The 144,179-nt window shown below is 40.0% G+C and overlaps 5 protein-coding genes across 6 annotated transcripts; 1 reads left to right on the top strand and 4 right to left on the bottom strand.

The window, feature by feature from the left end:
• Positions 1–7,486: 7,486 nt before the first annotated feature.
• Positions 7,487–11,144, bottom strand: MGP (matrix Gla protein). The gene is made up of 4 exons (XM_007196032.2): positions 11,007–11,144; positions 9,523–9,555; positions 8,274–8,349; positions 7,487–7,863 (listed from the first exon to the last, which is right to left on the bottom strand). The coding sequence occupies exons 1-4, from the start codon at positions 11,065–11,067 to the stop codon at positions 7,722–7,724; spliced, it is 312 nt and encodes a 103-aa protein (XP_007196094.1). The 5' UTR covers positions 11,068–11,144; the 3' UTR covers positions 7,487–7,721.
• A 10,772-nt stretch (positions 11,145–21,916) lies between these two features.
• On the bottom strand, positions 21,917–22,324 carry LOC103019208 (mitochondrial intermembrane space import and assembly protein 40-like). Its single transcript, XM_057557650.1, has one exon. The coding sequence runs from the start codon at positions 22,322–22,324 to the stop codon at positions 21,917–21,919; it is 408 nt and encodes a 135-aa protein (XP_057413633.1).
• Positions 22,325–47,409: 25,085 nt separating this feature from the next.
• On the bottom strand, positions 47,410–69,610 carry ERP27 (endoplasmic reticulum protein 27). Its single transcript, XM_007196031.3, has 7 exons — positions 68,573–69,610; positions 68,099–68,196; positions 66,245–66,382; positions 53,941–54,057; positions 50,247–50,372; positions 48,917–49,114; positions 47,410–48,112 (listed from the first exon to the last, which is right to left on the bottom strand). Exons 1-7 carry the CDS (start codon positions 68,700–68,702, stop codon positions 48,065–48,067), a joined length of 855 nt encoding a protein of 284 aa, XP_007196093.1. The 5' UTR covers positions 68,703–69,610; the 3' UTR covers positions 47,410–48,064.
• Positions 69,611–69,707: 97 nt separating this feature from the next.
• ARHGDIB (Rho GDP dissociation inhibitor beta) lies at positions 69,708–87,750 on the bottom strand. 2 transcript variants are annotated; one of them, XM_007196030.3, is made up of 6 exons: positions 87,616–87,750; positions 78,421–78,604; positions 77,636–77,719; positions 75,656–75,732; positions 72,416–72,479; positions 69,708–70,390 (listed from the first exon to the last, which is right to left on the bottom strand). In XM_007196030.3, exons 2-6 carry the CDS (start codon positions 78,596–78,598, stop codon positions 70,191–70,193), a joined length of 603 nt encoding a protein of 200 aa, XP_007196092.1. In that variant the 5' UTR covers positions 78,599–78,604; positions 87,616–87,750; the 3' UTR covers positions 69,708–70,190. The 2 variants fall into 2 exon arrangements, with proteins under 2 accessions (XP_007196092.1, XP_007196091.1); XM_007196029.2 differs by having other exon boundaries at positions 87,498–87,624.
• A 15,235-nt stretch (positions 87,751–102,985) lies between these two features.
• PDE6H (phosphodiesterase 6H) lies at positions 102,986–107,590 on the top strand. The gene is made up of 3 exons (XM_028162338.2): positions 102,986–103,119; positions 104,574–104,614; positions 107,163–107,590. Exons 1-3 carry the CDS (start codon positions 102,986–102,988, stop codon positions 107,222–107,224), a joined length of 237 nt encoding a protein of 78 aa, XP_028018139.1. The 3' UTR covers positions 107,225–107,590.
• Positions 107,591–144,179: the final 36,589 nt, after the last annotated feature.

Here is a 144,179-nt window from a genome sequence, read left to right as displayed (position 1 = left end):
ATCAGAAAAATTGGGGCCAATTTCAATCCTAGGATGAATTTAAAGCCCGCCAAGAGGTTTCCATATCCCCCCTCTGCTTTATATGTGTGTGTGTGTGTGTGTGTGTGTGTGTGTGTGTGTGCTTGTGTGTACATATTCATAGACTGAGCAATTGAGCCATGACACATTCTGACTGTTTAACAGTGAGGTAGCAGGAAAAGGGAAGATAAGAAAGAAGCAGTCACAAGACTGAAAAATGTCAGTGTCAGAGGAAAGGGGCTAAGGCCTTTATGCCCTTGCATTGACCAGTTTTGGGATGTGGGCTGTTTCTAGAAAGGGGCAAGCTGCTTTTTTCAGCTCAGGGCAATTTTAGGAGAGAGACTCAGCTACCTGCAAGCCATCAGCTGCCAGCATCTGAGGGAATGAGTGCCTCAGCCCTGAAGAAGGGATCTCGGGAAAGCACTGCAGCATCAGTTAAAGTCCACACTTGCACTGTTACATCCACTTGCTTCATGCAATATGTTCTAGGAACAGCTTCTCCAGGATTTTGGTTGGTCCCTTTTCCAGGAAAAATTTACAATAGATAGATTCTAGTCACACTTTCCTGGATACTACGGCTGTTTTATAGAAATGTCTTTCCCAGTTTTAGTGTAACAACTATCTCCTCTTTCCCAGCTTTGTAATTTCTCCTCTGGTATATTCACACGTTTGAAGTATAATTAGCTCCTGGAGCAAGTTAGTATACTTGTGAAGGTTAGTGTAGTGAAGGTTACAGCCCCCGCTCCTGCAGCTGGTCACAAGGCCACTACTAATACTCGTTGTATTCCTCTTTAACTGCCCATTCTAGATTCCCTCACTCTTAGCACATCTGGTGGTCTAGGTATCTAAGTTGGTGAGTGAAATAGACCCTCATTCCTGAGAGTGTGAGCTGATCACCATGCCCTGCTCAGACCATGGCTGATATACTTGTCCATTTACTGTTACGAATGGGCAGAGAAATATCAAGATATATTACAATGGCTTACCTGGATAGCAAATGTGTTTTTCCCTTCTTAGATTCAGAAGCCCTATCTTCTCCTGATGAATATGCTCAACCATCCCCTTTAGGAAAGATGACTCCTTTACTTGCTAACTGGTCTTTTATCATGAAAAACCTGAAGTGACCAGGGAGCAGCTAGAACTTAAAAATGGGACTCTTCCAATGTCCCTGGTGAAATTGTTCTCTCTGTATGAACCAGGATTTCCAGGCCCACAGATATTAGAATTTTAAGGATAGATAATATAAATTCCTCATGTGAGTTACAAAATATGATACATAGAGCCACTCCTGCTTTCATACCTTAGTTCTCAGACCCATGTATTCTCCCTATTGGAAACATACCACTATATAATGCTTGGTAGTTTAGGGTGTATAACACATCCTGCATAAAGGTGCCCTATTCTTTTAGGGAAAGCAGAGTAGATTAATATGTTCTGGTCTGAATTAACTTCAATTGCCAGGGATTCTTACTGGGGGAGGGGTCATGGGAGCAGGTTTATCTGGTGATAGAGAGGTAACAATGTCTGGGTTCCAGAGAAGGATCATCTAGGATGAAATAGAACCCTAATTCACAAATAAAAAACCAGAAGCAATCTAGGCAAAGTTTCAGGGTTCCAAATCAAAATGAGTTTGGGATAGAATTTACTCTCATTAGAGTTCTGCATTATGACAAGGAACTAGGCCAGAAGCAGTAGGATTGAGAAATTGAAGGAAAGTCTACTGATGATGGATAATCAAGGTACTCAAGAACTTGGGTATAGAACATCAGATTACTTGCAGATTTCTATTATTAAAAAGGTAGATGTATAGATGAAAATAGTGCTTGAACATACTACAACTACTGCTATATAAGCGTATAACTTTAACTTCATTCTAATGTGGACATTTTATTATTACATGAAAGTATTGGTGTAAGAATTCCAAACCCAGTTGAGCATGAAAGCTAAGATCATGATTTTCCTTAAATCAGAATGAACTTCCCTGGCCTAATCTTCTGAAACTGCATGCTCTGTCAGCATAGGTAGAAGAGAGGAAGAATGGAGTGAGTACAAACTGGCCAGTGCTATCAGTAGTTTTTGGTTATAAGTCCTTCTGGCTGCCTTCAAGAGGTACTGTCTTGTTATTTCTTAATATCCAGAGTATAGTGCATTACAATAATAGTAATAGTACAATAGAAAATGACAGTAGAAATAGCTAACACTTATTAAGCACTTACCATATGCTAGACAGTGTTTTGTGCACTTTATATATAATCATTTATTTAATGTTTACAACTCTAAGGTGGGAACTAGAATTATCTTTTTTACAGATAAGGAAACTGAGGCCCAGCAAGGTTAATTAACTTAACCAAGAATTTCACAGTTCAAAGTGGTAGAGCTGGGAGGCCTACTTCCAAAGTCCTTTTTCTCAAATGCTATGCCAAAATCCTAAATTGCTTTTATGGGAAGGGAGCAGAGCATTCTGGCTGTGTTTAAACACTCTTTGGTTCCCAGGATGTACTACTCCATGAAAGGCCTTACCAAGATCATTAATGGGGAAAAAAAATAAGACCTGTGACCTATCACTTCATGTGTCTTAGCTCTAGACAAATCAGAATATTTCAAAAAAGAAATAGAACTGAGAAGGTAGATAAAATTCTGACTGAGGTGAAAAATACATTAAAAATAGCTTCATCAGATGGGGAAGTGGGAGATTGTTACACATATATGGATCATTTATAAATAAACCTTTAAAAAATTGGCTTAAGGAATTGGATTTTATGAGGTCAGGACAAGTGAATTTCTCAAGAGAATAGAATTACCTGCCCTTGCAATAGTCATTTAGTCTCTAAGCTCTCAAATTACTCAGTGTAAAAGAAGGGAGTTGAATTAGGTTATTGCTGAACTCCTTGCCAGCTCAAAAACTATGAATCTAGTGTTGTATAATAAATAAAACAAGAGGTCTGCAGCTGAAGGACCCTGGTCTCCCAAGTTACTATCTGAATATCTGTCATAGGTCTGGTTCCTGGGAAACAAACTTTAAGACTTGGAAGTCTGTATACAGATGGTTTATTGGGGAGTACTCTTGAGTATAACAGGAGAGGGGAGAGGGAAGTAGGAGCAGGCAGAGTGAGCATTTGAACTGTTATGCAATTGCAATAAATGCTTCAGCCAAGTCTATGGGGGACTCTGAGGCTGGGGTGACCGTTTGGAGTAGTTGTGCCTGATAATGGACTTTAGGCCAATAATAAGTCTCAGGGATGGGGTTTACCTTCTTTCTGGAAACAAATAAAGAAGCAGACAAAATATATAAAGCAATGGTTTTCAAGGCCTTGGACATCAAGCAATGAAAGAGAGTGATCTGTAGGAGATGGGAAACAAACAAAATGAGTCCTGTGATTGCCACAGCTTATTATCTTAAGAGAATTTCCAGGCCATGGTTCAGGGAGGTGGGACCAAGATGCAATCTAGTGGACATTATGAGGTGAAATGGAGTTGTAAGTCCTGGGAGAATATGGTGGTTCTAGTTCACATGACAAAATACTGGAGAGGAGAGAGTATCTCTGGATATCTGTGGAGAGAACCTCTCACGTAGGCAGCAGAAAACTGGTTGGCACATACATGTGGGGAAATGACCATCCAAGCGGAACAGAGGGAACAGTGGTTGGCACTAACTCAGGGCTGGGATTATTGCCTATTCCTACCACCCAATCATGGGATATTGGGTGCAGTATTCAGAAGGTCTTGCCTCAGTGTGGGGGAAACAATTGTCCCTAGACTAAATGCTGCATTGATCTCATTTTAAAAACAAAACTTAAAATGATCAAGCTTTTCCCAAGTGACTTAACTGCATCCTAGAACAAAGTTCAAGAATACTTACAGAAATACAGGGATATCTAGCACACAAGAAGGTACAGTTTGCAATGTCTGGCGTCAAATAAAAGATTAACAGGAGTTCAAAGAAGTAGGAAATTATGATCCATAATAAGTAGAATAATTAATCAAAATCAACCTGGAAGTGACTCAGTTATTGAAATTAACAGATAAGGACATTAAAATAGTTATCATAACAGTATCCAAGATGTTAAAAATGTTGAGACATGGAGAATATGAAAACACCCATATCAAACTTCTGGAGATGAAAACTGTAATGACTGAGATGAAAAATACACTGAATGGGATTAACAGTAAATTAGATATTGCTGAAGATAAAGTTAGTAAACTTGTAAATACGTTAAAAGAAGCTGTCAAAAATGAAACACACAGGACTTCCCTGTGGCACAGTGGTTAAGAATCCACCTACCAATGCAGGCAACACGGGTTTGATCCCTGGCCTGGGAAGATCCCACATGCCGCAGAGCAACTAAGCCCGTGCGCCACAACTACTGAGCCTGCGCTCTAGGGCCTGCAAGCCACAACTACTGAGCCCGCGTGCCACAACTACTGAAGCCCACGCACCTAGAGCCTATGCTCTGCAACAGGATCAGCCACCAAAATGAGAAGCCCGTGCACCGCAACAAAGAGTAGCCCCCACTCACCGCAACTAGAGAAAGTCCACGCGCAGCGACAAAGACCCAATGCAGCCAAAAATAAATAAATAAATATTTTTTTTAAAAAAAATATGAAACACACAGAGAAAAAACAACTTATAAAAATGAAAATAACATCAGGAAGCTATGGAACAACTTCAAGTGACCTAATTTGCATGTCATTGCAGTCTCCAAAGGAGAAGAGGAGCGAGGGAGGGAAAATATTTGAAGAAATAATGACTGAAAACTTTCTAAATTTAATTCTTTTCAAGAAGCTCAATAAACGCCAGGAACAAGAAAAATAAGGAAAACCACACCAAGATGCATCATAACCAATTTAGTCAAAACCAATGATAAAGAGAAAAACCTTAGAAGCAGCCAGAGATAAAAGACACAGTGCATACAGACATATAAAGGTAGGAATGGCAACAGATTTTATAACAGAAACATTGTAAGTTAGAGGACAGTGGAACAATATCTTAAAGGAATTAGAAGAAAAAACTGGCAGCATAGGTTTCAATATACAGTGAAAATGTCTTTCAAATATGAAGGCAAATTTTTAAAACTTAAAGAATCCAGCAGACCTGCACTATGAGAAATGTTAAAGGAAGTCCTTCAGACAGGAAGAAGATGACACCAGATGGAAATATGGATGCATAAAAGAATGAGGTCCCTGGAAATGGAAATTACATGGGTAAACGTATGAGATATTTTTGTATTATCTAAACCTTTTAGAAAATAATTGACTGTTTAAAACAAAAGTAATAAAAAAGTATTGTAGGATCTATAACATAGGTAGAAGTAAAATAATAATCACACTGTTTAGACTCTTTACATATGAGATTATTGAGATAGGTTTAAGTCAATCATCTTGCCATTTGTTTTCAATTTGTCCCTTTTGTTGTTTTGCTCCCCTTTTCCTCTATATTTTTTTCTCTTCCTTTTGAATTACTTGACCTTGAGGCAAAAGAGATGGGAAACAAATAAGGTAAGCCCTACAATTGTCCCAACCTCTTAGAGAGTTTTCAGGCCATGGGACAGAAAATGAAACCCAGAGAGAATGTTATGGCCTTCCTAACTGCTGCCAGTATATCTGGTGACCATGTGAATAATGCCTCAGTTTGAGTGGCATGCCACTGCATTTACTACAGTGTCTTCAGAAAGTTACACCTCTGAGTTTCAGTTTTACCATCTAATACGTATTACTCATCTTCTGCATTTTTCTAAAATCTAATGAGTTACTGCATGCAATAGAGCTTAGAAAATTGTAGAACACCCATCATTATATTAATACGATGATGGGTTAAATTATATGACACACATTACTGTGATGAATCTAACAGTTTCAGAATTGGCTGATCACTCCCAGGCATGACTAGTCCGTCTGGTTTTTTAGTTTTCATTGAATACCCTTTGTGAACAGACATAGCACCAAGGCTATAGAGAGAAAAGAAATTGCAGTTACAGTGCCTGCGCTCAAAGAATTTACCATAACGTTAGACAAACAAATACACAGAAAAAGAAATTTAATCAAAACATGAATTGAATAATATCATTGTACTTGAATCCTTACATAAATTCTTTTTTTAATTTTTTTTTTTTTTGTTGAAGTATAGTTGATTTACAATGTTGTGCCAGTCTCTGCTGTATAGCAAAGTGACTTTAAATACATTCTTGAAGCGCTGGATACTGGCTTGAGTAGTGTGATGGGAGCTGGGTGCACTTAACCATCACTGATTTCATAAAGTACTTGAATCTTAAGCTGGGTTTTGAAGGCATAGAAAGATGCTACACTAAAGAGATGAAGGCAGGGGGCCTACCAGAAGGAACGGATGTAGGGGTGGACATGCACCAGTCCTCATGACAAAGGCGAACAAGCTCTGAACTGGGATTGAGAAATCCTGGGCTCTGTCCCTAACTACCAAGCAGGAGACTCTGGAGCCTCCTCATTGGCAAACCAGGCTTAAGGGAGCTCTAGCATTTTGTATGGCTCCAAAATTCCATGATCGAATCTTGTAAATATGTCTGGTCATTTTGAAAGCACACATATTTTCTTGGCTCAAGTAAGAGTCAAGACTGTAGGGCTTCCCTGGTGGCGCAGTGGTTGAGAATCTGCCTGCTAATGCAGGGGACACGGGTTCGAGCCCTGGTCTGGGAAGATCCCACATGCCACGGAGCAGCTGGGCCCGTGAGCCACAATTGCTGAGCCTGCGCGTCTGGAGCCTGTGCCCCGCAACGGGAGGGGCCGCGATAGAGAAAGGCCCGCGCACCGCGATGAAGAGCGGTCCCCGCACCGCGATGAAGAGTGGCCCCCGCTTGCCGCAACTGGAGAAAGCCCTCGCACGAACCGAAGACCCAATACAGCCAAAAATAAAATAAATAAAATAAATAAAAAGAAAAGAAAAATCCTTAAAAAAAAAAAAAAAAAAAAAAAAAAAAAAAAAAAAAAAAAGAGTCAAGACTGTAGCATCTTAGGATATGATAACATTCAGGTGAGGGTGATGAGCCAAGGTACAGAGTCTGGAATCCACATGGAAGGAACTTAGGAGTCATGTAAAGTTTGGGAGCAGGGGACTTCCCTGGCGGTCCAGTGGTTAAGACTCTGCACTTCCAATGCAAGGGGCGCGGGTTCAATCCCTGGTGGAGGAGCTAAGATCCCACATGCTGCACGGCGGCCAAGGAAAAAAGTTTGGGAGCAGGAAAATCATATGACTGATCATCTATGATGTTTGAAAATCCTGGAAAACATATAATAGGAAGCAGTGATTCACTGATCCCAAGGTAGAGAGAGTCTAGACAAGTTATGGGTGAGTGAGTGCCTTCTAAGATTTGTTCTTCCTATGCACTTATGCTTCTAATCAACATTAGAACACGATTAGCAGAATCTACTGTTCTGGGCTAGGTGGGCCTTGATTGAACTATTTCAGCATTTTCCCAGAAGAAATCAGACTCACAAAATGTAAGTATCCAACCAGAAGTTTATTATGGAATAATCACACATCTTAACTTCCCTTTGACCTTCACTCCACTGCACTTTCATTACTTTTCAACTGGGGGCAGGAAAGAGGAGTGCAGCCAGACAAGAACATTTAAGGAACAATTAAGCAATTCGTATGTGTCTATATAGTTCAGTGATGCTACTGCAAGGGAATGCAAAACCAGGCACCAGGCTCTGGAAAGAAACTTTCTCCAATCTCATTTGGCCCCTGGGCGCTGCCGGAAATAATGATTGTAAGCAGCATTGTATCCATAAAGCATGGCATAGCGTTCGCAAAGTTTGAAGTCATCACAAGCTTCCCTGTTGATCTCATATGCAGGTTTGCTGTGTTCGCGGATTCTAGAAAGTGAAAAGAAAGAGGCCCAAATTGAGAGGCATAAAGAAAGTGGAGAAATGAGAAAAAGGAAAAGAAAAAAAGAAAAGACTAAGAAAATATCGTAGAGAGATCTCATTCATCACCCAATATGAAGAGATACTTGTAGAACAGGGAGGAAAGGTGGAACAGGGATTTTCTTTTTTAATGAAAATAGAAATTTTCTTTCTGTCCTCCTTTTCCTCCTCCCTCCCTCTCCTTTCTGGGCCTTTCACAAAATAGTCTTCTAGAAATTCAGTTGTTTTCTGTACATTGTTTTTAAATTCTTTGATTTGGGAATATAATTAGAAATAATATATATGATGGAGAAAAACCCATTTCTCACTCCATTCAGATCTGGGAAAGATGACCTCCCCCATCAAGTTTTGTCACCTACCTCTCCTGGGCTTTCACCCTCCATCTCTGTTGCGGGGATATAAAGATATTAGCATTTCTCCTGTTAATGAAGGGATCTTAAAACAGAAAATAAGTGCAGTTTTAGGGAAACAATCGTTGAAAATATTTCCATGATTATTCTCTGACACAAACATATTTGAAAGCTCATTCACTCATGCATTTCTTGTAACTAGAGATCTGCGAAAATTAAATGGGTAGATAAAGCAGATTTCATAAACTGCCTGATCAAATACCTGATTTTGGTATTCCTACTCAGTGTGTTTTTTATTCCTGTGAGGAGAAATTCTCTCTGTCCTGAGGCCTTGTTACGCATAATTTTAGATTTCCAGTAAATGAACAGTTTAAACAGCATAAAAATAATGAACAAATTAAAGATGAGAGTGATATGCTATTTATTCCTATACTCAGTCTTTATAAGTTGATATTTGATAACATCCAACTGCTGATGCCTGTGGTCTCCCAGCGGACTCGGCCTCCAATTCTGTACTTTGTCATTTGTCATTACTCCTTGTTTTCCATCTGTGTGGTTGATGTGGTACCGACTTCAAATTTCCAAATGAGATTTTATGGCTTCTAAGTATGTTGAAAGCATACTTGCCATCTTACACTATTTCAAACTTAAAAAATTGCTCATCTGGTGATTTTTTTATAGTTGAATTTTTAAATTTACCTTAGTTTTCCAAAAGAGACCCTCTTTTCCCTCCCTGTTAAATATATTACCTTTTTGTCTATTTAAGAATTGGGAGAGGGCTTCCCTGGTGGCGCAGTGGTTGAGAATCTGCCTGCTAATGCAGGGGACACGGGTTCGAGCCCTGGTCTGGGAAGATCCCACATGCCACGGAGCAGCTGGGCCCGTGAGCCACAATTGCTGAGCCTGCGCGTCTGGAGCCTGTGCCCCGCGACGGGAGGGGCCGCGATAGAGAAAGGCCCGCGCACCGCGATGAAGAGCGGTCCCCGCACCGCGATGAAGAGTGGCCCCCGCTTGCCGCAACTGGAGAAAGCCCTCGCACGAACCGAAGACCCAACACAGCCAAAAATAAATAAATAAATAAATAAAATCAAGTAAAAAAAAAAAAAAAAAAAAAAAAGAAGTTTGCTCTGATAGTGGTATTTACTCATTCACATCTGCTTATTCACCAATTATTTAAAAAAAAAAAAAAAAAAAAAAAGAATTGGGAGAGATTCTTCAATACATGAGATTTCAATAAGGAAGTCAAATATTCACTTACTGATTTCATAGGATTCCATGCTTTCATAAGATTCTGGAATTTAAAAAAAAGACCCATTTTATTGTTACCTTTCACGCACCGCAACAGTCTAAATATAGGGAAGGAAGGGGAGGGAAGAGCCAAAAGGATGGGAGAAATATATTTAGCAGTGTAGTTATTACAAATTTCAGGCATTTAAGATTTATAAGTTGTTTCTCTAGCTCTGTCCTTGTTGGGATTACTCTACTCTTTAGTTTTTCCGGTGTTGAAGGAGCTAGTGGCCGTGGTATTGCCTAAAATTTCCCAAGGGCTATGAAGTCTTTAGTCTTGAGAAATAAGACAATTTAAGCGCTGCACACAAGACTCCAGAGAGCCTTCCTTGATTAATTTGGGACCTGTCTGAGAGCAGGGCCAAGGAAGGGAAAAAGGGCCTAGAAAACAGGAAAGTTTCTCCAGGCAGGCTGGGCAGATGGCTCCACTTGGCTTTCCCAAGACAAGTTTCTAGGAGGTTCTGAAAGCCTCTTAAGAACCTGTGTGAAATTGACAGCCACAGAAACCACTGGCTTCAGCTGACGTCTCACACTGGGCACAATGCCAGTTCAGAGAAAGAACCTTAGACAATACCAAAGCAACAGTTCTCTTCTTTCTATCACTCTCCTGGGCACAGCAGGTAAATCTGGCAATAAGAAGCTCATGTTTGTAAGCAAGTGAATATGCTTGAAAAGTTAAAAAGAAGGTGAAGAAACCAAATCTTCTGACACAGAAAACTGGTGAATAATTTCAAGAGTAAGAAGCAAAATACAGATGGTTATTAATATAATTTAGCTCAAGAATACCTGGAATATCCAGATAATTGAAGCATAAGACTGAAGGATCTAAAAATAATTTTGCTTCAGATTTCCTTTCATTAGCTTTGAACAGACACAGATATATTTAACAACACATAGAAACCAAGCAAGATTTGTCTTTTAACAATAGAAACTAAGAAATCGATTTTTCTCTGAGGTTCTTTAAGTGTAAAACTTTATTTTGCAATTCATTCACTGAAGAAATATCGGAAGTTCGGGAGACTGTCTTGCTCTTGGAGAGAGCTATACATAAAACTTCATGTGAAAACTGAATCTCTTAAAGGTGAGTGATTCAACCAATACCCTTAACCAACTGTTATCAAAGTCTCAACAAACATCCTTAAAAAATGAGAGCTTAGGGGCTGGGAAGTTGATATCTTCTTTCTGAAACAGCAGAATTTCCAAGTATAGAGTGACTTACCATAGAAAGAACTTGCCTGCTAAGTTACTTTCAATAGTCTGGATATTGAGGATATAAAAAAGACTTGATGGAACAGATCAGTGTTCAAAGGGCTTGGGAAATGTTAAATTCATGGTCCTCTAAGATTATAATAGAGAAAGGGGGAAGAAGAGGAGGAGGGAGAGGAAAAATCCATGTAAACTGAAGTCAGAGGCAGAAAAGAAAAAAGCAAAAAAACGGCAGGAGAAAGTTCTCACCATAACACAGAGCTGCCACAGTCAAGGCAGCCAGGATGGAGAGAAGGAGAAGGCTCTTCATGGTGTCTCCGGGTCACTCTCACTGTCTTGCGCAGCAGCGGTGGAGAGAGAGGCTCCTACAGGCTGCTGGTGAAAGGCTGTGGAGTTTTTATAAGAATCAGAGCAGCTGAAAGGGGAGGAGCCAGCGGGAGGGGACCGGAGAAGGTGGGGACTTGTTGGCACTCAACTAGCACTGGGACTTTTCCCAAATATTCATTCCTTACGGATATTATCTACTCCGGGTGAACAGTTTTCCCTCACTTCTGGACCCGACTGTGCTACAGCAGCTGCTGCCCTGGTACACAAGTTGTGGCCACCCTATGTCTGGGTCAGAGCTGGCACAGGTCCACGGAGAAGGGAGTTGCCACAAACACATGTTTGCCTTTCTAATTCCTTCTCTGGTCTGCCCTCTTGGCTCTGACTTTGGGTCTTTCAGGTCTGGTCCATAAACAGAGCCATAGTGTACTGTTTGCTCCCCTGATGGATGGATGAGAGGTTCTGGGGGAGAAAGGACTTCACTTTCTATACTGGCACTAATTTAGAATTATTTTTCCAGTACGGCTGAACTATTAATCCTAACCAATTGGGTGTTCGCCTGATGATATCGCCTGATGCATCTTTCCAGGTGCTCAAGGCAGAGATGGCCAGGGACCCCCTGAGTTCTGTTTCCTCAATTGGCTCCGTAGCAACTTGCCCATCCAGTTTTGTGAGTTGAGCTCACACCTGTGCCCTGATGCTCTCTCAGGCTGGATATCACTCATCTAAAGTGCAGCAAGGATATGAAGGTACCCATCTTGCATTTTCTGAAGGCACTGTCTTGATAATGAACTAATTCAATATGCTTTTAGTGAGTGGCCAGTGAGATGCAAGGTACCCTGCTAGGTGATGCAGGTGACCTAGAGACAACCAAGACAGTCCCTAAGGAGGTAAGTAAGAACTACTTACTATTCGCTTTGCTCTTTAGCTGTCCTGTATCCTCCAACACAGATTTTCACAAACACACACCTCCACTGTACCATCAGAACCAGTGGCACTGTTTCTTTTCTTTTAGGAGGAAGATTGCAATTTGGTGTCTCTGGTTGTCTTGTAGACAGAGGTCTTTTATTTTTTAGCCTCTTGGACAATCAGAAAACCTTTTCTATCAGATGTGTCTCTGTCGCCTGGGTACCAAAGAGTCTTCCTGGCAGACAAATAGACTTGTATCACAGAGCAGCAGATTGTAGAAGAGGTAAAGTTGCAGGACCTCTAACTTGGGCTGGATCAGCAAAAGGGCTGGGATGAGGGTGGGTGGATGTACTTTTCAATAAAAAAAGATTTATTGCTAAGAGTGGTGATGAACAACTAGGTGGGGCCTCATGCCTCATTCTTTTTGTCTTATTGGGATGGACTTACCCTCCCAAACCCCAACCTGTGAAGAGCTTTTATAAATAATAAAGGATTTCCTGTTAAAGGAAAAACTCAGTTGTAGTCTGAAGGATTACTGAGTTCTAAGAGACCAATAAAATTCAGGTTTTCCCCCCAGATTTTTTCATATTGAGATATACTCTTTGGGATAAAATCTTAAAAAAGACCTCAGAAAGAAGACAATGTATGATCACCTTTGATACATTCAACTATCACAATTTATACTCACAAGACTGGGGGTTGTTTTCCTCTTTAAATCACAAATTTGCTCTCAGTGTTGGCTTCTGTGCCCTTTTTCCAAGATAAATCATCCAGATCATTATATTTGCAAAAGCCAGTTTACTACATGGCATGGTTTTGGGGGAACAAGCTAGCCATGGCTTGTTCATATAGCATTTTATATGTACTCAACTTAATCACTAACCCCCAATCATTATGATTTGAAACAAGTTTAATTCCAATGTTTCACCCTAAAAAGAGTAGGCTACTCACCTCTCACCCCCATCCCATCTCCAGAATTAAAGAGGATTCTCTCTTCTCCAGCTACAAACACATGCTTCGTAATGTACACTAGCTCTGTCTTTCTCCAGTCGGTTCTAGCAGTCCCCTCTACTCCCAAATGCAGGTGGCGTCTGTGCTCTGTCAGCCTTCTGACCTCACAATTGTTTATTTTTACATTCGCTAAGTCCAAACTTGAAAATCTTACATTTCTCTTTCCAATTTAAGCTTCATCTTTTTCACAAGTTATCTTAAATATTGCTTCCACTGGTTTTCCTAAACGTTTACGCATCTCTCTTTATCCTCTTGCTTTTTGTAAGGCTAACACTTTCTTTTGGAAAGTATCTCTCACGAGTCTCTTATCTTTCCTTTCCAATGTTTCCATCTATGCCTGGGTTCTCCTATGCTCAATCCCATTTATATATGATTTGTAAAAATGATTAACATCTGTGAGAATTCAGGGCTCCTCCTTTTCTCTCCTCCCGTATCACTCCGAGTCTCAAAGACAATTTTGTATGAGTCAACTCCAGCCACGTATTCTTTTTTTTTTTAAACATCTTTATTGGAGTGTAATTGCTTTACAATTGTGTGTTAGTTTCTGCTGTATAACAAAGTGAATCAGCTATACATATACATATATCCCCATATCTTCTCCCTCTTGCGTCTCCCTCCCACCCTCCCTATCCCACCCCTCTATTTGGACACAAAGCACCGAGCTGATCTCCCTGCTATGTGGCCGCTTCCCACTAGCTATCTATTTTATATTTGGTAGAGTATATATGTCAGTGCCACTCTCTCACTTTGTCCCAGCTTACCTTTCCCCCTCCCTGTATCCTCAAGTCCATTCTCTATGTCTGCGTCTTTATTCCTGTCCTGCCCCTAGGTTCTTCATAACCTTTTTTTTTTTTTTTAGATTCCATATATATCTGTTATCATATGGTATTTGTTTTTCTCTTTCTGATTAGTTCACTCTGTATGACAGTCTCTAGGTCCATCCACCTCACTACAAATAACTCAGTTTCGGTTCTTCTTATGGCTGAGTAATATTCCACTGTATATATGTTCCACATCTTCTTTATCCATTCATCTGCCAATGGACACTTAGGTTGCTTCCATGTCCTGGCTATTGTAAATAGTGCTGCAATGAACATCGTGGTACATGACTCTTTTTGAATTATGGTTTTCTCGGGGTATATGCCCAGTAGTAGGATTGCTGGGTTGTATGGCAGTTCTATTTTTAGATTTTTAAGGAACCTCCATACTGTTCTCCATAGTGGCTGTATCAATTTACATTCCCACCAACAAGAGGGTTCCCTTTTCTTGACACCCTCTCCAGCATTTATTGTTTGTAGAGCTTTTGATGATGGCCAGTCTGACTGGTGTGAGGTGATACCTCATTGTAGTTTTGATTTGAATTTCTCTAATGATTAGTGATGTTGAGCATCACTAATCATGTGATGTTGGCAATGTGTTTGTTGGCAATCTGTATATCTTCTTTGGAGAAATGTCTCTTTAGGTCTTCTGCCCATTTTTGGATTGGGTTGTTTGTTTTTTTGATATTGAGCTGCAAGAGCTGCTTGTATATTTTGGAGATTAATCCTCTGTCAGTTGCTTCATTTGCAAATATTTTCTCCCATTCTGAGGGTTGTCTTTTCGTCTTGTTCATGGTTTCCTTTGCTGTGCAAAAGCTTTTAAGTTTCATTAGGTCCCATTTGCTTATTTTTGTTTTTATTTCCATTTCTCTAGGAGGTGGGTCAAAAAAGATCTGCTGTGATTTATGTCATAGACTATTCTGCTTATGTTTTGCTCTAAGTGTCTGGCCTTACATTTAGGTCTTTAATCCATTTTGAGTTTATTTTTGTGTATGGTGTTAGGGAGTGTTCTAATTTCATTCTTTTACATGTAGCTGTCCAGTTTTCCCAGTACCACTTATTGAAGAGGCTGTCTTTTCTCCATTGTATATTCTTGCCTCCTTTATCAAAGATAAGGTGACCACATGTGCATGGGTTTATCTCTGGGCTTTCTATCTTGTTCCATTGATCTATATTTCTGTTTTTTGTGCCAGTACCATACTGTCTTGATTACTGTAGTTTTGTAGTATAGTCTGAAGTCAGGGAGCCTGATTCCTCCACCTCCGTTTTTCTTTCTCAAGATTGCTTTGGCTATTCGGGGTCTTTTGCGTTTCCATACAAACTGTGAATTTTTTTTGTTCTAGTTCCTTGAAAAATGCCATTGGTAATTTGATAGGGATTGCACTGAGTCTGTAGATTGCTTTGGGTAGTACAGTCATTTTCACAATGTTGATTCTTCCAGTCCAAGAGCATGGTATACCTCTCCATCTGTTTGTATCGTCTTTAATTTCTTTCACCAGTGTCTTACAGTTTTCTGCATACAGGTCTTTTGTCTCCTTAGGTAGGTTTATTCCTAGGTATTTTATTCTTTTTGTTGCAATGGTAAATGGGAGTGCTTCCTTAATTTCTTTCAGATTTTTCATCATTAGTGTATAGGAATGCAAGAGATTTCTGTGCATTAATTTTGTGTCCTGCTACTTTACCAAATTCATTGATTAGCTCTAGTAGTTTTCTGGTAGCATCTTTAGGATTCTCTATGTATAGTATCATGTCGCCTGCAAACAGTGACAGTTTTACTTCTTTTCTGATTTGGATTCCTTTTATTTCTTTTTCTTCTTTGATTGCTGTGGCTAAAACTTCCAAAACTATGTTGAATAATAGTGGTGAGAGTGGGCAACCTTGTCTTGTTCCTGATCTTAGTGGAAATGGTTTCAGTTTTTCACCATCGAGAATGATGTTGGCTGCTGGTTTGTCATACATGGCCTTTATTATGTTGAGATAAGTTACCTCTATGCCCACTTTCTGGAAGGTTTTTATCATAAATGGGTGTTGAATTTTGTTGAAAGTTTTTCTGCATCTATTGAGATGACCATATGGTTTTTATCCTTCAATTTTTTAATATGGTTTATCACATTGATTGATTTGTGTATATTGAAGAATCCTTGCATTCCTGGGATAAACCCCATTTGATCATGGTGTATGATCTGTTTAATGGGCTGTTGGATTCTGTTTGCTAGTATTATGTGGAGGATTTTTGCATCTATGTTCATCAGTGATATTGTCCTGTGTTTTTCTTTTTTTTGTGACATCTTTGTCTGGTTTTGGTATCAGGGTGATGGTGGCCTTGTAGAATGAGTTTGAGCATGTTCCTCCCCTGCTATATTTTGGAAGAGTTTGATAAGGATAGGTGTTAGCTCTTCTCTAAATGTTTGATAGAATTTGCCTGTGAATCCACCTGGTCCTGGGCTTTTGTTTGTTGAGAGATTTTTAATCACTGTTTCAATTTCAGTGCTTGTGATTGGTCTGTTTATATTTTCTATTTCTTCCTGGTTCAGTCTCGGAAGGTTGTGTTTTTCTAAGAATTTATGCATTTCTTCCAGGTTGTCCATTTTATTGGCATATAGTTGCTTGCAGTAATCTCTTATGATCCTTTGTATTTCTGCAGTGTCAGTTGTTACTTCTTCTTTTTCATTTCTAATTCTATTGATTTGAGTCTTCTCCCTTTTTTTCTTGACGAGTCTGGCTAATGGTTTATCAATCTTGTTTATCTTCTCAAAGAAGCAGCTTTTATTTTATTGATCTTTGCTATTGTTTCCTTCATTTCTTTTTCATTTATTTCTGATCTGATCTTTATGATTTCTTTCCTTCTGCTAACTTTTTTTTTTTTTGTTCTTCTTTCTCTAATTGCTTTAGATGTATGGTTAGGTTGTTTATTTGAGCTGTTTCTTGTTTCTTGAGGTAGGATTGTATTGCTATAAACTTCCCTCTTAGAACTGCTTTTGCTGCATCCCATAGGTTTTGGGTCATCGTGTTTTCATTGTGATTTGTTTCTAGGTATTTTTTGATTTCCTCTTTGATTTCTTCAGTAATCTATTGGTTATTTAGTAGTGTATTGTTTAGCCTCCATATGTTTGTATTTTTTACAGATATTTTCTTGTCATTGATATCTAGTCTCATAGCATTGTGGTTGGAAAATATATTTGATATGATTTCAATTTTCTTAAATTTACCAAGGCTTGATTTGTGACCCAAGATATGATCTATCCTGGAGAATACTCCAAGAGCACTTGAGAAGAAATTGTAATCTGCTGTTTTTGGATAGAATGCCCTATAAATATCAGTAAAAGTCTATCTTGTTTAATGTATCATTTAAAGCTTGTGTTTCCTTATTTATTTTCATTTTGGATGATCTGTCCATTGGTGAAAGTGGGGTGTTAAAGTCCCCTATTATGTCTGTGTTACTGTCGATTTCCCCTTTTACGGCTCTTAGCATTTGCCTTATGTATTGAGGTGCCTCATGTTGGATGCATAAATATTTACAATTGTTATATCTTCTTCTTGGATTGATCCCTTGATCATTATGTAGTGTCCTTCTTTGTCTCTTGTAATAGTCTTTATTTTAAAGTCTGTTTTGTCTGATATGAGAATTGCTAATCCAGCTTTCTTTTGATTTCCATTTGCATCGAATATCTTTTTCTATCCCCTCACTTTCAGTCTGTATGTGTCCCTAGGTCTGAAGTGGGTCTCTTGTAGACAGCATATATACGGGTCTTGTTTTTGTATCCATTCAGCCAGTCTATGTCTTCTGGTTGGAGCATTTAATCTATTTACATGTAATGTAATTATTGATATGTATGTTCCTATTACTATTTTCTTAATTGTTTTGAGTTTGCTATTGTAGGTCTTTTCCTTCTCCTGTGTTTCCTGCCTAGAGAAGTTCCTTTTTTTTTTTTTTTTTTTATAGCTACTTTATTTATTTATTTATTTATTTTTGGCTGTGTTGGGTCTTCGGTTCGTGCGAGGGCTTTCTCCAGTTGCGGCAAGTGGGGGCCACTCTTCATCGCGGTGCGGGGACCGCTCTTCATCGCGGTGCGCGGGCCTTTCACTATCGCGGCCCCTCCCGTTGCGGGGCACAGGCTCCAGACGCGCAGGCTCAGTAGTTGTGGCTCACGGGCCCAGGTGCTCCGTGGCATGTGGGATCTTCCCAGACCAGGGCTCGAACCCGTGTCCCCTGCATTAGCAGGCAGATTCTCAACCACTGCGCCACCAGGGAAGCCCTAGAGAAGTTCCTTTAACATTTGTTGTAAAGCTGGTTTGGTGGTGCTGAATTCTCTTAGTTTTTGCTTGTCTGTAAAGGTTTTAATTTCTCTGTTGAATCTGAATGAGATCCTTGCTGGGTAGAGTGCCCTTGGTTGTAGGTTTTTCCCTTTCATCACTTTAAATATACCCTGCCACACCCTTCTGGCTTGCAGAGTTTCTGTTGAGAAATCAGCTGTTAAGCTTATGGGGATTCCCATGTATATTATTTGTTGCTTTTCCCTTGCTGCTTTTAATATTTTTTCTTTGTATTTAATTTTTGATAGTTTGATTAATATGTGTCTTGGCATGTTTCTCCTTGGATTTATCCTGTATTGGACTCTCTGTGTTTCCTGGAGTTGATTGACTATTTCCTTTCCCATATTAGGGAAGTTTTCAAGTGTAATCTCCTCAAGTATTTTCTCAGTCCCTTTCTCTTTCTCTTCTTCTTCTGGGACCCCTATAATTCAAATGTTAGTGTGTTTAATGTTGTCCCAGAGGTCTCTGAGACTGTCCTCAATTCTTTTCATTCTTTTTTCTTTATTCTGCTCTGTGGTAGTTATATCCACTATTTTATCTTGCAGCTCACTTATCCGTTCTTCTGCTTCAGTTATTCTGCTTATGATTCCTTCTAGAGAATTTTTAATTTCATTTATTTTGTTTTTCATCATTGTTTGTTTGCTCTTTAGTTCTTCTAGGTCCTTGTTAAACATTTCTTGTATTTTCTCCATTCTATTTCCAAGATTTTGGATCATCTTTACTATCATTTCTCTGAATACTTTTTCAGGTAGACTGCCTATTTCCTCTTCATTTGTTTGGTCTGGTGGGTTTTTACTTTCCTCCTTCATCTGCTGTGTATTTCTTGGTCTTCTCATTTTGCTTAACTTACTGCATTTGTGGTCTCCTTTTTGCAGGCTGCAGGTTTGTACTTCCTGTTGTTTTTGGTGTCTGCCCCCAGTGGGTAAGGTTGGTTCAGTGGGTTGTGTAGTCTTCCTGGTGGAGGAGACTGGTGCTTGTGTTCTGGTGGCTGAGGCTGGACCTTGTCTTTCTGGTGGGCAGGACCGCATCCGGTGCTGTGTTTTGGGGTGTCTGTGACCTTATTATGATTTTAGGCAGCCTCTCTGCTAATGGCTGGGGTTGTGTTCCTGTCTTGCTAGTTGCTTGGCATGGGGTGTCCAGCACTGGAACTTGCTGGTCATTGAGTGGAGCTGGGTCTTAGCATTGAGATGGAGATCTCTGGGAGAGCTTTTGCTGTTTGATATTACAAGGGTCCGGGAGGTCTCTGGTGGACCAATGTCCTCAACTTGGCTCTCCCAGCTATGAGGCTCAGGCCTGACACCCGGCCAGAGCACCAAGACCCTGTCAGCCACACGGCATGTTCTGTCAAACTGTATATGATCTGGACTTCCCTCAGGCTCTCTCCAGCCATGTATTCTTATGAAGAGGAGTTGAACTAACCCAATGTGTCCTTTTTTTTTGGCTGCAATGGGTCTTCATTGCTGCACGCGGGCTTTCTTTAGTTGCATTGTGGAGGGACTACTCTTCCTTGTGGTTTGTGGGCTTCTCATTGCGGTGTCTTCTCTTGTTGCTGGGCATGGGCTCTAGGCACATGGGCTTCAGTAGTTGTGGCATGCAGGCTCAGTAGTTGTGGCACGTTGGCTGTAGAGCTCAGGCTCAGTAGTTGTGGTGTGTGGGCTTAGTTGCTCTGTGACATGTTGGATCTTCCTGGACCAGGGCTCATGGTCCCATGTCCCCTGCATTGGCAGGTGGATTCCTAACCCCTGCGCCACCAGGGAATCCCTTGATGGGGTCTTTGTATCAAAAAAGGCCAAGATCAACTCATCAGAGAGAAGAGAGAGAGAAAAAATGGTGGTAGATAAAAAGTGGAGGGAGAGAAATGGGAAGAGCTTTGTAGACTTGGTTTGTTGGATGGGGGAGTTTTAGGTAGAGATTTGAGCTGTGGACAGAAAAGCTTTCAGGCAGCTGTGGGATGTGAGACGTTGAGAGTAAGACATGGGAAAAGACAAGTCAGAATGGCTTTAGTTATGAATTGTATTGTTTTAGATAGTAAAAGATTGTTTAAGAATAGCCAAAAAATTTTGAAATCGTTTTTAATTAATGTTGCCTGCTAGTTTGTATTTTTAAAATTTGTATATCTTGTAAAGACTAGACCACATGAAGCTTTAACTTACATTTGGATTTTAGGTAATTATGAAAAACAGTTATACAGATATTTCCCCCTTACTACTCAAGAAAAGTATTCTTTTTTAAAAATTAATTAATTAATTAATTTATTTTTGGCTGTGTTGGCTCTTCATTGTTGCGTGTGGGCTTTCTCTAGTTGTGGCGAGAGGACGCTGCTCTTCATTGCAGTTCATGGGCTTCTCATTGGGTGGCTTCTTTTGTTATGGAGCACAGGCTCTAGGCGCTCGGGCTTCAGCAGTTGTGGCATGCAGGTTCAGTAGTTGTGGCTCTCGGGCTATAGAGCACAGGCTCAGTAGTTGTGGCTCACAGTCTTAGTTGCTCCGCGGCACGTGGGATCTGCCCGGACCAGGGCTCGAACCCATGTCCCCTGCATTGGCAGGCGGATTCTTAACCACTGTGCTGCCAGGGAAGTCCAAGAAAAGTATTCTTTCGTGAAGAGAGTATTTGAAGACACTCCCAGAAGTGACAACAAAGATATGAGAGAGACAGTGATATGATTACCAGGTTTTTTTTTACTTTGTACAGGAATTTCCTCATGTGAGATGGGCAGTATGGCATAATGCAGGCAACAGAAGCTATAGAGAAATACAAGATCTCCTATTCCACCTGTCTAAGGAGGAAAAGACAAGCATGGCCACAACTTCAGAGCCAGAAGTAGCTTCATGTTTTTAGTCATCCATCATCCATCCATCCATCCATCCATGAATCTGTCTTACAAATTTATTGAGCATTTACTATGTGCCAACACTAAGCTGGAAATATAGTGGAGAAAAATGCAGATATGGATCCTACTCTCATGAATAAAGTGTGTTCTTAGATCACAAATTTAATCAGTGGCCCTGCTTTTTTTTTTCCAGGTAAAAATCATGTTTTCCTTTTAATTGACACCGTTTCCTCTCTCGGGTGCTACTTTGGTAATGATTAGGTCCCCACCTCTCAAGAACATTGCATCTGAACAGGCTGAGACAGAGCCAGTGTGAACACAGACCCCAAACCTGGGCTTTTGGAATAACAAGAACAGAAAAAACCAGCCTTTCTCTTCACTTACAAAGGAGTCACTCAGAGGGTCCAAAGCTCTGTTTTCCAAATGTAGAAAACTTGGAGCTCAGTGCAAACTGGAAACCAAAATATATCAGAAATGAAGCATAGTGCTTCTTCAAATACTCAAGGTCTGATCATCCTGCCTCTTCTACAAGGAATGGCTTGATTCCAGTATTTTTAAAGGAAGATGTTTTGTTTCTATTTCACTTTCCAACTGGGTATCAAATCTACTAAAAGGGATACAATGAATCAGAATAAGTCAGCTCACTCACAAGAGACACTCCCAGATAATGATCATTGGTTGCTGAGATTATTCAGCACATTATTTCAAAGCGGCAAAATTCAGGACAATCTGAGAAGAGAATTCAAAAGCGGCAGCTACATTCGCTGATAGCTTCATGTGAGACACACGTTCATACAATCCATTTTTCAGTGTAGATGTCAAGGGGCCAAGACCCCTGATCAGCACAATAAGTTATTGTGTACATTACAGTGCACAGAACAGAGGGAGAGACACTTTCCTGGAGAGGTTCACACGCTCTGAAGGAGGCCGGATCCCAGCGCCCCGGGCCCTCATTAGCTGGACCCCTCCTTTTCTCTGGTTACGGTGGCCTCAGAGGCAGCCGTTTCCTCTAATCGATCTGCTGGCTTCTCCTCTTTCTCCTGGGGATAGAGGTCCGGGTACTTCGGCATGCGCTCCTGCATAGCGCGGAGCTGGTCTACACAGTCCGACCCCTTGACATCCTCTGTGCTGCAGTGGAAGCAGGAAAAGGCCGCCTTGAACTGTTCCCCGCGCGGGCCGCTGGCCATGCCCCCGAGGCACGGGCAGTTCCAGCTGATGTTGTCTCCGTTGGGCAGGATCAGTCCGTGCTCCTCAGACGGATCATTGGGCTCGTCGGCCACCAGCCCCGCGTTCCTTGGAGTTTCATGGTCTTTGGTTACAAATATGCTTCGATCCTTCCCTTCCTGCTGGCTGTAGGCCATGGTGCAGCCTGGTGCTCCGACCTCGCGGCGATTGTGGCAGCGGCCTCGCGCCCGTGACCTCTCCGCTGCGGGGCGGGTGGCTTTGGAGCGACATTTTTATGGGCACTCAGGAGTACTTTTGTTTGCAGAACATTGCAAAAAACACTGATGAGAAGCTCAGACTTCAGGGAGAGAATGGAGGAGGGGGAATGTTGGCAGAGCTGCCAGGAATTACTGTGGGGACAAGCTTCTCAGAACGGTACGTCCTGGAACATACACCGAAAGAGTTATCCTTCTTCTATAGTATTTCTGTGACTAAAATAATGGTACAGTAATAATGAAGCTAATATGTATCCCCACCAATTCCACATCTTCTGCTCTCTGCCCTTTATTATCCTTTCTCAAGTCTTTTTCAGACTGCTAGGCATGCTGTTTTTTTGAGAAATTTTCTTGGCTCCCATTAGAGTTTTTTCTTTCAGCTCCATGAGATTCAGCTTTATTTACAAAATGTTGGTTTTATGAGTTCATATTATTCTTTTACTGGCAGCTCTAAAACCCTTTCTCTTGCCAGTAAAGGGAAAAAGGCAAAGAAGAGTTAGGAAGCAGCATTTCTGAAGATAAAAAACAGAAATCACTTTCTAGGACATCAAAAGGCAATGAATTGGGCTTCCCTGGTGGCGCAGTGGTTGAGAATCTGCCTGCCGATGCACGGGACATGGGTTCGAGCCTGGTCTGGGAAGATCCCACATGCCGCGGAGCAACTGGGCCCGTGAGCCACAACTACTGAGCCTGCGCATCTGGAGCCTGTGCTCTGCAACAAGAGAGTCCGCGATCGTGAGAGGCCCGCGCACCGCGATGAAGAGTGGCCCCCGCTCGCCGCAACTAGAGAAAGCCCTCGCACAGAAACGAAGACCCAGCATAGTCATAAATAAATAAATAAATAATAATTAAAAATGACTGTCTGCTTATAAAAAAAAAAAAGGCAATGAATTGAGAAACATCTAGCCAATTTCATGAGACAGTGCCGACCTCTTAGTTCTGTTCTTTTAAGGGAAGCCCCTTGCATGGATTCTACATCTCAGATTTATTAATCCACATAGCTTCCCATGCATCAAATCCCTGTCATTTTCTTAATTTGTCTTAGCTGAACTAAATGAAAATCAATCTTTGTTGAACTCAAGTTTGGGAGAGCATCTAGGGAAGCCTGGGCACAAACTTCTGGGGAAAGGCGAAGAAGCCTGGAGGTTAGCTGAACTGGTTCAGAACGGCTGTAATTTTTCTATTCTTCCTATAGAGATGATTTCCTCTACCCTTTTCTTTTCTATTAAAAGCTTCATTTTTTAAAATATGATAGCAGATATCAAATAAAATTATACAACTATCCAAGTAATATTGATATATCATACATCGTCTTTTCTACATACTAAGTACTGTGATAATCACTTTTTATTCACTGTGTTCTTTACTTCCCATAATAATCCTACATACTGAGTATAATTATTCACATATTATATATGAGAAACTTAAGGCTCAAAGAGGTTACATATTTAATCCAAGGTCACACAGCAGTTAAGTGGCAAAGACGGGATTCAAACACAGGGCTGTGTGATTTAGAAGAATATGATTTTAACCACTGATACAATCACACAGTATTCACTAATGTTCTGATACTTACTTAAATAATTGTGTGATTGTGTCTACAGGGATCCTTGAGTTCCCAGTTTCAGAACTAAAGATAAAATTATACAAAGATATACATACTTAACATAATAATTTATTCAATGTCCTTTAAAATATGACAATACAAATTAAGGATTTGCATATTGCCACTTAATCCCAGATAGCTAAATGACTTATAAAATCAGACAAAGGGATGCATTAGGTATTGGAACCTAAAAGTCCCTCATTTCTTTATCCAGCACTCTGCACACTAAATTGTCTGTCCAAACAAGCTCCAACTCAAATATGTTGCTTCCTAAAACCTTTCATCTCACTTCAGGAAATCACCAAGTCTCATCCCAGTCTATGAACACTCATGTTTGCTGACTGTCATCTGGTTTGGTATAAGAATACAGGCTCCACGGTGTCTACAAAGCCAACTTCTACAGTTACTTAGACCCCAAGCAAAACTGGAAATCTGGGTTCAATTTACAAGATGCTCCTTCAACTCAAAGCAAAATAGAGAACAGGTTCTGCATCTCCTATCTCGGAGAGAGATGAAGTTGGGAAAGGCTGGCCTTTTTCTCATCAGACTCTGGATGCTTCCTCTGAGAGAGGTGTGAAGTTAAAGTCTGGGAAATTTCTCCCATGGTACCACGGCTCACCTGGAAGGCAAGGGGCCCTTTTAGATCTATTCTACTGCCTTCCCACACTCTGCCACATCCTTGCATTCACCTTTCACTATTCCAACTCACCAACATAAAAATATTCCTTCCTACATTCAGGAGATTTACAACTGCAAGAAATGGAGCCATGTAACTTGTAGGAACTGGAGGAGATATTGGTGACGGGCAGAAACAGGAGGCTTGAAGGTAGGACTGATAGAATATGAGAAGGATGAAGTGGTGTCTCTGAGTAAGATGGAAGCAGAGCAGGAGTATGTTAAGCATTTGTAAAGATGTGAAGGGAAAGGACAGGATGATAGCTTTGTTCACCAAATCACAGTACGCAAGAACTTGAGAGCACAGCTTTAAGTTATAGAGAGTAGTTTTAGGGAAGATAGAACAATAGCTTTAAACAACAGCAAATGATTCAAGAAAAATTGAAGTAAACACAATAATGATATCATTAGTTAGTAACAGAAGTTAAAAATAGTTACCACTTTTTTTAATAAATTTATTTATTTATTTATTTATTTATTTATGGCTATGTTGGGTCTTCGTTTCTGTGCGAGGGCTTTCTCCAGTTGTGGCAAGCGGGGGCCACTCTTCATCGCGGTGCGCGGGCCTCTCACCATCGCGGCCTCTCTTGTTGCGGAGCACGGGCTCCAGACGCACAGGCTCAGTAGTTGTGGCTCACGGGCCTAGTCGCTCCGCGGCATGTGGGATCTTCCCAGACCAGGGCTCGAACCCGTGTCCCCTGAATTGGCAGGCAGATTCTCAACCACTGCACCACCAGGGAAGCCCAGTTACCACTTTTAAAGTTGACATGAGAAATGAAAACATGTTCCTCTTTGACCTCCCTCGGTCAGAGGTAGATATCTGGATGGACCTCTGTCTGATCCAAAGGTATTCCATTTAAGTGGAAATTTAAATTATTCTTAAAGTGATTTTAACTTTAGGCAATAGATTGAGCAGAAGAAAGTCTGCTCAATAGCTGAATAACTATTGAATAACTCAAATCTACCAAACTCCTTCTGTACTCCAGCCTGTATCTTTTTCACCTGTTCTTTTATTGTTTTCTCAAACAAAACAAACAAAAAATTGGAAGGAGTGACAATCCCCTGTCTTTATTCCATCTTGGTTTTCCCTCCATACTTTTGATAGTTCCTCAGACAAACAATCATCATATAAGCTAGACTGGATTCTGAAGAAAGGTCCCATGGAAGGTAAGTAACTCTTCCAGCCGAGGGATGTGACTTTTGGAAACGACCTAAATGTCTATCAGAAGATGACTGGATAAAGAGAATGTGGCATATATATGCAATGGAATGTTATTGTGTGACATTCAACAAGTTACTTAATTTCCTGAGCCTCACATTTCTCAGTGACACAGTTAGGGATTATAAAACTTGACTCACAGGACTGTTGGATGGATTAAATAGGACAACACATGTAGAGCACCTCCATTAATCACTGGCATGTAATGTCATGGAGTACACACACACAAACACACACACACACAGACACACACACACACACAATGTTATTTCCAAAAAGATAGGTTTAACTCCATTGGTTTAGTGTTATTTTGGTTTCCCCCCAATAGTCAAGGAATAGATTGTTAAGAATGACCAAAGCAGAGGAGAGTAGACAAAAAGTGGGAGTGATTGAATCAGCAAGGTCTCGTCCAATGGGAACTAAATTGGAAGCTGAAAGAGCTCAATTTAGTTCTGACACTGCCACGCAACGCCTATGTGACTTTTGAAAAAATCGTTTAATTCTCTTTCTAAACATGTGTTGAAATAGACTGCTATAATTGTGTGCTTCTAGATTATTTCATCCTTGGAATAGATAAACAAGATAGAGAAATAATTATATAATCCAGGGTTTGAAGGAACACTATGTTCTTAATGCTATTTTGAAAGTGGTTCTTCCAGGGCTGACTGGTGTTTGGGTGTCCACCCATGAGCTTGAAAACCACTAGCAAGATGCCTTGCAAAAATTTCACTCAAATCACCACCTCCCAGTTGGCCCTCTCTGCTGTCATTTCCCAGGGCTGTCAAATAACTTCATTCATTCAAGTTGGACATTGATATGCTTTGAAATCCTTGGGACAAAAAAAAGCAATCTTTTTAGCCGGGGTTTGGTCAGTGGAGAAAAATCTCGCGGCAGAGATCTGAAACTCTACAATTCCTCTCCTTTGTTTCATCATCTAGTCACTGCAAACCCTGGAAATAGGATGAAATTAAGAAAAAGTTGGAAGAGGACAGAAAGGAAAAATTTCCAGGTTAGTAGTAGGGAGAGTATAGTGCAGAACACGTCGGCTGATCAAGGTAAGAAGTGAACAGGCTGTGAAATGAGAGATCGTTTCCACATCTGACTCCTCCCTGATAGAATTGTGGTGGAAAATACTTCAGTGAAAGGTGGGTTGGGATGACCTGTGGAAATGCGATTTAGCCTGCCCACTGCTGTTCACTTAAACAGTCCTGTAACCAGTGCTTGTCTGAATCTTGGTGGCAATATCCCTGACTCTGATTCTTCCAATTTATCATTCTCCCTGTTTCCTGTCTTTCTTGTAATCCTACATTATTTCTTTCCTGCCACTATGAAATTTTAAAAGCGATTTTTATTTTGTTGAGGGCATGAAGGGATTTTTCATTGGAGTGCTTTCTCTGGCTTTTGGTAGGAGATAAATGAGTGCAAGTAAGAATGGGATCAAAAGGAAGGGAAGAGAAACTAAAGGGAACAAGATGTAATTTTTGGTTTTGTTTTGTTTTGAGGGAGCAACAGAAGGGCAGGAGAAATGGATATGGGGTGGGGTCCGGGATGAGTAAGGAGGAGAGTCTGGCGTGAACACTTGTTTGTCTTGCTCTCCCACCAGACTGCGAGGTTTCTGAGGTTAGCTGCTGGATCTTTTCATTTTTTTAAATTTATTTTTTATACAGCAGGTTCTTATTAGTTATCTATTTTATACATATTAGTGTATATATGTCAATCCCAGTCTCCCAATTCATCCCATCCCCCCCAACTTTCCCCCCTTGGTGTCCATACATTTGTTCTCTACATCTGTGTCTCTATTTCTGCCTTGCAAACCAGTTCATGTATACCATTTTTCTAGATTTCACATATATGTGTTAATATATGATATATGTTTTTCTCTTTCTGATTGACTTCACTCTGTATGACAGTCTCTAGGTCCATCCACGTCTCTACAAATGACCCAATTTCGTTCCTTTTCATGGCTGAGTAATATTCCATTGTATATATGTACCGCATCTTCTTTATCCATTCGTCTGTCAATGGGCAATTAGGTTGCTTCCATGACCTTAGCCACTGGATCTTATTCATCTTTCTAACATACAACAGCTGCCCAGTGCTTGAATTGAGTCAGTATCCTATCCCTCTTATATCCCCAATTCTCTGGTGACATAGTAGATAGTGGAAAAGAGCATGCGTTTTGGAGTCAGCAGGACTGAATTTGAATTCTGCTCTGTCACTTAGTGATCTCTGCCATTTCTCTGATTCTCATTTTCTTTATCTGAAAAAAATGGGGGTGCTGATGGAAAGTAGTTTATAAAGTTGTAGTGAGGATTAAATAAGATAATGCATGTGAGCACCTAGCAGGCACAGCGTTGGCATATGGTAAATGTTCCATGAAAGTAGTTCTTCTTATTATTCTTGCTAATTAGCGATGTGACCCTGGATAAGTCATTTCCTCACTGTAGCATGTGAAGGATGACAATTGTTACATAAAATGTAAAGATTTAATGAGATAATCCTTGTAAACTACCCAGTAAGTGTCTGTAATATAGTAGTTGTTCATTAAATGTTAGTTCCCTTCCTTATATTCCCAGCTGTCTGTCCCATTCTTTTTTTTCACTTTTCCTCTGAATGTAACCAGTCCTCTAGCCAAACTGAACAACTTGTTCTAAGATGTCCTTCAGTGTTTGTCATCACACCTTTGCTCATTTAATTGCATAATCTCTTTTTCTGCATTCCTGTCTCTGTCTATTGCAACCTTGGACATCTTTTAAGGCTTATCTCAAATACCACCTGCTTCACTATGTATTACATAAGTAAGCTTCCCAACTAGGTTATCTCTCCTTCCTTAAACACTCCCTTAGCATTCTGTTTTATTTCTTTAGTAGTGCACACCTTCTTCCTCTCTGAATTACAGGCATTTCTGTTCTCCGTACGTGCCACACACCCTTTCCCCAACTATTGATGGTACAATCACAGGTCTCTTCCCCTTCCCACCCCAGGCACATTTATCCACCAGGGTCCAACTGACTATCTAGGAAACTGCCATCTCTGGAAAGACTGGATTCTTTCTTCTGAAAGAAGTAAAAGACTCTCTTGCTGAATTCACATATTGAGTTAAATGCCTCTGGTGTGTCCTCATAGTAACCCTAGGACACCCTTTCATAAATCACACACGGTTTCACTGCAAAATACTGAAATTGTCTGTTTACATGACAGGGTCCTACAATGAATTTTAAGCTCCTCAAAGGGAAGTCAGGGCTTGTATTCTATTCATCTTTGTAGCCCTAGTCCCATATACATAGTCTTACCTGCAAACCTTGTGCAGTGCTTGAAAACTGTGAGAGCTCAGTGAAGTTACCCTTAACAATCCACTCCCGCAGTCTATCATAACACACACTAAATATATCTCTGCTGTTTAGTTGAAGTATAAATTTAATTCCTTGCAAAGATAGGAAATTGCTATAATCTGAAACATAAAATAATTATAAGTATGCTCAAAGAAGGGAAAAATATTATTTTACTCATATTTTTTCTACCTTTGGCTTATATGGTAATCCAACTATTAAATTAGCTGGTTATCCACTTTGTGAAATAGCAATGTTCCCGAAAAATTTTCAGATGATAACACTGTAAAATCAAATTATAGTGTGAGTACAGGAAAAACTGTCCTTTCTCTTCAAAGAAAATGACTTGAATAGCAAGAATTCCTCTGGAAGAGTAAAACAAGAAATGTTCCCTTACTGTGTGTGGGATGTAAAATTTCCCCTTGCAGGTTTTTCTTTCCATGTAGATTTTTACACTTGGATCTGCTGGAGTGAACCTGTATATACAAGTTGAGGTCATAGAAAGAAACTGACTCCATGTACAGCACCAAACGTTTGCAGATTACAGATATAAGAATTTCAGTGGGGCTTCCCTGGTGGTGCAGTGGTTGAGAATCCGTCTGCCAATGCAGGGGACACGGGTTTAAGCCTGGTCTGGGAAGATGCCGCATGCTGCAGGGCAACTAAGCCTGTGCGCCACAACTACTGAGCCTGTGCCCTAGAGCCCGTGAGCCACAACTACTGAGCCCATGAGCCACAACTACTGAGCCCGTGGACCACAACTACTGAAGCTCACATGCTTAGAGCCTGTGCTCTGCAACAAGAGAAGCCACCGCAATGAGAAGACCGCACACCACAACGAAGAGTAGCCCCCGCTCGCTGCAACTAGAGAAAGCCCATGTGCAGCAACGAAGACTCAACGCAGCCAAAAATAAATAAATAAATAAATAAATAAATAAATAAATAAATGTATCAATCAATCAATTTATTAAAAAAAAAGAATTTCAATGGACAGAAAACAAGACTATAGGAAGATGGCCAAAAGGCCATCATTAATTAAATAATTAAATTAACTACTTTTTTTCATTAAGTTAAAAAATGAATAATATTTATTAAACAGTTTCATTTCTTTCTTGTCTTCGCTTTTTTTCTGGTTCACCAAAACAAGCCTCTCATCTATGCCAACTATCTAAAAACAAAGCACAACTTTTGTTAGAAAAGGAAAAATGTGAATGCCTTATCTAGAAGTAATATACAAAAAGTTCATTCACAAAAAAGAGAGACTAAGGCTATCTCCTCTCTCTCTACGTGCAATTTTTTTTACGCTCACTGACCATTTGCTGAATAGCTGAAAGGAAGACAATTTTGTGCCATTTTCGCTTTTCCCAGAAGTTGTGCTGTATTTCTCAGAATGAATTTCAATACTTTCTTTCCATCTTCAGATGACATATGAACTTTCTCACAAGGTCAGCAGCCAGAGCTGGAGGATTTGTGGGGATACACATTTTGAAGACAAAGATTCTTGGGAACGAGAAAGAACTCAAATACAGATATTGGCTGTTCTCTATACCGTGGACTCTTGAGAAGAGCAGGGCTTAAATACTTAATATTTTGGTGCCAGGAATAAATCAAATGGACAATGGTACAAAAGTAAAAATGTTCCTGGAACAATTGGAGGTCAGTTGGCAACTTTAACTTGGACTTCTCAGCCTTACACTTGGTCTTCATATTGTGCTTTGTACCTAAACTCACCCCTTCGAGGGCCAGACACAGTTCCTCTGGCTGAGATTTTTCCTGTGCATGCTCAAGGAGAAGTAAAAAAACGGACTCACTGCTCCTCGTGCCAGCGTGTCTTTCTGTTGCACAAAAGGAAAGCAACCACGTGGACTGCCATGAAGAGATTTGGCAAACCTGGCTTGTAGGATTGATTTCCATAGGGTGTAAGATTAGAATTAATTATTCAAATGAGGGCAGTTAAAGAACCCTCAGGCGTTTTGAATGTTCTGAAAAAAAAAAAAAAAGCTCAAGAAAGGAAAAGATACTGGAACATTTCAGTGAATATCTAAATAAATTTATACAGGCCCTGGCATGTAACTTATTATTTAAACTATCTATCTATGACTTAAATGATACTTTAAAGAAAAAATTCCCACCAGTGGCATGCACAAAAATTGATTTAAAAAAATAGAATATATGCATACAAAAGAAGCAATTCTGGGGCTTCCCTGGTGGCGCAGTGGTTGAGAATCTGCCTGATAATGCAGGGGACACGGGTTCGAGCCCTGGTCTGGGAAGATCCCACATGCCGCGGAGCAACTAGGCCCGTGCGCCACAACTACTGAGCCTGCGCGTCTGGAGCCTGTGCTCCGCAAGAAGAGAGGCCGCGGTAGTGAGAGGCCCGCGCACCGCGATGAAGAGTGGCCCCCGCTTGCCACAACTAGAGAAAAGTCCTCGCACAGAAACGAAGACCCAACACAGCCAAAACTAACTAACTAACTAAATAAATAGACAGTTGTTTAAAAAAAAAAAAAAAAAAGAAGCAATTCTTAGTACTCTTCAAAGAGGATCAGGATAAAGAGTATGCAAACAACTGAGCAAGTCTATAATAAAAATCCATAATAAATGCATGTAAATACAAAATATAGTCTAAAATATTATCTTGTTAAAGAGAATATAGTTTATAAAGTTCTTATGGGGACGCTTGGAACTGTCAACTGACTTGTCCAAAAAGATATCATGGCTTGGATGCCTTGGGTTTTACCTGACTTCAAACAGTTCTCTGTGTGCATGTTTATATGTGATTGTACATATAATTTGTATTGGATTATATATCATTTATATTTTATTATAAGTATCTAAAGAGTGAAGATTATGTATTCTAACATACATAATATCTGTATTCTAATATAACACATGATGCATTGCTTGGCAAATAGTAAGCACTTAATAATTATTTGCTAGATAGAATTTATAAAAACAAGTTAACATATTACTGACAAGGCAGTTTCTAAGCACAATAATGATAATTCATTCATTTGCTAATTTTTCTACTAGACTTTTTTTTTCACACACACACACTGTAATTTATTTTTACAAGAGATAAATAAGCTGACACCAAGCATTGTACATGGATGACCACAACAAAAGCAACAATGATTGCAATTACCAAACACGAAACACACTCATACTATGTCATAATATTGACATTCAGTCCAGTAATCCTCCCCTGTAACAGGTCCTTTACTTTGCCGTGAAAATTGATTTCTACAAGACTTTTAAACTACCACTTACTTTATTCCAGATACTGTTTTTTTTTTTATTTTCTCTTGTTGCCGTTTTTTAAAAAATTTTTATTGGAGTATAGTTGATTTACAATATTGTGTTAGTTTCAGGTGTACAGCAAAGTGAATCAGTTGTACATATACATATATCCACTCTTTTTTTGTTTGTTTAGATTCTTTTCCCATATAGGCCATTACAAGAGTATTGAGTAGAGTTTCCTGTGTTATACAGCAGGTTCTTATTAGTTACCTATTTTATACATAGTAGTGTGTATATGTCAGTCCCAATCTCCCAGTTTATCCCTCCCCCACTTATCCTCTCATAACCATAAGCTGGTTTTCTACATCCGTGACTCTGCTTCTGTTTTGTAAATAAGTTCATTTGTGCCCTTTTTTTAGATTCCACATATAAGCGATATCATATGATATTTGCCTTTCTGTGCAGATGCTGTATTAATTGGAATTCATATCTGTCCTCAAGAAAATTATAGTCTATAGAGAGGATGACATATAAACAAATAATTATAAATACTGTGAGAAAGTCTTAGTTATGTAAAAAGCATTGTGCTGTAGAAAATAGTCTTAATAAGGTGGTGATTCTAGTTAATGTAAATGGGCCAAACTCATCAATTAACATACAGACTATTAAAATAGATTTTTAAAAAGAAGTCTAATAATATGTGTTCTCTCAGAGACACATTTAAGACAAAAGATATAGAAAAGCTTAAAAAAAAAGAATGGAAAAATTATTTCAAGCAAATATAAGCCAAAGGAAAGTAGGAGTATCAATCTTAATGTCTGACAAAATAGAAGCCAAGGAAAAATGCCATAAAGGACAATGGAGTATGTTTTATCCTAGTAAAAACACCAATAGAACAGAAAAATACAACCATCTTGAACACGAGGGCACTTAATATTTCAGCACATGTGCACCCAGCTTTGCAGTCTGAGAATAGATCAAGTGATACGTTTCAAAAGGTCAGGGGTAAACGTTGTCCTTTACGGCACATTAAAATTATTTTTTTCGTTTTAATGTGACAGTAACTTTTATTTACTTTTCAAACCATCTATTTATCAAGGTGCTATTGTGTGTAGGTACTACCGGTCTAGGCACTGAGAATACAGCACTGAGCAAAACAGGCAAAACCCCTGCTCCCGTGGAGATTAATTCTAGCAGAGGAGATAAACAATAACATAATACACATAAGTAAATAGTTTTATGTGGGGTAGTGGTAAATGCTACGAGTAAATGGAAAGATTTTAGGCATGGCTTAGTGGGTCAGCACCTCTTCTACATTCTCTGTAGTTCACTTACTCATATTTGGATGTTCCTTTGGATTGACCCACCCCCATCTGCCCCTGAAACATGTTCATCAATGTGCTGTGCTTTGTTAATGAGCAAGATGGAGAGATCTCTACCTTTGTAGAAGGCAGTTTTGTGGAATGAGATAATCATGAAAGTTCATGATTATAAACTTTGATAAATATTATGAAGGAAAAGTACAGTGAGTTGAGAAAGTACGTGACAGAGGATCCAGACTTAGTTTAGAGGGTTAGGAAAAAATTTCTTGAAGAAGAATATTTGATCTGCAATTTGAGGTATAAATAAGAGTTAAATGTATAAAGAGGGTAGTAAGAACAGGAAGAGAAAGAGTCTTACAGGCTCAAGGAACAATAGCTATATAAGTTGTAAGGTGGAATTAGGCTTTGTGTTTTCAAAGGCACAAGATCTTAAGTGTTCTCATTATACACACACACACACACACACACACACACACACACACCCCACACACACAAAAGGCAGCTATGTGAGGTGATAAATGAGTTATTAACTTGACTATAGTAATCACTTCACACATTATATACCTTAAAAAATCATATTGTATAACCTAAATATATACAATTTTTATTTGTCAATCATACCTCAATAAAACTGAAAAAAAAATAGACATAAGACCAGGTTGGGGAATTAGGCAGGACCATGTGAAAATGCCAAAGATCTAACTTCTTTGAACCTTAAAGGTAATTGAAAACCATTGAAAAAGTTTAAGAAGAAGGGTGATATAATTATATTGTGTTTTTAAAAAATGAGTTTGGCTGCAGTGAAGAGAACAGATTGGAAAGAGGTAAGAGTTAACACAGGGAGATCAATTTGGGGGGCCATTGTAGTAGTCCACGTGCTAGAGTGATGGGAGCTTAAACCAAGATGATGTTGAAAAGGAAGAAAGGAAGAGGGATATGAAAGTTGTTTAGAAGGTGATGTTGAAACAATGAATGCAGAGGTAAAGCTGTGGTGTCAAAGATGGCTCCTTTGCTTCTGCTTTGCACAATCAGTGCTAATTTAGAGCAGTTCATAGTTTGTGGGAGAAATCAAAATGGATATAGTGAGTTGAGGTGCTTTCGTGATATCTAGGTAGAAATATAGAGAAAGTGGTTGGTGTCCAGTGTCTGATTTGAACTGGAAATACAAATCTCAAGGTCATCAGCCCATGCAAATAAAATGGTTACATTTATTTTTCAAAATAAATGAAAATACACCTTTTCCTAAACAGGTTCCCACCTGTCTTCCTCCACAGAAGGAACGGCTTGGTACTCAGGGATGGATGAAGGGGATGAGTCCTTAGGGGTAAGCGACTGTCATTTCCTTTTGCTTACTATTTTTCAACTCCTTTACCAGGAACAATAATAAGCCAAATAATGATAGTAATAATAATAAAAACAAACAATATACTGCACAATCTCAGCAAAATTGAGTTATATATAAGGAATTTAAACCAAATAAGCCCACTGGGATGATTTGCTCAGAGTAGGCGATCGATACGCATTTGTTGTTTGACCAAGTCACACGGAAAGTATTGTTAAATCACTTTTATAATGATAGCTTATAATTGAGTTTGTTGTAAGAACCATGACTATGGCCATAAATACTTCTACACTCTCCTTTAAGAAGACAAGAGAAAGCCCTTCCCAATCTGGAGGGGATGACTTTGGCTACCATAGTTCAGTGACAACATAACCTCAGACCCAAAGTTTCAGTCTGCCACTTAGCCTTTGGTAGGCCATGGGACTTCACAGCTAATATAATTTGGCTAACACAAAGTGTTTTATAAGACAGGCAATGTGGAAAGAACTTGGTAATTTTGCCAAAGTTTTTAACCACTCACCTTCCCAAATACTGCCTCAGTCAAATTAATTTACAAAGATCTTGTATTTTTTGTGTCTTTTTCCATCCCCTCTCTAGGGACCAAGGACTTGGCAAGAAACTTAGCTCTAATAGCCCCATGGGATCAGGCTGAACAGTCATCTGGAAGGACCAGAAAAAGATACCAATTTCAAATTATTATCAAGGAAAGGAAGTCAAGGGGTAAAACCAGAGGAACAATATATTATACCTTGGGTCCTAGGGTAGAGTTTGGGGATGTGTAGACAGGAAATGTGGCCAGAAATTAAGAGATCAGTAATAGGTCTCCTAACCTAGTGCAAGGAGACAAGAATATGGAAAAAGGTCCAGAATGTAGTTGTGAATAAGCAAGGGTGTAGGAGTTTCTTTTATTGGGGCTGCGAGGATGGGGGCATTTAAAAGCTCAGGATCATCTCAGACACCTGGGTCCTTTTGCATCACACCCCTCCTTTCTTTTGGAATGCTTCCCTCTCCCTTTGCCTACCTAAATCCTTTCTATTTTCCATGGACCAGCTCAGGTCCTATATCTTGTGTAACCATTGATACAGTATTTAACTGGCCTGAGAACTAGCGGGCAAAAATCTATTTCCTAATAAAAATGCCAAGTCATAGTAGTATGTTTGTTTTAGGAGGTAGATGTTGCTGTCTCTTATGTGTCTTAAAGAATTTTGCCCACTTTTCCCCAGAACTTTCAGTGAGTTTTTCTCTTCTTTTGCTACTGAAAAATTTCTATTTTCAGGAAATAATTACTGAAGATGTTTTAGTACATTAAATTTAATGCATCATATACTTATTGCAGGTTAGGAATCATGTTTTACTTACATTGCTTCATACATTTTTTAATAAAAATAATATCTATTATTTACGAAGTCCCAAATATATTCCAGATATTTCACCTTTTTTATTTCTAATTTTCATAAAACCCTTCCAGATATGCATGTTATCTCCATTTTGGGTTTAGAAAGGCTAATTTGCTCAAAGGTTGAACCAGTAAATGTTGAGGTTGAGATCAGAGCTCAGGTTTGAGTTCTCTCCTCTACTCCAGGCTGTCTTGGAATATTTGTCGACTTGACTAATCTGAATTCTTGATTACATAGTTTATGTCCCTCATCTCCTAGAGCTTCTGTGACCATCTCCAGAGCCAGCCTACACAGGAGCCAAAGAAAGAGAGAGAGAGAGAGACCCACATTTTGTGCCTCCTCATTTCAAATGAGAAAAGCTTCAGTTTCTTTCTTTCTTTTTTTTTTTTTTTTGGTTTTCTTCTTCCTTCTTTTATGCCTTCACTATTCTTTGTCCTTTTACTTGTTCATAAACACTCATTTATTTTTAAAAGTAAGTTTTCAATCTTACTTCCCACCTCCCTGATGTATTTTTCTATCAGTAAATGCCTGGTCTAATCTGAAAAATTTCCAAAAGCTCTTTAGGTAACTAGCTAAATTCCAAAAAGTTAATTTGTTCAGCTGGGGCTGCTAATTTGTGTGGCCTTCCTATGGGGGGTGGGGGAACATACATACAGTTTCTTAGAGGAGAAAACCAATAGATTCCAGCAAATTTATTCTTGGAAGCAACCAAGCTAATCTGTATGCCCCAGACAGCTCTGAGTCTTCTGAGGGTCATGGTCATGTGCTCGTACGTTATCAGATCAGCATAGACATGGTGGTGGAAAGAAACTATTGAAAACAGGTTTGGGGATGTATCCCAGAGATCAAATCTATGTACTGAGTTCTCAGTGTGTGCTATATGCTTTGTAAAGATGTATGTATATAATATATAAGAAATATATAAAAATATATAATATATATATAAAAAATATATAATAAATTATGGCAGTAGGATGTGATCAATGCTGTATTATTCAGGGCCTGTACCGTGTGTTAGGGGAGCCCAGAGAGACCCATTTGACTGGGGCCCTTGATGACTTGATGAGGGGCCGCCAACAGGGAAGGTGCGGTGGGCATTCTAGGTAAAATGAACAGCTAGTACCTAGCACAAACCAGGGAAAGAAAGGAAAAACAAAGAAAGTTTGTAAAGTGCGTGACATCTGCTTACTTTGGAATATTTCTCAAGTATGATAATCAGTGCTTGCTCTGTGTCAAGTCCTTAACTTGTGCTATTTCATTTGATCTTCAGCTAGGAAGTTAGTTCTGTTATTATTCCCATTTTACATTGCAGAAACTGGGGCACAGAGAAATCAGTAACCTTGAGAAAGTTCACGCGTTTATTACACAGTTAATAAGTAGTAGAATCAGGCTGTCTGACTCCAGAGTCTGTGTGCTTAACCCCATGTTATACTCCCTTCTACCAGGCCCTTCCAAGTGTTTGTTGACCTAGAATTAATATTAGTGTGGTTCCTTCTGTGGGTCACTTGTGTGCTTCACTAATCAGAAACCCCTATATTTTAATAGCACTTCACAAAATCTCCTGAGGAGAAAAAAAAAAAGGAGCAGACCCAGAAGGAAATGAAAACCCTTAAAGGTGGAAGAGAGAGAGCTGAAAACAGACTCAATCCTGGATTTAGTTATAGGTCTGAATACCGTGGTGGGACAGGAGGTGATAAAGGTTACATCCTTAGTTAACACTAGAAGGGCAGTGAGTGCCAAAAAACTTGGAAGGCAAGATTCAGACAAAACGTGTCTCATTCACCGGGATTAATGTGCCAACTTTTATAAAAGGAAGATAAAGGATCCTACTAGGGTTCAAGTAATTCGTTTTTTTGTCATGTGCAGCTTGTGTGACTGTCAGCTGCCTTTAGGAACTTCGTATATTCTTGGCTTTATTATTCACAGAGGTGCTCTCCATGGATCTGAGGCAATAAGCACATGTTGGAGCCTTGGATTCCAAGGGCTTTGAAAGAGCAGATTTGTGAGAAAAGAGTGAAAAGGAAACAAGGAGGAGGATGTTTATTTTTCATAAAGAAACCCTGCCCTCACTTCCTGAACTCAGACCACTGTAGACTTTTTTCCATTTTGCGCAATGTTTGCAACACGGAATAAATTTATTAAAACCAAACAAACTAGGCATTGAGTTTTGGCATTGAGAGTCTGACAGAAATAGAATCAGCTGCTTTTGAGTCGAGTCTAATGATTGATTTACAAACCAGTGGTAGATTAAGGCTGTGCTGGAATGAACTGAACCAAAGTTATTTTCATTCTGAGGGGACGACAGGGCGGCAATATGTCTGGCCTGGCGCCCAGGACAGGAGCTAGTCTGTCGGTTCTGCCCTCCTTTTCCTTCAATTTTCAAAACGGAAAATGTTAGTTCAAGGAACCCTTACAATCACTTTTCCCACCACCTTATTTTGCGTGGCGGAAACTGGGACTCAGAGAAGTAAGGTGTCTTCCCCTTCCAAGCACGGGATCAAACAATACATCACTCAGTTACGAGACAGTACCTACAAAGGGGGATTTTCCGTTTTGGCTCTTCTGGGTTGAAAACCCAATGTGGGAACAATTCAATTTGCACACAGGTGAGCACACATTCTGAGTCAACTCTTTATTAATTGATAGACTCTGCGTTTAAGGATTCTCCTGTTTTCTCCCCTCTACTTCTCAGCCATTCGAGGCTGCCTTTTATGGTGCATCTGGACAAGGGTGTGTGCGTGTTTGTGCAGGGCTAGTTCACTGGAGTTTCTGAGTCCAGGCCAAAGTCAATGTGTATTTTTATATCTCAGAATGCTTTCCATTCTTCATCTCATTTTATCCAGACTGTATACTTGTGAGGAGATAGAAAGTTACGATGAACTCCATTTTACATGCAGGGAAAAAGAGACCAAGAGATGTTCTCAAGACGACATGCTGAATTTAATGGGCAAGTCCAGATTCAAACCCAAATGTCCCCTCTCTCACTTCAGTTTTCTTAATAGCAGGCCTCTCTCCCACCATTCCCTCCCGTTAATATGAATTAGAAAAGTTGTCTGATAAAGGAAGACCGGAAGGTACGTATGCTCCTATGCTCATTTTCACAAAAGATGCTTCTGGATAATTTGTCCAATATGTTGGGCTAATTTTGAAGAGCATTTGGATTCCTAAGAGTCACTTCCTTTTTGGACTTTGTTATTGTAAAGTTTAACTTTCCATGTCTAGACTAAAGAGACAGATCCTTTCACATGCTTCTTTGTGGACAATCCATGCCCAACCCTTCTAGTGGAAAATCATTTTACTGTGACAGATGATAAAAGGCTAGATGTCTTAAAAACAAAACCCATGACAGTCTTTTAAGAGCTGAGCAGAGGAGTAGCTCTGGTGGAAGGCACAGCTGCTTGGAGAGGTGACTTTTTCCTTAACGAGATTCCTATTCCCTTGGAGTTTCTTCCCTTTCATACAACTGTGACCACTTCACTCAGATCTTAAAGGCTCAATCTCTCCATCGGAAGAAAAAAAAATAAAGCCTTTTATCTTGTTGGATTTTTGAGTATCTGTTTATTTAAGGATAAACAGAAACATGGTGAAGAATTTGTGGAGGTGCATGAGAAATTAATATTGGCTTCACAAATGAAACAGCCTTTGCTGTGGTTTGGGCTCTATTCCATTTTTGGTGACTAAGAGCTGTAACTATTATATGGTCTGTTCTAAATGCATCCCTTTTAAGATCTTGCTTGATGGTTATCACAGCTTTCCTCATTCATTCCTTACTTATCTAGCAACCAAGTCCTTTAAAGTTTATTCTTAAAATTTTATCTCTTCTTGGAACTTGAGAAAGTTGTGTTTAAAACCGGATGTCTTGAAAACTATGTGAAAATTGTGTTTGTGACTTTTCAGAAATGGCTTGTGCTAAGATACTAAAATGTAACTAGAATCACACAATTAGAAAATGGTGACTTTCTCCCTGAGGAAACGCTGATGAACTTGAATATTTTGTAATTTAGCAAATTGGAAAATGAGACGGTGGAAGGAGAAATAGAGGGTCATAAGTTGATGACAATTCTAAAACTGTCACCCTTAGTAAATTGCCATTTTAACACTTGGTCTAGCTTCCATAATTATATGCAGCCTTAACCTCACTGACTGCCATCCTTTTTCCAAATACTAGCTGGCCCCAACACAGCAATAGCTCTCTGACCCTTTAGCCCTTGCCTTGCAAATCAACATCCCATCATTGGTGAATACCATTCTTGCATTTCACAATCATGTAAATACCACAAACCACCTGCCTGCCCACAAACACCTAACATTTCCACTTATTGACTGACTTAGCCTCCTCCCCTCTCCAGCCCTGGTATATTACTAGTGGTGTGAAGGGAAAAGAGCAGGTGGAGTGGGCAGAATGAGTCAATCCAAGGAATTATTTCCCATTTTCATTCTGTGGCATGTTTGCCTAAGTGCAGTGGAGTGCCCTTTGGGACCAGTAAGATTCTCATGATCATGGTGATAAAAGTGGAGAGTGCAGGACAGGGCCAGAACTTTCAATATACTGTTCAGTATGTATCTGCTTCCTTCTGGATACTTCGTTCCCTGACTATGCCCCTTTGTGCTATCCCCTCATACTAACTCAACCTGCCTCAACATCTCCCCCATGTCATCACCCGGAGCAACATCCTAGGAAGAGGTAAAGATGGAGGGAGAAGTAGAGACAGAGACCATGAATTGGTAGGAAAGTCATAAAGGATGGACCTCAGGGTTGGTAATTATTAGCAAGAAAGTGAACATACCAGAGGGAATGAGGAGTAGGAAGTGGAGACAGGAAGGTAAGGCACCATTGACTCTGAACATAAGGGAAAAGATATTTAATAAGTGATATGATAGTGTTTATGAAATTTAGTTGGTATAAATAAGCATTATGGTCAGAATTGAGAATTAAATCTAATGTTAGCTTTTGCTCACTCACAAATTACTATTCAAGTCTTCACTTTCCCTTTGTTGAGTATACATCATCATCATCATTAAAATATTTGAATACTTACTGAGTACATTAGAAATTCAGACCATGTTGGAAGAAGTCATTGAGAGGACATTGACCTGTGAGCTGGACCTGGGCAACTGGAGGCTCCTCACCCCCTCCCCTGTCCTTGGAATGTACGTTCTGCCCACTGTTCTCATAGCTGGAGCCATTTCAAGGACACAGCCTTGAGAGAGTAACGTGTTGTTGAGGCCATCTGGACAGTATACATGACTGAACCCAGTTAAGATCGCTATATAAACTTTTAAGATTCTGATGGGCAGGTGCAGAGATCTACTAGTCTCTTGGCCACCCTAAACAAGCCTTAGATGAAGTCCCCTTGCTGATTAAAACTGCCATCTACTGATCTGGAGTGCTCTCTTTCTTCTGTCTCTCCTTGCTCTTAGTGTGCAGGGGTCAATTTTAGATTTCACCTGGGGAGCTCTCAAGTTTGAGAACCAACAGACCAAATTCCCAGTTAACTTCATATTTGTCCTCTACTGGGAAACCAGATGACTGGGGATGGGAAGCGGTGAAGTCAACATTATGGGGTCTACTCTGGTTCCTGAAACATCTTCACTGCCTGGGAGACACAATAAATGCTTGATGAAAGGATGAATGGGTGAGTGACTGAGAGAACGAGCAGTCTTGTACTGCCCCTGGAAGCCTGCTCTAACACTTTTTGTGAAGATAACATAAGCAAACATTCACCCCCAATCCCAATTCAGTGAAGTAGCTATATATTTTATTTGATAAAATAAATTTATTCTTTCCTCATTCTTTTGCAGAGCATTGGTACAATGATTATGGTAGCCTGAAAGAGGATACTGTAGTGAGAAGATCACCCCCAACTTCTTTAGATCAGAAGCACTCTTCCCGCATGTCTGAGTCCATCCAGGCTGCAATAACAAAATACCACAGACTGAGTGGCTTATAAACAACAGAAGTTTATATCTCATGGTTCTGGAGGCTGGAAGTCTGAGACCAGGGTGCCAGTATGGTTGAGTGAGGGTCCTCTTCTGGGTGGCAAACTTCTAATTGTATCCTCACATAGTGGAAGGGGAAGGAAACTCTCTGGGATCTCTTATAAAGGCACTAATCTCATTCACAAGGGTTCCACTCTCCTGACCTAATCACCCCCCAAAGAGCCCATCTCCTAATACCATCACATTGGGTGTTGGAATTTAATATATGAATCCTGGGGTCACACGAACACTCAGACTATAGCACCCCAGCTGCTGGGTGTGTTGACATATGACAGCTCTTAGCAGAATTCCCACTCACTAACTTCAAACCCAGAGATTGTCCTCTGCTAAGGAGAGTCACCTTGCCCACAATCACACCCTTTCCTGTGTGTGGCTTGCATCAAATGATCAACATCAGGGTATAAAGGCCCCACCCCCATTCTCCAATTTGGGGTAACTCTGCAAGGACATTTCAGCACCAAATAGCCCAATGGGATGATCTAGATATTGTGTGACTATATCACATCCCAGCTTTTCCTTCTGCCCAATCCTACTTTCTTCATTTCCTCATAGGTCCTAAGAACACCCCCCAATAAACTTTCTGTAAGGAAATTTAGTCTCAGAGCCTTCTTTCTGGGAAACATGACCTGTAACATTACATTTTACATTAATTAATTAATTAATTAATTTATTTTTGGCTGGGTTGGGTCTTTGTTACTGTGCGTGGGCTTTCTCTAGTTGCGGAGAGCAGGGGCGACTCTTCATTGTGGTGCGCGGGCTTCTCACTGAGGTGGCTTCTCTTGCTGTGGAGCACGGGCTCGATGTGCATGGGCTTCAGTAGTTGTGGCATGCGGGCTCCGTAGTTGTGGCTCATGGGCTCTAGAATGCAGGCTCATAAGTTGTGGTGCACAGGATTAGTTGCTCCCCAGGATGTGGGATCTTCCTGGACCAGGGCTTGAACCATGTCCCCTGCAATGGCAGGTGGATTCTTAACCACTGTGCCACCAGATAAGTCCAACACTACATATTTGTTAATTTTTAAATTCTTACTTCACTACAGCTGGAATTATGGCAAATCTCATCTATTTTTTCTTCCTCAAGCCCAGGCTAAAACCATGTTATTGTATTAAGACTAGTAGGTCTAATGTAGAAATTGAATCCTGCTATTAAGACTTAGTGCAACTGTTTGGACAACGACACATTAAAGTCTGGATTCCACACAATTTTTCAGAACCTGTACATGTAGCTTAACCCCCTCATCCCTCACTCTCCCTTACCTTCTGCTCCTAGAGTCATTCAGATATTTCACTGTGAAACTCACAGAAACAATGACCTCTGGTTGCAGAATGGAAAGAAAAAGAATGACACCCTGGCCTATCTTGGAAATGATTTGAATGAGGGTGAATCTCATGCCTGTTTTCAAAGGTATGATTTTAAAATTCATTTGTTTCTTTGATTTCTTGAGTACCGTTTCTTCAAAGGTTCAAAACTCAAAAGAAGTTTTAAACATCCTTCTTTTTCTATTCTTAGGTCTCTGTATGTAAAAGTGCTGTAATTAGGAGCATGCGTCAGATATATCCCACTTCCTGTTCTATTTTCCTTGCTTAGGAAACCAGATCCTTCCAGAAAGGTGAAATAAATAAGACTGGTTCCAAACTCAATTGTGAAGTAAAGTTTGTCCATGATGAGCCTCTCGCCTTTTGTGGTAGACTTTGTTCCTTTGTTGTTTCTCTTCCCCAACTCCGGGGCTCCTCAGCCCACTGCCAGCCTCCCATCCATCCCTCTCCACAGCACCCCCTTCTCCTTTATCCAGCTTTCTCTGTCCTAAAGTTCTCTGAATCAGTCTGATGGCTTCCATGCTGCCTGTTGCCACTACAACTGAAACTTCCCTGTTCTATAGCTCATCACCCAAGGCCAACTTTTCTCTCTTAGGAGGCAATTTTGCCTCACATACTTGTAGTTGATTAGTAAGTATTTAAATGAATGAGCGAATATATGAATAAATGAACTGTTCTCTAATAATGCACCACTTGGTACCCATCTTATCCCTACACACCCAAGGTATACGTGTATTAATAAGGGCCTGATAAAGACAGTATGCCTTCCTTTGTAGCATGACCAAACTAGGTGAGTTGGGAGAGAAATCTCACGACAGGGTGAGTGTGAGAGGATTGTATTAACCATATGTTTCTGATGCTTTGACATCTGGGGCCTTTCTGACCCCAGAGAGATTGCTCCTCCCAGGGCTAGCCAATCCTAGAGGTAGTAAACAACTCGTCTGCTAGAGTTTCTTTCATATGCAAACTAACAAGTCCATACTCTGTACCCATACCACCTCCTTTACTGAACTCTCACAAGGCTTTTACACTCTAGGACAAAATCCATTTGCCCTAATAACACCAGGGCCATGTTCAAGGCAACTAGGGACAGCTTCTATGGCCCAGAGTCTTCAGAATTTATTCAAACTAGCCAATCCTGCTTACCCTGCCTTGACTGTTCCTTCCCACAAAAGCCACAATGAAGGCTCTTGCCCATATTTACCCCTTGTTTCTTCTGTCTCCTGACCAACGCTGGTGTTTCCCCATGTGGCCCTTTGTGACATGGCATGTGCCCTCCTCTTGGGCACTGTGAGTAACAAACTATCTTTTCAATGGCCATCATCTCCTGATCTGTTGGCTTCACCATACATGGATAATAATAAAGCCTACATTTACAAAATTATTTCAAGGAAGGAGCAGTGTAGCTCAGTGGTAGAGCACATGCTTAGCATACATGAGGCCATGGGTTCAACTCCCAGCCCCTCCATGTTTGATTGATTAACAAAAACACAAAACTTTAAAAGTTATTTCAACTACTTCTCCTGAAGGAAGCCTTTCCTTTGCCATAAGTTCTGACAATTGGAGAAATGACTATTACCCAGAGAAGACAGGGTAGCATTAAACCAAAAAATAAAAGTAATGACAAACTTACTTAATATGTATTATCACTCTGGGATCTCAAAAAATCCTATGAATTATTATTGTATTATCTTCAGTGAACTGAAGTTCTAAGATAGAAAGTGGTTTTTCCAAGGTCACAAAGCCACAGGCACAGAAGACGTGAGACTCAAATACAAACTTTCCTGGCATTCCTCTGACTCATGCCCTCCTCCCACTCCTGCCTTCTGTTGTAGTCTTCCAAACCTTCCAATAGATTTTACAAAGTTCTATTGTATAACATCACCACTTCCTTCATCCTCTAAGGAAAAAAGTATGGCAGTCTTGCCAGCTAGGACCAATAAATGACTCCACAATGAAAAATAACTGTGATATATCTAGATATTTCAACAATAATATAGCCTTGGGAAAATGAATCTAGAGTCTTAGGAAGATATTACTCAAAGACAGAGAAGATCTAGAGATGACAGAAGTTTATAATACTAAGTCTGATCTTTAGTGAATGAATGAGAACCTTTATAAATCTCTTCTTTTGAAAGAAGTTCCATTCTTTGGTCATAACTCCTGTACAAAGAACAAGATTGACTGTGAAGAAGACAGACAAAAATATCCTTTAGTTCTGGAGAAACATAAACTGAGAAGGAATAATTAAATTAAATACCATAAAGATAAAAAGGCACATAGAAAGTACTATGTATAATAAAATCGCTATTTGAAGGTAATCAAGCAGAAAAATACACGGTAAAAATGTAAGACCTATGGTCAGTGGTGACCATAGTTATTAGGGGGAAGACTTCAAGTAAAATGATTGAAAAATTAACTCAATATTGAATAAAATATAGCTCATGGGAATTTATGTTTTAGCGTTTACCAAATTCCTACGATAGTCTGGAATCCCATTATTTTAAGCAAAGAAAGAGGGAACTTTGAAAAAGAGGGAAGAGAGGAAATAATAAAGTCAATCAAATGATTTGGAAATTTTTTAAAAAGGTGAAAAGTTTGGATTATGAGTATGGAGGAAAGAAGATTGGATAAGAGGGCTTAAGACCAACCAGCAAGGAGTTAAAGGTACCATTTAGTGATGGTGATTGGCAGCTGTGAAGAATTTCCACTCAGTACAGGTAAGAAGAAACGAGCTTGTGTGGCTACTGGACCTCAGCTGGATATCAGGAAGAATTTCCTGACTGTAAACGTCAAGAGTTCTGGTTTGCAGTATCAAAGGGAGGCTTCTGGGATGTGCCTATCCCAGGAATATGTTTCAGCCTTAAGCAGGAAACTGTTTGGGTGGTTTTCAGTAGACCTGTGGATGGATGGGATGGGCTTCTCAGAATCTACTGGTCTCGTGTTGCCGAAGGGCATGCCACGCACAGTTGCCTTCACAGGGTCCATGCCAACAGCTGACTCCCAGCTAAGGGGCCATGGAGTTTTCCCCCCAGGAAGGAACAACTAAGCCTTTCAGTCTCTGTTTCAGTCTCTTGGACCAGTCCTTAGGTATACACTGTAGTTTTTCAGCTCTTCAGCACTTAGGTACTTTGCTTTGGAGCCAAGGGCCTCCTGGGAACAATGTCTCATCTGTGTGTTGACAGTAACAGCCTGTGGGCCAGAGACACTCAGCCAAACTCTCCCTCCATCCCACAAGGGCTGGATTGCACACTTCACCTGCAGTAATCCACATTTAGCCAGCCCCAGCTCGCCCCTGGGGCCAAGTTCCCCCCTACCCCTTCTCCAACCTTTTACCTAATTTGATTCCCATAGCTCTTCTGCCACATTTATACCAATCCTCAAGCAAGATGGTCTCTACCAGCTCCCATCCCATCCACAGTGAACGATAACCCATTAGTGGCTCATGGCCTGACTCGAACAGTAGATACCAAAGGGGGAGGTCCATTCTGCTGAGTTGGGTGGCCGGGTATTTATAAGAGGTTTGGTCTGCAAAGAGATGCCAGTCTTTTCCTATAACATGATGGCCTTTTATTTATCATGCAGCTGTTGATTTACATGGGGAGTTAAGAACTCGAAACAAGCATAGAGTTTTTACATGGTCTGTTTCTGCTGAGTTCAGAGACTTGGAAATATCATTTGACTTCTGGCAAAAAGACAGTTTCAGAAAGGCATTTAAAACCATCTTTTTGTCCTTGGCCCTGAGTCAGAGAGGGACATGGGCTTATGAGGAAAGCAGAGTTTCAACCCTCAGGCAACCCTACAAGAGGTTGTGTGTAAGTCGCGTGCAGTATACGAATTCAATATCAAATGACACACCAGAACAATCTCCCTCTAGGAATGTTGCCCCTTCGTAGCAGTAGCGCAGTATTTCTCATAAAGCCTCCATCCAGTGGTATGTATGACAGTGCATGGGCCTACTCAGTATGAATGCAGAAGAGAAAATCGGAAGGGTAGTGAGAGAGTAGAGGAAATTTAAAAGAAAGGGAAAGTAGAGTCAATGAAATTTTAAGGAACAAACTGGGGCTGTGTGTGTGTGTGTGTGTGTGTGTGTGTGTGCGTGTATGTGTATGTGTAAAGCCTGGTGATCCTGTTTACTGTCTCTGAGGTTTCGGTCACCCCTTTTTATTCGGCATAAAGTAGCTACTTGGTCCTACGCAGAAGAAGCAGGGAGAAATCAGAGTTCCATCTTTGACGTCTTTTCTTCTGATTCATGATTTTCTCTCTGAAAAACACCAAGAGACCGATACTCAGATTTGGAGTCCACTCTTGTTTTTGAACTCTGAGATTAGCAAATTGAGCTATTTAATTCCTCCTGAAAGTCCTAAATCCATCTTCAATTTTTATCTCATGAACTCCTCATATGGAATTTACTTGTTTCCCACTGATGTTGTACACAGAATGGTAAAATCCAAAATTCAGCTCCTTTGAATATGCAAGACATTTCCAAAAATGTTTTTGGAGTTCTGTTCCCATGACTATATCTTAAAAAGCATCCCAACTCTGACCACCATATCCTCCTATCCCTTTACTCTTTTCTTTTTTTACACTGATACCATTTTTCGCCTTTAATATTGATAAAGATCAGGAAGCTTGAGAACACATTGTGTGGACAAAGTTTGGGTAAAACAGACTTTTGTTTATATTATTGGGGGATGAGAAACAGCAAAAAACTGGAAACAATCTAAATGTCTATCAATAAGAGAATAGTTAAATAAATCATGGTCCATCAATACATTAAAATTCTGTGTGGTTGGTTAATAAACTATAAGAAAGCTTTTCACACAATGAAATGATACTTCATATTAAGTAAAAAAGTCAAGCTGTACAATAATATACAATAGTGTATAATACTCTTATCAATTATGCAAAAGAAGAGGGTGAGTGCATGTATTTATATGCACATTTCCTATCCCTTTACTCTTAATCAAATCCAGTGGAGGTCAAAGAATTTTTATTCAACAGGAAATTAAAGGGACCAAGAGGGGAAACAAACCTCAACTTGCTTTACCTGTAGTCTCACACTTACCAACCTCTTCCCTTTGAGGAATCCATCACAAAAGTTTTGCACGTGCTCTACTGAGACTTCCGTTATGGGCAGTGTATCCCACACATCATCCAGAGTCTGGTAAATTGCCAATGCAGGCAGCTGAGACTTCTTTAGTTTGAAAAACGATATCACCTTCCCATTTTGCTTCACACCAGTGTCCACCAGAATAAAAAGAATCTGCAGTAGGAGAAGTTTGAAAAAGAAAGATCTCTCTGAGGTCCTGGGGAGGAAGAGACACCCTGTGATTGTTGGAGTTTACACTGATGGAATTTAGGGTCTGTGCCACACAATTTAAATCTTCATTGAGTTAAAATGAATTTCTTCTTATTTTGCATTGTTTTGGTTTTTTATCCCTTTGATCGGGTTTATTTCATTTTAAGACCATAGAACTGGAAGAGACTTTAGTGGTTAGCTAAGGGAGAAAGTATGGCCTATTGGCTAAATGAAGAGAATTCTTTTTAAATGTTACCTGTAGTATTTTCTAGCTGTGTGACTTTGGGTACATTACTCAGCTTCCCTGAGATTAGGTGTTCTCATTGGAAAAATGGGCTTTTGTTGGGGGAGATTGAATGAGAGAATGGATTTAATATTTCTAGTACAGTTTTTAGCATATAGTAAGTGCTTGAAAACTGTTAACTATTTTATATTATTAAATCAAACCTTCTGCCCAAAGTGGAAATCTTCTTGATAATAGTCTAGAGAGTTATCTACGTTTAGTAACACTGAAAACTTCCAGTGCTAGGGAAACAACCACCAGAAAGTCAGCTTGTTTTATTACCAGACAGCCCTTGTCATCGAGGTCTCTAATTCAATGCAGTAGCCTTGAAGTGGTTGAAGTTTTACTATTTCAGTAACATAAGCAGAACTGCACAAAGTAGGGAAGGGAAAGAAATAAATATTTATTGGACATCCAGTGGGCACTAGATACCTGACAGGTGTTTTAGATGAGAAATAAGCCCTGAGGTCTAAAACTTCAGAGTTTATAGCAAGGAGTAAATAAATCGTGACTAACAGGTGATTTTTATTTTCAGTTTCTTTGGGTCTCTATTTTCTCTGCACCCATCAAGGCATAAAAAAAAGAAATAGACTTACTGCTAATGGAAGATATGTTTAAATACATCTTTAATAGTATAAAATACATCTTAAATTTTAAATCAGAGTAATGGGATTTATTATGCCCCAGTTCTCACTTTGTTATCTCTTAACCTTATGTATTTTCCTCATTTATCTCACTTCCCTGGTCCCATCTCCCTTTTTCTAGTGTCTTGTTGCTGAGTATTCAAAAGGGTATTTCCCAGTCCAGACTTACCTTCCCCTGGAAGAGCTTAGCTGCTTCTTTGTATCTGTGCAAGCTTTCTTCATACTCTGGGGAGGCCTTGTTCATCATCAGTAGAAGATGAATTGGAATCATACTATTAAATAGGCCAATTACAGCCTGGGAAATTGAAATGTATTGAAGTAGAATGAAAGTGAAAAGGAGGGAAAAAAACCATTAGTGACAACCGGTGAACAGGTACACTGGAACATAAATGAGAGCTGTCCATCCATCACACCAGTGGCAACTCCTCCAAGATGGTTCTGAGTCAGTCTCACCCTCTGGTTTTCATGCAACTGTGTGGTTTCCTCCTCCCCACACTGAATAGGGCTGAGCTGAGTAACCAAAGGGATATTGCAGTAATGCTGGAGTGTGACCTCCAAGGTTAGGTCATAGAAGACATAGCGGCTTCTGCCTTGTTCTCACTCGTATCACTTACTCTTTTATACTGGTCACTCAAGCAGTCTTATGAGGAGATTCGCATGACAAGGAACTAAGGCCTCCTGCTAACAGCCAGCACTGACTTGTCTGTGATTGAGCCATCTTGGAAGCAAACTCTTCAGCCCCAGTCAAACCTCCCCATGACTGCCTCCCTGACCAATGGCTGCCACTTCACATGAGGCCCCAGATTTGCAGCACCTAGCCCTAGCCACTCCCAAACAGTTGACCCACAGAAACTGTGTGAGACCATCCATTTTTTTTCTGTTCTAAGTTGTTAAATTTTGGAGTAAGCTGTTATGCATCCATAGGTAACAAATACACCGTGGAACATTTTAGTCACCTTTTAAACCCCTTTTCATGTTGCAAGAGCAGCCAGATGCACTTAAAACGTGGACTTTGCATGTTAGTAGTGCATACTTTTGAGTGCTTACGATGTGCTGGGCACTGTTTTCAGGTCTTTACGTGTAATAACTAATTTAATCCTCAAAGTCCCAGTTTTATAAAAGAAGAAATTGAGGCCCAAGATCTCCTAAAGTCATGAAGGTGTTGAGCTGCGATTCGCAGCAAGCAGTATGGCTCCAGAGTCCATGACCTTGACCACCAGGATGTACTGCCTCATACACAGCTGATGGCAAAGCCTCAGCAGAACCAATTCAGCCCTCAGCATGGTTGAATCAGACCACCTCAGGTCAGCCACAAGGTAAGCTCTTCAGGAGACCAGAAACACTGGCCCTTCTTTGCTGATTAGAGATGGTCATTCCCCAGGAAGTTGTCGGTGATGGAGGGGAGGGGACAGCTGTGAACCGGAGGGAGGAGAGAAGATACAGTGTAAAACTATTCCCTTCATTTCCCTTTCCTGAAATGGTGCTGCAACTGTCGCTATTTTAGACAAAATCCCATTCCTTTTCACCCCCCCCCCCACCCCTTCTAAATACAGAAAGCACTGCTGTAAAACTAGCATGGGCACAAGAAGAGAGAGTATGGTGTGTTAAGGAATCTTTGGGCAGAGTCCCACGGTGGTGGGAAGGGGAGCAACTAGGTAGGATCCTTCCAGAAGCTACACACTACTCTGTAGAGATTTTTTTCAGCTCCACTGGCCAACATGTAGGTAAGGAGAGTCCAGTGAGTTCTTTCCCAAAACTTTCTCCCTGGACTTTCAAACCAGGTCTTACATTTTAAGTTTGGGAGATTGGATGTTAAATAATTGTCTCTTGTTCTACTAGATCCTGCTACTTAAACTTAGACCATGCATCTACTCTCCTAGAGCGGAGATGGAGAATAAATCTTGAGAGGAGTCAAAAAATCAAAGCTGAGGAGTCAAATGATATAGTTGTCTTAGCAGAAGGGATTGAACACAGCAGAAGTGATTAGTTTAATCCTAATAGATTAAACAGCTGGATTTTCACCTTGAAGCCAAGTATTGAGTGTGTGCCTTAAAAGTGCACAGGAGGCCAAGTACATGGCTGTGAATTTCTGCCCAGTTGCTACGGGTACAAACCTCTGTACCAGCAACAGATGAGAAACAACTATAGTAGTGTGGGCAGGTCACCAGTTGAGAAAAACACTACTTTTCGGAAATGAAAAAGTCACAATAAAAGTTGAACTTGCTTCTCTAAAGAAATTCTTTCCTAATTTCTTCTTGATGTGATTTGCTGTCACTATTAATATGGAACTTAACAAATGTCATTGTTCTATAAGATGAGAGATGGACCAGGCATCAGAACTCAGGAAGGCTAGTCCTTGCCTCTGCCCTCGTTCACCTGCAAAACTCCAGGACTCTGGACCATAAGCTCAGGGACCGGAAGATCATCTTTTCTGGTCCCACATGCACTCATGGCAGCTTTATAGACACAATGACCAGAATGATGATGGTCTAGGAGAAAAATTCCTTTTCAATTATTGCTGCCAACACCCTTGTGGTGCGTGTGTTTGGAATCTTAGCAAAAGTGGAAATGGAGTCACCATTCCACGGAGAAAAACATGGTGTGAGAGGCGGACAGGAACTTAGTCAACAGGAAAAGGGGTATTTTCTGTTGAAGCCTGTGTGGGGCAATGGAAAAACCACAGGACTCAGTCAGACAGACCAGTCATAAGAAAATCAGGGACAAGTGGATAGGGCTGTCACTGGAGCTCAAATTCCTAGTCATATGGCCTTGAGGAAGTTACTTCACTGTTCTGAACTCCCATTTCCTCTCCAGTAGAATAGAAATAGACAATATGAGCTAATGCATCATCAGTTAAATTTTTTGACTTGAAAGATGCCTTTTCCACTTACTGTGTAATCTTGAATGTTGTTTGGAACTGGAGAGTTCTCTATAAAATGGACATAATAATTTCCTCTCTCCTACCTCAAAGAATCTCTGTGAGTATTAAATGAGAAAATGGTGTGAAAGGGCTTTGTAAGTTTTACAAAGCATGACATGCATATAAAGTACTGTTACTAGAGAATGCATAGCATTTCTGAGCTGATGTAGATCACTGGAAGTCAACACTCCATCAGTCTATGATTTACGTTCAGGAAGGCAAAAGGCAGGACATGTAAGGTAATGCTATAAGCTGTAGAGTGTTAGAAGGCCAGCAGGACAGCTGGACCAGCACCTTCACCCAGGTTTCAGGCAGCATGCAACACCCAAGGAAGACAAACCCAGAAAGAAACCTGAGACCCCATGAGGGTCTAGGCCAGACCAGGAAATGTTAGTTACTAGTCGACAAGGAGATAGGCACAGAAAATGGGAATAGGTGTATAAAAACTTTAAAGAAATTTTACATCATTGCGACATCCAAATATGTGATTGGTGGGCTTTGTTTTTAAACATTTCATTTGTCTATTAATTTACTTTTATTGTATTTTACAAAAGTATTGGTCACCAATGCTTTAGGAAAACAAAATGGACCTTCAGCATTTTTGCAATTGCAGCAAGCTCACAATCTTGTTGCCTTCACTGAACTCTCTCAGGCAACCAAACTCAGAAGTTTTGAATTAGTCACCTCAGCACTGCACTCTCTCTTTCTTACAAGTCATGTGATGTCATTTAACTTTTCTGTTTCTTTCTTTGTTGGGTAGGGACAAGTCTATCAACTTAAGGGTTGTAGAGGGATGGCAACATAAACTAGGTGTTCAATTAATGGTGGTTAATATTATTATTGGTCAAAAGATCAGAACTCCTGGAGGAAAAGATTTCTGCTATGAAGGCAAGTACCCTCCCTGACATAGGGACTTAAGGGTCTGCAGACAGGGGCTATTTACCATAGGGTTATACTCTGTCACCAAGTGGAGGTTGTTGCTCTGAATGAAATGGCTTAACTTGGTAGCATCCATGCTTTCAATGTCTTCACTCTTTAAATCCAGTTGTTTGTTATCCACCTGGGTCACACAAAAAGGATAACATTGTCACTGTCTTCATGCATCAATAAATGTTTCTAGACTATTTACCACATGTCAGGCACTAACTAAAGCTCTAAAGACAGAAAGGTAAATAGGAAATGTTCCCTGCCCTCTAGGAACACACTGTCCTGTGGGACACAGAGAAGTAAACAGAAACATCACACAGAATGTGGCTAGCGTCATCACAGACCCATTTGTCACCTAAGGAAGAGCAGAAAAACTCCCAGGAAGAGGCAGCTCCTGAAGAATGGCTAATAAGACTTGTTCAGATGAATGAGGATGGGGATGGGATTTTAAATAAAGAACAGTATTTGCCAAAGGCAAAAAGATGTGAGATGCCCATTCTAGAAGCTGCAGTTTGTTTAGCTTGACTCTAGCAGTAGATGTTAAGTGCGGGTAGAAGAGAGACATAGACAGTGGGGTAGGCAGGGCAAATTCCTAAAGAGCCTTGAAGTCAAGGTAAGTAGATTAAACTCTAACCTGAGGGCAAGGGGAGACACTTACAGGATCAGATTTATGTTTTATTTATGTACCCTTCTAATGTGAAATAAAACACACATATAGAGAAAAGCACAAAACAGAAAATATAAACCTCAGTAAATGATCACAGAGCAAACAACTCTGGAACCACCACTCAGGGAAAGAAATAGAACATTATCAGAATGCCTGAAGCCCTCTGTGATCCCTTCTAATCAATAATCCATTAGTTTTCTGCCAAAGTGACCATTATCCTGACTTATGATGACCATCTTCATCCTTTCCTTTATAGCTTTACTGCTTAAAAATGCATCTCATAATGTTATAGTTTAGTTTCATCTTTTTAAAAACATTATGTAAGTGGAAACAAACTATTTTTTGTATGTGTCTCAATTCTTTTGCTTAAAATTTTGTTTATAAGAGCCATCCATGTTATTGCATTTAGCTATAGTTTGTTCATTTTCCTTGCTCTATAATATCCGATTGTATAAATATGCAAAGCATTTATTCATTTTACTGCTGATGAAAATTTAGACTGTTTTCAGCTTCTGGTTATTAAAATAAGGCTGAACAAGGTGAACACTCTTGTTCATTTCTCTTGGTACTCATGTCTCTATATCTGTTGGGCATGTATCTAGGATTAGGATTTGATTGTAGGATATGTATGTTTTTGACATGTATTTTGATGTGTGTTTGGGAGACAATGCCAAGCTATTTTCTAAAATGGACAATAATGTACATTTGCATCTGTACTGTTGGAAATGTCCCATTGTTCCACATCCTTGCCAACACTTGGTATTATCCACCTTTCTAATTTTATTCATTTTGATGAATATCTGGTAGTATCTCACTGTGGTTTCACTTGTATTTCTCTGATTAACCAGTTGTATACCCTCTTCTTTGAAGTGTCTGTTCAAGTCACTTGCCTATTTTTCTATTGAGTTGATCCCTTCTTTGCTGATTTGAAGATGTTTTATATATTCTGGATATGAACCCTTTGTGGTTTTATATATCTTTTCTCACTGGGGACTTCCCTTTTAATGGTGACTGCATATGAACAGAAGGTAATTTCAATGTAGTCAAGTTATCAGCCTTTTCCTATAACTCATGTGTGTTTTTGTTTTGTTTTGTTTAAAGTGCTTTGACTACACCAAAGTTTTGAAGATATTCTCTTATTTTATCTCCTAGAAACATTATTACTTTGTTGTTCACAATGGATCTAAAATCTACCTGGGACTCATTTTTTCTTCCTTCTTAAACTGATGCTTAGATTCTGATTTTTAGCATTACTCTTCTCTAAAATACACATTAAAATCTCCATATTTCCCTTTATAAGGCTATGGATGCCTTCTAAATTCATAAATTTTATATGTATGTTTCATTATCATTCAATTCAAAATGTTTTCTAATTTCTGTTCTTATTTCTTCTCAACCTATTGGTTATTTAGACGTGTATTTTTAAATTTCAAAATGTAAGATTTTTGGGTTATATGCTTGTTTTTGATTTCCAGCTTAATTTCTACATTTTATTCTTATTATTTGTCAACTTCTGTATATGTGATATGTGTCCTTAAAATTATGAATATACTATAGTTTGTTTTTTTTTTTTAAATGAAGGTCTTTTTTTTTTTTTTAAACACTATTTCATTTATTTTATTTATTTATGGCTGTGTTGGGTCTTCGTTTCTGTGCGAGGGCTTTCTCTAGTTGTGGCAAGTGGGGGCCACTCTTCATCGCGGTGCACGGGGCCTCTCATTATCGTGGCCTCTCTTGTTGCGGAGCACAGGCTCCAGATGCGCAGGCTCAGTAATTGTGGCTCACGGGCCTAGTTGCTCCGCGGCATGTGGGATCTTCCCAGACCAGGGTTCAAACCCGTGTCCCCTGCATTGGCAGGCAGAGTCTCAACCACTGCGGCACCAGGGAAGCCCCAATATACTATCGTTTTTGAATACAGCATTCTGCATATGCTCATCAGGACACAGTTAATTTATAATTCAAATTATATATATATATATATATATATATATATATATTTTTTTTTTTTTTTTTTTTTTTTTGACTAGCATATTCTCTCAAGAGAGGAGTGTCAGAATCTCCCGGTATGATTGTGGATTTAACCATTTTTTCTTACAATTCTGGCAGTTTCTTTTTATATATATTCTCAAGTCATGTATGCAGATTTAGAATTGGTAAATCTTCTGGGCAAATTAAAATTGTTGTCTTTATGAAGTGTCCTTCTTTATCCCTAGGGATGCTCGTTGCATAAAAGACTACTTTGTTCATACTAATATACTTATACCAGCATTCTTTTAGAAGTGTTTACATGGCATATCTCCATCCTTTTACTTTCAACCTATCTTTATACTTTACATATGTCCCTATTTTTTAAAACATTGTATCTCTTGTAGAAAGCACATAGTTTTATTTTTAAATCCAGTCTGATAATCTTTGCCTTTTAATTAGATTATTTTTATATAATGTAATTACTAATATATTTAATTAAATATGCATTTTTCCATTGGTTCTGCCTGTTCCAAATCTCATTTTCCTTCATTTTTGGCCTACTTTGAATCCATTGAGCACTTTTTATTATGCCTTCTTTCTCTTTTTTGACTCAGAAGTTACACACACTATAATTATTCTCCTAAGGATCACCAGCATGCGTTACAACATGCATACTTTACTTACCAGAATCTAATATTAGCTGGCAATTCTACCTTCTTCTTGGATAATGCAGACATTAGAACATTCTAATACACTTTACTTCCTTCCAAATCAGTTCGTGGCCCACACTCAAGACTTACAGGCAAAAAAATAAAATAAAAATAAAAAAAATAAAAAAGACTTACAGGCGATTATTGTTCTGTGTGTTAATTCTAAATCTCACAAGACATTATTATTATTGTTATATAATCAATATACATTTACATTTATGCATATATTTATATCTTAGTTTCTCTTCATTTTTTCCTGCATTTTTGAGCTTCTATCTGGGAATTTTTCCCTCTGCCCAGAGAACACATTTAGTATTTCCTTTAGAATGAGTTAGATCTGTTGGGTGACATATTCTTTCAGTTTGATTGTTTAAAATATGCTTCTTTCACCTTTATTTTTGAAGGTTATTTTTGCTGGGGGTAGCATTCTTTGTTGAGAGTTATTTTCTTTCAGTTTTTGAAAGATATAATTATTTGTGTTCTGCATTCCACTCTTTCTATAGAGAAGTCATCTGAGAATCTTAGTATTACCCTTTGAGCTTACTTTGAAGGTAATCTTTTTTGTCTGATTTAAGATTTTTCTCTTTTTCTTTGACTTTCTGTTATTATACTATGGCATGGCTATGGGTAAATTATATAGATGATACATATATATAAATATATATGTGTGCAGGTGTATGTAGTGTGTGTGTATATATATATGTGTATGTGTGTGTGTGTATTTATATATTCATATATGATCAGGGGCTGAGGTGACTCGAATCTGTGCTGCAGCTCTTGGGAGGGCTGATCTACTTATGGTTTATCTTTGATTTTAGGGTATTTCTCTTTAGGGTCCAAAGTAGAACAAAGGATGTCTTACTAGTTTTACCTCCTACTTCCTCTTGTGGTCCCTGAACTCCAACATTTAATTTTCTGGCTCCTTGAATATTGCAAAAATGCTAATAAACCTCTCAGCGTCTCTGCTGCTCCTCCTAGAACTGGCTAAGCCCCCCAGATGAAAAGCAGTCCAAATACAGGGTTCATCTTTTTGGGTTTCCATTTTATTTTAGATCTTAGCCTAGACATACCCCCTTCTCTTGCTAGTTCTCCAAGGTCTTTCTTTAAAATATTTTTTTTGCTCAGCTTTTTCAAAAAAATTATCTTTAGTGGAAGGGATTGTCTAGTTACCTGGTCTGTTATCCCAGATTTGCATTTTAGAGCTGCCTTTCCATGATACTCAGGTATGTTGAAAAGATAGGATGTCATATTGCCAAACATTGCTCCCAGAAGTTTCCCATTCCCCTCCCCCATCTCCTCATGCCCATAAAGACAGAAGATAAAACTTCCATCACCCATAGCAACTATGCCTACAGGTAAAACTGTCAGGGTCAGATCCTGAACAATTCTGCTTCCTGAAATAATTTGGGTCATTTTTGAGATCCTTGGGCCACCAACACTTGAACACCTCCTTAACCCTTTCCCTTTATCTGCTATCTTATATCGGTCCTACCCCATCAGATCTTGCCCTGGATCAGAACCATCTTCTATTTTTCTCTTCTTTTCTTCAAGGTGGTCTCTCACTGGGTTAGTTAAAAGCAATATGAACCTCCAAGAAACCCAATGCACTCTTTACGGTTAATTGTATTAATTCTGAGTCTATTTAGTCATATCTGGGTATTTCTCTTATAATCCATTTGTGTTCAATTATTTGTTGAGTGCCTGCTGTATGTTAGGTACTGAGGCCCAGAAGTGCTGACCTCACTCAGATGTCAATTTAATCACTTTATTTCATGATTGTTTTTCACAACCCGAACTTATGAAATACATAAATGCCGAGGTACAGCAAATGTTTGTCTTTCAAAAAAAGAATTTTGAAAAAAATTCATCGAAACCACAGGATATTTTAAAAGGTGAACTCCTTTTGCATATTTAATTATTTTTAAATTCACACAGTTTGAGTAGAAAGCTTGGGGCAGAAATATAAAAGCAGGAGAAAAATGTCTTCCTAGGTGGAGTTCTTGCCCACCCTTCTCCCATCCCTCTCCTCTAGTCGGTAGAGAAGAAAGTGAACACAAAGGATCTTAAAAGCTGCTTAAGGCCTGCTTTGCCACCTGTCATGTCTCCTTCCTAAGGCTTTGCTAATTGTGCAACCATCAAAATCATCATTGTAATCACAAAACAGTGTCCTTTTAATCTTTAATACGTTTAAATACTTCCTGATTATTTTTCTGGAAACTTGCAGGCCTGGTGTCTAAGCTCAGGGGACAGAGCTGTGGTCTGAGCCAGGAGTTCCTCCCTTTCTGCTCCCTTTTCCAGGCAAACCCTCACATTTCCCAGAACAAGACGAACAGGAAACGCCAGCTCCTCCAGGTGTTTCTGGACTTAAGGAATGCTGTATACTGGAAGCACCGCGGTTAAGCGGTGATAACATTCTCTGAGAAGCAAAGAGCTTTAATAAAAACCACCCTCCTGAAGGCTTTCCAGTTGGTTGGGCTTCTTTGAACGAAACATACCCGGTTACTTCTCTATTTCTTAAACCAAAAACTCTGGAACGTTCATGTGTAGGGTTCCTGGAAACAACATTTGAAAGGAATTCTTCCTCTGTAAAGGGAATTTATTTGCCTAATGCACTGGAAAGAAAACCCAACCCTGGAACCAAGAGTGGGGGAAAATTTTTTATATATTTTGCCAGTTTTTGGAAAGAATTTTCCTTGAAAAATCACATTATTTTTCTCCCCAAGAAAAGAGGCACCAGAATAAAAACAGTAAACAGTAAACCAGAAACAGTAAACCAGAAGGGTTGTCACCTTACAATATAATTTTGAGGTTCTCCAAGAGAATCAGATGTGGATTATGTTTCAGACACTGTGTCCTACCAATGGATTTCATCACTCCTTTTCTGTTTATTAGTATTCCAGCAATATTCCTTTGAATTCTGCTTGATTTCTCTAATTAACAGCAGTTCATAAAACATATTAAAGTTGTCTTAGTTTACACCAGTTACAATATTAAATATCTGGGCTATCACGGAGAAATCATTTGTTTAACAAATGCCCTCATGTCTCTGGGTTTGTTTTTTCTGTGTTTTTTTTTTTTTTTAACATCTTTGTTGGAGTATAATTGCTTTACAATGGTGTGTTAGTTTCTGCTCTACAACAAAGTGAATCAGCTATACATATACATATATCTCCATATCTCCTCCCTCTTGCGTCTCCCTCCCTCCCACCCTCCCTATCCCACCCCTCTAGGTGGTCACAGAGCACTGAGCTGATCTTCCTGTGCTATGCGGCTGCTTCTCTGGGTTTGTTTTTATAAGCTGCTTAGCTTACCATATACTTGGTAAATATATACTTTAGAAAAAATATTTAAAAATTTGATTTATCTTACTTCTTGCCTTTCTTATCAGTTTATTTTTATGCACTGGTTTCTTCTGATTCTCTGCTTGGAAAGGTGCATTTCTTATAATAGGTTTCCCAGGAATAATTGTGAAAGGCATGAAAGGATACCTCTACTGTGTTTCCATCACTATCCCATTGGGTCAAAGTTAGGCTCATTATATCTCTTTTCTGGCATGTGGGATCTTAGTTCCCCAACCAGGGATCGAACCCGCAACCCCTGCACTGGAAGCACAGAGTCTTAACCACTGGACCACCAGGGAAGTCCCTATATTTCTTAAAATAGAAGTGATTGAGAATACTCAAAATGAGGTAAACATTCAAATAATATCTGAAATTCCAGTTTAGGACAGGCTCATGGTTTTTTCAACATGGGATTACATCTCTGTTGGGGCAACATTAAGAGTCCTATTGAGAGCGGTGAGGATTACTATCACTCTCACAAAAGACAAGCTCTGTCCTCACACAGACAGGTTGTCATACACAACTTACGATTGCTCCATTTTACGTTTTTCCCAATCGCATGTATATAGTTGGCCTGCACTGTTTTTGCAGGTGATGCGTTCCATAAATATAGCATTTGCCAGTCTCTCATCTCTCCAACATAGCTGTCAACTCATATTCCCACTTATTATTTCAGCTTATTTCTAAACACGTTCTTACAATGGAAATTTACTGTAGGGACAAATTCTGCAATTTCTTTGCCAAAATATGCCATGCCTAGATTAGCTCTTGAGAAATAATCCTGGGGTTTGATTAAATAGTGCCATGGAGATAGAGAAGTGGTTTAGGAGAAAGTGTGTTTCTTTTCTTTTCTTTTTTTTTTAAGTCTTTAGAATGAGGGGCATTAGAGTAAATAGAATCTAGGAGTAAAAACATTGGTTTTCTTCAGGGTTAAGTACTGTAGAAAGTCACTATAATATGGTAGAAATGGTAGCTTTGGAGTCGGCCATGCTGGGGATGAATCAGGTGTCTGTGACTCTTTAGTTGTGCGAGTCTAGATACTGGAATCAATCTCATGCAACTTTAGTTTCCTTATTGATAATGCAAGGATAATAATAATAATTTCATCAGAGCCTTGTGAGAATTCAGTGGTTGAACCTCGGGGAACACCTGGCAGAGCGCCTATCGTAAATTAGGCAGAAAAGCAAACAGATGAAATTCTAGACCTTAGATGAAAGTAGGTACCAGATTGCAACTGGCTCATGTTTCCCAGTGTCAAAAAGAAGAGTCTTAACTGCAGACGTAAAAGGGTCTCCTCATGGGCCTACATAGAGTCCACAGTGACCAACTGGCAGGAATCAGTAAAGACCATGTCCATCATGTAAGGACATCCATTAGCTCCCAGACCACCCCTGCAGGACTCAGGAATTGACCATTGTTTCTAAACACTAGGATCATCTTCTGAAGGGCACGATCGCATTGTGTGATGTTTTTTGAACGTGTTAAAAGCAGAAACTAACACACCATTGTAAAGCAATTATACTCCAATAAAGATGTTAAAAAAAAAAGTTTTTTCAATGCAAAAATTTGAAATACACCACAATTTTAAAAACCCTAAAAAAAAAAAAAAAAAAAGAATAGTCTTGGTTGATGTTCTTTAAAAAAAAAGTTATTCCAAACTCCTGAACAATAATCCTAGTAAAATTTGGACTGAGTTTTTGAAAGTGTAAACTGAGGAAAAAAATGTTTATCTAAAAGCTGTCACCACAGAAGCTGAACCTGTCCCAGACCTGCCAATGGAGTAGGGCAGAAACCGGGGTGCTTGTTTTTGGTATGGGACATAAATAATCTTGCCCCCAGAGGTTCCAAGAGTTCATTCGGAGTACATCTGTCACTAGTGGGAAACAACAAACAGATTCTAAAGGAGAGTGAGCAGCTCTGGGAAGTCATCAACAGGGCTTTGTAAAGAATAAATTGTAAACAAAGGTAGTGCATCCATTAGAGGTTGTAAAGCCTGCAGAGACATTGGAAGCAACAGCACTTGTTTTTCTTCCCCACATGTGTATCTTGGTGGTACTAGGACTTTAAATCAGGCTTTCATAAGATCTATAAACAAAAAACTGGGAAATAAGTACTTGTGGATCTGTAGCTAATTAGAATTTTTGTACTGATAGGTTGCTACAAATAGTTCAACAGTACAATGAAATGTATTAGTGTAACCTTCCATATCTTTTTTTTTAAATTTTTTTTCTGAAGTATAGTTGATTTACCATGTTGTGTTAGTTTCTGGTATATAGCAAATTGATTCAGTTTTATATATGTATATTTTCATATTCTTTTCCATTATGGTTTATTACAAGATATTGTATATAGTTTCCTGTGTTATACAGTAAGCCCTTGTTGGTTATCTATTTTATATATAGTCTGTATCTTTCTCACCAAAGCTCTTCACAGAAGAGTTTGATTTCATCCTATTTTACAGTGCAAAGCTGCAATTGCTGTCCAGGTGGGGGAAGAATTGCTGAAGGGACTCAGGCACCTTCAGACATATTTTTTGGGAGTGAGTAAGTTCCTGAAACACTTTCTGAGTGTCTTCTAGGTACCAGAGACATACTGTAGACCTTGGAATACAAAGATAAATAAGTCATGGTTCCTGCCCTTGAATAGCTCATGGTCTAGTGGGGTAAAAGGTGAGACAGACACAGAAATACATGAAAAGCCTTATAAAAAGTGGTAAATGAAAACAGAGACATGGACGTTTAGAGGAATAGTTAGGCCAATTTGGAGATTCCAGGGAGGCTTTCTGAAGGATAAGCTGCTTGAACGGATTCACTGGAATATGAGGGTGAGGCTGTGACAGGGGCCCTGCCGGGAGCTGGCATTCTGAGCAGAGAAATAGCCTGTGTGACGTGGTGGAACTACACTGTGTATAGTTGAGTATTGAGAGGGTAGAGCCCACGGTGGGAATGTGCTAGAAAAGGGAATGGAGAAATAGGTAGTGCCACGTCATAAAAACTACATGTTTAAATATCTTGATTTTGCTCTCTTAAGACATGGGGAATATTGAAGAGTTTTTAAGAAGGACGTGTCATCGTCAAATTTCCATTTTATATCCATCATTGTGATACCAACCTAGAAACTTTAAGAAGTAGTAAGGGGAGATCTATTAAGAAGGTATTGAAAATATTTATGCCAAAGATGCTAAGAATCTAAGCAAGGAGTGAAATAGAAAGAGTGGAGGAGAGCATAGGCTCAGTAGGCTAGGAGGTATGATTGGCAAAGATTAGATACTGAATGAACACAGCCATTCAGTAAGACAGTGTTTTAGAGGGAAGAACATGATTCAGCAGGTGCAGATGACAAATTCAGTTTTGACAAAGTTAAGACTGCAGTGCTTATGAGGATATTGAAACAGTTATATCCAGCAAGCATTTGAATCACAGGAGAGGTCCAGGCTAGAGGTAAAACATTCCAAATCCTCAACAAACACATAATCGTCAAACATGAGAAAGAATTATATCACTGAAGGATTACACATTCATTCCGTAATTGATTCGTTCACAGGCAGAGTACAGAGGAATTTAAGGCAGTGAAAATACTGGGATACAGTAATGATAGATCCATGTCATTATATATTTGTCCAAAACCATAGACCACAGAACACCAAGAGTGAACCATGAAGTAAACTATGGAGTTTGGGTGATTACGATGTTTCAGTGTAGTTTCATCAATTGTGACAAAGGTACCACTCTGGAGGGGGATGTTGATAATGGGGGAGGTCATGTATGTATGGGGCAGGAGATAAGAGGAATCTCTATATCTTTCTCTTAATTTTGCTCTGAACCTAAAACTACTCCAAGTAAATACTTTTTCAAAAAGTTAAAAAAAATTATTCATTCACATATTCATCTATTCACCAAACATTTATGAGTACCTGCTACATGACAGACACTTTCAAATGCTCGGTGGTTGAAGTAATGAACAAGACAGGCTTTGCCTCCATGGAGCATGGATTATATAACCTAGATTGGGAAGAGCATTGGGTCAGGCAGTAGTATGGGTGGAGGAAGAGAATATCCCAGGGAGACCAAAAGAAGAGGTAGACCAGGAGAAGGAGGCTCCTAGGTCAAGGAAAGAGAGAATATTAAAGAGAAAAGAGAGGCCAACAATGTCAAATATGGCAGAAATGTTCAATAAAATAAGACCTAAACAGTATTCATTGGATTTGGAAATATGGAAGCCACCCTGAACTGTGTGAAAGCAGTTTTAATGGAGTGGTACATAAACTAGGTAGTTTAAGGGCTTAAAGAAAGTTGGAGACACTGAGTAGAAAATACATTTAAAAGACAGTTGGATGAGGAATATGAGATAGATAGGATGGAGGTGAGAGCGGGAAGGACCTTCAGTCCAGAAATCTTGAAACTTTAACTTTTGCTCAGTTTCTCATTTCCAGTGGACTCTGGTGATCTTCACCTTGGTGTTCCACCAACAATGTAAACTCAACAACAAAATAAAGCATCAGAAATCCCTATTTCTGTTATGCCCTCACTATTCCTAGGTACCCTGGCTTTAAACCTCGCCTCCTTTCCATAATTTTGATATCTAATCCTTGCAGGACCTGCCTTTTCTTCACTTTCTACTGCTACCTCTTTGCTACAGATCCTTAGTACATGATCTATTTTGTCAGTCTAATAAAAGTTCTCTTTACTCTTGTCTTTTTGCCTAACAATCCATCTGACTCATTGCTGCCAAAATAATTTTGCAAACACATTTCTGTTCATATTATTCCCCTGACCTAAAGGCTTGAGGGGCTGCCTAGTGCCAAGCAACTTAAGTGCAAACCCATTTGCTGCTATTCAAATTTCCTCACAATATGGTTCCAATCAAGCTTCTCTGTCTTTTATTCATTCGCCCAAAACATGTTCCCTGAGATCCAGTCAAGTTGGCCTGATCACTGTTTCCCAAGTTTATTTTTTTTCCCCCATGTTGGCCATGAATTCTCCTCTATTTTGTCCAAATTTTATCTGTTTTTAATCCCAGTTCAGTTGTCTCCTTCATAATTTATTTTGGTCACAATTCCTACCCTGCCTTTATCATTTGAACCCTTGTAATATTTTATCCATGGTGATGCTCTTTGTATTATAGATACGTGCATATTATGTTTACAATCTCTACTATATCTGTAAGATCTATGAGAGGGGAGAATATACTCAATGCGTTTTTATTATCATTATCTTGCATAGCACACAGAGTAGTTGTTACCACATGTTTGATGAACGTAAGTGAACTCTCAAAGGTATGAAAATATAAAATTTTAGAGCTCACAATGACCTTACTGATGATATGGTCAAACCCTTTTATTTTATAGATGAAAGAACTGAAGCCAAAAAATGTTCAGTGACCTGCCCAAGTCACATGGCTGGTCGGTGACAAAGCAGTGCTCCAAATCTTATGTCCTGACCCTCAGTCCAGGCTTCTTCCCATTTCGTGACGCCATCTGTTTAGGAAGCTTGAGTTGAGCCATCGTCCTTGTCATCATGACTCAGGCAGCACCATTAGTGTTCAAGACCTAGACTCCTTCCTGGTCTCAGAAGTCTGTACATCCACAACCCAAGGAAAAACTGGTAGAAGGCTGGAGCTGCCCACCTGACTTACCAGACGAAAGAGGGAAATGGTGTTCCCAGTAACACTGTAGTGGGCCAGAACCTCGGAGGCAGTGCTGATTCCAAATGACACATCTTGGAAATTTTTCACCACACTGTGGAATAGGGACACTGCTGGTACTTCTAAATCCTAAAAACGAGAAGAAAAAACCCCACAGGTTGTTTTTGGAGGAGGGAGACAGAGAAACAGACTAGGGAGTAGAAATGTGTTCACTCGTGTCAGAAATCATAGTGTCCAGTGAGACAATATTGACCTCTAAAAATGCAGGCTGGATTTGCAGCCACATGGTTGAATTTTCCAAGCTGGGTGGGTTAATAGGTAACTATAACATTGTGGCTAAGCCTGGGACTCCTGTCTGGCTTTACCATAGAACTTGCAGTTTATTAGTAGCTGAGAGGGGTCTCAAAATCATAGAGACCTGCAGAGTTGGGCTGCACTATCATTGATATACCAGAGGGGGCAAATGTTTGGGGAATAATTTGTGGAAGAAAAAAGAAATGCAAAAATCAGAAATAGGTGCTGTCAAAAGGGCCAAAAAAGAAAATAATGAAAATAAGAGAAATTAAAGTGGAAGCTTAGAAGGTTTATTAACAAAGGTTTGTGTAGGATGTAGAGGAACAATCCTCTTTCCACTGTGTGTAAGCCATGAAGATACTGTTCATGCGTTGGTCCAATTCTAGAACCCAGGCCTGCAGGACAGAGCAGGGAAGCCTATTCTGAGTGATGAGTCCAGTCCTTTTATAGCAAGCTGGCATTATTTCCCTGCTGTCATGGGACCTTTGTCCTCAGCAGCTCCAGGCAATAAACTATAGAGTGAATGTATTTGTCCCTGACATCTCTCTAGCTAGAGAAGTAGATGTGCTAAGAGAAAAGATCATGGTGAGCCTTGCATCTGGGGTCAAGCAGAGGGAGTTGGCACCTTGCTCATCCAAAAGGGTGTGTGGAGTTCATTCGAGGTTATGAACGATTGTTCATCAAGGCTTCCTCTTTTTTTATTCTGCTCCTTAGAATGGAATTGCTCGTGAATCAAACAACGACATCCGGTGGTCATTTAAGTTATTGCACCCAACTCCACTTGGCACTCCTGCCTGTCTGAGAGTGGCTGTTTTTGTCTACAGTTCAGATCTCTCATCACTGAAAAATTTGCTCCCTGGTCTTCCTACCCTACTTACATCTCATCAAGGCTATTTCCAGCTGTGTACACAGAATAGACAGGGTGATGATGAGTTGGAATTAATGAATGGAAAGAAGACAAGAAGGTCTGCCAGGAGAGAGCAGGGGCTTGATCAGCTGTGAGAATCTCCAGGTGTTACCTCCAGAGAAAGAGAAAAATGATGGAATGATGCCTTCTCCTTTATGGCTGCTTTTCTTAGCCAGGAAGCCAATCTGGAAGATGGAGGCTAACACCTTCAATATATAAAATGCCATCCTTATTCAGCATATCAGGGCAAACAAAGAGAGAGAAGCATGGGGGACTACTTATTTGGTAAGAAGCTCTAGACTGGAGGCAACTATTGACAAATGCGTTGCCTGGATGATAGAAGTTGGGTTACTCTGGCCCCTGCCTCAGAAATTCAGATACTGTCCGAAGCTTCAAAGCATCCACAGATGGGGAGACACAGTCGGCAGTCTCAGAACTCTTGAAGCAAGTGTGAGGAAGACATAATTCAGAGACTGGGAATGTCTAGAAATTGAGAGATCTTGATGGACAAGCTAAAAGCAGACTCTGTACCCATTGGCTGCTAAGGCAGTGTCATCTGGCCAGCAGGTGACTAACGCGGCTCCCTTAAGGTAGAATATTTCTGGTTCTTTGGAGGGACGACAGCTGGGGGTATCTGGACGAACCTGGAAGAAGCCTATGACAGCCACCTCAGCAGCAGCGACGAAGTCCATGGTGGCTTGGACATCTGTGAGCCGCACGGGTTCCCGGGCGCCGGGACCATCTAGACAGAGACAGAGGAGGGTGGTGGGGGGAGAGTGAGAGAGAGACAGAAGGTTTGGGCGTACAGAGTAGAGAAGAAGCAGCTCTAAATCATAGGGGCATCTCTACTTTTTCTCTTCATACTAAGGCCAATGAGATTTAGGAGTGCAGTTATCATTCCAAGGCTTTATTTATTTATTTTTTACTAACATGGGGAGGGGGGTGTCCCGACAAGATAGCCTATTTCTGAAGGAGAATACCAGACTAGGCGAGGCAGATCTTTGTCCAGCATCTCCTGGGAAGTTTCCTAGGTTTGGAGGACAAATACCCAGAGCCCTAGCATGTTCCCTTCCCTTCTTCCAACAACACTTTCACCCCATGGTGCTCTTTTCTTTTACCTGAGGATTCCTGAACTTCTGCAGCAACTTCTGGGGATAGTTTGCATGTGAAGAGACATAACAGATACAGGCATCTGGACGGCATGGCTCCCATTTTCCTGCTCCTGGTCCTGCTGCAAACCCCGGCCATGGTGTCTGAAGCTGCCGATTCAGGGCAGCTCACTCTTCAGTTGACTGTGGTGTTATTCAAGCTCTGGGAACTTTGCAGCTGGCTCTGGGATGGGGGACCTTCAACTTCTGAGATAAGAGATGGAGTTCAGTGACAGGGCCTCAGAACAAAACCAGCTAGAAGAAAGTCAGGTCAGTTCATTTAAATAAAATATTCTATGCCGGGTATTGACCTATGCACTAGAGATACAATGATACCTGTGACCTGATCACCTCTCCCAGCCTAGATTGTTTATGTGAAAAATGGGCAAATGAACAGATCATTTAAATATAAAATGGAAAGTGATTATAAAATTGGGAAACTCATAGGGTGCTAGGAGAAGATGAACTAAGGACATTTTAAACACTGGTGGGGTCCAGTGAAGGCTTTCTTCCTGCTGGGGATGCCTAAACAGAGTCCTGGGTAAATAAAATTTTATGAAGCAACGAAGGTGAAAAGGGAGTTTCATGTAAAGAGCCAAAGCACAGAGATGTAAACGTGGTGTGAGAGATAATTATTAGTAATTTAGTATTACCAGAAAAGGGAATGATAAATCCAGGCAGAAAGGCATGCTGGGACCAGATCGCAGGGGGCTTTATATTCTAAGTGTAGGAGCTTGTCTTATTTCGTAGGTGATGGGAAGCCACTGAAAGATCTTAAGCAGGAGAGAAACAGTGCCTGATGTGGCCCAGGTGCCTGTGGAAATTTGAGAGATTCTCACAGGCAGAGGGATATATAAGTCTCAAGCTTAGTAGAAACTTCTATATGCTCATACTATAAAATAAAATAAATTGAGATTTCCTACCATTCCTATCCTGAAAGCTCATTGCCCATCGCACTGGAACAGGGGAATGACACTGCTCCCAATGATGTAACACCACGTGTACTGTGCTCTGCCCCAGTTCCTCTGAGGAAACTCATGAATGGGAACCATCCGGTTACCATATTTGTTTGAAGGAAGAAAGCAAAGAAATGAGGGTCTCAATCTGATCATACAACTGTTTTATTCTTTTACTCTTGTGCTGTTTACAGTGTCTCCCAGTAAAGAAGAACCCCAGTTGGCAGGGAATGTGATTAGGGACCTTCAGTGAACGAGCAGCAACCACAGGAGAATCCAGGGATGGGAAGGAGATACAGGGACCCCAGGCAAAAGGACTGTTAGTGCTAGTTTGCCCATTTCCTGGCCTCTAGTTGCTCGAATGGGAATAAAAGAGCGAATATTAAATGATTGTCTGTTGGGATGGAGAACTGGGGAGATCTGGCTATGAGAGGGGATCAGAAGGGTGGGGCAGGATTAAAGCCTGGGTTTTAAGCATCTTGTTCGGGGGACCACTGTGAGAGACAGTGTGGGAGAGGATGCAGCGATAAGAGAAGGTGGAGGTTGCTGGAGAAGGGGCTCAGCTGTGATCAGGGAGGAGGGACGGGGCTCTTCTGGGCGGCAAAGGTAGGGAAAGGGATGGGCAGAGGTGCTCATTCTGTCCAGTCCTTCTTGATGGACAGGCTCCACTCCCAGGTAAGGTGGTCGTGCTTGTCATCATCTGTGAAGAAGGATTTGTTGTGGTAAGTGCCTCGAGCCAGCATGCCCTTGGGGGCCTCCTCAGTTGGAGTCAGAAACTCATACTCCTCTGGCCGAGGTCCGTAGCTGCCAACCATGAATGTTGCTTTATCCACTGGGAAGAAAGAAAAGTTCATTAGGGTGAAAGCCTGGTAGAGGGAAAACAAACACTGCACACTGGAGAATTCGGAGCACAGCTCACTGTGATCAAAGCCAAGAGCAATGGTTTCCAATCCTGGCTAAACACCAGATTTACCTGGGGCAACTTTTTGTTTTCTCTTAAAAACATTTTTTTTTTAATTGGAGTTCTTTTTAATAATACACTATTCTTTGACCCACTCCCAAAGGTTAGTGATCTGCTGGGGGTCCCAAGAATCAGTGTCTTTAAAACACATCACAGCTGATTTTGAGATTCAGGAAGGTGGGGAATCAGTGCCCTAAATCCATGGGGATCAAGACTCTTTTTATGGAGATGTAACAGATTATACCATAAAAAAAATCTCAGGTGGTCAAAAGGTACAAACTTCCAGTTATAAGATAAGTAAGTCCTGGGGATGTAATGTACAGCATGGGGACCATAGTTAGTCGTACTCTAGTGTATATTTGAAAGTTGCTGAGAGAGTTGATATTAAAAGTTCTCAACACAAGAAAAAAGCATTGTAACTGTGTGTGGTGATGGGTATTAACTAAACTTTTGGTAATCATTTTGCAATATATACAGATATCAGATCATTATGCTATAAGCCTCAAAATGATACAATGTTATATGTCAATTATATCTCCATAAAAAAATATCTCAAACTAGTTGAGACCTGAGTTCTGGCTTCAGCTCTGCAACTACCTAACACTTTGGAGCCTCTCTTTCTTTTCTATATAATGAACTTTAAGGATCTTCTGTCTACAAACTATCATTCTATGAACAGTTGGAGGAGATAAGGTAACAGCTGGGGATCAGAATGAACAGAATTCATGGATGGAATAATTAAATGAAAAGGAAAAACCAATAATTTGGTTAAAAAAAATAGTGATGAACTGGGACAGATGGTAAAAATAGCCAACCAAAGTTATTAATAGGTAACTGGGATATATATTAAGAATAGTAGGGATTAGAAAGTATAAGTAAAGGTAGGTAGGCAGGCAGGTGACATTTAGTTGGCTGTTGTTTTGAATAAGCTTGGAGGAACAGCTACAGACACGTCATCGACCTCTTGCCCCAGTGAAGCACCACAGCCTTTACGCCCAAAGGAAAATAGGAAACTGAACTATTTTTTCATGAGGCTAGGTATTGGAAAGATCAACCAAGATCTTTCAGGTTAACAATCTTCTGTGGCATTTGAGTCACTGAGTGGTTCTTTATGTCATGCAAATTGATCAATGTCTTCCCTAGCCCTCATTGATTGATTTGGAGGAACTGACCTACACATTATTGTTTCACACTTCTGGGGGATGCTGTTTGACACCTTCAGGTAAAAGGGAACTTACAAGTGCTTCCATCAGCCTTCCACCTTTCTCTTCTCCCTGCCCATATTAATGGAAGACAACTGAAGACAGGTTCCCATGGCATGTACCGCTTAGGTACAACTTGTCGAGAAAACTGCACGTTAAGTAATGTGATATTATTTGTTTCAGTTACAAAGCTTTTCTCAGTTCTAGAAAGAGTACTTTTTTCTATTTCTTTGCTTATGAAATTCAGCACTGTTCCCACCCCTCTGCCCCGCCACCTGCCCCCTGTATGCTGCTACCACCTCCCATTGGATAGGTCTTTCCTATCTTGGATTTCTCTGACACCCAGGTTTTATACTTGTGAACTGCTTTTTTTTTTTTTTAATTTTAAGAGTACATTTATGTACTTTGATTCAAACTTATCTTAGTTACTCTTCCCCTTCATAAGTAATAAAGTTGAATTCCAGAAGCTGAATGCTGAAGGTTAGTGGCTGACCCAGTCTTAACTAAGTTTCCTGAATATAGAACTTGCCATTAATATGTAGGTCAGAAGTATATGTGTGCCTTTCATAGGGTGAGTGTCCACAGCTGTCATCAGATTCTTAAATGAGTCTAGGACTAAAAATTGCTAATAACCTGAAGTTTAAGTGTCAGTGAGAAGCAGAGTTTGGGACAGTGGAAAGTATGGATACTTTACCTTTCACCCCAGTCCGGTAGGTGTGTTGAACATATTTCAGTCCTGACACAATATCCTTGTTCACCTGTAGGTGGGAAGGATCCAAGCGATTCAGATTAGAGGGTCTTTCATTTTTCCTCATCTTTCATGCTGATCCTACTTAGCTGAGGCTTCTCTGAGGATGAAAGGACTGAAGATTTGGTTCAGAATAAGTTACTACTGTCTTTTAGCGTGGTGATGAGGCAGACATTGGAGAGAGGAGGTCACAAGACTCAACGTTACCAATCTGGTTGTAACTGTCTAATACTGTGATTTTTGGTGTCGGGGAGGGAATGGTTAATTACAACATTGTCTCAATATTCTTCATTACATTTCTCCTTCCTCAATGGTCCAGAGAATGGTCTTGATCTCCCCCTCCCTGATATTACTGGCCAGAAGACCACCCTTGTTTTAGGTTACAAAGGTACCAATGGAAACTATTGTGTAAATATCTGAAAAATCCTAACTTCAGAAATGATCCATCTAGCATATGAAAAACAAACAGAGAAAAGTCGTAATGGAAAATCAGGTCTAGAAGATGATTTTGCCTGTAATGTAACTGTGATTGGAGTCTAGAGATGAGGAGATGGGTCACAGGAAAACATCCCCCTATGTAAATAATGGGTGAAATCCATTTGCATCTGGCAAGTATTTTGGATGACTGTCATTTTCAGACGTTGTCTGAGATCTTGACACTTTCCCAAGCCTTTCAAAGAAAATTTACTAAAGCAGAATGAAAATATAGACAGCCCAAGCACTTTGTTTTTCCATGATTCATTCTACCTAGGACTGAACTGGTCTCTCTGTTAATTTTATACAGTGGTCATGTTTATACAAACAAATTAAAGTGGGCATGGCAGCATTAGCTGGATGGCTTGGTTAATTGTTCACCGATATAAGAATTAAAGCATCTTAAAAATAGTTTCTCCTCAACAATAGGTAGGACTCCCTTTTTGTTTTGGACAGAATAGTTAAAGCAATCTGTCAGTGCTACATTTTGTTTTGTTGGCAGTGAGGTAGCATAGCAGTGAATACTGCCAGCTGAGGTTTGAAACTGTCACTCGGTAAAATCTGTAGCATAAACCTACCAAAAGCAGACAGAATGAAAACAGCTTCATTGAAGAAACTGTGATGAAACGAAACCCAAACTTTCTAATTCCTCTGACTTCCACATGTGACTCATAGAAATAGGAAAAATGAATGTATCTTTCTAGAAGTCTCTAAGCTGGTCTTCTGGGCCTAGTAGAAGATGTGGTCTGGTGGTTAAAAGACCAAAACACAGGAATGGTGGCAGAGTAGTAAATAAGGGCTTCAAAATAAAGAGACTCCTGTTTTTCTAATGTTGCATAGAGTGTTCATTTAATATAAATATGGTTGAGACAGACAAAAGAAAAGTATAAATATTCCTAGCTATTCTCTTCCTCTGCCTGCACATCCCTCCCAATTGTCTTTTCCACCCCAGGAAAAGACAGTTTACTGGGGGCATGAGTAAAAGCGAGAGCCATGGAAATCACATATACCACATCTCCTTGAGAGGCAGAAGGAAAAGGGGGAGAAACTAAAAGAACCATCCCAGTTTTCGGAGAGTGTTGTTAAGTTTTGAGGAAGAAAGAGAAGAACTTTGAGAGCAACTAAGAGAGATAATGAAAGAGGATTCTAGGATGTGTTGCTGGTGTTATGAATGCAAACTTTCTTGGACATTTTGCAAGAGACATCAGTAAAGATTTAAATCACTTTCCAATTACATATTTTCAGTTTTGGACTGGTGTTTCTTCCTCGATCCACGCTGGGACAGGCCACAGGGCAGTTCGACTTTATGTGGGTTACACATAGAGAGTGATCTTTCCCTGTTAGAGACAAGGCCAAATCTCTGAAGTGGATGGGACTTGAAAACTGCTTTCTGTGCCCACCTCCTCCATCGCCTTCATGTGTAACCCTGACTGCCGAGGACCCAACCCCGGCCTTCCCACCCATGGCAGAAGCCCATGTACCAGACCTTTCCTTCTCATCTTATTCACATCAACATTTTCTTTTTGAATTTTATTTATTTATTTTTATACAGCAGGTTCCTATTAGTTATCTGTCTTATATGTATAAGTGTGTATGTGTCAATCCCAACTGCTTATTAAATTGAAAAATTAAGGCAGTAGCATTAATGATTCGAAATTAGACTGATGTGAAACTCATTTGAAGCATATTTGGATACAATGCCTTACTAAACTCTCAGGTGCTTTAGTAATAAATACAGGAAACAAGTAAGTGACTATTATAGAGTGTCTATTATAGAGTAGGCATCAACAAATATTTTCAGAAGGAAAATTATTTTGAGGCATATTTGTATGTGGTGGGGAATGATTGTCTATGGACCCTGAATCATATCCTGAACCTTGGAGAAAGAAGGGCTGGTGTGCAAATAGAGAGGGCAGATGGGGTCTTTGTTGGTGGAGCCCAAGCCCTGGAGGAAGTGACCAAGTGGGAGTGAGGGGCAACCAAGGCACATATAAACAATTAAATGCAAACAGTGAATTTCTAACTCATTTGTTTTCAAAGTCAAGGTTACTTTTCTCCTTGATTTTGGCTGCTCACTGGGATATGGGCCTATTCATTCTATGTCAGTTTATCTCCTATTTAGTTTTGCTCTTACTTCTTTACCTGCTCTACAACTAAGTTGTAATTTCCAGTTATTTACCAAGGACCACACCCCCTGGATTTATATATCCTTGAGCAATTAGAGCTGAGGCTCTAGCTGTTCTATTTTCTTTTCCTATGAATTTATTCATTCATTTATCTATTTCTCAATAAATAGTCATGAAATATCTACCATTTACAAAGTTTTGCTTGAAATATTGCAAAGAAGGGATAGATAGTCTCTCCCTATCTCAAGGTGTTTAGGCTGAATAGGGGAGAAATGATACAAATGATATAAAACAAAGTAATGTGTGTCTTGTGGATGGGAGTATTAGAAGGTCCCAGGAGAGGGATCCCATTGGCTTCAGTGATCAAGGGAGAGTCCAAGGGAAGGGTCCTGGCTGGAAAAAGGGCATGAAGCAAAGGTGCACCTTTAACAGGTAGAGCCCAGGATTGGGGAGAGGACAGTCTAGGGAAAAAAGAGAAATAAACAAAAAGTATGCCAACGTGATAATGCAAGGAATTTGATTTTTTCTTCCTCTGATTATAGGAAGGATTTAAACTTTATTAAAACATACAAAACCAGATACTTACTTTGAAGTTAATTTTGACTCTATATTCAACACCTTCTTTTAGCACAAAGGTTTCTTTTTTGAGGGCTTCCAGATCCCCTGTAGAAGTGGATTTTGAAACAGTTAATTCTCCTCAGAAGGACATTCACAAGGAGATGAATGAAGTTGAAGCTCCAGAGCCATTTGCTGGGCTCCTCAGAGCAACATGATCCACATGGTCCTCAAGTCAAAGAATGTCTGAGATTAGTTGCTGCACAAACACACATTTGAAATGCCTGAAATCTTGCAGCCAGATGTGAAAGAAATGTGGTAGAGCTTTTCCCCAAGTTTGACTGCAACCTTAAGAATATGTAAGACATTATGGTTAAAGACTCTGCCCCCACCCCACAAATAAAGAAATAGGAGAAAAATATTTTATGAGTGCCAGCTATTTGTTTTTGGAGATTTGTTAGCATTTGTGGTGTTTTCTAGCTTTATAAAATTACTCATTTGATTCCTTTTTATCATTCTAAAAAAAAATTCACTTTTGTACTTAATTTTGCTTTTGCATTTGCAATTTCATATCATTTTTCTTAAGGAAAAGGAAACATCACTTAAGTTATAAAAGCTTCAGGATCCATAAAACAGACCTGCCCCTAATTCCTGTACCCTGGTTAGAGAGGTGATTTTTCTCTGCTCCTCTCCCAATGTGATCCTGTATAATTTGACATTCGGGGTGACTGTGTGTGTGTGTGTGTGTGTCTGTGTTTTGCACAGTTCTGTGCAGCTGCTTCATGTACAGAGTTGGTACCAGAATCCTATGTATACATCTGGGATTCACCTCCATAGCTTTTTTGTGACAGAAAACTGAATTTGGTTTTCTTGCTGCTGGGAAAAGAGGACAGAGACCAAGTTTTCCCTGCAATATCATCAAGCCCTTCTGAACAGAGCAGGTTTCTTTAGCACTAATTCAGACCTTATCTTGCAAAATGACGGTTGTACCTGGTAACTTTACGCAATTTCGCACAGGAAGAGGTCTGAGGTCCGATGAGAGAGAGTTTCTCTCTTGGAGAGATGCTAGAACATGGAGGTAGTTGAATGTGTGCTCTAATGATTTCGGTTGAATAGGAAGTGTGTCTTAGCCTCCAATTTCCTCTCTCTGACAAAAAGCCCATATAAGGTAAAGAGTGGATGTGTCCTGTGTGAGGGGAACCACCTTGTTGCTAAGCCTACTGTTCTAGAGTCATGCTTTATTCTGTCTCATGAGTCCATGTTTTGAATCTGGTAATAATTTTTTGTTTTTTACTAAAGACCTGCCTTTCATGCCCCCAACCCCTAGCTCGGTGGCCCTTTCCTCATTCCTCCCAGTTGCCAATTTTCCCCAAATCACCCACCTTCCCCGTCTCTCCTCATTTCCTTCAGACCTAAGTCTCAGGAAAGGACTTGACCCTTGTCACAATAAAGTGAAAGAAAATAACATGTTAATTTGTATATCTTTAGTGGGGGAAGTTGCTTCTTTAAAAGAATCAGAGCTTTAAGTTAAATAATGTTTATTTAACAGTGGAATTCCTAGCATTATTCAGGAGGTCTTAGATTGCTTCCTGTCTTCAGGTAAGTTCTGTAGCTGATGTAAGGTCAATATTTTCTCTGATGTTTAGATTGTATAAATATTACCATTTCAGAAGCATACAGCTTGCTCCTTAACATTTCCATCAGCAGTCTTTTTACACAAATAGTAATTCTCCTGCTACCATGTGGAGATAAAAATCTGAAATAAATATGATATAGGTAGCTATATCCAGTACTTACACCTGACCCCTTTTCAACTAGAGACAGAGATTGGGCTTTTCATTAAACACAGTAAATACTGTGAAAACTATGATTTGTGAACTGGTCTCAGCATACCTTACTAGAATTCACTTTACTAGGATTTTTCTTTTTTTTTGCTGGGACAGAGGACAAAAACCAGTTTACCCAGTGATGCCATTAGGCCCCACTGAACAAAAAAGATGTGTCCACTTACCAGTGAGGTCCATGGTGATTGGTCCTGGGGCACTTTCACAAACCAGGGTAAGACGGGTGACAGTGACATTGGGGGCTGTTGGGTCTGCAGGATTCAAAAGGGAATGTAAGCACAGAGAGGAGGTATTTACGCACTGTGTGTGTGTGTGTGTGTGTGTGTGTGTGTGTGTGTGTGTGTGCATTTCAAGTAGGAGAGAAAGATAAAAAAGAAAAAGGATATCTCCATCTGGAGGAGAAATAGAAATGGAAGTGGCAGATTCACCATTCTTGGTCTTAGTGGCCTTATAAATTCCAGTGATGCTATTTCTGCTTCAGGTACTTGTAGGTCCATCTCAATCATCAATAGCAGACATTTCCTGAGTGGCTATGGGTACTCTGTTGGTTAGTCACGGCCCATCCATATCTTTGGACCATGTCTTAGTCCGCCATTGCATATGTGTATGTGGAAGAGATGGTTATTTAGGTAAGGAATGAGAAGGAGAAAGAGAAGAAAGAGAGAGAATGTGAACAATCGTGGAGAAAATGCAATTCTGAGTGGTAGTCTGAAATTCCTTCTAAACCCTCCCTATGTGTTATTTTTATCTATTTCAATGTCAACTTGCACCTTATCTCAAAAGTAAACATAATTATCTGGTCCATAACTTGATTCGGCACATAGAGATTGCACCTCACTCGCTTAACCCTGGAAGCACTTGGTACGCTTTCCTTTGCAACTGCTCCTGAGTAGCTGAAATGTCTGCCTTGTCAGTGCCCCTCCACCTGCCCGCCATCTCCGCACACACACACCTGCTACCACAGGACCGTCCCCCAGGAGCGTTTTCTTGTACTTAGTTAGACTTTCATCATCTTTGTCCATCTCCTGCAGCTCCTTCAGGGACTTCTGTGGTGGAGGCTTGTAATTGAGCTTGCCATCCAGCTCCTCCTCCTCCTCCTCCAGGTGTGGTTCTGGGGCCTTTTCAGTCATTTTGATCTACAGAGAGAGGGAGGGAGAGAAAGAAAGAGAGAGAGAGATGACGGTCTATTAGCCAAAAGTCAGTGGATATGAACGATGTTTGTCGGGCTGTTCTTAGCATTATTTTTGCCAGAATGAACTTGTGCAATTGTCAGTGATTTTCCAGATTTTCCGCTAATTCAGCCTCATTCTAGTTCACAAAATAAGAATATAATGCATTCCAGGCTTTCCTTTGACATGCCTGAATGTTACCACACTGTGATGGGTCCCTCCCGTTTGCTGAATGAAACTGACAGAAAATAAGTAACTCTTTGGGAGTTCTGTAAAACAAGTGAAACAACATAGCACAAGCTGCCCCGGACAATAATGAGCGGCCCTAGTTCATATACTTATAGAAATTATCACAGTCCTCCAAATCCAGCCAGCCTTGCCAGTGTCAAAGTGCTCAGGGTGTACAATCCCAGTTATGATGGTTTCAAGTACGTGCTAAAAAAAGTTAGCTCTTTCCCATTCATTGAATCTTTCCCTGAACTCCTGCAAGAGCTCAAAGGTAACTCCTGAGAAGTTGTAGGTCCCTGTGATACCTGCCTGAGTGTCTGATTGGTTTTCACCCCACACTGCTAATAATTCCTTGAGGGCAGGTACTAAGTGTTGTGTTTCTCTTGAATTTCCCAAGACACTGGAATAGTTCAGCCATTTTATAAGTGTTCATTCATTGACTTAATAGGTTCTCTATATAAAGATCTTCTGTTCTTTGGAAATGACACAAAATAGCAAAGGACTCTAAATTCCTCCAGACAAATTGTAACTGTGTCTTTAGTACCTTCTATCCATTTCCACTTCCCATTTAGTACCTCTCTACCCTCTCGAGATTTCCCCTGACCTTATGCTCTAAGACCTCGCCCGGGCATACTCTGGGGTCTGTCTTCTTCCATCATCATTTATATTTACTTGTTTTGTGTTAAAACATTGAGGGAAGATCTAATAAAATTATTCACACTTAAGTGTTGATGAATGAATAATAAATTTAAAAATTATTCCTCTTAGGGCATATAGTCAGAGCTTTTCAGAGCTGAAATGAACCTTAGAGGTAATGTATTCCAAACCCTAATTTAATCATTGAGAACCTTGAAACCCAGAGGTTAAGAGAACTGCCCAAGTTCACATAGCTGGGTGAGATGCCATGTCTTAATAAAGAGGAAGAAATCTCTACTGGAAGAATTTCAGGCCCCATGGCTGGCAGCAATGGAGCTATTTGGGGAAACAAGGGAGATATTTGGAGAAGGAGATAATGTCCTGATTTCCTTTTGTTCTGCTCTGAGGGTAACTCTCCTCCCTGTCTTGGGTAAAGGCTTTAGTGCTCGGAAGTGGCAGAACACTAAGAAAATACCTATCACATCTCATCCTGAGTGACTCTTCAAATCTCTATAAAGTCCCCTGAGATTGAAGCTGTGTCTGGCCAAAATCAGTTATGGTTTTGAGTCTCAATGTCACTATTACTGGCAACAGGAAGAAAAATAATTTGGAAGTGAAGCCAAACAAAAGCAGTTTTAACAGAATAAAAAAAGGAAAGGAAAAGAAATCATATCTCCTGGCTCATCAATCCTCTTCCAGCAAAATAACAAGCCAAACACTGTGACTCCTGATCAACTCTGAAAACAGTATTGCAATGCCCAGGTCCGCTTCCTGTGTAGGAAGGAAGCATGTAGGCCTGTTCCTATGGCAACTCTTGCTTCAGCTACAGAACCAGCTCCACTCAGAGTTGAGCCTCTAGAGAAGATCACAATAAACAGAGTGACTAACTCAACTCATGTTACAAACAACACTCAGGGAAAGTGAATGAACTGGTTGGAAAAACAATGAAGGATGCAGTGGGTGGAGGTCGTAGGTTGTGGGTAGTTTAAGGACAACCATTAAGCCACACATAAAGAGCAACCCAGAGGAAACTAATCAGATGAGACAGGTTCTCCTCTGGAGCCTGACCAGATATCCAGGGTAGAGGTCACATAAGAAACCTGCAGACAGAGCATCAGTAAAGCTATCTACAGATGAAAGCATCTCAATCCCCATAGGCAGGACTTTCTGGAATATATCGCTTGGTTCTAACAAGTCATGTGCTTGAAGTTTGACCATGAGATGATGACATCACAGTAGATCAAGGTGACTTTAATAACCTAGGGAATTGTAATTCTGCACCCTCCAATCTCAATTTTGAAAGGAGAGTGAGAGAGATAGAGACAGAGACAGAAAGACAGAGACAGAGAGAGAGAAAGATCTGGTCTAGGACAGCATTTGCTAACTTCTCACACTGTAATCATTGACAAGTCAATTTAACTGTCATCTAGAGCTTGATCTTTTCATTAGTGAATCTGAGACTTGTGTCACTTTTAAATTTCCTTGATTCATTGCAGATACAATAGTTGCTCTATAAAAATGAGCCAAAAATTTATTTAAAGACATTGAAGAACAGAGGATAATGTGGGATTACTATATGAAATTGTGGAAGTCAAAAGGAGGAAATTCGGGACTACATGAAAATAATTTGGTCTAATTATATAGCATAAAAAAAAAGAGATATGAAGTCAGATGACCCCAAACCAGTTCACTCTGGAGAGCTGATTGGAAGAAAAGATGAAAATGTTATAATATGGCAAATAAAAGACTGGAAACCACTTCTCAGGGAAAGGCCTTTTAAAAGCAAAATTGAGGTCACAAATATTTGATGAGCATCTAGTATTTACAAGACACTGTACTTTAGCACATACTGATATTTAAGTTATTCTCCAAAGTGGAGAAAACGCTGGAGGAAGAGCAATCTAGCCATATCAAAAAAGCCCAGCTCGTTTGACTGATGGTTCTTAATCTTTTTGGAGATTACAAAGCTCTTTAAAAATCGGGTAAGGGTCACGGTCCTTATAAAAGGAAAAAAGGAAAAAGTCCATGAAACTGTGCATGCAGTACAGGGGTTCATGGACTCCTAAAGTCCTTTGTAGATTCTACTGAAGTCCATGATTAAGAACATGACCTTGAAACTGTAACTTTTGGAAACAGTGAAGCAGAGCGTTGAGTGTTAAAGGGGAAGCTTGCTTGTCGCCGAAGCCTGGCCAGACCAATGGCACAACTCAGCCTCAAGCCAAGGATCCTGTCTGTGAACCTGAAACGTTGGCCCTCAGAAGCAGGAGAAGATACCAGCTAACATCTGGATCTGACCACAAACCCAGCAGAAGAGCGACGGTGCACAGGGGGCAGTTTTAGGGAAGAGTTCTGGGTCAATCTATTTGATATTGGATAATTATTCCCTCACTGAACTAGGCCTCATCATGCATGAGTTCTCATTCTGGCTTTGCCACTAACTAGCTGTAACCCTGTGAGCAAATGTTCCAACTGCTGTGATCTTCGTTTCCTCATCTTGGGAAGTGAGGGGTTAGGGCAGACCATCTCTAGGTGCTTTCCTTTTCTAAGGCCTTTACCTGTAGTCAAGTGTCAGCTAAATTGCCATTCAGTTACCTTATTTCACCAGTGTATATAAGAGACTACCTACCTCTGTGTTACTATTTCAAATTTATGTGAATTCCCCAAAGAGCCTACGTTTTCAATTTCACAGTTCATTTCCGGGGAACTTCAGATTCTCCCAAAGCCCCAACTGGTTTATATATCTTGACAATGGTTTCCCAGACTACCTGTGTGTGTATATTGAACTACAAATACAATTTTCCTTTTTTTTTTTTTTTTAATAATTTTTACTGTTTTTTTTTTTTTTTTTTTTTTGGCCACACTGTGCAGCTTGCAGGATCTCAGTTCCCTGACCAGGGGTTGAACCCGGACCATGGCAGTGAAAGCCTGGAATCCTAACCACTAGGCCACCAGGGAACTCCCTCATTTTTCTCTTTTCCATTTTATGGGTGTTGCTGAAGTAAGAATAGGAATTTTATGGAAATTCCAGACTTTTTTCTAATCTCATCATCTAAAGAACAGCTGGTTTTGTAATTGATGATAATAATTCTAACAGTTATCACACATAGTGCTAAATGCTGTCTTGAGGATTATCTCATTTAGTCCTCACCACAACCCTAAGGACGGCCGTTATCATCATTCCCTTCTACAGATCAGGAAACTAAAGGTGAGGTAAGTAACTTGCCCAAGAAGACTTGTTGTGTAAGCGGCAGAATGAATATCTGAGCCCGGGTGGTCTGACCTGAGGCTCAACGCTCTGTCGCTCCAGCTGTCTTTATTAAGAAGTAATAATGAAACTGGAGAGCTCTGGAGAGCTCGTTGGTCATCGTGGGAATCTCCCCGGGGGGTGCACAGGCAGAGGTAAGTGCTGCTTTGCAAAACTCTGCAGGGCGGCTTTAGCAAGTCAGGGAAGTGTCACATAAAGAGGGTTTCGGTGCAACTAGGCTCCATGTCCCCTTGCGCAAGTCACTGAACCTCTCCTCCAGTTTTGGCCTCTGCAAAATGAAATCGTTGCGTTAAAAGATCTCAGAGACCCCTTCATAATTCAATGACCCTAATGCTCCTTAAGTTAAAGAAGCCTGTAAAACAAGAAAGGGAAAGAGGAAGCGGAGGTGAGGTTGGGGAGAACCCAGCCCATGAGCATAGAACGTTCTTGTTGGGGTCCGCTCCCCTCCCTCTGCAGCTCACCCCCTGTTCCACAAAGAGCAGGGTTGTTTTGTTTGTTTGTTTCTTTGTAGGTTGTTTTTGACTTTGGTTCTTTACACAGTAGAAGTGAACTGGAGAATTATCAATTTTAGATTTCATAAGGCCCCAAAGCACACACGCTTTTTTTTTTTTATGTGCTCACCACTCTAGTTATCTATTTCCTGCTTCACAGATGCCTACACATGTGAATTTTCACAGCAAACCCTCACACACCCATGTTTAGTATTCAGTGAAACAGTGCCAAGCTTTAGATGAGCTGAGGCAGGAACTTAATCCTCTCAGGCTCAATTAAAATGCCAAATTAAATTAGGGTGGGTACTCATGGCATGAGTATAACATAGCACAAATCAGTGTTTTTGTTTACAAATTCAGTGAAATTTCCAAGACACTGAAAGTGAAATGCACTTAAGAATTTACCAGTCTCCAGGATGGAGCACACTCTTCTGGTCCATTAATGCAGTTCTAAATAAGTGGAGGGCAAGAAAACATAAAACTCTTGAGTTTAGATGAAACAAATCACCTGGTTAATTCATAGAAAGATGACCCTGTATGTCTCCTGGAACTTGAGCTTCGAGACCAATGGACCAGAAATTCAAAATGTGTATCCACGATTGACTTTTTATGGGACTTAAGCCAGTTATTAACCTCATTGAGCCCAAGTTTTTCCACCAGTAAAGTGGGAATAATAATCTTTCTTTACAGGGTTGAAGAGTGGGAGAAAACATGAAAAGTTCTTGGACTATCCTGGTCAATAGTAGATGCTCAATAACACTCTGTTCCCTTCCTCTCCTCCCTTCCTGGTGAAGCTGTCTGTTTTGCTACAGTTTCAGCTTCACCAGGGTAACTGGCTGCCAGACACCAATGCTTTCTTTTGGATCTGCAGTGTTGACAAGGTCCTCTCCTTCCTTCTTAAAAATAGATTTTGTCTCTTTGAGGAGTAGGAAAGAGACAAGAAGTTCTGGGAATTGCAAGGATTGTTTATGAACTGAGTCAGCTGTAAAATGGGACTGTCACTATTATATTTATTTAAAAAGCAATTTAATTTTAGATTCTATTTATTGCTCTCTTTCATAAGTGAAGCCAGGGGTCACTCTGTGAATGATGGGAAATGACAGGAGACACAGGCGCAGCTAATGGAGAGAATTCCCTCTGGCTCTGGAGCAAAGTACAGTGGAGACTTAACTCATGCCCCAAAGTTGCCAGATCATGCTTCTAGATGCACAGGCCGGGAGTATTAGATAAAAGAGTAAAGTTGAGGGAGAGAGAGAGAGAAATGTGGAAGTAACAGAAGTAGGGGATTCCCATCAGAGAAGTACCTATGAAAGCATCAGCATTCCCTTTCATCCTTGACATCTTCACTTCCCGATGTCCAGGATATGCCCACTTTCCCCAAATCTGGGGTTGTAGCTTTACAGCGGGTCATGGAGAGCTGGACCATCTCAGAGCTAGTTGAGGAGGATTTGGGTCTTCCTTGCTGCCCACGTGGTAATTCGGCTCATTTGGGGGAATCCAAGTTTATCCTTCAGGACACCAGAAGTTGTCTTGGTTCTGGATTCCTTTCTGGTGTGTCACTATTCCCTAGTGACCTAGAGGAATTGGTTCTTCCAGGGCTTCTCAGAGCTGCTCTCTACCACCTCCGCCCCACCAAGAACATCTGAAACTTCAGTGCTGGATAAGAGGAACCAACCCAATGCCTGAGAGGACAGTGTCTTGTTACATACAATAAACATCAAGATCAATCAGAGGAGGGTACAGATTCCTAGAAGCAGAATTCTTTAACATTTCCCTTGAAATAATTATTTCCCAAGAAATAATACATCATTCCTTCCTGGACTTTCATAGTACAGTTGGTCCTCTGCTGATACTGAGGGCACGGGACTCAGAGCATCCGTGGATTTTAGTATCAAGGAAGAAGACAGGTGGTCCTAGCACCAATGCCCCGTGGACACCCAGATTCACATGCAAAAGGAGAGAGAACTCAGCGGATGCATTCAACTTTCCTGAGCCTCTACTGTGTGAAGTCACCCTACTTCCACAAACATTCATTTGAAATAATGCTCAAAGAAAATTGCATTCAGGCAGCCATTATTGGGCAAAAGACTACACTGCAATTACGCGATCCATTCACAGAGGTTATAAATTAAGCATGAAAAGTTAGACAGAAGTAGACACGATTTTTATAAGCACAATTGGTGAATATCAGCGCCTCTAAGAAAACCCAAGTGAATTTTTACCAGCTCTGGCTGTGGAAACCAGAGTGTGTGCAAACCAGCAGGGAGGGACTCAGTGATTCTTCATTGAATGGATAAATGTCGAAGCTTCAGGAGTAACATGAGACCCATCTCTGGGGGTGCCAGTATGGGCTCTAACGCAAGATCCTGGGTGACAGTAACACTGACCCAGGAACAAGGATGCTCAGAATGTGGGATTAAAGAATATTTCTTCCATGGGCATTTCCTAAAATGTCCCTGTGAGGCATTGTAGCTACTGGTTCTTTTTTGCACCAGTGTGTGACCTTAGCCAAGTCATTGAACACTTCTGAGCCGTCCTGCCCTCACTGTGTCCTCTCAGAGTTCAGATTTATAAATTTCTCATACCAGACCTGACACGTAGAAGGCCCTCCACGTAAGTTGTTTCTCTTTCTCTATCTGCTTAATTTTTACTCCCCCCAAGGCACCTCTCTTCCTGCCAGCTGAAGTCTGGAATTTATTGTGCTCCCATGAATTGGTCGGGGCCCTCATCTTTCCATCAGATTGACTCTGCTGTTCCGAGCTTCCACTGAAAACAGAACCTTGACATTGCTCAGAGGATACTTCCTGAGGGACAAACTCACGGTCTCCCAAATAAGGACCAAATTCCAATGCCTGGAAGATGCCAGCCTTTGTTCGGCTGTAACCTGGTTATTCCATGCGTGCTGGATCTGTGTGGTATGGATGGGGAATGAACTATTCTCTCAGAAGTCCACACATCTCAGGAAATAATAAGACGATCTTACTATGCCTGTGTCATATCTGGATTTGGGAGGGATCTTTCCTTATAAATGTAATGAGACAAAGCAATGGCGAGGGTGAATGATGGTTGCCTACGACTGAACTCTCTGGGGCCAGCACAGACCGCTTGATTTCCTTTGCTTGATCATTCCTGCGCTGCAGCTCCAACATGCTAACCCTGAATTCAGTGGTTCTTGGTCTCTACGTGAAGGGGCGACTATGGGACCTCCATGTAGGAGCAATCTGCTTTCCTCCACCCTGAGCAGAACAGCTCAGAGTTTATCAGACCCATGCCACAAGTTACCCTAGGTCCAGAGTTTAATTACAGACCACTTTCTGAAACATGCTGCCTAGGACATCCTCTAAAAAGGAAGAAAGTATTTCAGGTCACACCTAAAGCACTTCTCGTGGCTGCCAAATTCAGACCCTGACATTTTGAAGGCCCACTGACTGGGGGTCCTCCCTGAGCCCACTTGGATTTTTCTAGAATGTATCTCTTAATAAATTGTTTGGTGTCTTCTGTGTTTGCTTTTAGTTCTCTCAGAGGTAAAGAGCTGGTCTTTGGCAACAACAGCACTTATCTTTTTGCCCATCTCATTGGCTTTTGCTAGTGGTAGAAATGCCATCTATCCCTGTAGAGGGATGAGTGAATAGCCATGCTCCACCCCACCCCCCGGATAATTAAATCCCACTGTACCCTAGGGGAGGCTTTCATTATGCATTTCTCTTATATCACCAGAAAATTCTTCAGTGGAAAACAGCTTAATACTTGACAACTTTGAACCATTTTTTTTTTCTTTTCAACCAGTCTCTTTAAAGTCTGCCTATAAACAGGAAACCACACATCTCCACCCCAGCACCAACCCACCATCTACCAACGCGTTTCGTATCAGTTTGGATCTACAGTCTTTTTGCTTCTGAGCTTGGCCAGATGCCGGCTCCAACCTTGTAGGAACCTGGCCAGGCACACCCAGTGGTTACGCTCAGAGCCCTTTTCCAAGACATCCAGAATTTATCTCCTGGGCTGCAGCACTCACCCTCCCTCACCGAGGTGCCTCGCCTGAGTCACTGCTGCCACTCCCTGCTCTGACTTCCCCTTCTCTGCAGCCTCCTTAGTACTTTCTTTTCATAAAGTTTGTTTTAAAGAGGCACAGCCCCTCTCAAAAAAATAAACCGTAGAGGACTGTCGTCTGGTGTAGAGATTCCTCCGTTTGTCTGTGCTCACCTGTAGCCTCCCCTACCCTGAAGGTATTTCAACTTACATTCAGGGGTTCACGTCTCCGTCCTGGGTGCCTCTGTCTCTCAAGGCTGACTTCTGAGTACTGGCAGTTAGAACAGGAAGGAAGTTGTGAGAAAAAAAAAAAAAAGTTTTAAACCTACTTGAAGAGGAAACCCTGGGCTGTCTCAAATCCTGTTCCTCTGCGCTGTGTATCTCTTGATCAGCCAACTCTGAACAGCATTCCTGACAATTCACGGCACATGTGAGAGCACGGCCACCCATGTGAACACGGATATATCTGAGTGTGCAGACAAGGGTCTGGAGCTTATAACTGTGCGTCCTATGAATAATTGTGTGGCTATGTCTAAAAATCAAGTCATTTCAGTGCATACGCTTCTGAGGCAAGTAATCTAAAACAAGTAGCAGAAAATTCGCATAGGCCTTACTTTGTATCACTAACTTCTGTTCCTTTGGGGTCTCTGCCAGCTTCCTTATCAGCCAGATATTTTGAAAGTTAGCTGGCAGTGAATGCAGGGTGCTAGGAAATTATGAATTTTAACTACATGTATTTAGCCCTAAATCTTAAAATTTGTCCTCAAACTGAGCTTTAGAGTTTTGTTGGTCATAATTTCAAGATGTAGCGTGTATTCCAGCACAAACCATCAAATGTTATTTATTGTAGTTTTCACTAATTTTTCTTTTAAATTAAAAGAAGCCAAAACACTGTTTTGATTAAACCTAGGAATGTAGATTACAAAATAAAACTTCATTAATTCATAGTCTTCTAACTCAGAACTTGTTATAATTTAACAAGTGCTAAAACTGACTTTGTACCTTATTTGAGGAAATGGCTTGTGAAGTAATTTAAATGGGAACAAGTTGCAGAGGCCATATTTAAATCATTTGAGGGAACAAGCAGTTTTTAAAGCACCCAAGCCACATTTTCACTAGACATTTCCATTGTTGCTGCTAATAATAAATGCTTATTTATATTAATATTTCAATATTCAGTATTTACATTGTTCTAATATATTTAGAGCTGACAAATTATGCAAATATATTTGGAGAAACTGACATTTATTTTGTAGTCATTTAAATGTAGTGCATTTTGTTCACTTCATTTAGTAAATTGATGCCACCAGCTAGATCTTATCCTTAGTCAATGGAACTGAAATAAATAAGGAGGTGGTGGTCATTTGATGGGAGAAAAGAGATTAATCTAGAAAAATTTGAAAAGGAAAACAGTATAGAATTAAAATTAATAAAAGTGAGGAAAACCAAATACAGATTTAGTCTATAAATTTCAAAATGATGTAGATAGAACATAGCCTTTGAAACAAAGTATCTGACCGTATTATAAATAAAAGCAAATATTAATTTACACAGAAGATAGTAAAGTTTGTAGCTCAGAGCTCTCAAGAAGGGACATATTTCTTCTTTCAATAATATTTTTTGAGCACATAATTCCTCCAGGTGTTGTTCTAGACACTGCATCTAGATACACTGTTTATAAATATCAGGTATCTAGATACAGCAGTAGGCAGCAGACAATCTCAAAATCTCTGCTCTCTTGTGGAATTTATGCTCTAGGGGAGACAGACAATTGAAAAATAACATAGAATAACATAGGTAGAGCTATCATATGATCCAGCAATCCCACTCCTGGGCATATATCCAAAAAAAGCAAAAACTGTAATTCAAAAAGATACATGCACCCCAATGTTCACAGCAGCACTATTTACAGTAGCCAAGACATGGAAGCAACCTAAATGTCCATTGACAGACGAATGGATAAAGAAGACATGGTATATATATATATATGTAGAAGGTATATGTAGACATGGTATATATATATATGATGGAATATTACTCAGCCATTAAAAAGAATGAAATAATGCCATTTGCAGCAACATGAATGGACCTAGAGATTGTCATACGAAGTGAAGTAAGTCAGACAGAGAAAGACAAGTATCATATGATATCACTTATATGTGGAATCTTAAAAAAATGATACAAATGAACTTATTTACAAAACATAAAAAGGCTCATAGACGTAGAAAACAAACTTATGGTTACCAAAAGGGAAAGGAGGAGGAAGGGATAAATTAGGAGCTTGGGACTAACGGATACACACTACTGTACATAAAACAGAGAAACAACAAGGACCTACTATATAGCACAGGGAACTATATTCAATATCTTGTAATAACCTATACTGGAAAAGAATCTGAAGAAGGATCTGTACACCTGAAACTAATACAACATTGCAACTCAACTATACTTCAATAAAAAAACAACAACATAGGTAGAATAAATTATTTGGAACAAGAAGGATTTGAAAAATTGAGAGTGGTAGATTCAATGGTTGCCACTACCCATTTCTCATGCTATTAGGGAAGCCATCACTATTCAAACAGGGCATTTTTTTTCTTCTAAACCCAATATGTCCTCATAATTTTTCTTAATGCACTGCTTTAGGCACAGATATTGGAAGGTATGGAAACCCCTAAAAGTGTCTGTAAAAGGAATATGTATGTAGGCAGTGTGTGTACATTTATTGGGGGAGGAGAGAGAATTCAAAGCTTTCATCAAATTTTCAAGGAGGTCCGTGACCTCAAATGAATTAAGAGTTGCTAATGTAGAAGAGAGCCTCTTCTTGATGATATAATGATGGATTTTCAGTAAGTAGGAGGACAATTGCCATATCCTTCTAAAATATCTTCCAGCATCACAGTCAGGGTTGGGATCTACCTGAAATTACCATTTCTCATTTTCTTCTGTTGCAGTTCATTTTTCACATGTATTTTTATCTGATGAGAAAACTGAGATTAAGAGATTCCGTCAAGAAGATTAACATGGCAGACACCCCCCTTCTAGCCCATGCTGACAAAGGTGTGTTATGTACCAAGGCTCCCATCTCCATATCTGAGCTTCTGCAAGTGTACAAAAATGCCTGCCATGGTAGTAATATGCTCTTACTCTAAGGACCTTAGCTCTGTAATGCCAAATGAAATCAATGGAACTGGGAAATTTGCACAGGAATTTCCAGAAAACAATCAAAACTTTTAAGTATTTTCCAGTTTTCCTTTGCTGCTATAAGGATACTGAAATGTAAATTCTAGGCAAATTTTCCATGGTACCTTCGCCGTGAGCCTGAAAAAGTGACGGATGACTGCAGACTGTTGAAACTTCCCCTTTCTGCAGACACATATTTCATTTTTTTTTTAAATTTAAAAAGCATATATTAAGCATTCTGTTAACCAGCATTTTTAAAGAACCTTCTAGGGGCATCATATGATACTAAATGAGGCCTTCCACAGACTTAAACTAGATGCATTTGAAATTAAATAGATGTAAAGTTCTATATCTAAATAAATAGAAAAAAGAAAAGGAAGTTCTAAATGTTGAGAATAAAGAGAGTTGAGATTGTCTTGGCAGTTACTCCCAAGGCTGTAGCAGACAACAGATTTAGCAGACAGTCAATAGTGTGATGTGTCAGATGGTGGGAGGGTGGACAATTCAACTTTGGACTCTCTCAGTAATACTGTCCTGATCACATGTATATATTGTACTATTAGAATGTGAGCTAGCCATGCTAGATGACACATGGAGTGTTATGTTAATGCAGACACAGTATTTCAAGAAAAATGTTGGCTAACTACATACGTTCTAGATGAGACCAACAAGCTTGGTGAGGATGTGGAGGACGGCTGACCAGAGGGAAAATTCTAGAAACTATCAGAATAACTACTGAAGAAACTAAAGATGTTTAAGCCAGGAGAAGAGAAGTTCACAGTGTTGGTGAAAATGCTATTGACATTGCAGAAATCACCAAAATCAAGTCTAAATACATCCGTCATGATCAAAAATCGAGCTCAAAACTAGCATTATTCTCTCATCATTCGATGGAGTAAAAACTTGAATGTTTTATTTCCCTCCCTTCCCCCCAAATTAGACCAGGCACTGCTAGGTCATAGCACAGGGCCTGGGGTCTAACGGCTTCTTGCCTTCAGAGGTACCATCAGGATCTGAGTCTGAGGACTGAACTTGTTCTTAGGGAGTCTTCTCTCTTGGCCTGGTGCTTTTATATTACACAGAGAAGAAGAACGACAATTCAGGGGGCTAATCTCCCCTGCAGGGAAGAAATTTCTCTCTGCCAGTGACAAGTTCTGAGAGAGTCACAGAGTGGTAGGCGCTGTCATTTTGGACCAGAGCTTTTACCTCTTTGGAGCAGTTCCTCAGAGCTATGTGAGAGGCTGACTCCCAGCCTACAGTCCTCAGTAAGATCCCCGGATAAAACTTAACTCACAAATCTTAGGCTGCGCAAATTTTCTTCAGTCGACAGACATCCCAAAGGAACTCTTCAACTTCAGTCCTCAAAGAGATGTGGGATTTGCATCCCACCATTGCCTCCACCCACCTGCACAGATATATTTCTTGGAGGCTACAAGTAGGGAAAATAAACTCTCAGGGGAAGACTTTCTGCCCCAAGAGCTATTCATTCTGCAATGTGTCCTTGAGGCCCAAACAGCACCTGGGGTGGAGGGGAGAGCTGCAGGTCAGGCAGATATGCTGGCTCTGTGTCTCCCTGTCCTTGTATCCTTAGGACAATGGTTTCACTCCTCTGAGCCTTAGTTTTCTCTTCTGGAAAAGAAGGCTGATATCAAACTTCGGCGTTCCTGGAAGTGCTGGAAATAATGTGTGAGAAATCATATAGCAACATCCCTACTTCAGAGTAAGTGCTCAATAAATGGTCCAGCCTAAGAAAATCATCACCACCATCACATTCTGATCCTTATTACTGCAGAGCAAATGTTAGAATAACTAGAAAAGAGTCATTTTCATCTCAGTGCTTATAATCAGCCTGCATGCATATCCAATATTACCTCTTTCGTTGAACCTTTCCACTGCTGATCCAAAACAAGTGTGTAGTTTTTTTCTGAATCCCTAGAGTGTGCACTGTTTATACAAATATAATCTAGTACCTTAGTAAACACTGCCGTGTGTTATTTAGTGATTATTTTATGAATATTAGTCTCATTTCTCAACCCAAATACAAATTGCAGGAGGAAAGGTCTGTGTTTTACATAACTTGCAGTCTTTGGAATGCCCAGTGTAAGACTTGACCAAATCATGCCAGAATTGAAGTTCTTTAGTAGAAGAGTATCTATCTAAACTAGACAGAATTACCTGCATTCTACCCCTGATTCCATCTCCTTCCTGTGGTGAGACGATTGCCTTGCAGAAGGATGAGTATGAATATGGTCACGTGTCTGCTGGGGTCAATGAGAACAACCTTTCTTTTTCTTCCTTTCTTTCATATATATGACATTTTAACTACATTATTCAAGGTTCCATAGCCTTGGCATAAAGACTCATTTTTTTGAAACATTGATTGATTGATTGATTGATTGATTGATATGTTGGGTCTCCGTTTCTGTGCGAGTGCTTTCTCTAGTTGCGGCAAGCGGGGGCCCCTCTTCATCGCGGTGCGCGGGCCTCTCACTGTCGCAGCCTCTCTTGTTGCGGAGCACAGGCTCCAGACGCGCAGGCTCAGTAGTTGTGGCTCACGGGCCTAGTTGCTCCACGGCGTGTGGGATCGTCCCAGACCAGGGCTTGAACCCGTGTCCCCTGCATTGGCAGGCAGATTCTCAACCGCTGCGCCACCAGGGAAGCCCCAAGACTCATTTCTTAATTCAACAAACCCTTAATCTTTCCCAGTCCACACCATGCCACGACCTGTGCACAGGTACAGAGATAAACAAGACACAGAACTAGACCTGTGCAGCTAGTTCTAGTTGCCAGCGATGCAATGGGGGAAAACAGAAATAAACAAATGGAAAACTTTTTGTGAGCTTAGGAAAAGTAATATACATGGGGTATTATGAGAGCACTAAGTAAGGATATCAGAGAAGGCTTCTTGGAGGAAGTGACTACAATGCTCAGTCTCAAAGGATAGTAGGTGTTGGGTTGTAGACATGGGGAGGGTTGGAAGGGGAGGAGAAGGCATTTGAGGAAAGCGGAAACATGAGCAAAGAAGTGGCATCCTAAAATAATGTGGTATGTGCAGGGGATTACAAGGAAGCAGCTCAGGGTGGCTGGACCTCAAAGTGCACATAACATAAGGAGGAGGAGCGTGCCTGGAATGGGGTAGGTGCAGGTCCAGGTCACAGTGGACCCCTTACACTACGTAAACAAGGAGCTTGGCCTTGATCCTGTCCGTGATTCAGAGCCATTGAAAGTGAAGGAGGGACAGGATCGATTTTGTGTTTTCCTTTGCAGTTTACTCTGGTAGCTGTGTAGATGGATTCGATGAGGACAAAACCAGTTTGGAGACTGTTTAGGCCTGAACTAGAGACAGAGGTGATCAGACTCGAGAAAGATTTAGGTGAAGTTGACATGGCTTGGCGATTAATGAGATGTGAAGGATGAGGGTGAGGAGGAGTGTGGAATCACAGATGACTTATGGGTTTCTTGCTAGGATGAGTGGGTCCTTGGTAGGAATAGCAGCTGAGATAGAGAACACAAAGGAATGAACAGAGGTATTGGGGGAGTAATGACTTGAGTTTGGACATGTTGAGTATTGAGTTTGAAAGACACTGGGTCATTTCTAGGAAGTGATTTCAGACAGTAAGTGTGAGGTATGAAACTGGATTTCAACCTTAAGTTAATGATTTACACTTCATCAGGCTATGGGCAGTAGTTTAAACCAGGTTACGCAAAGTGCGGTCTGAGCATTAGCAGATCAGCATCACCCAGGAATTTGTTAGAAATATAAATCCTTCGGCCTGATTTCAGAACTATTGTATCAGAATCTCAGGGGTTGGGGCCAGGAAGCTGTTTTAAAAACACTGCAGGTAAATTGTAAAGTTTGAGAAACACTGGTTTAATTATGTAAATGGATGAGATCTCCCATTGCTGAACTCACTTATTAATTTTAGGAAGGTTTTAAAATATAGAGTCTTTAGGATTTTTCTAATCATGCCATCTGTGAATAGAAACAGTTTTTTTCCTTTGTTTCCAGTCTTTGTGGTTTCTATTATTTTATGCCTGATTGCACTGGCCAGAACTTTCAGTACCATGTTGATAAGAGGGATGAGAGCAGACATCCTTGACTTGTTCCCGATCTTAGAGAGAAAGCATTCGGCCTTTCATAATTAAATATGATGTTAACTGTAGGCTTTTTATAGATGGTCTTCATTAGTTTCCCTCTATTTCTAGTTTGTTGAGAGTTTTTATCATGAATGGCTGCCGGATTTTGTGAAATGGTTTTCTGCATCAGTTAGTATGATCATAGAATTTTTCTTCTTTAGTCTGTTGATATAGTGAATTATGTTGATTGAGTTTTGGATATTGAACAAATCTTGCGTATATGGAATAAATCCCACTTGGTCTTGATGCATTAGTATTTTTATATATTGCTGTATTGGATATGCTAACATTTTAAGGATTTTTACATCTAAATTCATGGGAGATATTGGTCTGTATTTTTCCTTTTTACTGTTTTTGTTTGATTTTGGTGTGAAAAAGTTTCATGAGGGTATGGGTGAAGGGGTCAGTTGTATGGTGATAGATGGTAACTAGATAACTAGACTTGTGGTGATCACTTTGTAGTGTATACAGATGTTAAACTATAATTCTTACACCTGAATCTTACATAAAAATAATTTTAAAAACTCATGAGGGTAAATCTGGCCTCATAAAATGAGTGGGGGAAGTCTACCTTTCTTTCTATTTTCTGAAAGAGAATATTGTGTTTTTAATGAAGTTATTTTTTCAAGATTAATAACGTTGTTCTGGAGAATCCCTTAGCATGGTAGGGTGTTGAGGGAAGGAGGGACCGGCCTTGTGCATTCCTCCTTCACATTTAGCGTGTTCCTCTCTAGGGTCCATTGTGCATTAGTAGAGTGGGAAGCTCAGTCTAGGGGATTCAACATGTGGAGGAGATGCATTTTTGACGTGTGTCTTCCGACTCACTGGTATTTTAAGAAACACTAAAGAAAGATTCGAGATTAGCACTTGTGTAAGCAGCTTATAGGACAGCTAAAATCTTAATTACTTTCTAATTACTTAGTACCTGCCCTTTAACTCTTTTCCTGTATATAATTAATAAGACTTTCCCATCCATCAGAAAGGATTAAGTACCAAAGATTACAGAGCTATGGAACAAAGATTATTTTTTTAAAAAGTATTTTATGATATTTAGATTTAAAATTGACATATAGGAAGACTCACTCTCTGTGGTGTACAATTCTATAGGTTTGGCCAAATGCATAGAGTTGTATATCCACCACTATGATCTAGATACCAAATCATTCCATAACCCTTCAAAAATTCCTTTCATTTCCCTTTATAGTCAACTCCTCCTCTCAACCCCTGGCAACCACCAATCTGTTCTCTAGCCCTATAGTTTTGCCTTTTTGAGAATATCATAAATAAAATCAGACAGTATAGAGTCTTTTGACTTTGGATTCTTTCACTTAGCAAAATGTGTTTAATATTCATCTATTAAATAATGTCATTCCATTTATGTCACTCCATCCATCTATAAATCTTCTCTCTCTTTTTCTTTTCCGCCAGCAAGGTTCCTGCTGGCTTTGTCTCTTTTGTCTGTGAAATCCAGGCACACCCAAGGTTCTTCCAGGAAATTACTTGGTTATTGATCACCTTGTTTATAGCTGTGTGACCCTATTACCTGATTGATAAGATCTGAGATAGATAAGTGACCAAAAGTTCACCACACTAGGCAAGGCAATGACCAGTGAAGTGACCTGGTAGAAGAGCTCTGTCCAACAGAGGCAGGGGGTGTTGATTGGCTGGCTAGTCTACTCCAATCCTCTAAGACTCAGTAGAAGTAGTGGAGGCAGAGTAGAAAGAGCAGCCACTTGGAACAGGGAAACACGATGCACCTCCTGAAGATACCAGGTGACCAGGTCTTTAGAACTGCAGGGTCTTGAACAATGTTTCATTCTCCACATAGCCTTGCTGAAGCTGACTGTGTTCCTTGTCTTTCATACTCCGCCTTGTATCCCATACTTTTACTCTTTTCATCGTTGTTTCTTTCTAGATGTTCAACATTTTCTTCTTCTGTCATTTCCTTTCTGTTTAAAGAACTTCCTTTATTATCCTTTTAAGGTATTTTGATGACAGATTCTTTTAATCTTCCTTTGTCTGAGGATGTCTTTATTTCCCCTTCATTCCTGAAGGATCAATTCACTTGATAATAGAATTCAGAGTTGACAGTTCTTTTCTTTCAGAATGTGAAAAATGTGCCACTTCCTTCTGGCTTCCACTGTTTCTGATGAGAAGTCCTCTGTCCTTCACCAAAGAAATGGAGAATGTGGGAGGGTTTGACAGATAAGCATCAAGATATCCATGGGTCTGGTGTGTAGGGGTAGAGAAAGATGTGAAAAGTAATGGAGACAAAGGAGGGAGTGGAAAGACCCATCCAGAGACAAAACACCCTGCTGGCTCTGCAAGGTGTTTGCTGTCTTCAGAATTCCTCTAATTTTGGTAAATACCAAGGGGAAGATTACTGAAAAAAACCCTTAAGCTGGTTAGCTGCCTATGTAATCTGCTTGGGGCTGCAGGTTAAGAATCATTCCCTGCCTAGAAAGGATAAATTGACCTTCTTTCTCTATAATCTCATGGAGTGCAATTCTCTTATAAGTAACAATTTAGAGAAGCGCACTGTAGTTCACTAGCAATGCATGAGAGTAACCAGCAACACAGGGATCTTGGTCCAGGTCTGCTTTGCTGTAGTAGAGTAGAAAGATAGCTGAATAAACAAGATATTTGCAGGGTTGGGCCTTGCTCCTGGCTCCCCTACTCACTTTATATGCAATCTTGAATAAATCATTTAATTTCTTTATGACAAATTTGTCAAAAGAGCTTAATGATGCTGGCATATTAGTTAAGGTCTATTCAAAACTGTATAAAGTGATGTACAAATTCATATTAGTGGCTCAATGCAATTGGAAGTTGTGTGTCAAGTGTCCCACTGAAGGGGATTGTAGTCTGGACCCTACACCCTGAAGCATTTGGTGTGAAAGATCCAGCAATCAATTCTCAAATAAATATCATCAGTTAAGAGTTCCCAGCTATCACTTGTGCTCTTTCTCTGTCACGTATCACTGAATTTTAGGTTATTCCTGATTTGTGGTTTCATCTGTCTGAGAAAATGCATATAACACTGATTAGGGAGAGATACTGGTATTTCTCAATGGCACTGCTCACATGATCAATGTCTCCAATGAAGCAGGGGACATTGTGAGAATTACGTGATCATCTGTGTGCGTATATGTGCGTGTGTGACAGAGAGAGAGAGGAGAGAGAGAGACAGTATGCAAGGGCTTGTGTGTGTCAGGAAAAGGGAAGAATGGGGGGTAAGGACTAAAGGTAACAATGGAGAAGGAAAAAAGATTTTGAACTACAATCTGCAAGTCTCCCCTTGGAAATCAACACTTTGTGTGTGTTTGTGAATTCAATACCTATTTATGGGCAGGAGAGAGCCCAAGTCAGTTTGTAAGAACATCCAATTAACAGAAAAACCTGTCCCAGTCTCACCCCACACTCTTCCAGCTTCTTTGCACCTGGGCTTATGCTCCTAAGCCTATGATGATGCACTTAGATAGCATGAGTGTATTACAGAGAGACAAATCAGGATGCAAAGGTCCTTTATTCATCTACTGTGAAGAAGGCAACCGGATAGCTCATTGGAGAAACACTCAGCTCTGTGAGTATTCCTCAACTTCTGGAGAGTTTAAGCAGGATATAATCAAAGGGCTTTTGTTTGTGGGGGTAGGGAGGGGTTTGATTTGGCTCTAAAACAAAGAAATGGAAGAAAAGAACACACTGAACCTGTGGGCCTGGACCAGGGCTGGGGATGGAAATGGGAGAAAACATGGAGGAAATACACCCAAACTTCCTTATAATGCCATGTGACAAGCTCATAAGTGAAATTTGATTATTACAAGGTCATTGCAAACCTTGATTACTAAATTCACACAGAAGCAACCCAAAACTGACCCTCCCTTTTGGTGGCTCCAAAGCAAACAGTTTTCTGGGAAAGGAGGGATCTGGGGCACTAAATGACCACAGAGCCAACAGTTCTTTACTCCCAGGGTGTGCTTGAAAACTTAGTCCAGGCACCAAGAGGCTGATATGGGAGCGTAGGATGAGGGGAAGGAGCCCGGAACCAGGAGGGGAATGACCGCAGCGCAGGGCAGGTGTGCTAAACCTTCTCCCTCCAAGCTTAAAATGTTTGTTTGTTCCTAGCTGAAGCAAGGTACTTGCTGGAATTTTGTTTTTGTTTTTTTCACGGCTTTGGTTTGGGTCTTCCTTGGCTCTCCAAATTATTAGATTCTCTCTGCCTCAGCGGGACCCTGGGTGACGTTTATAGGTCCAGCCACATCAGTGGAGGAAATTGCTCCTTCGCCTATATTCTCCCCATCCTTATCCATCAACAATGGAATCGTCTATCTGCCCATATCTATGCTGAGAAAGAGGGAACTCGAAGCCTAGGGCGATAATAGTAGCATTAGAGAACCTGACTCAGGAATCTTCAGAAACTGCCCTTCCTTAGCTGGAATTTATGGGGCATCATCTGTAGCTTCCTACAGCCAAGCTCTGCTGCCTGGGGTCTAAGGCAACAGTAACCTCAGTTCCCTCAAACCTATGCCTTGAAAGCTTACATTGCTGCATCCACTTTCTGCAGAGGAACAGCTTGTCATTTTCAAAAGGGGAAGGGCTAACAGTGTTTTAAAAACAGGGAAAACATTCTGTCTCACAAAGGAATGAATTACTAGATACTTTGGGAGGCAAAAATGTGAAACCTCTGCTTGCAGCTAAAATCAAGTCTGATACTAGATTCAGGATTATTCAGCTTCCAGGGATGCCCTTGGAGTTCTTCGGAAAGCACGGTCAGGATAAGTTCAGCTGTAGGTGATACCTGTGGCTGACAGGACTGATTTCCAAGGCAGGACAAGGTCATATTTGTTCTGCTCATCCCAAAGATGTTACAGGGAACACTGGAGGGTAAATCTATGACAGAAACACCCTAGGGATTGGTTGACTGTCCTAGGTACTCAAAGATGAAATATTGTACACGAAATGCACAGTAAATGTAAAAACAGTTATTATTCATACTGCAAATCCCGAGGGCCATGAGGATTCAGGGATTAGCCAGGCAACTGTTACATAACTCTTTCCAAGGACAATTCTTTTATGTAACGCATCACACTTGGAATTAGACAGGAACTCGGTCCAAGCCTAGAGAAACTTGCAACTGCAACTTCAGAATTATATAAACATGCAAAAGAAACTCACCAGAGAAAAGGGGAAGTGTAATCAGGGGGTACATAGAAGTCAAGTGTGAATTTTGAGTTCTTTGGGGTTGCTGTTAGGGTTGTCAAAGGAATCCAAAGAAGTCTTCTTAAGACAGAATTTTGAGACCAAAAATAAGTTAATAGTTGGGGCATTTGAAGGATGCAAAGGATTACCCAGCAAGTGCAGGTAGCAATTACCTCTCTGGTGCTTGACAAGGACCCTTCAGCAGATGGCCTGGAGGAAAGGGTGTGGGAGTCCAGGTGAACCGATGTCAAAACCATAAATTTGTTTGCAGGGCTTCCTTGACTGTCAGAAGGTCTACTATAAAAAGGTTACTCCTTTTTGAGTATTTTTCACCAAACACTCTACATTATTCCCTCTTATTTTCCCCATTACCCTAAAAAGAAGATATTATTTGATTCATTTTATAGATGGAGTGAGACCTAGAGAGGTTTTGCAACTTATCCAAGGTCACATAAACAGTTTTGTGGAGCAGGAATTTGAGATTATTTCTATTTGATTCTAAAGCATCTACTCTTTACACTGTTTTGCCCCCTGAAGGGTGATTTGACTGATTAAGGTTACCTTAGACCCTCACATTACAGACTTTGGATCTAACATAGTAAGATTCCAGTTAGAGTTGCCAGATAACATAAAAGATGCCCAGATAAATTTGAATTTCAGATAAACAACAAAAAGACAAGTTTCTAAGTATAAGTACGTACCATGAAATATTTGGGATATACTTATACTAGAAAAAAAATCATTTGTTGTATAGCTGAAATTCAAATTTAACTGGTCGTCCTATATTTTTATTTGCTCAATGTGGCAATCCTAAGCCTAGGAGGCTCTCTAGATTAAAGAAAGGAAAGTTTGTAGTTTCTTATTGCTTTGAAAGAATTGGGAAGTCCAAAAGCTTGATCTGAGGGAAATTCTCTAATTTTCCTCTGTGGCTTTGGCAGAGCTGGGATGTGTCAGTTACTGGCGGCACAGTCAGAGAGTAACACTGCTACTGGCTGCCCACCAAGACATTCCCATGGTCCCAACCACACTTGGGAGAGGCACAAACTTTGCCTGTTTACCAGGGAAGGAGAGGGCTCGCAGCACAAGAACTGGATTCAGTGAGCAGAGGACTTGGCAGCATATTTTCTAAAGCCACTGAGGGCTTTATGAGGTGAAGATCGGCTGGTGCTTTACCTACGGTTTGACGGAGAAGGTCACAGGGTCAGGATCTCAGGACCCAAGTTTCAAAGCATTAGTTCTCTTTATTTATTTTATTCACTCATCTGACAAATATGTATATGGCGTACCTACTACGGGCCGGGTACTGTTGTAGGTTCTGAGGCTACAGAAATGAACAAAGACTGAAAAAGCAGCCTCCTGGAGCATATTCCAGTGGGGGATTAAGACAAGGTCCATTGCATGTGAAGTTGATCCAGGACCCTGGCCAGTTTCACCATCCCTGGTTCCAGCTCACAAAGTAGTCAATGTGTTTTTATTGAACAAGTTGAGGACTGGCCAGGAGAGAATTAAAATAGTAATTGGGGAAGAGAAAATAGGGAAAAATATCTTGGAGGCAAGGATTTATTAATAATTTTACATGATTTTGAGAGTAATAAGAAAAAGTTGATAAAAGTTATACAATATAAGTTTTGAAGGATGTGCAGTATGTCAGAGAGAGAGAAAAGATGGTTAGCATGGGGGCTTCCCTGGTGGCGCAGTGGTTGAGAATCTGCCTGCCAATGCAGGGGACACGGGTTCGAGCCCTGGTCTGGGAAGATCCCACATGCCGCGGAGCAACTAGGCCCGTGTGCCACAACTGCTGAGCCTGCGTGTCTGGAGCCTGTGCTCCGCAACGAGAGAGGCCGCGACAGTGAGAGGCCCGCGCACCGCGATGAAGAGTGGCCCCCGCTTGCTGCAACTGGAGGAAGCCCTCGCACAGAAACGAAGACCCAACACAGCCAATAAATAAATAAAATTAAAAAAAAAAAAAAAAAAAGATGGTTAGCATGAGCCAAACATTGTTGGGAACAATTGAAGTTAAGAATATTAGCATAAATCTATAATGAATGAAATACGGAATTCTATGAAAACAAGCTCCCAGGCGGTAGATTATGGACGGTTTGGCTCCAGGTGGGAGATTAAGGCTGTTTGGAAGTTCTGTGGAGTTTTTTCAGAATCTTCCTTCCCAGATTAAGTGCTATCGACTTTTGTGATAGAAAAGGAGAAAGAAAAATATTCTTTAGCTTAGCATAAATCATGCTAATTTGTTATTACATGTTATTGTAACATGTAATAAAAATCTGTTATGTTCTTTTATTTGTACTTGAAGAATGACTATGTACATTTCTGTAGCTAAAATGAAAGTCTGGGAAAATCATATTGGATAGCTCCTTGATTTAGATAGGAGAAAATGTTGAAGATTTCTGAGAAATATGTGGCTAGGAAACTTTATATCTGGATGTGGAGTTAAAGCACACACTTACTACTTAATCACCCCACACTGTATTCTGTGTGTTTGTGTGTGTGTGTGTGTGTGTGTATTGGGAGGTATTGAACACTTCCGTGGTGTTGGTATACCAGGTTCAGAGTTTCCCCTATCCAGACTACTACACTGTCATCCCCAGAACTAGGAAAGAAGTCTCTGGATCACATGAGAAGTAAATAAAATAAGGACGATAAAGAACAAAGGCCATAAAAAATGGGTCAGTAAACATTTATAGTCAGGTTATTTTATAGCTAGATGGAAAAATATGTAAAGCTTAAAGAATTTTTCAGTGCTGCAAAGACTATAGATATTCTTTAGTTCATTTCTCTCCCTTTATAGATGGTGGAACTGGTGATCAAACAGAAGGACATCATTATAATAAATTCACATAGAAAGTTAGTGGCAGATTTATTGGAACAACAAATCCACCTAGATTTTTGAACTCTATCAGGTGCCAGTTTATATCCCACTATACTGAGTGCCTCCCTTGATTTATACCACATTCTCTTAAAAATCCCTTTAAAAGATGATAACTTCTCCCTTTTGGTGTCAACACAAGATACTGAGCTTCTTTATCAAGGTGCTTTTCTCCCCACCTCCAGTTTATCGTCGGGGTCTAATATGTAATGGTTCTCATACCTCGAAGGGTCTTCTTTTTTTCTCTTACTGTCTAAGGAGCCTGAAAGAAAACCATCAGCACCCCAAGGACCAGCAAAATGAGTGACAATTCTACTTTGGCCCCTCCAACTTCAAACCAAGGTCCCACCACCCCACGCAAAGGACCCCCCAAGTTCAAGCAGAGGCAGACTCGTCAGTTCAAGAGCAAGCCTCCTAAGAAAGGTGTGAAAGGGTAAGACCAAGATTAAAAAGAAGACTTTCTATTGTTTTTATCCCTCCATATAGCTGATTCACTTTGTTGTACAACAGAAACTAACAGAGTATTTTAAAGCAATTATACTCCAATAAAGGTCTATTAAAAAAAAAAGAGTACTTTGGTTTTAAGAAATTAATGCTCACAATATTAAATAGACTTATAAAAATTTCCAACCCCACCCTCTGTTTTCTTATCTAACAGAATCTTTGCTGAATCATGTTTTCAGTCCTGGAATCCTTTCTCCGTCAGCTCCCAGATCTACAGTCAGAATTAACATGGAGAATGGAAACTTCACAGTGACCTTCGACTTGACCTTTCAGACTTTTCTTGACCACTCTCCTTCCTTGATGTAATCTGTGCTTTAATCTGGAACACAGAAACACTGGCCACTTTTAGAACACACCATTTATTTTTATGCCTTCAAATCTTCTCTCTTCAGTTCTTTGTTTTTCTCTTTCTCTTCTTGGCAAAATCTTGCTTATTTTCAACACACACTCATGTTAATTTCTTCCGAAAGCCAGTTGCTGACTCCCTTAGACAAACATTATCATTACTTCCATGTTTGCATTTTCTACATTCAGCGATGGTAACTTGTGTTATTATTATTATTTTTTAATTGATTAATTGATTGATTGATTGATTGCTATGTTGGGTCTTTGTTTCTGTGCTAGGGCTTTCTCTAGTTGTGGCAAGCGGGGGCCACTCTTCATCACGGTGTGCGGGCCTCTCACTATCGCGGCCTCTCTTGTTGCGGAGCACAGGCTCCAGACACGCAGGCTCAGTAATTGTGGCTCACGGGCCCAGCCGCTCCACGGCATGTGGGATCCTCCCAGACCAGGGCTCAAACCCGTGTCCCCCGCATCAGCAGGCAGACTCCCAACCACTGCGCCACCAGGGAAGCCCAACTTGTGTTATTTCATATTACATTTATTTCTTGTCATCTGTTCCCTGAGACTGAGATCCCTCAGAGCAAATTTGTGTGTTTGTTTTTTTCCTTAACTCCCAGGGCCTAACACAATGCCAGGGACATAGTAGATGCTTAATATATACTTTTGGATAAACTAAACAAATGGATAAATTAATCATTTTAATGACTTTCATATTGCTTTCTCATTCCAATTTCTATTTTAAAAAGTGGAGCTTAACTAAATTGCCCCACTGATCTCTTTTTTTTTTTTTTTCTGGCTCTCAATTGTCTTGAGTTAAATTTTTACAGAGGGGAAACTATCCCTCCTCTGGAACACATTGTCTAAAACCTGCCTGAGTGCCATTTCCTTTGCCCCAGTTCAATGCAGACAGAAGTGGTTTCTCAAATACAAAAACTTAAACTTCTTCTTCTTTCCGTTTGAATCTGGAAACTCTTCACATGAGTTATTCCGGGATCCTTTGGCTCTGATATCAGCTAATTTCTCTTGTATTTTTTTCCATAGGTTTGGAGATGACATTCCGGGCATGGAGGGACTAGGAACAGGTGAGCCACCCAAAGATTTCAGTGAATTTTACCCTTGGACTTTCACCCTTTTTTCTACTTCAGGCCACATGGGGCAGTTGAAAGTTACCAGAAATACCTAAGGCAGCAGATTCTTTAAAGACCTAGAAAAGTGGGGTTTTAATTTAACTTCCTAAATAAGTATGTGTGTGCCCAGAGGCTAAAACTCTAAAAGAAATCAGACTTGCCCCAAAGTTTAATGAATCTTTGTTTTGTTAAATACTCTTGAGGGCGTACAATGATGAATTGTAGTCTTTCACGGTAGAAGGATTCTTCGAGTGAGTCTAGACCAACTTTATTTTTCAGAAGAGAAATCTGAGACTTAGAGGAATTAAGTGACAATCTGAGGCCACAGAGTGAGGTACTGGAAACAAGGGTGGGGCCAGGAGAGCCTTTTCACTCTACCGGGCCAACGACTCCCTCACCTACTTCCTTTTTTCACACATCCTCTGGCACCCAGAACAGGGCCCTGCATACTGAAAGTATCCGGTACAATATTTTTTAATTGGCTAGAATTTTTATTTGTTGGCTAATGCATGCAAATTACTGCATATCCTTTTTAAAAAATTTATTTATTCTATTTATTTATTTTTGGCTGCACTGGGTCTCTGCTGCTTCACACGGGAGCTCTCTTGCTGCGGCGAGCGGGGACCACTCCTCGCCGCAGTGCGCGGGCTTCTCATTGCGGTGGCCTCTCCCGTTGCGGATCTCGGCCTCTAGGGGCGCGGGCTCAGCAGTCGTGGCTCGCGGACTCCAGAGCTCAGGTCCAGCAGTTGTGGCGCAGGGGCCCAGTTGCTCCACGGCATGTGGTGTCCTCCCAGACCAGGGCTCGAACCCATGTCCCCTGCACCTGCAGGCGGACTCCCAGCCACTGCTCCAGCAGGGAAGCCCCCTGCATATCCTTTTAAAAATTAATAGACGTTATGTTTTAGAGCAGTTTTAGCTTTATAGGAAAATTAAGCAGAAAGTACAGAGTTCCTATAGACCCCCTCTGCCACCTTCCTCCCCCTGTACATCGTTTCCCCTATTATTAACATCTTGCATTATCGTGGGGCATTTGTTATACTTCATGAACCAATATTAATACATTGTTATTAACTGAAATAGCTTGTTCATTCTTTGTGTTGTCCAGTTCCATGGGTTTTGACAAATGCACAATATCCTGTATCCACCATTACAGGTTCATACAGAATACCTTCACTAGCCCTCCAGATCTCCTGAGCTCTACCTGTTCATCCCTTTCTCCCCGTAAACTTCTGACAACCACTAATCTTTTTACTGTCTCTATAGTTTTGCCTTTTCCAGATGGTCCTACAGTTAGAATCATATCGTATGAGTTCTTTCACTTAATAATATTTATCTAAGCTCCCTCCATGTCTTTCCATGGTTTGATAGTGCATTTCTTTTTATCACTGAATATTTCATTATCTGGTTGTATCACAGTTTATTTATCCTATTGATAGGCATCTTGATTGCTTCCAAGTTTTGGCAATTACGAATAAAGCTGCTATAAACTTCCTTGGGCAGGTTTTCGTGTAGCCACATTTTCCCAGCTCATCCAATACACTTTTGATAAATGGTAGCACTCAGAGCAATCAGTGTCCTTTCCGGGCAACTCTCAGCATATCTACTTTTTATTGTCTAATGCCACTCCTTGGATCTCAAATAGAATTTCTAGCCACTTTTATAAAGCTCATATGCTACTCTTCTAAATCAAATGCTTCTCTATTTTGGCCAGGTGTGTATAAGACCAGCAAGTTCACTTTTGACTCTGGAACATATCCTTAACTCTGCCAACGTATTTGGAATAGTGGCAAAAGGTTTATACTGATGGAAATTCTGAAGTCTTTGATCTGGTTCTAGTTCAGTCTCTACAACTGTGAGATTTTTTGCTGGGTGTTTAATCACTCTGGGTATCAGCCAGCTTCCTTGTAATTGAGGAACAATAATATCTTATTGCTGATGCAAGAGACTGGATGAGATGATGCCTTGAGATCACTTCCCAGTAGGCGGTGGGATATAGGCATTTCAGAATGTAAAGGAGCTTAAGAGCAGTCAGAGAAGCCCAAGGAACACGTCTGGATTGGTAAGGAGTAAGGAGACTGGATTTCCAGACCATGGGAATTTAAAGTGGCCCTATTTCTTTCTTACTTTAACCCTTGGCCTAACTAGAATTCCACCTCTGTTCCCTCTTGAGTGGTTTTGTGAGACTCCGTGTGATCAGAGAGCTACACTCCCCCAGGATAGACCTAGTCAAAAGCCTTGAATCATGTCCCCAAAAAGGATGCAGAATAAAACCAACACAAATACCTTGGGAGCCTGTTCTGGGGGAATCAGAGCCCTGCAGAGGATTAAACAACTGGTCTGATCCTTCCTGGGCTGAAGGGCCATTCTAGAGAACTTCCCCGTCATCTGGACAGCATATGGAAGGGAGGGGTGAGGGGTCTCTGCCTGAAGGATGCCCTTTTGAGCAGAAGAGGCTCTCCTAGGGGTGAGATTGGCTTATAAGTTCTTCTTTTTTCCCTTGCAGATATCACGGTAATTTGTCCTTGGGAGGCATTCAGCCACTTGGAGTTGCACGAGCTCGCTTAGTTTGGGATCATCTGAGGCACCAGAGGTTCCGCCACTCTCAACAGCATCTGCTGTAACTTTGGTTACTTCTGCCCTATTGACCTGCCAGAGTCTTGACATACAGCTGTCGGAAATGGTTTCTTTGGCTTACGCAGTCATTTCCCTTAAGTTACTATTAAGAGTTCTCTTAGTGTCAGACTCTCTCATGCAGTATAGTTTAGCTCAGAATAGCGGGTGAAATCAACTTTTGATAGGGCCTTTCAAACATTACCACTTTTTCCTATCAGCTGGTTAGAAGTCATCCGTATTTCTCTAAAGTTTAAGTCCTTCAAATCTGTTTTTGCTAGGCATTCATTATGATTGGTATTAGGCTTTTAAGATACCATTTATGTCACTCCTCTACCTTTTTCTTTAATAAAGGAGATACCTCGAATCTCATGATGAAGTTCTATTAAATGTTATATGCAAATATCTGATGCCCTGTCCTGAGACCCAATTAAACAAAGAAGGCACAGTCACACAGGAAATAAGCACAGTGCATGCAAAAGAGCATAGGATTAAGAGTCAAGTTCTGATTCTGCTTTGTAACTTTGTAAATCATGGCCTCTCTGGGTCTAAATTTTACTGGACTAGGTTATCCCTGAGATCTGATGCAGCTTTAAATTGTACAGTTCTGAGTTGGTGGCAAACTGGAGATTTAAACTCAAGACTCTGAGCCTTCTGAGTGCCTTGATTCAGTTGATTGAAAAGATTTGTATCCTTTAAAGTTTAGACTCAGATGCAAAAGATAGGTAGTGGAATCGGAAAAATAAAATAATGGTTTGCTTCACCGCTGAAGTAGTGTCAAATGTAATGTGCACATAGCTATCTTTCCCCAGTGCTTTCAAGGCAATTGTGCAATTCAAGGGCTGCCTCTGTCTGACTTGCTTGCTTTGGGTACTAGCAGTATTAACTTCTTCATTTCAGTTTTGTAATTTGTGGCAAAAGAATGGAGTAAATTAACTGAAAAGAGAGGCAGCATGATAGAGGGGAAAGAGATTTGGGTTCTAATCCTGGCACCATCATTTTGGGCAACGATCTCACTCTTGGGATCCTCCAGTTTGCCTGAATTAAGTAATCTAAGGTTCACGGTAGCAATAAATCCTGTGACTTTGTCTGAGCATGGGAATGAGAGATGCTCAGCCCTGGAGAACATTTCTTCGGCTGCAGGCTCTGCACTCACTGTTTTGCACAAATGACGTTGTTGCCTTCCGGCCAGCAATCTAAAAGCCCAAGGGACACATCTGGATGGGAATGGGGTAAGGAGACTGGGTTTCCAGATCATGGAAATTTAAAGCATGCCTATTTTTCATTTTAACCCTTGGCACAGCTAGAATTCCACTTTGTTCCCTCCTCCTGTTACCAAGTCCAAGCTCGTGTCGCTCACTGCATGACAGGCCAAAAAAGGAGCAAGGAAGAGCAACTTTATTCAGAAAGCCAGCAGACCTAGAAGATAGTGGACCAGTGTCCCAAAGAACCAAATTGCCCAGGTTTGGATGCTAGTTTCTTTTAAATTGGGGTATAGTTGTTTTACAATGTTGTGTTAGTTTCTACTGTACAGAGCACTGAAGTGGAGTTCCCTGTGCTATACAGCAGGTTTGCATTGGTTATCTATTTTATACGTATTAGTGTATATATGTCAATCCCAGTCTCCCAATTCATCCCACCTCCCACTTTGCCCCCTTGGTGTCCATACGTTTGTTCTCTACATCTGTGTCTCTATTTCTGCCTTGCAAACAGGTTCTTCTGTACCATCTTTCTAGATTCCACGTATATGGATGCTAGTTTCTTTTCTAGAACAAGGTGGGGGAGGTGTGAGGAGGTAAAGTAAAAGAGATGATAAATTGTTGCAAATATTTTCTGGTCCTGGCCAGACTCTGGAGGGGATTGTTAATTTCTTCTTTCCTGTAGCCATTCACAGGTGGCCTAGTCCGGATGTTTCCTCTGAGCATAAACAAAGGCATTTTAGCTTAACATTCAGGCATGGGAGCCAGGGTTCGGAGCCGGGCCATTATGCATACTTTAAGTTATAGGCAACATCCCTTTAGTGATGAACTTGTAGCAAAAGCAATAAAATACAAAGGTTAAAGTAAAAGAAACAGATCCAGTATGGAGTCAGATTTGTTCTTCCCTATAACACTTAGTGAAAAATAGAAAGTATAAAAGAAAAAGTAGGGTATAAATTCAAAAATGAAACCATGGCGTGCAAGGAGTGTAGTGGTAAGGATGTTTTCCCCCCAGCAGGAGCTCACGCCTCCACCCATGTGCCTGTTTTTGAGCAGCTGCTCCGTTTGGCAGCCGGAACCTTCAGTCTGCCCTCGCTCATCCCAGTGGAAGTGTGTGCCTTTCACTTAGGGATGCCTGTGCTCTCCTCCAGCTGGGGAGATCTGGCCACATTTGGCTTACTTTGCAAATGTTTCCTAAACATCAAGCAATAATGCTGACACAATAGAATTCACCCAAAGGAACGTAGCCAATGGCCAGGATGGAGAAGGATCTAGAAACCATGCTATGTGAAGAACTGTTGAAGAAGGCATAATATTTAGTCTGAAAGAGAAAATGTTCATTGCCAATAAATTTTTTAAAAGTTGCACTGAACAGGATGGAACAGACCTATTTCATGTAGGATTCTAGTATTTAGTAGTAAGCTAGAATAAATATAATTTATTTATTTGTTTCCAGTTTTATTGAGATATAATTGACATACAATAATGCATAAATTTCAGGTGTACAGCATAATGATCTGACTTACATACATGATGAAATGATTATCACAATAAGCTTAGTGAGCAGCCGTCATCTCATATAGATAGAAAATTAAAGAAATAGAAAAAAAATGTTTTTCTTGTGATGAGAGAACTCTTAGAATTTACTCTCTTAACAGTTTTCATGTATAACATACAGCAGCATTAATTATATTTATTATATTGTACCTTACATCCCCAGTACTAATTTATCTTATAACTGCAAGTTTGTATCTTTTGACCACCTTCATCCAATTCCCTCTCCTCCCATCTCCCCACCCCCCCCTTGGTTACCACAAATCTGATCTCTTTTTCTATGAGTTTGTTTGCTTGTTTGTTTGATTTTGAAGTATATTTGACCTACTACACTATGTTAGTTCCTGTTACAAAGCATAGTGTAGAATAGACATAATTTAAAGCTTATTCAAGCACTAGAATTTCGTTCTTTCTATTCCTAAATTCTAATTCTATCTTTTCTATTATTTTTAATAAGATACAAAAAACCTTTATTACACAAATAGCACATGTGAAAGAGATAAAGGTAAATTATTATCCCCATCAAAATCCCGGGATCAGAGATACCATACTCAAACAGAGTAATTGGGGAAATTTTAACAAAGGCTTGGGAAGGATTAAGGAGAATCTACAAAAGCTAATAGAGTAACTTGGGGCTAGCAACAATTTTGGGGCTACGTGACCAACCTAGATGTGGAGGAACCCTAAGAGGTCAGCTCTAATCATAAGGAAGTGCACCCCCCAACCCCGAGAGGGAGGTGGTCTTCAGTAGTAAGATACAGCCAACCCACCGTGATCCCATGGGTAATCAAGAGGGGTGGGAGTGAGGCTAATTAATACCCCAATGTTGTTCTCCCATTCTCTACTTTTCTGTTGATGCCTTCCATTGGATAAGCCTAACTTGAAGTCAGGAGGCAAAGGAGCCCATTGCTGTGGTGAGTAGGGTTCACCTTCAACACCAAAGATCAGGTGGAGAAGGGTGGAGAATGGATGTAAAGGGGCAAATTGGACATAGCCAGCAGAGCAATAGTATCAAAGAACAGACACTCTTTGTCAACCAGTGATCTTTACTTAGAGCTGGGAAATAGCATGGATACATTTAAAACCTCCAAAGTTGATTCTAATATAAACCCCAGAAGCGGAGGAAGCACAATGTCAAATAGGAAGAACACAATAGATGAAAAAGAGCAATTGCAGAAGGGAATTCTCGTAGAAGTTTAGGGTTTGGAGGATTTTTTGAAATCTCTGGCACTTCCTTGATAATAGAGCCACTGAGAACCTCTTGTTACAAACACATGCAATTTGGACCTCACACCAGGTTTTCTGAATAAGGATCTCCAAGGAAAAGATCTTAGAATCTGACTTTTTAATATGGGTCCCCAATGATTCTTCATTTGTGTCCGTTTGAAAACACTGATGTGGTCCAAGCTTATATTTTAAACATTGGGAATTAGCGAATTCTTAGTGTAGTGCCACCCAGTGACTGATTTAACTGGCTCTGAGGTAGTAGGTAGACGTGCCCCTGGGCTGAACAGCTGGTGTTTGTCAGGTGGAGTAAAATTGAAGCTTTGTTCGCACCCAGACACTCCAAGGACAAAGCTAGTGGCAGAAGCTGAGCTCTGCTGAAGTAAAGAGATAAGGCGCCCACACCTGAGGTCAAGGAAGACTCCCCCGTCTGCCCATGCACAAGAAGCCTCCTTGGGGGTCAAAAAGGGAGGGAGCGCCACCCCATAATAAGTGTGGACATGCACCCACAGGCCTCTGCGGTGGGATCCATCCTAGCAAAAAGTTGTGCACGCATGTTGGGGAGCATCCTAGGGCAGGTCAGGTGTGAAAAAAGAAACAGGATAATTGGCCAAAGGTAAACAAAGACCTGGAAGAACCGTCCTATATAAGGGATTTAAATCACCTCTTTACTGCCCTTCTCCTCCTTAGGAAGGACGCCCATACCCTTTCTCTCTGGGTGTGTATTTCTGCCTAGCTTCTGACTTTAAATAAATAAAACTGCTTCTCTGTGGGCTCTTGTGTATTTCTGCCTAGCTTCTGACCTTAAATAAATAAACTGCTTCTCTGTGGGCTCTCCCATACGTTGTGCTGTGTCTCTATTAATATACTTTGTACCTGTTTTTACAGTTTTTGCCTTCTTGAAATATTCTTACTTTCACTTGGGGGTAAGAGCCAGGGGAAGTTTGCTTCAAGCCTCTTGCCCCTGGTGGTCTAGTGGCTAGAATTCCTGGTTTTCATCAGGCTACCCAGGTCCAATTCCCGGGCAGGGAACTAAGATCTCTCTTCAGAAACTCTCACTGCTTTCTCTCCGAGATCAGTGCCACTTGCCCCCCAAAACATATGTAATATGTGTGAGAACAGGGGCTAATAGTCATGTGTTCTGACTCTAAGACCGTTGTGTGGATTAATAAGATAGACGATGCCTCCCTCCTCCACACCTAACCCAGTTAAGTGCTTCTTCAGTTGCAGAGAATGTCAGAGAGTTCAGAATCTAAGTGTTGGACAAATTCCAAGAAGCAACCAATCTTAGTAAATTCTAAGAGTTCTCTCATCACAAGAAAAACATTTTTTTTCTATTTCTTTAATTTGAGCAACGTTGGGGCTCAACGTTTGGGGATTAAAGCAAGGATATTGGATGAAATAATTGTCAAGGACCCTTCCAGTATAAAACTCTAAAACTCAGGTAATAAATCTAAAGATATTTCAAATATGAGCAAACCATTCTCTTTATGGCCAGAGGTCCAAGGCACTGAGACTGTTTCCAGCTTTTTTCAGAATGAGTGGTTAACTACTTTCCTTTCACATTTCTCCAGGGTCCCCTAAACCAAATCATGCATAGTGCTGCCACCTGCTGTTATGAATGAACACTTCATGAACCCTGGGAAGACCATTTCTATTAGACTTTGGAATCCATTGAGCTAATTCTGAATTCGTTCCCCCTTATTGACCAGTTTAAACTGTTGTGCTACTTGGCTGTCCATGTTTATCATGTACATGTTTGCCTACACACAAGATAAACATTAAAAGAGTATACAAGTGAACATAGTACAACGTTAAGTCTCTTTTCTACCAATGCCCTATGCCCATAATCCAATATGACTGTTGTCCTCAAGAAAAGGGGACTTTGTGGCTGAGTAGTATTCCATTAAATATGTATACTACATCTTCTTTATCCATCCATCGGTCGGTGGACATTTAGGTTGCTTCCATATCTTGGCTATTGCACTGCAATGAACGTCGTGGTGCGTGTATCTTTCTGAATTATAGTTTTCTCTGGATATATGCCCAGGAGTGGGATTGCAGGATTATCTGGTAATTCTATTTTTACTTTTTAAAGGAACCTCCATAATGTTCTCCATAGTGGTTGTACCAATTTACATTTCTGCCAACAGTGTAAGAGAGTTCCTTTTTCTCCACATACTCTCCAGCATTTATTATTTGTAGACTTTTTGATAATGGTCATTCCGACCAACGTAAGGTGATACCTCATTGTAGTTTTGATTTGCATTCTCTAATAATTAGCGATATTGAGCATCTTTTCATGTGTTTGTTGGCCATCTGTATGTCTTCTTTGGAGAAATGTCTATTTAGATCTTCTGCCCATTTTTTGGATATTACTCAGCCATAAAAAAAAGAATGAAATAATGTCATTTGTAGCAACATGGATGGGCCTAGAGGTTATCATACTAAGTGAAGTAAGCCAGACAAAGACAAATATCATATGATACCGCTTATATGTGGACTCTAACAAAAAAGCTACAAATGAGCTTATTTACAAAACAGAAAGAGACTCACAGACATAGAAAACAAACTTATGGTTACCAAAGGAGAAAGGGGGGGGGGGAGAGGGATAAATTAGGAGTTCGGGATTAACAGATACACACTACTATATATAAAATAGTTGATCCACAAGGACCTACTGTATAGCACAGGGAGCTCTACTCAATATTTTGTAGTAACTTATAAGGGGAAAAATCTGAAAAAGAATATATATATATTTATATATATCTGAATCACTGTGCTGTACACCTGAAATTAACATGATATTGTAAATCAACTCTACTTTGATTAGTAAATTAAAAAAAACAATAGAAAAGATTAAGAAAAATTAAAAAAGGGAATCGGGACACAGACACAGACATACACAGGGAAGGCGGCCATGTGGCAATAAAGGTAGAGACAGAAGTTATACTGTCATAGCTAAGAAACATCTGGTACTATCAGAAGCTGGGTGAAGCAAGGAAAGATGCTTCCCTAGAGGTTTTGAGGGACTATGGCCTGACCAACACCTTCATATCAGACTCTAGCCTTCAAAATTTTAAGAGAATTAATTTTCATTGTTTTAAGTCACCCAGTTGGTGACACTTTGTTACGGAAGCCTGATTTGCCTTTGTTATGGCAGCGTCATAGGAAATGAATATACTTGGTTAAGTCTTGAAAGGAATACAAAAGATAATTATTTCTTCAGTCACCAAATTTTTCGAGCACCAATTTATGTCAGGTGCTCTTGCTAAACGCTGCAGACATAATAAGGAAGAAAACCAGACATAGTCCCTAGCTTCGGGGTACTTACCCTCTAGTTGGGAAGAAATACTTGAAACAAAATTGACATAAAAAAATATTTCAACTGTGGTAAGGTCTGTAAGTATTTGTGGCACATAAATCTATAGGTGTATATAGTGGGGAAATAACCGGGTAACGTTGTCAGGACAGACTTTCTTGAAGAAATGACAACTGAAGTGAAATCTGGAGGGAAAATACAATTATCTAGATACTGGGGTAATGAAGGCGTGGCTGATGGGAGCACACCAGACAGAGAGAAGAGCACATACAAGGGCCCAAGGCAGGAGAGAGGCTGGCAACGACAAGGAATTGAACAAAGCAATTAAGCAGTGTGGGGGGGGGGGGCAGTGGGAACACAGTGCAAGACCAGACAGAAACAGAAAATGTCAGACACTTTGTGTCTCGTAGGCCACGCCAAGAGTTAGACCTTTATTTACCCATTCTAAGAGAATGGAGGAGAAAGTCAAGGTATACAAGTTTAGTCTAAAGAAAACAGCTGGTGGCTGAGGGTGGGTTTGTACATGAATGTGTCCTGGGTTCTTCTTCCCACTCAGATTATCCTGTGTCCTGAGAGCCAGAGAAGAGAGGCTGTAACCAAAGACCATGTTGCTAAAATCTGGGTGAAGAAATTAAGAGGACAAGGAAGCACGAGGATATTCAAACCCTTGGGCGCTGCAGCTTCAATAGTTCAGAAGGAGTGCTCCAGACACCCCCAAAGTAAGCAGCACCAGCAACATCTGCATCTTTGGGAGCCGACATTGCCCCAAAGAACCCATCCCCCCCCCCCCAAGAGGGAGGAAAGGAAAATGGTACAAAAACTGTGATGGTCAGTTTTAGGTACTAACTTGGCAAGGCTACAGTGTTGAGTTATTCAGTCAAACACTAGGTATGGCTGTGAAAGTATTTTGTAGGTGTGATTAACATCTACAATCAGCTGACTTAAATAAAAGAGATCATCCTTGCTAATCTAGGTGGGCCTGACCTAATCAGTTGCAACACTTTCAGAGTAGTACTGAAGTTTCCCTGGAGAAGAAACCTGGTTGTGGACCTGCTTTAGAGTTTCTAGCCTGCCCTAAAGATTTCAGTCTTGCTAGTCAACTCCCACAATCACGTACATTAATTTCTGCCATAAAACTATTTATTTATTTATTTATTTGAAATATAGCTGATTTACAATGTTGTGTTAGTTCCAGGTGTACAGTGAAGTGATTCATATATATATACATATATATATATATATATATATAATATATATATACACATATAATATATATATACACATATAATATATATATATATTCTTTTTTAGGTTCTTTTCCCTTATAGGTTATTACAAAATATTGAGTAGAGTTCCCTGGGCTTTACAGTAGGTCCTTGTTGGTTATCTATTTGATATTTAGTAGTGTGCGTATGTTAAACCCAAACTCCTAATTTATCCCTCTGTGTTTATATCCTAGTTGTTCTGTTTCTGCGGCAGAACATTGGCTGATACAGAAATGAAGGTGTAACAGGTTTGGCTGATAAAGCACCTGCCAGGAATCTCAGAAATAGCTGGAAGGCATAGGGGAATGAGTAGCAGACTGCATTTCCTACTGTGATAGTGGAGGTCCAAAGCAGAGAATTTGGTTTTGTGATCGTTATTTAGAGCATGTTTACACTCAGGCTGTTAGGACTTGTGACAATGCAATTCACATGCCGTTGGAGAGGTTTGGTAAATGCTTGAAGGTTGGGGGAGGTAAGCCTGGTCTCTGGGTGTGGTTGATGGCCATACTGAACTTTTCCTCAAAATATTTCTCTTGGTTCTTTACGCTGTGTAGTTTCTACCAGCAAGTCTAAGACAATTATAAAGCAAAATAAGGGCAGATTCTTTATAGAACTGGACTTATACTGCCATCTTGTGGATGTTTAGATTTGCAGTCTAGTGCTGACAAGAACAAATATGTAGACAAATAAATATGCACATACCTTCTTAAGATATGTGAAAACTGGAAGAGACTTTAGATTATTCACTGATGCCCTCATTTTACAGAAGAAAAAGCTTGAGGTCCAGAGGGTGAAATGACTAGTCACTCATGATATTGAGTTACATGAAACATTTAAATAGCAACGTATTATAGTTTTTGTTTGTTTGTTCGTTTGTTTTTCGGCGACTTGCAGGATCTTAGTTCCCTGACCAGGGATCAAACCCCTGCCCCCTGCAGTGGAAACGTGGAGTCCTAACCACTGAACCACCAGGGAATTCCCTTAATACATTATTTTACTACAAAATTAGCGTTATAAAACCAGTGTAAAAATGCGTTTCATAAAACTAAAGAGCTTATTCCAAACAGCAAAGTACCCATTATACTCTTTCTGTTCTCCACTTCCTAGAGTTGACTCTTTAACTGCTTCTCTTTTTCATCTTCTTGTAGTTATCACAACTTTAAGTAATAGATTTATACCTTTATTTAATTAAACAACATTTAGAGACTCCCTGCTATAAAAGATGAGATATTAACTTATAACACCGGCTACTTTCCCCATCCATTCTTATTCCCTAAATTCAATCCTTACTATTTTTAGGTCTCATTGATTATCACTATAATTTTGAAAATATAGTTCAAGTGGTATTTCGTCTTCCATCAGCTTCAGTCATTGTCTCGAATCTTTGCTTATTTAGGACGAGACTGTTAGTGCCTTTATGCCTCCCTCTGACTTTCCTTCCTCTTTTCCCCATTCTGTCGCCACAACTTTTCTTTTACATTCTCACGGTTTTTAGCATTAGTTTTCTGTTCACTAGCCCTACATGAACCTTATATATTTTTTCCTATAAATTGATTCTAAAAGCAGAACTAATCAACAGCAGTTCCATTATTAGGACCATATAATTTTATTTGTTTCAAAACAAGGCCAAGTAGCATGCTTTAGAAAACATTCCCTCCTCCATCCATTCAATGTCTACATTTCCAGGCTGCTCAGTGGAACATCTTCCAGGACTAAGGTCAAAAGGACTCTCTTTCCTTACATGTCATCAATTACTTAAAGTCCTATAAAGTTTTTTGTTTTGATTACTTGTTTATTTCTCATGTTTTTGTAATTTTTTTTTTGGCAAAAGAATGATATGCCTTTGTCATACCCTCAAGTTTATCTGGCTTCACGATTATTTTGTTTATTGCACCAAGTCTTCTGACTGTTTTGGGGAAGTCACCCCTACCAGAGCCTCTGTCCTACTGGACCACTCTGGACTCATTGTTTTCCAACTTTGTTGCGTTGCTATGTCATCCCAAACATACTCTTATTTTAGATCACACTTGTGTTTTCCTTTCTGGAAATGTTTACAATTATCTTTTATCATTGGTGCTCTAAAATTTACAAAGATTTTTCACAGATCCCACTCAGCTATCCGAGAACCCTTCTAGGTTGAAAAGTTCTGTCTTTCTAAGTTTGGGAATCTTTTTTTTTTTTTTTAACTGTTTCTTTGATAATATCCTCTCCACCATTTTCTCTGTTCTCTTTTCTCTGGGATTCTAAGTCAAAAGATGGGTTCTCTATTTCTCTTATATTTTTTCTCATATTATATTTCTCTTTATCATTTTGCTTGCATTTTTGGATAATTCTCTCTTTTATTTTTCTACTATTTTATTGATTTTTATTTTTTGCAATCCTGTTTTTAACCTCTTTAGTTTTCTCTGCTTGCTTCTTTTTCTTCACATCCTATTCATAGATGTAAAATCTTTTTGAATACCCAAATTCTCTTTTTTTCCCCCTTCGGTTATGTTTTTCTTTTTGTTTATCTTCTTTTTTTTCTTTGTAACGCTGGTTGTTCTCTCCTGTCTGGTTATCTTTGGTTTGTCTCTTCATATTTAAGAATGAAGGATGAGATCCGGTATAGGCATCTCCTCTGCTATACTGGTTTCCAATGGCTTTCCAGATAGGCTGCTCTATGGAGTGGAAATTCTGAGACAGAGTTCTGTTTACACAGGCAGGAGCTTGTGGAATGGCAAGCTCAGCTTTAACATGAGACGAGGTGGAGGTGGCTCTCAGGTGGGGTTCCTTTAAAAGTCAGAGTGAGAAAACTTTACTGTGGGTGCCCACATCCCACTAGAAGCCCCAGCTCCCCAGATGGCTTGCAAATGTCAGCAGGGAGGGAGGTGGAGAGAGGAGAATGGAACCGGCATACCTCTTCTCTGTTTATATTTTCAATACTCCATCTGTTTCTAGGCCCCAGACCAGTCCCTCCCCCTGAGTCCAGAGTATCTCTGAGATTCTAGTTGGCAGATCGCGGCACCCCCATTCCCCTCTCAGCCCCTTCATGGAACTTTCCAGGCTATGACTTCCTTCGCTGTGGTCCATCAATATACTCCCACCTGTTTTCTGTCTTCCAACCGCTCATCTCTCGGTTACTATTGTCCCTTATCCCTGCTATTTTCTTGAGTGTGTGTGTGTGTGTGTGTGTGGTGTGTGTGTTTCCGAACTATGTCAGTGTGTTCTGGGAGATACAGCATATAAATGCGTGTACCTAGTCCAGCATCTTGAATGGTTGAATGGTTGCTAGATTCCCTTTCATGTTAAATTGTTCGACTTTATTAGCACTAGTGTGGTTTTCTGATTCTCAGTAAAATACTCGTCTTCTCATTTGTTTTTTAGGATTTGGTTTCATGGTATGGAAGTTATTTCACATCTACTTTTTAGAGTAGGGATTCACAAAGGAACTTGGAGATAGTTTCTGTTTCTTCCAATTAACAAATCAAGGACTGGCTGAGGACCTTCAAGTGCTCTGGAACAGGATGTACACTTTGGTTCATAGAAAATATAGCATACTGTTATCGCCTTCTGGGAGTTTGAATGACAGCAGAGACAAAATTATTCAAGAAAACCAGAAATTAATAAAAGAGATTATGTAATTAAATCCTAAATTGTATAAAATAGGCTGATTGTCCTTGGAGCTCTTTTAGCAGAGTGAGAAACATGAGGCCTGGAGATTGCACGGACAGCTCCTTAGGAGAGCTAGAACCTGAGCCGGCAGGATGAGGGACCGTAGTCAGAGAGAAGGTGGACAGGTGTGAATGATCAGGGCACATTCAGAGGCCCATGAGGACCCAGTGGAGGCCAACCTATTATTGTCTGATGAATGAGACAAAACCCAATCAAATCTGTGGAACCATTTTTTCAGTCAATGAACATTAATTGAGCATCTACTATGTGTGAAGTACTGTGTCAGGCACTGGATAATTAAAGCAGAAAAAAGAATGTGAGAAACCAATCTTTGTCCCTTATTAGTTTATGTAAATAAACACAGATGTTGGAAACATGAAAACATACACAAAGATGGCTCTCATTTTAGGTCTCTTGGTTTCCTCATTTGCAAAATAAGATTGTATCAGGTGATAGAATCTCTAAGCCTCCTTTTAATGATTATTCAATAAGTTGTTGTCCTATTTTATTTTGGATCCAGAAGTTTTCAACCTGCTAGAAATGAATGGCAAGGACTTGCAGGGTTGAATTAATCAATATTCATTAGTTTTTCAATGATAAATACTAATGGATAGCAATATGATTAATCTTTTAGCTACTGTAATTGGTTTTATAACATTGTAGCAGGGCAGTAAAGCACATCTTACTAAGATAGCTTTATTGTGAAAATACAGAAGGACTATAGTTTTGGACGGGGCTAAACTTATTATTCTTAGTCAATTAAACAGATGCAAAGGCCTCTGAGGACATGGGAAAGGGAGGGAAATTGTACCCAGAAGTTTAGCAACCTTCTCTACAGTGAAAAGGAACTTAATTAGAGGCTTCCATCTCAGAGAAATGGAAAAGTAAAGTTCTACCTTTTCATTTTCCAGAAGGGTAGGTTAATTCTTAGTGTATGTCTAGGAAGGGAATCATCTAAAGATGGTAGAGAAAATTCAGAAAACGTACCTTGGTTTCTAACACCCCAGTCTTTCAGGTCCTTGGATTTAAATACATTTATATTCCCTATTCCTACAATGTGCTTATCAGAGAGACTATATTCCAGAGTTGTATAACTTTAACATTTGTTATTTATTGATTAGTAATGTGTTCAGCTGCAAGTAGCAGCACGTTTGTCTGTTAGTTTAAACCTTTTTTTTTTTTAACTTCACATTTTTTTTCATCATAAAAAAGAGAGTGAAAGTATGTCGATTCTGGTGACAGTTCAATTGCTTAAAGATGTCAGGGCTGCTCAAAGATGTCCTGGCCTGGATTTTCAGGTCCTTTCTTTCATGACTTCAAGATGGCTGCTTCAGCACCAGCCATCACATCCATGTTTAAGATAGGATGAGGAAAATAGAGGAAAGTTCCAAATAGCCAGAGAATAATACACTTACGCCTATCCTCATTCCAGTAGACTTCTGCTTATGGATCAGAACTGTATTACATGGTTACCTCTAAGCAAAGGGGGCCATAAAGATTTCCAGCTGCTATACAAGGAGACCACTAGGATGAAGGGGCTGGGAATGACTTTTGGGTCCAGTCACTAGGGTCTGCCTCATTTTCCCATAAATTAGCAACATAATTTAAACAAATAAATGCCTAAGCTTACAGATTTTCCCCACAAGTATTTGCCAAGATAGTTTATGGATTGATATTCATCCCCTAATTTATTCAACGAATATTTTAAGCCTTACTCTGAGCCAAGTGCTATCACAATGATAAGTAAATAAGACATAGTCTTTTCCCTCAGGGACCTTCCAGTTGAGATAGATAAACTGGAACAAAGGGAGAACACCTAAATCAGCTTGAAGCTGGAAGGGCATGGGAGGAAACACACCATGTGCCAGGCAGTGTTTGAAGTACAGGAAATACAGACAAGAGAGACTCTTAATCCAGTGGAAGGAGAAAGATAAGTGGGATAAGAGATCTAATAGAGATTTTGTTGCCTGAGTTTTTTCCATTAAAAGGCCTGCAGGCCCAGGGAATCATTGCTTTTCTTATCCATTTTAAGACAGGAGTCTCTTAGATGTTTTGTAGGTCAAGCATCTTATGTAGTTCAAAGCTCAGGGCCTCAGCAATAGTATTCTTCTTTCTAATCTCTACAGATTTCCTTAGTTAGGTTTTCTGGTAGAAACACACACACACACACACACTCTTCCTTTATCCTCTAGTTTTATGTCTTCTTCATTCTACCTTTTCTTTCTCTTCTACATCTTCCCTTCCCTCAATAGTTACCTTAAACTCATGGAGTTTCACGACTCCTTCAACCTAAAGTGTTCACCTAGGTTTGATATTTAATTGATATGGCCATATGGGTTGTTCAGATATTGATATTTCCACAACATAGGCAAGTAACGACCTCCTGAGCCCCCTAAGTGTTCCCTGCACCCCGCCGCCCTAGCCTCTTCTCCACACAATCATAAACCAAGGGGTGAATGCCTAACATTGCCTGAGACCTTTAGGAACTCACTCTATTGTCCGTGCCTTACTGGGTATTAAATATTTTTAATACTTCTTCTAAGCTCTTCAGTAGAATGCAGAGTCTGCAAAGCTCAAATGCCTCCAGGGGCCAGTATGTACAGAAACTGGGTGAAGCTGCCTGAGCAGAACCAGAGACTGTGCTACATTTTACATGACATCGACAAGCAGTAGCCACTGGGAATTCGGGCCCAGTATTCCTAGATTCTCAGAAGAGGAGTCAGAATATGAGTTTTAGTGTTAGGTATGAGAAGGAATATGGTGAGAAGAGTTTTTTTTAAATTTATTTAATTGAAGTATAATTGATTTACAGCATTGTGTTAATTTCTACTGTACAGCAAAGTGGTTAGTCACATATATATATATTCTTTTTTATATTCTTTTTCATCATGGTGTATCACAGGATATTTATATAGTTCGTGTGCTATATAGTAGGACCTTGTTTTTTTATCTATTCTATACATAATATTTTGCACCTGCTAATCCCAAACTCCCAATCCATCCCTCCTCCAACCCTCCTCCCCCTTGGCAACCACAAATCTGTTCTCTACGTCTGTGAGTCTGTTTCTGTTTTGTAGATAGGTTCATTTGTGTCATATTTTAGATTCCACATATAAGTGATATCGTACGGTATTTGTCTTTCTCTTTCTGACTTACTTCACTTAGTATGATAGTCTCTAGGTCCATCCATGTTGCTACAAATGGCATTATTTCATTCTTTCTTATGGCTGAGTAGTATTCTATTTTATATATATACCACATCTTCTTTATCCATTCATCTATCGATAGACATTTAGGTTGTTTCCGTGTCTTGCCTATTGTAAATAGTGCTGCTATGAACATAGTGGTGCATGTATCTTTTCGAATTCGAGTTTTTTTCAGATATATGCCCAGGAGTAGGATTGCTGGATCATATGGCAGAGAAGAGTTTTTTTTTAAGTGCTCTAAAAATAATTAAGATTTATATCCATGGCATTTAAAAAAGTTAGTATACATAATCTGTGGATATTGCATAGAGTTTAAATTAGTTAAGGATTAGTAAATGTACGTTATAACCTCAGTTATTTTTTCTAACAGAGGTTACCACAACACACACACACACACACACACACACACACACACACACACATTTGATTAATTTTCTCCATATTTTAACAGTCATGGTGCCTAGAAGAAGCAAAACAAGCTGGAGTGAAGGCATCTGTAATATATCTTTTTCCCACAGTTAAAAATAAAGTTAAAAGAATCATCTTATGATATTATTTTATCTAGGCAACTAACTGTACGCTAAGCTACAAATAGGTGATTTGCCCCTGAAGCTTTAAAAGAAGGATCAGTCCCTGAAACATCTCCTCTAGGTTTTACTTTCTCCTACAAAATCTGTGCCTGCAGCTCATCGCTAAATCTCTTTGAGATGGATCATTTCAGACACACACAAGATATGTCTGGGACACTAGAACATCTTCAAAGAGAGTTTCCTGCAGCCCACCCACCTCAATGAGCTGCATTTGAGCTGATGTGTCAGTATTTTGGCTCTTCCCAGAAAGCAATAAATCTTAGATGTTGTTTTATCAGGTACACGATGTCAGTCAGGCTGCTTAATATGAGCCACCTGACAGTTGAAATGATGGCTTATGACAGAGAGAATGTTAATGTAAAATGTCAATCCAGGTAAAATGGAGCAATTATTTATTTTTATAAAATCTTCTGTGTGTTCATCACATTAGGAAAAGAAAGTGGATTGAATACCGTCTTTTCCCCATGGATCTAGCACCACTGGCCATTGGTTATGTATTTGTTTGTTGTCCATCTACCCCATTGGAATGTTAGCTCCATGAGGACAAGGAATTTATCTGTCTTATTCACAGTTATAACCATCTCAGCACCTTGAAAAGTGTCTGGAAAGAGAAGGACGTCAATAAATAATTCTTGGATGAATAAATACAAGAATAAATGAATGAGATGATTTTGTGCATGTGAAACCATGCCCCTCAGATTGGGGCTTGAACCCATGCAGCCAGGACTCGAATCTGGCCAAAACCCAGATTGGGACTTGAACCCACATGGCTGGGACTCGAACCCGGCCAAAACCCACAGTCTTCCAACTGAGATCACACACCTGGTTTCAGGACTTAATGAAGCTCAGGTTCTTGATGTCTCATCACAGAAAGAACTCAGTGAGAGACAAAGTGATGGGTAAGAAGTGGATTTATTTAGCAAGAAACACACTCCACAGACAGAGCGTGGGCCACCTCAGAAGGTGAGAGCGGCGCCAGGGTATGGGGTTGTCGGTTTTTATAGGAGTGGGTAATTTCATAGGCTAATGAGTGGGAGGAGTATTCCAGCTATTTTAGGAAAGGGTGGGGATTTCCAGGAACTGGGCCACCACCCACATTTTGATCGTTGTGGTCGATCTTGGAATTGTCATGGTGCCTGTGGGTGTGTCATTTAGCTTGCTGATATGACCGTATACTGAGGCTCAAGGTCTAGTGGAAGGTGACTTGTCCGCCATCTTGGACCCATTTGGTTCTAATCAGTTTAAGTCATGTCCTCGGGCTATGTCATTGTTTCAAAGGTTGTGCCCTGCCTCCTTCCCTCCTGTTTTCACATGGATGGTTGTGAAGCCGAATCTGGCCTCTGTACCCCAACACCGAATTAAATCTCAGAGACAGTTTTGGGTGAAGTAGAAAAGAATAGTTTTATTGCTTTGTCAAGCAAAGGGGGTCACAGTAGGCTAATGCCCTCAAAACTGTGTGTCCTGACCTAGAGGGGGTAGTGAGGAGTTTTATAGTAATGGTTCAAAGAGGGTGTGATCAGCTGGTGCACATTCTTCTGATTGGTTGGTGGTGAGGTAAGTGGGAGTCAGCATCATCAACCTTCTGGTTCCACCTGGTCTGGGGTTTAGGGGTCTACGTGCTTGTGGGCAGCATACAGTTAATTTCTCCCACCGGGTGGGGATTTCAGTAACTGCAAAACAGCTCAAAGATATTGTTATGTATATCCCTTGATGGGGAACCAGGACCCTGCCCCAAGGCTGCACTATTGTTTCTCTTGACTGTTTGCTTCTCCCTTGTCTCTGCATCCTCTCCTTTCCCTAATTAGTGGAAGTCAGGGAAGGTCATGGAGGCCGAATGAAGCCTATTTCCTGTCGTCAAGAAATGGGGGACACAGAAAGGCTTTTGTGCCCAGGAGCCCCACAGGGTCCTGCTCGGTTTCAGTTGCAAAGATCAATATGGCATAAATAGTGGCATTCCTTCTCTGGATACAGCAATGCAAACTGCAGATGCCGGTTGAATTTTAACACATTTCAGTGGGATCAATGTTCTCTTACTTTTACTCCTGCTGTGATTTGTGATTCTGCCTGAGTTTACTTGAAGGGGTTGCTAAGAAGATACTGTGCTGATTTACGAAGTTACTGTCTCTCTACTCCAAACCCACCATTCTGTCCTCAGCTTTGAGTGATGCAGTGGGAAAGTTCAAGCCATCAGAATGGAGTGTTGCTTGCCCAGTGGAGCAGGAATCAATTCACTTCTCTCCGTCTCACCAGTTATTGTAGTTCCCATCCTTCAAGTGCCTCTTATGTGCAAAGCACTATCCTAGGCGCTTCACACTCCTGTCTCTGTTGATTCTCCACAAACCTGTCTTGCAGGTGTTATGATGACATCATTTATCACGAGACTTGAACCCAGAATTTAATGCCCCACAACTAGAAAGTGGTGGAGATAGTTCTTGGTGAAATCTAAGTCTAAAGCCTGATGGTTTGCCTTTTTTCCTTCTTCTACTATGTGCACACGAATATCTTGCAGTGGCAATTTTCCTGTTTTCCATTAATGAGGGCTGCAGAGCACTTATGTCTTCACTGCTTCTAATCTGCATGTCTCTCACGGCTTCTTTTTTATTTCCATCATCTTTCCATTTTCAAAAACAGCTATCATGCCATTTCTTATATTTTCCAAAAAATTTTATAGCCTCAGTCTTGATTCTTAAAGATGTTCCTTAGAGTTTCAGGTCTGAAGCTATTGATCACTCAAAATTCCTCCTCTATTTAATTTTAGTGCCACATTGGTCTTTGGAATTTCAGATTTCATGTTTCCTCTATAAGTAGATTTCCAGTGGAAGACGGGGGCTTCCTTTACTGTTTTTCTAAAATTATGTAATTTGGGGGTATTTTGCTTTGCAAACATTGATAGAACATTTACTGTATGTTTGATACTGGTGTGCAGTTCTTACTGCAATATTAACCTAAAATAGGTAAAAACAGCTGTTTACAAATAAGAGAAACTGAGGCTTTCGAGGTAATTAATCAATGTAACTAACTAGATGAGAAGACAATGGAGTCATGCCTCCAATCCAAGTCTATTCGAAGCCAAAAGCCTGTCCGTCAAAACATTAAAATCCACTGTGTTCTCACCATCACCCAAAACTTGTCTCAGAGCCATAGTTTACAGAGCACATTCCTGGTTACCTGGTGCCTCTGTTCACTCCAGAGCCAATGGTACCATGTTGATGCCTGCAGAGGACTTATCTGACTCTACTGTAAATGACTGTTTACTTCTGTCACCCCAACTTGACAGGAAGGGTCTTTTTCACTGTTTGCTTCCAGCACTTGGCATAGTGAGGGGCACGTAGCTGGGGTTTAACAAATATTTATTGAATCAATGGATGAATGATTCTGGGCTCACCAAACATATGCTCAACTTTGCCTTCTGTGCCTGTATCTACCTGGGGGAATTTCCATCTGCTTCAACCCCGTCAGATCTCCATCATTAAACATGTGGTGGTTGTCACGTCGTTAACAGATATTTGTTGTTGACGAAGCTGATAAACTGATGTGGAGAAATAACTTCTCTGATTACCTACAGGAGCAGTGAGAAATGCCCTCGAGTGGACATTGTTATAACTGTACATTTTACTGAGATTATACTGGCTGTGTCGTCTCTTGTTGCAAGTGGCATCAACCCAATTCACACTAGCTTAGCCAAAAGTATATTTATAACTTTTAATATATAACTGGAAAATGGAGTGTTGAAGCTGGCTTCAGACCCTGATGGGTCCCAGAGCTGAACAATCTTGTTTCTGTTTCTGTTGGTGTGGCCCGTCCTTTCTCTTGATTTTGTGTGTCTCACTCTGGTTTCATTCTGCAGAAAGGCTCTCCCCGTTTGAGCAAAAAGGAGGGAGCGGGGTAGGAAGACCATAAGTCAGTGGTTCTCAAAGTGCTCCCAGCAGAATCTGCATCACCTGGATTCTGGTTGGAAATGCAAATTCTCAGGCTCTAACCCAGACCTATTGGGTAAGAAACTCTGATAATGAGAACTAGTAATCAGTGCCTTTTCAAGCCCTCCAGGTAATTGTGATACACACTAAAATTTGAGAAGCACTGGTTTAAGAGTGGGAACTGGGTCCTGAAATAAAAGGACTTCACCCAGTGACCTTTAATGTACAGAAATGGAGGAACACAGAGGTGGCCCCAAATGAGAGCTGTACATCTGGAATTCATCTGAGGTACACGGCAATTTGCGAAGAGCCTAATTCATTCACCCTAATTATGTCCTTATCCCTATTTTGAAGAGTCTTTAAAAAGAAAAGGATTTGGAGAAGATTTAGTGATGGATGCTATTTTGGTAGGTTCCACCTTTAAGATGGACAGAAGAACTGGAGGACAGAGGGGTCTGTATTCCATGCAAGGAAGGCATTCAGGGTCAAAACCCCAGCATTTCATAAGAACTTGGAGAGCACTGCAGCTTCCCAATTTTACTTTTTGTTTGAGAAATGTTTTTTAAATGTTTTAAAAATTTAAGCACCATTTTTTTTTTTACTCTATAGTAATAGTAATCAAATTCTTGGATGAAAAAGTGTTGTTTGTTAATTTGGGGAGATAGCACAAAAAGGGAAAGTTCGGGGAGAATTGTGATCCACCCTGGAACCAGTCTTGAGGAAATAGAAATCCCAGTAGATGAAAACAGAAGCCACAGGTCAGAGGAGGAGAAAACTGCCTAAATTCCTTGTATTTCCAGAAATAGAGCCTCCCTCTCCCCAACCCTGTGGACGCCAAAGGCTCCCTGGGGACCTCAGTTTCCTTAGCACTAGTAACAAGTCACTTTGGGAGGCTGTGTTCTGAATCATCTTTCTTTTCAGATTTAACTGCTTTTATTCTTGTTTGGTCTTTTAATGAAAAAAAAAGATTTTCAGGACAGTAAAGATGATGGCAGCAGCTTGGCAGTAGCTGAGCTGAAATAAAGGTTGCAAGAGCTAAGAGAGCGCTAAATAATAATTTTAAATAATAGAACAATTCAGAATAAAATAACTCTAATAATTATTCTGAAGAAAAATAACTCTAAATAATAATAATAATAGTAACATAATAATTGCAAACACTCATTGATCTCTTATGATGTGCTAGGTCCTTCTGTTGTATTAACTCATTTAGTCTTCGCAACTACTGCCTGTTTTGCAAATGGAAAATACCGACACAGCTTGTCCAACTCAAAGAGTATTTGAATATAAACCTGTGAAGTTCTGTCCTCAGAGCTTATGCAGTTTATCATTCCATAACACTATCTCTTGAGAGAAAGTGAATCTCATCATAGTATACAGAAGTTTCCCAACATTTCATGCTCTTTAGTGTTGGGAAGGCCACCGCACGCAGTTTACCTTAGGAGCTCCTCCAGATGAGGATGGGATCCAACAACCGTCCTCTCCTCATCCTGACCCTGTTATTACAGCTAAGACATCAGAGTGGAAATTAACTTCTTACTGAGAAGCATTTCCATCTGCTGACCTTCTACAGGGGTCAGTAGAGCTACCTGTGATTTATATTCTTTTTACAGTTCCTTGAACTCTTTGCTGTGAAGGTTAAAGGCTCTTTCTATTGAAATGATTTTTTTTTTAATGGGAAAAGCTAACTTGAGCCTAATTTGGGGGAAAAAAACACGTGAACCTTTGGAGGCTGGATAACCTGCAACCTGACTGCTTCACAAAACAATTGACATTCACATGTTGAGTTTCACTGTTAATCTATCCTGATTCTCCAAGACTGCTCAGAATGTTCATTGTATTTTTGATTTCACTGCTGGCTTAGCTGAAGAGCTTGATTGTTCTTATCTGAGCGGCATTAGAGTCTAGCAAGATCTTACATCATTCTACAGGAATCAATTTATAAGCTTTGTTTACTTCGAGATTCTAGTTGACACATAACTTTAGCAGCTACAGAATTACAGATAGCATTACCAAAAAGCTATTAGCTGTTCTCTTAGAGATAATATTTATAAATGAAATATAATTACCGCCTAAAAGCACGCTGTTTCCAGAGCTAAAAGCAATAAAGCTAAAGTAATAAAGAATTTACAGTTAGTTCTCCTGGGAGAAGGAGGCCTCCAGCAGAATGGGAAAGAGGCTGGGGTGAGGCCTGGGGCCAGGAAGGGGAAAGTAGAAAGAAGAGAAGGGGATCACGAGTGGAGCTAGGCTTTTCTAGACAGTGGGTATATTTCAGGCTGCGCTAAGAGAGCAGACACTGGCGCCCAGAGAGACTGAAAGTCTTCTGCCCTCACTGGGGGGAAGATTTTTTAAAGTACTTTTCCAACCTGATAGAAACTTTCTCGTGGGAATGCTTTGTTCACAGATGTTTTCCCCAATGATTTCTCTTATTTTCCCGGATAACAGGATTTTAGAAACATTTAAATGAATGCAACTCCAGCAACCTGGATAGTATATAGCCGTTGTCCTTGATGTTTACGTTCAGGTCAGTAAATAATTATTGAGCAACTACTATATGCAAGATCCTTTTCTAGGTATTTTGCAAGATACCAAGATGAGCAAGATATGATCCTTGTCCTCAAGAAGCTTAAAATTTCAAAGGGAGACAAGACATGTAAGACCGCAATCACTGATAGTAGTTACTCTGTGCCAGGCATTGTTCTCAATGCTTTAGACATGTTAACTCATTTAATCCTCATAGCAGCCCTACAAGAAGATGGTGTGATTTAATTTAATTGCTGAGGAAACTGAGGTAGAACGTTATTATATAACTGGTCGAATGTTACACAGCAGAAAGTAAGTTGAAAGGTGAGACAGCGGGAGATGAAATATTTGCCATAAAGTCATACAGTAAATCACTGTCAGATCCTGGGCTATAATTCAGTTGGAGTCTTCTGATTCTCTGCACAGGCTCTTTTTATTAAACTATGAAGTCCTTTTGTTTTTTCCTTAATAATGAATGGGACTAGAAAGGATTTCCATACTCCATCCAAGACTCCTGCTTGCTTATTCTGAGAAAGCAATTAACTTTAACTCAAACTTTGTTTTTCTGAAGAGCCCTGAAAAGTATCCACTAAGGGTTTTATGAAACCTTAAGCAAAGAACTGTGTGTACTAATACCATTTTGAAAGTGTTTTCTGGCTAGAACTAATATAAACGTACATTTACTGTTGACTTTAGGAAGGCCTTCATATGAATATCGGTTTTTGAAGTTTATTTATTTAAAAAAAATCACTCATTTATCTAAAAATGTATGTTTTGGTTTAGCATATTGGAATCAATGTTTGTTAGATAATGTTTTCATTGGGAAAACTGGTTTTATTTACATAAAATATCTAAAGCATAACTTAAAAGAAATATACTAATTTTAAAAACATCCTCGGGGGCTTCCCTGGTGGTGCAGTGGTTGAGAATCTGCCTGCCAATGCAGGGGACACGGGTTCGAGCCCTGGTCTTGGAGGATCCCACATGCCGCGGAGCGGCTGGGCCCGTGAGCCACAACAACTGAGCCTGCGCGTCTGGAACCTGTGCTCCGCAGCGGGAGGGGCCGCGATGGTGAGGGGCCCGCGCACCGCGATGAGGAGTGGCCCCCACTTGCCGCAACTGGAGAAAGCCCTCGCACAGAAACGAAGACCCAACACAGCCAAAAATAAATATAAAAATATATATATATAAAAGTCCTTTAAAAGAAAAAAACGAAAAAAAAAATCCTCTAAGCGATTATTATGTTTAGTGAAATAAGTCAAAGACAAATACTTTGTTATCACTTATATGTGTAATCTAAAAATTAAAACAAACGAATGAATATAACAACACAGAAAGGGACTCACAGATATAGAGAACAAAGTAGTGTTTACAAGGGAAGCGGGGAGGGGTGAGATAGGAGTATGGGATTAAAAGACACAAACTACTATGTATAGAATAAATAAGCAACAGGATATATTGTACAGCACAGGGAAGTATAGTTATTATTTGGTAAGAACTTTTTAAAAAATTATTTATTTTTGGCTGCACTGGGTCTTCGTTGCTGAACGTGGGCTTTCTCTAGCTGTGGCGAGCAGGGGTTACTCTGTGCTGCAGTGTGTGGGCTTCTCACTGCAGTGGCCTCTCTTGTGGAGCATGGGCTCTAGGCGTGTGGGCTTCAGTAGTTGTGGCACACGGGCTCAGTAGTTGTGGCGAACAGGCTTAGTTGCTCCATGGCATGTGGGATCTTCCCAGACCAGGGCTCGAATCCATGCCCCTGCATTGGCAGGTGGATTCTCAACCACTGCATCACCAGGGAAGTCCCTTGTAATAACTTTAAATGGAGTATTATCTACAAAAATATTGAATCACTATGTTGTACACCTGAAACTAATATATTGTAAATCAACTATACCCCAATACAAAAAAATATCCTCTCAGCATGTTAATTTTCCTAATTTATTTTTAGGAAATTGGCAGGACTTATTACCATCACCTGGGACCCTTAGACAAAAGTGAACAGCAAGTGGTTTCAAGTCAATATCGTGTTTTTGACCTGTCCTTTTCACCTTATCTGCTTTCTCAGTTCCTGGATCTCTGTATTTCCCCTCCAACCATTCGGCATGTCTTGCTTCTGTGCTTTCAGCAGCTACTGAAACTTGACTATTTTCTATTTCAGTCTTTCACATTCTATGCTTTTTCAGTGTTCAAGGGGATAACTATATGGATAAATCAATTAGTGATGAAGGTTCTGTTAGTTCTCTAGGTCTGTCGTAACAAAGTACCACAAAATAGGTGGGCAGAGATTTATTCTCTCACTGCTCAAGAGGCTAAAAGTCCAAAGTCAAGTGTTGGCAGGTTTGCAGTCCTTCTGAAGGCTCTAGGAGAAGAAATTTCCTTGTTTCTCCCTAGCTTCTGGTGGCTCTCAGCAATCCTGTGTTCCTTGGCTCAGAGAGATCACTCCCATCTCTGTTCCCTAAGTTCCATGTTCCTTATGCCTCCTCTGTGTTTTCGTGTCTGAGTCTCCTTCTCTCTTCTCTTATAAAGACACCAGTCACTGGATTTAGGGCCCACTATAATCCAGTATGACATCATCTTAGCTAATTACTTCTGCAAAGACCCTATTTCCAAATAAGGACACATTCTAAGGTTCCAGATGGACATAAATTGGGGGGACACTATACAGCCCAGTACAATGGGTTAGTAAGACAAAGCAGGAGGGAAAGTCTGCTCATCCAAAGAAATATTGTTTAATTTGAGAGGAATTGCAAGCTTTCATCTGCCCAGAATTATTTCTACTATTCTGTCATAGTTTTAGTTTCCCTTTACGTCTGATTAGAAATGTCCAATGATCTCCTTGAATCTGACACCATCTCCAAAAACCATGGTGACAAATGCCCATATGACTCAGGAGAAGAGAGAGGGTTACTTTGCTCAGATTAGATCAACTTCGCTAATTATCTTCCTGAAGAGCAAACAGAATTTTGTATGTCTTGAAAGGAAATGATTGTTAAAGAGGAGAGAAGGCAACTTGAGCATAGTGAAAAGACTCTAGTATCAGACAAAGCAGTTCGAGTCTCAGTACTGCCATGTACTAGTTTCCTAATCATGGGCAACTCTCTTGGCAGCAATCTCTGGGGAATTAAATTTACATCTAGGGTTGGTTATTTTTAGGATTAAAGAAAGACACAGTAGGTATTCAAAAACAATGTTTCCTACATTAACAGTAGTAATACTAGCAGTAGTAGTAGAGCAAGGCTGCCAAAAAGGGATAGGCTGCTAGTTAAAGAGATGGCATTTAAAATGTATTTTACCTTTATACAATTTTGAAGAAGTTAAGCCTATATTCCATACCAAAAAAGGGGACAGTAGGCTACCTTAGAATGCTGAAACAAAAGATTCAGTATTTACTGGCATGGTCAGACCTCCAAACTCCTCATCCTTTGTATGCTGGATTCAGCTTACCCACATCTCACCTCTGGCAGAGTGCCGATGTTGGACCTGCGAACTCCCAGGGCCCAGACTCAACCCTTCCCAACGTGGCACAAATTCAACTCCTTTTCTCACAATAATTTTGTTGTGCAGAGAAGGTAATGTGTCCAAGTTGGAGTATTTCTCAATAGCCAGCCAGCTCTTTCAGATAGCACCTTTCAGGATTCTGATCATATGTAAATTTCAGGTTTGTTTGTTTTTTTACCACCAGCTGGTAGGCCAACTTCTTTCTTACTGCCTCTCAACCCCTCCCATTAGCCCCTGGTCTCCAAAATAGAGTGCTGGGGTGATCACTGGAACTTGCCATGGCTTAAGCCTGGCTGGCTTAGTCCACAAAATCTATAAATGCATCAGAGAAACTTCTGAGAAGTAGCCATTCCACACCAGTTTTGGTCTCTGTATTTCTGTCTCAGTCTCCTTGGTGGATTTCTTGCCCCTCCTCATCTCCCCCCAACATCAGCACCATCATCACCACCAACTTGGCCCCATAGGCTGTGGCCCCGCCTCCGGCTTGTGGTAGAAAACGTTCAGGCAGAGATGTCTTTTTAGCAAATGCTCACTAGGGAGCAGCACATTGAAAGGTTTAAAGCCTTTGTATATACTTTCACTGGGTGGATCCCTTTAACCTTCTAAACAGTATTTTATTATAAAGGTGAAATGTATACTTTCGCATGAAGTTCTTATCTATTTTTTTCTTACACTTTCAGGACAAAAACAGACTGGTGATAATACTGAACTGACACTGAGTTTTTATAGAAATTTAACGAGGCTCTGTGGGACGGTAAAGTACATACAGTGTTTACTTTGTAGGGGTCAAAATACACCTTATTTTTCTCATCCTCAGTGACCCATATCCTTCCATTTTGAGGAAAAAAATCAAGAAAAATGTTCTGTCACATAGTTCTCTCCACTTCCTTCAGAGAACTGAAATATCTGCTACTGCCAACAGCAAAGGATTTTCTGAACAAAACAAAAACTTGTCCTTGCCAAAGGATAAAAAATAGTTGACCATTGGAAGAGACTCCAGTAGTGAATGGAAACTAACACAGCCCTAAATCCCTCTTCTCTTAGCATGATCCTTATAAGCTTGGGACCTTGAAGTGGAAGAGCAGGGGGTCATTGTGTTGTGTTGTATGTACTACACCAGCTAGTGACTCAGGTAGAAACTTATTTAAGAAAAAGGACTTCTATCACCTTTAAATACCTGAAAATAATCTTCTTCTTTCTCTCTTTTTCTGATGGTCTCACACACACACACACACACACACACAGAGTCACTCACACACACCCCACAAGTAGTTTTGCTTTAAATTGATTATGGAAAGGAGAAATGTAGCCTATTTATCTCAGTAGAAGAATCAGTGAATCAGACTGTGACAGGTGGGTTGTAGTTAATTGGGATGAAAGCTCAAAATAAATGCAGTTTTCCATGAGTAGTGGTGAGTAGAACTTGTATACCCATATAGTTTCAATCCTATAGTACAAAAGGAAAAGAAGTGATGTGTGTACATGTAATGTTCTGGTAACATAAAGAAGCAATAAGAGAGGAAAGATAAAAACAAATGCCTCTGCAGTTGAAACTGGAAGCAGTTAGGTAGAGAGCATGGAAAAGCATCAAATGTGAAATAGGGGTCAAGAAGGTAGACAACAAAGATTGGTCCCAGGATTTAGCTAAGTGGGAGGGAAGAAATTACTTTGGATTGGGAGAATTGGAGTCAGAAAGTAAGAAGTTTAAGGAAAATGTTCTTTCAAAAAATGTTAGAATTAAGTAATCATAGCGCAGTCAAAATACTGTGAATACATGTCATGAACACGAAAGTGGAGGGACAATGAGGTGAAAGGACACCTTTGTCCTTTGAGCTGGCTCCACATGAGGGTAGGCAGGAGGAACCAAGAACAGAATTGATGATGTCAGAGAAGGAAGAAAGGATGCTTGCGGCTGAGAGTAAATTGTTCTTTGTTCTTGAGATGAAATGGGATTTTGCACCGCTAGTTAGAAATTTATATGGCACAGGTCTCAGAATGAATTTTTATGAATATTTTATTCTGTAGATGGAGTGGAATTAGATGACCTCCGGCTCTGATAGATCCAGCAAAAGCAGACCATAGATTTCACATTCAGGTTCTCACGTCTGATATGTGTTCCTCACCATGGGATACTACATCAAAAATAATTTTTGTCTTTTAATTCTCAAGGCTTTGCCCATCAAGTAATCATTTCCTATAGTTGCTTGGGACTCACTTGCCCAGAACTCACCTCTGGAAGCAGGAGATCCATTGTGAGACTCACACAACAAACCTTGAGTGTCTCTGAGATGGAGAACTCCATGGTCACATTCCCTGTTTTGCTTACCTCTCATGGCAAGGCTCTGCTATGTTGCCAGAAAGCAGCCCTGCAAGTTTAACGTGGCTTTATGGTGTCAAGAGCGATCAGTTCATACAATTCAACTAGGCTACTACTTCCGTGACCTCACTGAAAATACCACACCCTCTTGCCACTCCCGCTCCCCACTCCGTTGAATCCTATTATCTTCTCCAACTACCATGGTGACAGAAAGTCCTGATGTTGGTCATTCTTTTGGGAAAATGGTTGTAATAAATATTGTGGGGTGGGTTATTGCTCTAAACCAAGGTTTTCCAATCTTGACATTTGGGGCACTATTGACATTTGGGGCACTATTGACATTTGGGGCACTATTGACATTTGGGGCTAGGTAATTCTTTGTCTTGGGGGGCTGTCCTGTGCATTGTAGGATGTTAAGCAGCATCTCTGGCCTCTACCCATTAGATGCCAATAGCACAAAATGTCTCCAGACACGGCAAAGGGCACCTAGGGGATAAAATCACCCTGATTGAGAAGCACTGCACTAAACCACTACCTCCCATTAATTACTTATGAATTGGTCCCAACAGTCTAGCAGGGCATTGAGAAAAATGAGAGGTTTCTAGAGCTCAGGAAAATCATCAGCTTAGGAAGTCTCAGGGAGTGGCTACAAAGGGTAAATATGCACTGGCTCTTATGAGGCAGAGGTAATTTCCAGAGAAGCATAGAAGACTGATGAAGGGAAGACAGAGATGAGGGGTATAGAGAAAGACAGCTGAATGGAAGAAGAAATATGAAGAACAATGTTGCTTTCACTCTAGGTCTTACACAGATAACCAGAAGGAAAACCACAGTCAGGAAACCAAGGATCTGGTCTCCACTCTGCTCACCTCTTTGTTTTTAGACCTTGGGCTTATCCTTAGTTTCCCGATCTATAAAATGCGGCTATGTTTCCAGACCTGGGTATCTCAGATTGTTGTGTTAAGGTAACACATAAGAACATACTTTGTAATTGTGTTCTCTTTAAAAGTGTCAAGAATCACTATTTTTGTACAGCTGTGCCTCATGTATAAGTCAGAAGACTGGGAGGATGTTTCGCAAATCTGTAGAGTGCTTGAGGCTAAAGAGAGTCAGGTTCATCCTAGAGCAGAATCATGTAGTTTGGCAAAAACCCAAGTCATACTTCATAACCTAACTCTGGATTCTTGGGCATAGGGAACCGTTATGAAGGGCATTCAAGAGCGTATATATCTGAGTAGATAGGATAGTAAAATTTAACTGTTAACATCTTCCATATAAAGGAATTTCTATTAATTTCAATGTATATTTATGGGTCTTCTCAAAGGGAAAACCTTAGTAAATACTAGTACTAAGGCCGCAATACTGTTTGTACTGCTTGTGTTCTATGGTAGAAAGAAGAATACTTGCCTGGCAAAAACTTTTTAAAAAGATAGTTTAGGTAACTGTATACAGAGTAATCATGGAATTTTTTCTCATATTTTATATGGAGAGCTGATAAAATCTTTCTCAAAACAATTTTTTTTAAAAGATGAGGATTGGCTGGTAGACAACAGGGGAACAAGTGAAAACACCAGATTGAAAACTTAAGGCAAGAAAACCTTTTGGAACTTCCTAAAAGGTTATGTTGAGGATCAGCTCAAGTTTTAAAGAAAGATTTAGTGCTTATTTGTTCAACCCTGGTAAAAATAACTAAACATGTTTGCCTTCGGGAGACTAGACTATTGTACCTGGCCAAAAGGAAGAACGACATTAGCTAAGATTAACCCAGTTCTTTCTGGAATATATGTGTGGCAGAATTGAGAAGTGTAGGTAGAAGCACAATGACTGGATTATCCTCATCTTCTATTTACGTAGGAAGTTAGACATCATCCTTTCTCATTTTCAGCTTTTCTGTTGACCAAACTACAAATGAAAATGTGTGGAATATGCTTTAGGCTTTCTGTATCTGAAATACCTTTGGAAATTGCAGTCGTGCTAAATTGGATACTGAGAGCTTAATTATAATAAAATCTGGTAGGGTAGGAGGTAGCCTTCAGCAGCTGAGATAGCAGACAGCTTTTTGTTTCTGTCTGGTCTTTGGGGATAAATTCAAACCTTCCTCTCTTTTACCTCTCTCTCTTTTCATTCCCCCAAGCCAGAAAGCTTAAACTTTTTGCAAAACATTGTTGCTGCAGTCATCTCATGGGGGATGATTAATCAGTAACTCCAGTTTAATGACACAAGGAATAGAATGGCTAGTTTCCAGAAAGACAAAGGTGACTTGAAGGATGTTATGAGGTTTTGAGGAAAATCAGAGCTCTAAACTGGCATTAGATCGCTGCTTTATTTCTGTCAGATTCTAGGATTTCAATAAATGCCTCTCCAGAACAGTATAGAGAGTAGAGTAGTGGTAACTTTCAATGGTGAGGTATATTAAAAAATGGGGTAGGTACCCTCAAAGTTTGTGGGTTCCCTATCACTGAATGATTTCTGATAGGAAGAAGAATTTCTTTCCCTGTTAAAGAAACACACAAAACAGATGGACAAACTCTCATGATTCCCACTTAACTTGAAATTGTATGATTTATATGTGGTGTTGGATTCTTAGAACTTTTGGGAGAAAAGTACTGAAGCCATGTTTAAAAAAACAGGTCCATTTTATGGGATACAGCATGGTTGACGCTTGAGGACAATAAGCCCATCACAAAAAGACAAATACTGCATGATTCCACTTATATGAAATACCTAAGTAGCCAAACTCATAGAAACAGAGAGTATAATGGTGGTTGCCAGGGGCTGGGCGGGGGCGAAATAGGGAGTTGTTCAACTGATAATAGAATTTCAGTTTTGCAAGGTGAAAAAGTTCTATAGCTCTGTTGCACAACAATGTGAAAACACTTACCATTAGGGAACTAAGACATAGAAAAGTTAAGATGGTAAATTTAATGTTTTATTTTTTTTACCACAATTAAAAATTTTAAAAAGCATTAAAAATTTATTTTAAACTGTTTGGCAAAGAAAAGGGCTTTGTTTTAAAATTCTATCAAGAATAATTGAGTAGGAGTACAGAATGCAAAGTGTATAGCTGAGCACATGTGATTATGTTAGTCTAACAGATAAGCTTTCAGATCAGAGAAGGAGAATCCCTAAATTTTGAGTACAACAAAAGAACAACAATTCTGCTGCTTCCTGTCGATTAAGTGACTTAGAAAAAGATACATCATGCAGTCATTCAATAAATATTTACTGAACAAAGAGGAGGGCAAATCATTGTGCTAGGTGATGGGGATTCAGCGATGAATAAGACTGATTTCAATTTCATACCTCAGTCTACTGCAAATTCCCCTTGCTGAGGTTGTCAATGACCTTCTAGTGATGAGCTACATTAGAAGCATTTTTTACAGAGCCTCATTGATTATTTCCTTCTTCTTTAAACTTTCTTCTCTATTGGCTTCCTTGACTTCACCTTCACCTGGTTCTTTTTCTACTAGAGCTGTTTCCTCTAGCTACTCCATAAATATTGGTATTCTTCAGGGTTTTATCCTAGACCCTCCCCTTTATTCCAAGTACATACACCCTAGGAAAACTCTTCAACTAGCTAATGACCCCCAAATCTTATCTGCACCTTAAACATCTTTCTCTGGGCTCCAGAATGTTACATCTTATATACTATTAGATAGCTCTACCTGAATGTACCAAACTCAACATATTTAAAACTCAACTTACTCTCTTTTCTGATGTTCTTCTCTCCTTACATGCTCTTTATTGGGAAATGACATCCTCATTAATTTTATTGCCCAAGTCAGAACCTGGGAGTCATTCTATATTTCTTCCTCTATGCTGTCCTCACGGAGAATGACACAACATGGTCTGTTAATTTCATCTCAAATAATTTATAAATATGAGCCATCCTCTCCTTCGTTTTACTGTCATTGCTTAAGTTCTCATTTGAATGATCACATTTGAATTATTTCAATAGACACATTAGTTTCCACTCACCTAGCCTTGACTTACCTTAATCCATCTGACACGTTACTATCAGAATGACGTAATACGAATCTGATTATGTCATTTTCTCTGTGCAAAATTCTTTAATAGTTTCCCATTACCTCTAGGACAAAATCTTTGCACCTTTTCAATGTCTTTTGAGTTCTCTCTCTCCTTTTCTTAAGCATCATCTCTTACTTATGTTACCTTTGCGTCCTACTCTCAAGCAAAATTGAACTCTTCAGCTTGAGACCATCTCTTTTACAAGAGAGATGCACTTTTCTTAGCCAGTTGGAGTCATATTTGTAAGTGGCTCATAACTATTATTTTATTGATTTTAAAAGTACACAATTATATGATAACTCTCTTCTTTCTGTTCAATTTTTCCATAAACCTAAAACTACTCAAAAAATAGTCTATTAATTACATGTTTTAAAAGTACACACAATTCCTGAAAACAAGCAAGTAATTAGTTTGCTTACCACTTATGCCTGCTTTATTAAGCCCCTTCCCTGATGATAGGGAACACAAGAACATTAAGAAACTAAAGTAAAGATGATATTAGGGAAACACAGGCAGACACTTTTTTCTTGGCATCGTTAGTGCCAAGCATTACAGGTGAAGAACTGGTGATTCTTGGGACACTCATGAAAATTTTTCTGTGGAGTGGAATAGATTCTCAAATGAGCCAGCATTGCAGTACCGTTGGAAGCAAATGAATAATCTGTTATTTAAAGAAAAGAAAAAGTAGTTAACAGATGTACATCTTCTAAGAAGAGAATCTTAATGACCATAATGTTACTTTTGAAAAAATAATCTTAATGCTACTGATGATGTTGGTAATGATAGCAGCAGCGAACATTTGTTGAAAACTTACTCTGTGCCAGGAACTGAGCATTTTTACCCCTGAGGTAGGTGTCATCATTATTATACCCATTTTCTGGATGAAGGTTCACAAAGGTTAAGTCCCTTGCTGAAGGTCACACAGCTCTTAAATAAAAGTATAATGAGAAAGCCTCTTTGGCATTATAGTTACTACTGCCTCTAAGAATGTAGAAAAAGAGAATTTTTTCTACATGTTCCACCAAACATTTCTCATGTCTTTACTCCGAAAGCTTTCCCTCATTTAAAAGATCTGCACCACTTCAGCCAAGATGGGTGAGAGAGACCTTTGTCGTAGTTATTTAAAACCCAGATTATATGAGAGCTGTAGCTTCATCATCTCTACATTAAGCCACAGCAGGGGGAAAGCTACATGCAAAATGAATATATGATAATAAGTAGTCTCTGCCTTGGGCAACATCTTCCCTTTGAATTTAAAAGAGAGAGAAAATAGTATATCTCTGTTATGAATGTGGGGAAGGGAAGATTCATAAAACTCAGATCCCTTTGTTAGAGATTCACACAAAACAACAAAGGGAACATGTAAATGCTTTTTACAGAATGGAAGCTCCTTTGCTGGCTTAGGCTGAACACAAAACGATGTTGCGGCAGGGTTGGTGAAGAGGAAATTAGATATTTTGCAGTTCCCAACAAGATAGAACACAACCAGACTTATACTGCTTACAAAAACCATTTGGCAAAAAAAAAAAAACACAACCATTTGGCGCTAGTGGAATGCAGAGAAAGCCTTGAAGGGGAAGGTTCAATGGATGATTCAGAGCCTCTCCCCTCTCTGCATCCGGTCACACCAGGGCAGTGGGATTACAGAGAGAATTTTCCCTGGGAAAACAAAGGTATGGATGTTCTGACTTCACATGTTATCGTGTTTTATTCTTTCCCAATCATGTTCACGTTTTATCCTCGAGACAGATTTCTGGGGGCAGTAAGGCGGGTACTGTTATCCCTATTTATTCAAGAAAAGAAATTCAGAGCCAGTGAGGTTGTTTGTCTGGGCTATGTTCAGGGAGCTGATAAGGGATGGGAAATGTACTAGAACCAAGGATGCTTAGGCTGGTTCTGTGCTCATTGCTCATGAGGTCAAAGCAAACAGAGGAAAAGAATGAACCTCAGATCTCCTCCTTCCAAGGTCTAGGTAAGGGCATGTGAAGTACAGAAACACACAGTGGAAGAAAAGACCATCCCAAGCTCACCAGAATTAACTCCTAGATTTGTGGAGTGATTGTCTTGTTTTGGGTTCTTCAGGAAAAGATCCTAATACAAAGATTTTAATGCAAGAAATTTGATTGGGTGGTGGTGACTCAGGAAAAGCCAGCTGGAGAGTGGGAAATTGAGAAAGGGTAGGGAAGTCAGTCAATAAAGGGTGCATAATCAAACTAGTTACTGCTGTTTGTGACTGGAGCTTAATTCTCCCAGGATGTTGAAAATGTACTTCATAGTTTGCCCATCCAAAGGGCGAGGGTTAAGAAATGTTGCAGAGGTGGGTGTAAAGGGGGAACACTGATTCCCCAGCACTTCTAGCCAGATTTACTCAGGCTCTCACCTGCAGAGAAAGTCCTCAGAAAGTTGAAAATTGGCTGGTTTCCATTCCAATGATAACATCAAAAGGGGTGTGGGTGGGGACAGACAGCATCTACATCGTATTACCTCCAACAAAGGTCAAGAGTGGAAGAGAAAGATTGGAAGAGTAGACATAGAAAATTCTCATTCTTGGATAGAGAAGGATACTATCATTGACTGAGTTTTCTCAGTATCAGAGGTAATATCAGAAGACCACTTTTTAAAATTTTTAATGAACCTCCCTCCTGCCTCTTCCTTAACCCCTGGCAACCACTAATCTCTTCTCCATTTCTATAGTTTTGTCATTTTAAGAGTGTTATACAAATGTAATTATATAGTATGAATCTTCCGGAATTCGATTTTTTTTTAAATCAGCATAATTCTCTGGAAATTCATGTTGTTGCACATATTGAGAGTTTATTCCTTTTTATTATGAAGTATAATCTATGGTACGGATGTAACACACTTTAACTATTCAGATGTTAAAGACATTTGGGATTTTGCTAGTTTCTTACTATCATGAATAAAGCAGCTAGGACCATTTCTGTATAGGTTTATGTGTGAGCATAAGTTTTCATTTCTCTTGGATAAATGCCCAGGAGTGCAACTGTTAAGCTATATAATAGTTTCACGCTACTTTTTTTTTTACTTAATTGCCAAACTGTTTTTCAAAGTGGCTTTTACATTTTACATCCACATCAGCAATGTATGAGTGTGGGATTACAGAGAGAATTGCAGTTGCAGTTTCTTTTCATCCTCACCAGCGTTGCATGTTGTCATTATTTTGTATTTTTAGCCATTTTGATAGGTATGTAGTGATTCTAATTGTGATTTTTATTTTCATTTCACTAATTATTTATCATGTGGAACATATTTTCATGTGCTTCTAAATATAAAGCCTTGGTTGGATATGTGATTTACAAATATTTTCTCTGAGTCTGTAATTTGTCTTTTAACAGGATATTTTGCAGATCAAAGTTCTTGATTTTGATTAGATTCAATTTATTACTTTCTCCTCTTATGCATTGGGCTTTTAGTGTCAAGTCTGAGGACACTTTGGGTAGTCCTAAGTCCCAAATATTTTATCCTATGTTCTTTTCTAGGCATTTTATAATTTTACATTTAAGTCCATGACCCATTTCTGTATAAGTTAAATTTTGTGTAAGTTAATTTTGTATAAGGTGTGAGATGTAGGTTAAGGTTCATTTTTTGCCAATGAATACTCAGCTGTTCCAGCACCATTTATTGAAAAAGTAATCCTTTCTCCAGTGAATTGAATTGCTTTTGCTTATTTGTCAAAAATCAACTGGACATGTTAATGTGGGTCAGTTTCAGTGTTCTCTATCTATTTCATTGATCTTTGTGTCTTTCCCTCTGTCAATAATATACTTTCTTGCTTATTTCAACTATATACTAAGCCTGAACATTGGGAAGAGGGATTCCTCCCACTTCATTTTTAATTTTCAAAATTATTTTGAGAAATAAAAGTCTAGAGTCTTTCCCCTTCTGTATAAATTTTAGGGTAAGTTTGTCAATGTCTACATAAAACTTTCTGAGATTTTGATAGGAATTTTGATAAGCATATACATAAATTTAGGGAGAATTGATATTTATTATGTGGAGTTTTCAAATCCATGAACATGGCATGCTCTCTCCAAGTATTTAAATTTTCTTTGATTTTTTTCCTCAGCATTTTCTCATTTTCACATACAGCTCCCATACATGTTTTGCTACATTTATATCTATTTCATTTTCTTTTGGGCAATTGTAAGTGATATGCATATTTTATTTCAGTTTCTACTTTTTCATTGTCAAAATCATTGTCAATATTTTTGTGTGTTGATCATTAATCCTGTGACCCTACTAAAAGGTTCTAGGTGGTTTTGTTTTGTAGATTCCTTGGAATTTTCTATTTCTACCTGATGCCATTTGCAAACAGAGGTTGTTTGATTTCTTTTTTTTTCCAATTTGTGTGCCTTTTGTTTTTTTTTTTCATGCCTTATAATTGTGACAGAGAAGCACAAACCTGACTCCATACTGAATCTGTTTCTTTAACTCTGTTGCCTGTGCTTAGTCATGCTGGCTCTGCACCTTTTTAAAAGAATGTTGCTTGTAGACTGATATGTACATGATAGCCCATTTTCAAGGCTCTGACCTCTAAAGGTATAATAGTTTTCTATTCATATAGAGATAAAAAGTTGCAAAACAGAAAATAAAA

The sequence above is a fragment of the Balaenoptera acutorostrata genome, chromosome 11, assembly GCF_949987535.1.
Source record: "Balaenoptera acutorostrata chromosome 11, mBalAcu1.1, whole genome shotgun sequence".
NCBI classification, from domain to species: Eukaryota; Metazoa; Chordata; class Mammalia; order Artiodactyla; family Balaenopteridae; genus Balaenoptera; species Balaenoptera acutorostrata.
Note: the sequence above shows the minus strand (reverse complement) of the source record. Positions and strands in the feature narration are given on the sequence as shown.

Excerpts from the sequence above, each read along its gene's own strand:
- ERP27 (XM_007196031.3), bottom strand. The coding sequence starts at position 68,702 with ATGGCCGGGGTTTGCAGCAGGACCAGGAGCAGGAAAATGGGAGCCATG. Across the intron at positions 68,197-68,572 it reads AGAAGTTCAGGAATCCTCAG|ATGGTCCCGGCGCCCGGGAA; the intron begins GTAAAAGAAAAG and ends GTCTCTGTCTAG. Across the intron at positions 66,383-68,098 it reads CTGTCATAGGCTTCTTCCAG|GATTTAGAAGTACCAGCAGT; the intron begins GTTCGTCCAGAT and ends TCTCGTTTTTAG.
- ARHGDIB (XM_007196030.3), bottom strand. The coding sequence starts at position 78,598 with ATGACTGAAAAGGCCCCAGAACCACACCTGGAGGAGGAGGAGGAGGAG. Across the intron at positions 77,720-78,420 it reads GGACGGTCCTGTGGTAGCAG|ACCCAACAGCCCCCAATGTC; the intron begins GTGTGTGTGTGC and ends TGAATCCTGCAG. Across the intron at positions 72,480-75,655 it reads GAGTCAAAATTAACTTCAAA|GTGAACAAGGATATTGTGTC; the intron begins GTAAGTATCTGG and ends TCCCACCTACAG.
- PDE6H (XM_028162338.2), top strand. The coding sequence starts at position 102,986 with ATGAGTGACAATTCTACTTTGGCCCCTCCAACTTCAAACCAAGGTCCC. Across the intron at positions 103,120-104,573 it reads CCTAAGAAAGGTGTGAAAGG|GTTTGGAGATGACATTCCGG; the intron begins GTAAGACCAAGA and ends TTTTTTCCATAG. Across the intron at positions 104,615-107,162 it reads CATGGAGGGACTAGGAACAG|ATATCACGGTAATTTGTCCT; the intron begins GTGAGCCACCCA and ends TTTCCCTTGCAG.
- MGP (XM_007196032.2), bottom strand. The coding sequence starts at position 11,067 with ATGAAGAGCCTTCTCCTTCTCTCCATCCTGGCTGCCTTGACTGTGGCA. Across the intron at positions 9,556-11,006 it reads TGTGGCAGCTCTGTGTTATG|AATCTTATGAAAGCATGGAA; the intron begins GTGAGAACTTTC and ends TTTAAATTCCAG. Across the intron at positions 8,350-9,522 it reads CATGGAATCCTATGAAATCA|ATCCCTTCATTAACAGGAGA; the intron begins GTAAGTGAATAT and ends TTCTGTTTTAAG.
- LOC103019208 (XM_057557650.1), bottom strand. The coding sequence starts at position 22,324 with ATGGCCTACAGCCAGCAGGAAGGGAAGGATCGAAGCATATTTGTAACC.